General features: G+C 37.0%; 2 protein-coding genes across 4 annotated transcripts; both read left to right on the forward strand.

Moving 5' to 3' along the window:
- The first annotated feature begins 602 nt into the window (after positions 1 to 602).
- Positions 603 to 69,178, forward strand: plpp4 (phospholipid phosphatase 4). Of its 2 annotated transcripts, none has more exons than XM_015346513.2 (7): positions 603 to 1,385; positions 19,647 to 19,755; positions 23,406 to 23,496; positions 24,799 to 24,862; positions 25,602 to 25,726; positions 38,002 to 38,172; positions 68,127 to 69,178. In XM_015346513.2, exons 1-7 carry the CDS (start codon positions 1,297 to 1,299, stop codon positions 68,189 to 68,191), a joined length of 714 nt encoding a protein of 237 aa, XP_015201999.1. In that variant the 5' UTR covers positions 603 to 1,296; the 3' UTR covers positions 68,192 to 69,178. The 2 variants fall into 2 exon arrangements, with proteins under 2 accessions (XP_015201999.1, XP_006630489.1); XM_006630426.3 differs by lacking the exon at positions 68,127 to 69,178 and adding an exon at positions 43,415 to 46,829 and having other exon boundaries at positions 604 to 1,385.
- A 22,832-nt stretch (positions 69,179 to 92,010) lies between these two features.
- wdr11 (WD repeat domain 11) lies at positions 92,011 to 136,316 on the forward strand. 2 transcript variants are annotated; one of them, XM_069189027.1, is made up of 29 exons: positions 92,011 to 92,216; positions 94,137 to 94,248; positions 94,940 to 95,093; positions 96,707 to 96,880; positions 97,781 to 97,967; positions 100,879 to 101,044; positions 103,267 to 103,369; positions 103,701 to 103,899; positions 105,159 to 105,262; positions 105,652 to 105,828; positions 109,856 to 109,940; positions 113,050 to 113,156; positions 115,851 to 115,926; positions 116,717 to 116,825; positions 117,317 to 117,438; positions 117,675 to 117,822; positions 119,841 to 119,947; positions 120,218 to 120,332; positions 121,021 to 121,192; positions 122,580 to 122,688; positions 123,137 to 123,199; positions 123,529 to 123,594; positions 124,794 to 124,974; positions 127,003 to 127,098; positions 128,503 to 128,668; positions 130,111 to 130,208; positions 131,044 to 131,189; positions 131,744 to 131,823; positions 132,320 to 136,316. In XM_069189027.1, the coding sequence occupies exons 1-29, from the start codon at positions 92,131 to 92,133 to the stop codon at positions 132,478 to 132,480; spliced, it is 3,669 nt and encodes a 1,222-aa protein (XP_069045128.1). In that variant the 5' UTR covers positions 92,011 to 92,130; the 3' UTR covers positions 132,481 to 136,316. The 2 variants fall into 2 exon arrangements, with proteins under 2 accessions (XP_069045128.1, XP_069045129.1); XM_069189028.1 differs by having other exon boundaries at positions 105,162 to 105,262.
- Positions 136,317 to 144,179: the final 7,863 nt, after the last annotated feature.

The raw sequence follows: 144,179 nt of genomic DNA on the forward strand, positions 1-144,179 counted from the left end.
AAGGCACTGTTTTATTATCATGAGTGTTATGTACTGAGACTCTGCGTAGCCAATTAGCAGGAAATCCTCTGCTCTAATTGCACTGATTAACTTTAATAATGAGAATTGTTATCTTACAGAAACATCTGCTGCTTGCAAACATGCAAACAGACCAATAGTCACACATGGCACTGTAATATACTGTAACAAGAGACGTTTTTGGAAAGCACAAACATTAAAGACACCATGGTTTAGTCACTACACCAACCAAATAATGAAACATGTTGAAAATTAATGCCTTACTATTAATTTGAACTGCCTTCTCTGTGAAAAGCAGCCTGTGCAACTATTTGTCAGTGACTCGTTTTACTTAATGATTCAACAGATTCCGGATTATCTATTTGTTACTGTACGTTCGTTTAGTTAAATTGTGCTATTGCATGCGGTCAACACGCACTGTAGTATTATAACATGCGCAAAACACTGAAAATTGTCAACGGATTTCACAAGCAACCGGGGAATAAATGCTTGGTTTTCAATCTCTAAGGACAAAAAACTAAGGTAGTTTTTCCAATTTTAGTAGTAAATTATACATATCACATTTGAAAAACAGCTTATCCTCCAGAAAACAATACATTAGCTTTGCTATATGAACACTATATTTCATGTATGCATACTGTACATTGTTTCTTCCAAATCAGCAACACCAAAAAAAAAAAATCAAATAATAATAATACTCGCAGTTTCTTTGGTCAGTTCATTACAAATAACGGCATTATTTGATCAGTATTCTCCAGTTGCCCCCGGCGTAACCACTTAAGAAACAACACCATAAAATATACAGTAATATTAAAAAAGTTGTACACCCTGAAAAATGCATTCTACTATCTTTCGATCAGTGTAACCACTGTAAGAGACCACTACAGTTCTCTTGGCATTGAACACTGAAAAGGAGATGAAAATGAGCCAGGCGGTTTGAGCGGCGATGGTTCTAGCACAACGTAAGTACGCTCAGTGGATCGCAGCATCACCTGGTCTCCAGACTTGCTGTGCAACCGCTGTGCAACCTGATCGATTGCACACCATTGGCTCGGGACGCCGTCGAGCCAGTGCGAGACGATCTCCTCTTTCGCTCGGTCCTCGAAGCGCCGCTCTGCGCTTCAGGTGCTTGCTGTGCTGCTACCGGAACCTCTATGGCAGTTCTGCGGCTGTCTTTGGATGTTGAGTGTCAGCTGTCTGAAAGCCCGTGAAACAGGCTAGCTCGGATTTCCCCTCACTGGATTGTTTCATGTGGATCTACACCTACAGTACAGTACAATGAAGTTGTCCCCCACTGACAGAAGGAAAAGCATGCGCGACCTTGCTTTAGAGATTGGGATAAGAGTTTTGCTCTTCGGAGTTTTTGTGTAAGTACTGGAGCATTTCATACTGTATAAACACCTGCTAGTGGGATTCCACTGTAGTATAGTATTGTTCCACGATTTATTATTATTGAGTATCCACACACAAAACAAAGTATTTATTAATAAAAAAATAGTAACCTCAGTCAAAGCTAATAAACTATTTTAAGTGCTACATTGGTAAATATTTTAATAGTAATATTAGTAAAACTACGCTTTTTAGATTTTATTGTTCTTCTGAAAGTATTAATTAAATTAAGGTGCCTTGAAACGGTTATTTCTATCAGGAGGGCTCAGCTTTCATCTTTACCTTCTTTATCGTTATTACTATCCAGTAAGTGAAACTTATGTTTCTATTTACACTTGTAAAGATGAGGTGAAGATGATAATGATAAGATATGCATGCCGCAATAACACTGTCGATTTATAGGACGCGTATAATCTCTATTGCCTCTTAAACCTCGTGCTTTACTTTCTGTACTCCGATTAAGTTTGCCAAGACGCTGTTTTTTCTTGTGACTTTTATGATTTCATTAAGAAGATTTTGCACTTTTTAAATCCAGGTGTCGTTGTACAGTGCATTGAATGACAGTGACAGAATGATTGCAATTTTCCCTTCGACTTGCTAATAATCACTGCTCTAAAATGAAGTAAAATACGCAGCCTATACAGTAGCTGTGCTTGGTTCTGAAGTGACAGCTCTTGAGTGCTGTCTTTTAGCTTGTGCACTTCTAGTGTGCAAGAGGCAGAAATTTAACATCTGGCACATTATGTGGCTGTTCAGTTTTCCTCGCGTAAACATAACGCTTTTTCATCTTCTCTTGATGACGGGTTTGGACATTTCGATGTGCAAATGAAGGGTGTAATCAAATCTTGTGGACCTGGGTTTTCGATATCTGTGTTGTCTCGGCGTTACAAACTCCTTTGCTAGCTCCTGCACAGAGATTTTCGATAATTCAACGTGCAAGCCGAAAAGAAAGAAGCCGGCGTGGTGTCATCCAAATGTACTGTAGCCCCTTACACTTTAGCTTTGCCCATATCGCTTACATTCTCGTTGAAATGCAGATCAGGGCTACATACAGTAATTCCATTCTGAAACACCGACACGTAAAAGCTTTTCTACTTGTGGTTTTAAACATCTGCTGTTTCGGCTTTTATCACTTTTGACTAGTACTACTTGGGTGACATGCTCTTTGCCTGTCGATGTCTTTTAACAGAGGTAAACAGTTATCAACCCGACAAGCAGATGGAAGATGTTGTTCCTACCCTGCAGGACATTTTACTGTATGTCCTGTTTTTAATTTGATTAATGTTTTTTTTTTTCTGTGCAGATTTATAGCGCGACCCAGAATAAAAAATGATGAGGCTGGAGAGTTTCGATACTGAAAGTGGAATAGCCGTTTGTTTAACAAGTTGGTGAAGAGACTTAAGATTTGTTTCGCCACAAATCATTAGGATATGTTGATGCCACTGGCTCTGTGTCCATCTAGATAGCACATATGAATGAAGGGTTCATACATTCAAGCTCTGTACTGTATATCCATCAGGCAGGAGGTACTGTACACCTTAGGCAATGTTACTGTAGCTCTGTAAGGTCATTCATCCATCCATATGAAGCATTTTCAGTACAGACAAATACATTTCTATAGACAAATACAGATATTGATTTCATTGTGGAATCAATGGTTCAGTAAATTGGATTTATAGTTTCTGTCTTCAAGTTCTCTCCTACCATCCTTGAACTGATTTATAAACGAACATACATTTTGATCTAAAAGTTTCATCTTTAAATATTGACCATACAGGATAATATAAAAAATGCAGAGGAAATCCCACTGTACACCATTTCTGTCAATGAGTGTCCCACATTAATGGCTGATTAATGACAAAAGCTGCTCCATCGCGATCCATTTAATCAACCCTGATTTGATCCTTCTTTCTGGAAATATATTGCTCACACTTAGTAGCATCATTGCTTTTTAGTGGTGTTATTAATCTCTAATCAATACAGAGCCATTTACTATAAACATACTGTAGATTAGGACAATGGAAATAAATAATCTTGTTTCTTCTCGCAAAACACATACAAAAGACACCTGCACACCCACACGCTTAGACACACAGATATACTGTACATCCACGGTGTAACACCATGACAACTGTTTTTTTCTTCACTTCATCTGGCAAGAGGGTAAAAGTCAGTCTTTTCTTTTTCTATGGAAACCATGAAACAATTGCAGAGCATAGATTTTCTTGTGCAGAATCTTTGTAGCAATTAAGCAGCAGCACAATGGTAGATACATTATGTTCATATTATTTCCTAAAGTATTTAGTGGGAACAGTGGAACAGCATCTCCCCTATTTTCAGTTTATAAAATTCCCTCGGTTTTTACTGTGTTACCTGACAACCTTCTGTTGTTTTGCTTTCTTCAAGATTAATTAATTCTTTTATTGCATTAAAAATGATGCACCCCATTAAACAAAATTATTTAGTACAGGCACCAACAGATCCATGAAATGCTTATGATAAAATCATTTAAAGGATACTGGAGATGTGTTAAATAAAGTGAGCAACTAATTGCTTATTACTGCTGAAAAACTCTTAGGGATCATGAGAAATATTAGTCTAGTTGATCATTCAGATGTCAAGTGATGCCAATGGTTACGTATGAAAAGTAGTTTAATTTTCAGGCAGAGAGCATGTTTTCAGTAAAGGCTGCTATTTGTAGCAAGAGTTGAGCCCTATAGTCTAGATGTGCTCTGTTTGATCTTGTTCGGTGTCTTCAGCGTACTGTGATTCATCATGTGGCAAAACATGTTGGGGCTGCTGAGCTTTGGGAGACTAAAGCCTGTTATGGTGTCCTCTGCTTGCCATGCATTGGTGACCCCCATAATATTCCAGGAATGTACTGTATGAGCCTGCATTGCTTTCAGTGATGAAAATAAAAAAATCTGCATCTTCATATTCAAAATCAAATAATTACTGTAATAGTACTGTTTGTCATATATTTTTTATTTTACCTATGATTTTGATCATGCTTTAGTCAATATGATATTGCATTGTCTAAAAACATTTGACATGATCAATTAATATTTTTGAATTAAAAGAACATAAGAAAGGTTACAATCAAAAAGAGACCATTTGGTACATCTAGTAGGAGCATATGTTCAATTGATCCAAGGATCTCATTCAACCATTTCTTAAAAGAAGCCAGAATATGAGCTTCAACAACATGGCTGGCAAACGTGTTCCATACGCCCACAACCCTTTCTGTACATACTGTGAGTACCTCTGGTTCTCTGTTTTAATTACACTTCCATGTGGTTTTCACTTGTGTCCTCTAGTTCATGATTTACTGATGATTCTGAAGAAGTCCACTGGACCCAAAATGTATTAATCTTGAGTGCTTCTCGTACCAGAAACACCTCTCCCTCTTCTGTGTTAATACTTTGTCCTTCCATTGTCTGAGACATGTTGCTGACTTCGTCCTCAGAGGACCCCTGATTGAAATGTTCATTTAGTACATCAGCTATTTCCCTCTTGTTGTCTGTGTTTTATGCTATGTTACTTCCCTGTGCAGTGAGCTCCCAGGCAGGTGTGACTTGGTCAGCTTTCATTCAGTTCTAACAGCAGCTACTGTACATGTCCTGCTGCCCATTTCAGACTAGCAAGGTAACTGATGTGACAGATTATTAATTCCTATAGAAGAACATGTAGTCATAAAGGTGTCTTGTTATCTAAGACTGGGTGGCTGTGCTTTTTCCCCTTGGCACTCCAGTGAAGTGAACACAAACTGACATGTGGTCCTGATGATGACTTGAGCACTGTCTCTGGGGGTGCGCTCCTTAAAAGTGAGGGAATGGGCTGGTCACTTGCCTCATCAGCTGCAGACTGACATTTGCATTGCTGTTGTGGAGCAGAATACATTTCTTGAGCTCTATTACCAAAGCCAGGGGGATTCAGCCTCCAGGAGCAGTGCTGTAGGAACAAGCATGCCCAGCGGCAGCCAATAAACGGCTCTTAAACCAGGGCAATGTTTTAAGGGGAGAAAAATTAAAATCTATGAACTGTGTGATGGATGTGCTTGCAGCTTAGATTCTTGTCATCGGGGGTATTTTGTCTCAAGCTGGAATAGAATGGCATCCTAGGAGACTGATCATAAACTGCTAAGGGCTTTGATTCCTCATGCATTTCTTTGGGGAGGAATAAGTGCACTAGGTCTGTGAATTTCTTTAAGGAGACAAAACATCATAAAGCTATTGGGAAAATAAACATGCTGTTGTTTTTGTGTGTGTCAGAGTAGCTTTTTATTAATACTGATACGTCTGCACTTTTGTAAACTGACTTGTGTAAACTGGAAGACTTGTGTAAACTAAAAATTCTACTGTCATCCTCCAGAAAAAATCGGAAATACTGCAAACATTATGAAAAAGAAACCAGATTGCAAGGGAATGTATTAGATGTTTGTGTATGATTACAATCAGCTACCTGAGGTGAGTGTGCCTTGTGGACTCTCTCTTTGAAATAAGGGTATTGTTAACACTGTCCATGTTGAGCCTGGAGATAGGGGTACTGCAGCTAAATGACTTTCATACTGTATATTGTATACCCATTTTAATTAATATATTAGTCATATTAAGGAACAAAGTGAGGCATTTATATAGTATTGACATTCAGTAATTATAATGCAGTACAGTTATATACTGTAGCATAAAAGCTAAACTGCAAGCCAAGGTATTCATCAAGTAATTGAGGCAATTCATTGTGCAAAGCGCTGGACTGGCCATATGCAGTAGACCATTTTCCACCACACTGCATTAACCTCATAATTTTTGAAAACGTAGAGAAAAACATCTTTTGGCAGTGAAGATGCATATACTGTATATGTAGTACATGCATATGTGTGTACAAATAATCTAAATTGACTCATACATATAAAAATATTTATTATGTATAAATATTGAATATTTGTGTGACATGAAGCATTTCAATTCTTAGGAAAAAAAGATAATCCTAACAGGATGAAGCTGTAGAACCTATTTTAGCAGGGTAAGAAATTAGAATACAGATTTCTTAATCAGAATGAGAAATTATTATACTGTTAAATTTGCTGATTAAAGCTCTTTTTTTCATAAGTAACTATATAAAGCTCAATACTTCTGAATTGTGTGCATGAACCACAATTATAAAAGGTATGTACTATAATTCAATAGGATTCTGAGTATTTGGCTTAGTGTCTACTATTACAAAGCACCTCAATTTACACACAATGGACCTGTTTCATAACATCGATCTTGCATTGCAATGGAATATAATGGTCAGAGTTATGGAATATTTGTTCATCCTTTTAGATAAATTAAGATGTAAGTATAGCTTTAGAAACCCAACTATGCTTAATACTGAGAGGAACAACTATAAATTAAGAAATGAAAGTAATTGTAATGTTACCAAAAGATTGTTCATCCTTACAATTAAACAAAAGTGATGAACTATGATAACGAGCTAAAGTAAAAATAAAAGAAACAATAAAAAAGCAAACATAAAATAGTTGAGTAGCTTTCTCTCTTCAGGTACAGTACATACAGGATATGAACTGGATTTGACTGCTGACAGAACTTGTGTGCTTTACAGGATGCACAATGTACTGCTGAAACTACAGTAGGTGTGGCAGACTGATCACGTCTTTTTAAATTCAAGAAAAGGGAAAACATCTGTTCGTTGGACAAGCATTAGCCTACCAAACAACCAAAATGATTGCAAATGTGCATCATACTCCTTCCCACATCTCTGACATTCAGTAGTTTTTCTTGATTTTAGACTGTTTTGTCTTCTTTCTGCTTTTTTCAGCTGGTCAGAACATAAACCCTTAAGTCAGATGTTGCAAAGTTCCAAGCATGTACTTGATGTCATACTGCATCCATTACCTCCTTTATGGAGCCTTGCCACTCTCTTGGGCATAGTCCTGCTCAGGTGTGCTGCCATGCTGGTGTTTGTTCACTAAATCCATTATTTGCTGGTTGTTCCCAACAGTAAATATCCAAAACCACTATTCTTTTAAAGGTTGAGAGTACAAGTAAAGGCAGTTATTGCTTTGTGTTTTTTTCTGCGGTGTTTGTTTTTTTATTCTTGTCTCATACATTTGAACTTCCCAGTAATTCATTTTCTTTTATGGCTTTAAAGAGTGCCAGCGTTTGGACTTTGAAACTCCATTTAAGGGGAAGCTGTTCTCTGGGGGCTGTGTTATTGCTCAGGAACCACAGGCTCAGCCTCATAAACCCATGGTCAGAAATGAGGTCAGGGCCATCTCATTTGATGCTTTGATGCCAGGGGAAGGTTTACGATATACTGTACAGTAACTGAACTGGTTGATGCAGAGAGCCAGTTCCTCCTGGAAAATGAGGTCTCAGAAATTAGGCTGCTCCTGAGCATGGGTGTAGTGGACTTTATACCTGCAAGAGACCATGAGCCAAAACACACACACAAATCCTGTCATCCTCATTCTAACTTCTAACATGTGACATGCTCAGAATTATTTTCTTTTTTTTCCGTATTTTTTGCTTATTTTTTATTTTTACTGTATTTGGATGATTTATTTGTACATTTTACATTACACTGTTACGTATTATTGTACAGACTATATTTTAAGTAACACTACTATTACTACTACTAATCTTCATCATCATCATTATCACTCCACTCTCTATAGTACTTCATCATTATCATCTCCAGTCTTCTGTATTTTTGGATCACCAAGATATACAGTAAGTAGTTTTATCTTTTTGATGTCTGTTTTAAATGCTCAGGATGTAATACTTTTGGTTTTTATTTAAACAGGCTCTCTTAAGCCATTAAGTTTAAACACATCTGAGTGCTGAGGCATGCACACTTTCTTACCAGTGAAAGATAATGACATTGCCGCATTAGACTCCAGTACAATCTTTATAGGCAAATAATGCAAGTGTTAGACCTGGAAATGATCTCACTTTTTTTCTGATCTCACAATAGGTTAGAGGGTATTAAAAAGACCAACATCTTCCAATGTGACTAAAATGTGGTGAAAGGGTAATGGAAAGTTCTTAGAATTGAGTCATTTCATGTGTCATATTACAAAATAATTGACATGTAAATCACACGACTTAGACAGACATTGACTTGTTCTGAAAATGATAAACATGCATCTAAGAGAAAACAGATGAGATCCATTTCTGGTATCTGTAATGTGTGGTGAGTTTTATGGATGGTTTTAAAGTTGAAACTCTCACAGAGATGCTGCTGAGGCACTGGAGATTCCTCTTTCTGTGAGAAAATATCCCCAAGGACTGGAGGGGGAATCAACACTGACAGGGAGTCGTGTTAAAGGTGCCCTGAGAGATTAAAGAAAAGACACTGACTGAGGTGTGGAATCGTACTATACCTGAATGCGGAGTTGTAAAGGCTGGGGAAGGGGTGAGGAAAGGGAACAAGCATCTTTTATACATTCGGCAGTCAGGCAGGTGTGCCCTGGAGCAGAAGGGTTAGACATGAAAGCCGGGGCTCGTTAATATCAGTTTGGTTTAAACTAATAGCAGAGAACTGGGAGGCCAGGGACTAGTAACAATGAAGAAGGAGAGATCCTGTCATCCCCCAGTACTGCAAGAAAAACAACCTGAGATTGTGTGGTGAAAGTCTTATTATGGTACAATTACCTGACCTTCCATAGTGGTATCTGGAGTCGGGGACTGGAGTGAATTTAGATTGGAATTTTACTCTGCACAGACTACCATTCTTTCTCTGCCTTTACCAGTGTAATTAATTTCAATTGACCTGTCAGAATCAACTGATTACAGGAAATAATACAATATATATACAGTATACTGTATATATTCTATACAATATATTTATCTCGATACATATCGGTAGCTATACATATCTATAGGCATATCTATTGTTACTTGTCTAGACAAATAAATATATACAATTTATTTCAACAGATAAATCAATTGAGATCACATTCTTATTTACAATGATAACCTAGCCAAGACACTTACACTATTGAAGCATAGAAAACAGAACAACGGCAGAAAAAAACAATCAAGAACACGTGCTGTGACAAGCAGAAATAGTTCAAACATACTGTACTGTATAAATGGAAACACTGCAAGTTACAAAAGTGGACATTTCTCACATTATTCTAGTCATTAGTATGAATTTAGAATCAATTTCACCCCAAAGTGGCACACAGAACAGTAATAAGGAAGCAGTTTTCCACTTAAAACTATGTAAATTAATATACTGTACCAGTGAGCAATGTTCATCTAATATAAAGATATGTCTAACCAGTAAAAGAATAAAGATCACAATGATAATTCTTATAGCAGAATGGTATAAGATTTTCAGGCTTCTCATGAACAGCTGTAAAGCCCATTCTGTAGCCAACATTCTCAAGTGGATATTAAGATAAGGAGCACAGACATTTGAACTGATGTACAGCTAGAGGAATGTAGAAACTAAAACTAGATTTGTTGCAGTAAACCAGCTTCAGTTTGTAATTTATCAATACATGTTTTGAACATTTATAATTATTTATAAACTGACCTAATCCAGCTTTATATATAGTACTGTGCTGGTATATACTGTATGTAAATTGGAATTTCTTTAGTATGTGCAGTCATTGTATTTTTTCTCTAGATGTCACTCTAGATATCTGCTTTCATGATGCAGAAAGCACATAAGAGTATTTGTTTTCTCCAAGTCAACCCACTGAGCAATGAAGTTTTTAGGATATGAAGGCATTGATTTGGCTTCTTTTTGAAATCACTTTGCAGAATAGATGTGTGCTGACATAAATTAGTTGGAAATGTTACTTGACTTGCTCTGCTGATATACTGTAGCCTTATGAGAGACAGTCTTATTTTGAGCCCTAGAATAAGGCCATGAGCCATAAAAACTACCACCCAGCTGAACACTTCTGAATGGAGAGCCAAGTCTTGTTTTGAACTAACAGTGATTATTCAGTTTTTCTCAAGGTTAGAGTACTATTCAAAATCCTCTCCTTTAAATGCAGTACAGCTTGTTCTAAGGACAATAGCACAGAAATTTAGCTGCTCTGTGCAATGGCACTATTCAAGTACTAAAATAACAGGATAGGTGTTTAGTTTGTCCTAACACATGTGAACTACAGTTTTTAACTGACAGTCTTATCTGACCACACTGCCTACATTATACTGTATGCTGACATCTCAGGGAGCTACCCTTGGTTATTGAGCTTGAGTCTTCTGGCATTGGGAGCTCTTGTTGCAATTCTTCTTTATATGCATTTGTTACTCTTCATTGTAATTGAGAGGAAGACCTTGTGATATCTTTTTATCCATAGGAAGTGAAAGGAAGTGAAATCTCTGCCCTGGATGGCTAATTCTGGTTTTCATTCCAGCTTCAGCTCTCAGTTGCTTCTTCTACCTAATTATTTGTGTAATTGGAAATATTTAATATTTTTCAGAATATTTTTCTTTACGAATGCACAAGTCAAGCCACAGTTTATGTTACACATTCAGCAGACCCTACCAGTTTGCATTTGTCTACTAATCAAATATACTGTATGCTTGACTTATGTGAATGGGTAAAACACAAAATATACTGCAGTACTCCAGGAACTGTTTTTGAGATGTACAGTCTTGGATAAAATATTACTTATTTAACTATGTTTCATTGTTACATTGTTTTTTTTTAGAATGAACTATTGAATAGTTCATAAAATGCCTGACCTGAGGGAGAATTTTGCTGCAATGAGACACACATGTTGGAATACAACAAGACTGTTTTTAGACAGTTAACCAATGGTTTTCCTCTCTTATCCAAGGGAGTTTAGCTCTTCTTACACTGATATCAGCACCTGGCTGACCTTGGACAGCTCCCAACTCAGTGCTAGCACATTTCCACTTTCACAACAATAGTACATTACTCTCTATGGATTATGGAGTTGAAAGTCACCATGCGCATTCCTTGTTTTATTAATGTGGCTTCTCTTAACACAAAGCAAATTAAAGACAAATGGACTTAAGATCTGTACATTGTTGTGTGATATTTGTTCTCATCATGTTTAACAGGACCTTAGCATTTATCACTGTGAATAATGAAATATTGATGAAAAACAGATAATTAATTGACTGATACCTAAGCTGACTCAGTTCAATGTTACTGTTTTTTTTCTTACTTTGAGTTCACCTGTTTATTTAGTAGGTTTATCTGGCACATTTTACGTAATCATTTATAAGATTCAATATATACAATGAAAAAATCAGTGAAAAAGGAGATAAACCTTTTGCAGATTACATTCTGTGAGATTATAAAATCTTACTGTATTTTTGCTCTTCTAAATCTCCTAGGCACAAAAGCAGTTCTTAGATATCAAAAGATGTTTTTTAATCCTTTCTCCTCATGCCTCTGAGCTATTTCCCCATCACCCGTGTAGTAATCTCTTTTGTTCTTGTAACAAGTGCCTGTATCAACATCAGACTATGACCAGGAAAAAAAACAAAACATCAAAAATACTTTCAGGCTTCAATACTTTCAGGTTTTGTTTTTTAGATACTCCACAGCTTAATTGTTAAGTTGTTTTTTTTTGCAGTCTAAAACTTAAAAAAAAAGATTTTATCTTTCTTTTATTCTGGGAATTTAAAACTCTCATGTACTCTAGGGATTTGAAAGGAATATTCTGTCCTTACCTACATGTATTAAACCATATTGATATAATTGAATTCAGCTTGTGTATATTACACGTGAACACTGAGATCAACCTTGTTGTTCTCTACTGCTTTCCTTGTAAAGGTTTAACAGCTGTTTTTGAAGTACAAGGGCCAAAAAGCAGGGTGGAAGAGTGTTGTACGATAAGAAAGTTAGAGCTGTCTAATCTCATTAAGACCGATTGGGCTCTGCCCCCCACTCGGTACCAGATACAGTGGGCTGGATATTGTACGTCAAACACTTAGCGCCGTTCAAATTCTGCATGGTTGTACTGTAGCAGAACAAAGAAACCAGTTTTGCAATAGGAATTCTCGTAAATGCCTGAAGGAGTCTTTGTCAATCCATCAGCAATCAGTTGCTTTTTCTCATCTGTACAAGTAAATCGGAAAGCATACAGAACTAGTAAAGTGCTAAAAGAGTTATGAACCCAACCCCATTTTCACCTTTTGACTTAAAACACCACTGGAGCAAATCAACACTCTGGAAATAACCTGTACAGATTCCATATCGAGTAAGGACAGGTGAAGCCAAGATAATCATGTCCTCTGTTACCATGTTGTTTTAGTGGAAATTGGAATTGTCTGGATCTGACTCCTTTTGAGGTACAGTATGACTAAATGAGTGTCCTTTAATGTGTCTGGAGGAAAAAAAAGGTTGTCATCAGAACTGGAAGTTTGTGACTTTAAATTAAAAAAATAAGAAAGTGCTATTTTGTTTTTGGTTAGGGGAAGTGCATACCACAAATTCAAGATACTAAGTTTTGTTGACTGTAGTGAGATAGAGACCTAAATAAAAGGATACATTTATTTTTGACTGCTTATGATTCAATGTCATATAAACAAGGGATGCCAAAAGTATTTGCTTTTAAAAAATGCTTTAAGACATATGGACCTTCTTGAATGATCTATTAAAAACAAAGATAACCTCCTTGTGACAGTACTAGAGGTTGCTACAGAACATACATTAAATAAAGTATATGAGTGTGAGTAGTCCATGCCTGTGCACTGCAGTCCAGTCCATGTTCCCCTGCTAAAAAATGCTCTGAATACTCAAAAAAGTCACAAAATCAGATGATGCAAAAGATATACTACTGTTTATTTATGTAGTTTATTAGAAATGTTAGGAATGTTAGAAATGCTCTCTGTACATTGTTTAGCTATACTGTTCAATTCATCCAAACTAATTGTTCGGTAAACCCAGACGTTTGACCACAGGAGTCTGCATTCCTTTTTATGTCATATTTTTTAGTATTGCATTTCTTTCATGTTAAAATTGATATAAGAATTAAGAAAGGTGCCCCCCCCCCCCCCCTCAGAAATTAATAATCTCAGGCTTTTTAATAGAATTTGCATTTGAAGTAATCTCCTTGACAGGTGGCTGAAACAGAGTGTGACTATAATGGCTTGTATACAGACAGCGTGTCCAGTCCTGCAGTGACAGGCGTATTTCCCAGCCTGTTGCCTGGCCTCTGTTTGAGTGAGCAATGAGCATGCTGTCAGGGTGCTGCTTGTGGAAGGATACTGGAGCCTGCACATCGCTGACACAGCTGACTGGCAGAGCTGCCAGCCATAGTGACAGGTCTGTTACCAGGTTACTAGACATGAAATTGAAAAACTGTTTCTCCCCATCAGTCAATGGTGTCCACCTATCATGTTGCCAGATTTATAATAAAGTTGTCCATCACAAGTGAAAACCATCACGTCTGGTATCATCGTACACTTCTTATGAAAATAAAAATAATATTTATATGAAAATAACATATAAATAAAAATAATATTTACCTATTCTATGAAAATAAGAATAATATATTTTATGCTTTTCTCTAATTTATTTTAGCTCATCCACCTCCTAAAGTGACAGAAAGAAGGGAGGATACACTACAAGAGAATCTTTATTACGGTCCTGCACCAATTACTGTCCTGGAGATCAGCGGGTGAACAGGGTTTGATAGCTTCAGTCACATGATAGTGTATTTGTGTGGGAGTGTGCGGGGATTTAGAAGGCTGTGAGAGAAACAGAGTTAACACAGCACAGAACCCTGCCTTACAGTAGCTCTCATCAGCAGGTGCTCTGTGCTCTGAGAGAGCAGCAGATGGGTGTGCTCCCATACTCCCAAGTATCTCCCACAGCCCCACTGATGATGATCTCTTTCACAGAAGGGACATTGAGGAAACCTCTGGGGAGGTGCAAGGTTAAATGTTTTCATATTCTCTTGACACACAGTTCATTTCTCATTAATTTTATATGAATGTCTAATAGGAAGAAAATAATGCTGTTAATTGTTATGTGAGACTAAAACCTGTTTAATACCCAGTTTCTGCAAAACGGCAAGAACTGCCTGGGCACAGAAAAGGGAAATTGTAGCAAGTCTGCACTGAACTAAATATGCAAATACATATCTTTTAATGCATTTATCTATAGTTAGAATTAATTTTCTGTACTACAAGAATAATGGATATTGAGGTATTCTAAGAAAACTGATGAACATAATTATTCTTTTTGCTAATACATTTATTGTCAGGATAGTATTTTATTAATATTCTTGAATGTTTACAGTAATGATGGTAATCAATTTTCTTGAAGTGAAGATTGCAGTTTGCAAGTGAGTACCTAGTCAACCAATGTTCTGTGTATACTTCGCATTATACAGTATTCTTTTTTATATGCTACACCTCGGACGAAGCTTCTTTCTTCTGAAAAACAAACACTGCACAGACAATCCGCAGTTCTTTCATCCCTCCTCTAGCTGTTGTGAAGGATTTATAATGGGTTTGCTGTTGAGCTGTAACAGTTCTTATCTTATCACCACAAACATTAATGTTGTCATATCTCAGTTCACAATATGCAGCTGCCAAATGAGAAAATATGCAGCTTACAGTATAATGAATTCTTTCCTTCTGACTTATTTTCCTGGACACAGACATGTATAGTATGTGTAGAAAAAAATAAGAGTAACCTAAGACAGGTGCACCATACACCATTTTATCATTTCCAGACAATCATTCAGTTAGGGAATGAAAATATATTATTTTTATGAGGTACATGCCATACCAGTAAGCAATATAAAATATTATAAAAATTCAGACCAGGAAACACCAGGAAAAACTTGATTGTCCAAAATGCATGTTTTATCCCAATAAGAACAGTTTCAACTGAATGATTTCTCCTTGAATCATATAGAAGAAATAAAAAAAAATAACAATGCCAACTCCCTTTTTTAAACCACTCTGGAAATGCAATGTTAGGTTGTGTTTCATGAAAATTTTAATTCACTGGAGTGCCTATTTTTTGTAAAAAATGCTTAAAACATTAGTGACCAAACTCATTCCAGCTATAGGGTGATATCAGATGGAAAATTGTATATTTTGAGGTGTTTGCATAAACCTTATAGATTGTGCTATTATTTCTGCTATACCCTTCTGTTATATGCACACTTCTTACAGCTGTGCCTGCCACTTGCACCAATGTTGTTTTGAATGAAACAACAGGATGAATGTCTGCTTTTACATCCATGTCACCTTTTATTCACAGCTAGACAAATCAAGAGGATGTCATTCAGTCCACCTAGCTCATTTGGTTGCTAATAATTAAGCAATTTGAGGATCTCATTTCATGAAATGGCTTTTAAAACATGGCTAGGTAGCTTGTTTTTGACACCCACAACGCTTTAAGTTCCATAGTGTCATTCTGCTTTCTCCCATCAGCTCTCTTATATTTCATTTGGTATTTTCAGCCACGTTCACGACTGAGGCCAGTTTTCAAATGCGCCGGTGTTTGCAGTTGATTTATTGGTGTTCATCTGTGGAAGGCCTCCCTGGGGAGAAGCTGCTCTTTGTTCACTCTATCTCTCTGCGTAAAACTGGCATCAGAGGAAAGTCTTAAAGACCAGCCGAGGTGTAGAGAGTATCTGAAAAAGCAATGAGTTTATTGTAAAAAGCTGAGTGAAGAGTATTTCCCAGCATCATAAGAATCAAGATAGAGACTCTTCAATTTTTATTCAATTTCTGGAAATGTGCTTTTGAGGACTTGTGTGATGAGATGGGGGAGAGAGATGCTACATGTTGCAAAACACAATGAACAACACTTGCAAACAAAAGATGAAAACAATGCCACTGCATCTAATAGCCTCATGCCCCTCACCTGGAAGATTCTGTAGTAAGTTGTACGGACTATAAGTATAAGTTGTACTTATAACTGTGGCATGAGTCCTAGCCATGTCAGACAGAGTAGCAGGAAAGTAACACTGAAGACTCGGTTGTGTCCTGGTTTTCTAAATACTAGGATTAGGGGTATGTAAGATGTTGAGAAAAATAGAAGCAAGCTGTTAAGCATGCCCTACATATTTTTGCAGCAGTGCAGAAATTAGGAGACACAGAGAGAAATGCAGAAAAAGAGAGAGACAGATGGTAAGTAAGTTTAATGAGAGGGAATAACTGACATACAGTAGGAGTACTTTGCACCATAAAACAATATAGTACAAAGCAATGTCAAACAGTAAAAGTAAAAAAATAAAGCTCTTCTAATTCTGCTCTCCTTACTGTCCCCAAAGCCCGTCTACATTGTATGGGTGACAGGGCCTTCTCCTGTTATGCCCCCAAGCTCTGGAACTCTCTCCCCAAGGACATCAGAGTCTCACCTTCTCTAAACTCATTCAAATCCAGACTCAAAACCCTCTTCTTTAGAAAAGCCTTTACTTAACTGGTTCCATTCTTCACCCCTCTGCTTTTCTTAGTACCACCATCCATGTCTCCTCTGTATATTGTAATTGTGTGTTATCTTGTGTATTCTTTTTATTTTTTGTTGTTGTCATCCTTTAAAGTGCTTTGAGAAGCCACCTTTAAAGGCACTATATAAAATAAAGATTTTTTATTATTATTATTATTATTATTATTATTATTATTATTATTATAAAGCCGATCCATACCCCTTTTGTCACTAAGAACAAATTGTGTTTTGATACGTTGGGTAATAAAATATATACTCTTAAATGTACTGTATTACAAAGCTAGTTTTAAATACAGCTGAATACACGAGTGCTGTATATTCTGTTTTTTTTAGAATCAAGCTTTTGCTCTATTTGATGCTGTGCTAATTTAAATTGGTGACACAGACAAGACAGCTTTAAAGGTGAGTTTGGCTGCGGACAGTCACAAGCCTTACAAGACTCTTGGCAACGAGGCTGTCTGCTGTGTTGTCTGTCATGGTTTGAATGCTTTTAGAAATTCTGATTTCACAGGGCTTATTTTGTCTTCCTCGTAGCTGTTGAATTCTGAACTAGCTAGAACAGGCACAGCAATGAGAAAGTTCACAAAGACATATGCCCCAGAGAAACCATTTCTGGAGGACATAAAACAGGCCTGTCTCAGCATCAGGACCAACAGTGCATCTTCACTCTTTTGCAGGCAGCTCAAGAGATGCCTGGAAAAATCCTTGGTAGATGCCTGAATACCATGGGATAAAAATAACATTTAAATGAAAAACTCACATTTATGAATGTGAGCATTATGAATAAAAAAACACAACAAAGTCTTAATTAACTCACATTGTTAAGAACGTCACTGGCAATCAAAAAACAGTTTCTAATTTCATGTTTTAGTGAAAACATTAAGGAGAGTTTATATAAAGAGAGCTGAAAGTTTTAAAATTCTTTGACATCCAACACTTAGTATTAGCAGCCGATGATTGCAGGGATGCCCCAATAGCTGTATTATAAATATATTCATGCAGTTGATTGTCTCCAGATTACTGATGAAAGCTACTTTATTTCTAGAAGTTTAGTTTGAGACACAGCAGAGCAACTGGTAGAAAGGGGTAGTGTTTGTTAATTTTGAAAGATAACAGATGTGTGGTACTGTTTTTGTTACACTGAATTCTCAGAATAATTCACAGATCTTGCAGGAGTCATGGAGCCCCATGCCATTCAGTCTTGCCCAGCACAGTGTCCTTGCCTTTCTTTCACAAACTGATAGCTGTATTCTCCTAAAGACTTTCACCTCCATCACTGTTGGGTTAGAGGTTTGAACATATTGTACCATAAAAGTAGGTGTTCTGTAAGGCATGCCAGGAAATTTATAATTAAACCATACAAGCAATGGGAACAAGGGTTCATTTATTATAACAAGGCTTTGCTGCTAGATGTGTTGAGGAAGCCGTGGCATGCTAATTGCTGGATCCTAGCTGATAAAGGGACCCTCAAATAAAGAAATGCTGAAGAATGGCTTTGCTAAATGTTTAAATAATTCCTTAACCATGTTATGATCACTCTCTGACAAATTTTCATACACAGAGCTCTCTGCAGTATTTTGCAACTTCCACATGTATATCAGTTTTTCAGCTACATTTACTGTATTTGCTTTTGTATTTCTTAAATGCTACGTTGTCAGCTCAGAATATCCTTAAAAAATTCTCTCTCCCTCTCTGTCTAAAGTTAGTCTTATACAAATCCAGAAGTACTGACACAGAAAAAGAGACATTTCCTTTCTTAGTTTTCTTTTCACTGTATTAGCTATTTTAATAAACTATATCTGCTGGACTTTCGGTGGTTGATCACAAGTTGCACCATGTCTTTATAATGTGAGCTGAAGAGTGTTTAAATATATATTGAAACAATCAGCACAGCCTTTCCTGAACTGTCAGACACTCAGGATCTCTTCTACCCTTCGGTTAGATAGACGGCAATGCCACCGGGGATGACTGACTGGCTGATTTATTGATCAATCTGAAAGCGCATTATGGAATTACTCATGTTGTTTATTCATCTAGTCAGAACATTCCACACAGACCTATCCCTGCCTGTAACTGCTTCATCCAATTTAAGTGCAAGGTGGGACACAACCTGGACAGGAGGCCAGTTCATCGCAAGGCACACTCACACCAGGGCCACATAAGCCAACTAACCTACCTCTATGTCTACACATGAATGTGGGGTGAGCATACAGTACAAACTCCAAGCAGACTGCATCCAAGTCGAGAATTGAACCCAAGACCCCAGCGCAGCAAGGCAGCAATGAAAATCACTGTGCCACTGTGCCGCCTGCCTTTTATTCATAATATAGCAAATGTTTTATTGTTTCATGCTCTGGTTCTCACTAATTGCTCATCCACCTTCAGCACAATTATCTCCTCCATATAAATATAAAGACACCTAATGGAAACAATCCCAGGAAATGTATAGTTATGAAGAGTATTTGCATTGTCTTTCATACCTTGGCAAATAACTGGTCTATCTGAAAAGATAAATGTTTCCTCTTGTAAATTATATTGACTAGTCTATCTAATCCATTCAGATATACACAGTATAAAGTGTAAAGTAATTTCCTGGGGAAAACTGAACATGTTTTACCTCTTTCATGGTAATATCTTTTGTCAGGAAAACTATGCTAGTGATTAATTAGAGAGGAAGGGAATTTTGTTGAAGGTGGTCTTACAAATTTAGTAAAATATTCCTCTTTGTAATCTTTCATTGTTTAAAGAGGATATTTTTTTTTATTCTTTCAGATAACCTACTATGTGATAATTTCATGTGATAATTTTGCATTTTTGTTCAGGTTCACCGAATTCCTGGAGCCTTTCGAGAGAGTTATCCAACCTGAAGAGCTCTGGCTGTACAAGAACCCCCTTGTGGAGTCTGACCACATACCAAAGAGAGTGATGTTCGTAAGTATAAATCCATAATCATTGGTACTATCATCAAAACCAGTAGAATAGTACTGCTACTGATACAGCTAATAAGGATGAAAATAATTTAAGTTTTTTTTATGGTAATTTTTAAGCCTGAATTTCTCCTACTGAATTACTTTTAAGCCTCTGTACGGTATATGTACTGTAAGAAACAAAAACACTCTTCAGCAATTTATTACCTACAAGGACTTTGGAGACTGCATCTCATGTGTATGTGTTTATTCACATTATATGAGTTCTTCTCTGAATGAATCCCTTTATAGTGTGAAGGTAACATTAAATCCACTGAAAACCTCTCTAATAAGACAAATCCACAGTGTAGAATTCATTTCCAGCACTGAAGTATATTGTAAAACCTTGCTCTTTCCAACAGTGTAATTTCAGGAGGAAACTAATATACAGCACATAAAGTAATTTCATTAGTAGGGCAAAATGGTGCTATGGCAATTTGCACTGCTGCCTCACAGTTCTTATGTCGTAGGTCCCAACCTGAAGTGTCTTCTGTGTTCAGTTTGCAATGTTTTTTTCAAGGTTTGTGTAGATTTTCTCCAAGTGCTCCAATTTCACAAAGACATGCTGGCAATGTTATCAGTATCTTCATTTGTTGCTATGTATGTGTGAGATGGACTGGTATCCTGTGCAGGATGAAGCCCTCCCTTGTGCTCTAAACGTCCCATATAGTCTGAAAAGCAACAGGTAAAGGTTTATTTCATGCTGAAAGGAAAAGTAAAGTGACACAATGTTTTGGTTGTGGAGCCTTCTTCAGCTGTGATTCAGGTGTGGAGACTGATTCCCATATTCTCCCCAGGTTGCTCTGATCCACATGAGGAATGAGTCACTTTCTGATAAGGGATTGGTACGGTATTTGTCAGTAGTATTTTTTCCTAGGTAAAAATGGAGCTGATTTCTCCCCTTTCATGCTACAATTCTCTCACTAGGGTTCCAGAACACAAAAACAAGAATGAATACAAACGTTGCCATTAGCACCATCTACCCATTTGATAGTTAGTACTGTAGGTAAAATTTTCTAACTTCTGTGTTAGCTGGAGAAGTGGTACAGCTAATAATGACAACCCTCAACATGTGACTCTCAGGTTCTCCAGTCCTGCCCATTTTCTGTCAATGAAAGAAAATTCCAAACACAGCATCCAATTTCACTTGGAAAGTTTTGTGTTAATTATTTTTCCCAAAATCTGTATGATATGTAGAAGTCATTGTTTTTGTACACTGTTGTACAAAAGCCAAAAACATCTTGTTTACAATAAAGGGTTGCAATTGTATGTACTGTATGTTATGAGCATCAAATGTTTATTCATATCCTCTACCAGTGTTTTCTATTATTATAACAACTTTGACTGTTATTAATAGAGTTTAGTTGAGGAGAGAAGAAACCAAGCTTGCAATTTAACAATCTTCAATTACCACTGATTACAATCTTCAAAAACCTGTTTATTGAAGTACTTCTACTTTAACCTACTTTTCCCTACTTTTCCCTACAGTAGTAATCCATCACATTTACCAATCAAATCAAGTTTCAATGATTCCTTATCTTTGTTTCCTTCCTACAGTACACATCCATACAACAAAAAGACTACTTTTGGGCTACAAAACATGGATCTATCAGGATTTATGGATTTAGTGTTATCTGAAAACCAAATCAGTAAAATGCCTGTTGAAAGTCACCACAAAATTGTGTTTATGTATAAAGAAGGAAAAGCACTGAATGTAAAGAACAGATAATGCTGAATGTCTATATCTTTTGCAAAGGTGTGTACCGTGTGGAGTGTGTATAGATTATGTTTTTCTATCTATATGAATTCTGGACTATTTCAGCTCTCCAGAAAAACCAAGCCTTTCCTTTAGCAAACAATTCCTCTGAGAACAATGTGAATGTTGAAATGTTGACCATGGAACCTTTTCCATAGAAGCTCCATTATTCGTATCAGATAATAACTAATGGCTGTGGACTTGTATCTCCACACGCACAATGGTACACTAGAAATAAGGACTGCGAGTTGGACTAGCCAATTCAGTACAAAATGTGCTTATAGTTCATAATCTGTAGGTCCTTTAAACTGCTTTAGATAGATACTTTATTGATCCCGTGAGGGAAATTGCAGTGCAACAGCAGCTTATAAAACACAATTGTTTTATAAAACACAATGGATGCCTCATTCTTGTCAGGGTCCATATAAGTGTTTTAGGCACTAATAAAAACAAAAAAGCAGATATAATAAGCTACAGCACAATAACTAAGCTCACCCATCATTAGTGTTCTGCATTTTTGCTGTCAAATTTTTTTGCCACAAGAAGCTCCTTTAGAATTATCTTTGGCCAATTATGTTTCCCCAATAAAAACAGTAGAGTTCTGTTAATGAGTAAACAAGGCTGGAGTTGAGTTTTACATGACACCACAGAGAGTTTATAAATGATTTCTATCAGTTATCCTTGTCTTTCAGTTCTGCAGTTTGCTAACTATGTGTACATGGTTACGCATTTATTTTCACCTACTGCTGAATGAGACATTCAGCTGTTTTCTTTACAGAACAAAGAAGTATGTGGTGTGCATTAATCATCACCGATATTTTAGATAAATTTGTTAAAGAATGAATTGAAAACATTCTGTATCAATATGGCAATGGATATGTTTTGCTAAACAGTGGTCCGGTGACAATTCAGTGACATCTCATTGCTTTTTAATTATATGTTATTGTAAAATAAATCTTGATCTTGGTGTATGAAATTGATGCTCTCAGAAGGACACATCTCTAAATCACAATGTCTTTACTTACAGGGAATGGACAGGAACACATTTTTAAAAGACCAATGAGTGTCCTTAAAATGGACAGTAACTCTGTTCCAGATGTTGCAAGGTCGAATACAGGTCTTGTCTTTGACTGGGATTCTCCAAGCAATAGCACACAATTGCCCCAGCACTGCCAGAGAGATGGGTGGGGATTAGTGATTAGCACTTCAGAAGTGTAATTTAACTAATTTCTTTTTGTTAAATAATGAGCTGCATTCTCCTGCAATGCATGGTTTGACATAAACTGGGTCTAAATCAGCAATGAAAATAGTGGAAGTGCAGGTTGCAAATGAACATGTTTATAGTTGCTTGTGACATGCTTTGAAGGTACATGCAATATGTAGAACATATTGTACACTTACATTTGAAATCCAGAAATTCTGTTAAAAACCCACAAATAATCTGAAATTTAACAACATGTGAGAGTTGGCAAAAGCAAAGTGTCATGGCTAAAGTTCAGTAAACAACTCAAGACTCAAAGCAATCAATGCACACAGGTCACTGATCAGTCAATAAACCAGAGAAATCAGCCAGTGAACGTGAGGTTCTGTTCAATAGAGGGCTTGTCCAGGGAGCAAAATAATAATTGTTGCAGCAACTTCTGAAAGTCTTGTTTAAGTCTAAAATATTGTGACCTACCGTCTAAACAACATTATTCTATAGATGCCAGGCTGGCAGTGGCAGAGAGACATTTTTGTAATTATTGTTCAACATTGCTGATCTGCCCAGGGACAGGATGTGATTGATTGTCAATTAAACACTTTCTTGTTGTGTTATCTGAATTTTTCCCAGTTCTAACGTGTCTCTATTATGTACATAGGCAATTTCCTTTCTTACTCCCCTGGCAGTAATTTTTGTGGTGAAAATCATCCGTCGGACAGATAAAACAGAAATCAAAGAAGCTTGCCTAGGTACAGTATATGAATCGCTAAATTATATCTATTTTGTTGTTTTTAAAGTATTTTGTTTTCTGTCATTTCTAAAATACCAACACCATGCTTCAGTGGATATTATTTCAGGTACACAAAGTTATTGCCTTTGAAGAAAACAGAAAATAATGAACCTTTAAGTACACTTTATGGAGGAAAACATGGTTCATTTATCCTAATTGGCTTGAAAATTCTTTGCATTTAACACATACCACGAAAGGAGTGTACAAAATAAGCCACTGTAAAAAAAAGTAACAAAATCCATTTAGAAGAAAGTAAAAGAATCAAGGATGCTCACTCTTTGAAATTCAAGGTAAATGCTTCAAATATTTCTGTTTCCATTCAAAAGTAATTTGAATTGGTCAATGGGATGACAACAAGCTGATTAAATGAGACATGTCTCAGTCCAGTCTTTGTGTCTAACCAGAAGCTACTCACTACTGTTCTGCGCAGCAGTCAAGCCTTTGAAATACTGTAATTCTTCACAGTTTCAAGGCAGACAATTCTTAACAGACTTCCAACACCCAATAATGACAAATTGTTTATTAATGAAGAATCTCACTGGCTTGTTTTCAACACACATTAGCTGCTTTCTGATATTTTTTATGTTATTTCAAAATAATTGTTGGTTAAAGTTGGTTAATTGTAAGTGTGAACATTTTCCACAAAAAAAATAAAAATTTAAAATAAGGCATAAAACATATAGGAAAATGCAACTCTTTTGTGTGAGCTCCATACTGTATACAGTCCATACAAAAATACTTGTGTGCATTCTTTAATTTGTTTTGTGGAGCCCATATGTCTGATTTAATCAGTGGTTTCTTTTATGTAAGGTGGCTAGAGGGATATGCATTAAGTTTTATATACTTAACTGTGATATACTTTACTGTACTGTATGTCAGAACAACATGCCTAAGCATTATCTACTATTACAACATTTTAAAATGGAATTTTCATCTAAATGCAAGGATTACATTGAGATTGAGGTCCAATTATGGATTAATTAATTGAATAAATATTAATTCTATTCTATATATTTATTGAGAGCAATAAGTCAAAAATAAGTACAATATACTGAGTGCTTTAAATTTGAACACTTAAGTACTAGAATCCTTTTGACACCATTTATTCCAAAGGGAAATTTTGTAGTGCTCTCTGCTCTCTAAAGAATGATGAAGCACTGGTTTAATGTTGCTGAAAAATGGAACCTGTTCTTCACTAATGTTCTGGGACTCTTTACTTCTCCTATCTAACTCATAAAAATCCTGGTTGCTTTTCTTCCAGCTGTTTCCCTGGCTCTTGCCCTGAATGGCGTCTTTACAAACACAATTAAATTGATAGTGGGAAGGTAAGCTGTTCAGATTCTCATTAGAACATTTTATTACATGGACAACAAATAGGCTTGCTGAAGTCTGATCATTCAAATGTGTTATGTTATTATTATTATTATCATTATTATTAGTATTACTATTAGTAGTAGTAGTAGTAGTAGTAGTAGCAGTTATTTTTGTTGAAAATGATACACATTTATGATTCATGATTTCAACTGGAATGATCAAGATTGAAAAAAATGAATAATATGCCAATAATATGCAAAAAAAGAATGTGCAAAGCAGGATGTTTAAAGCTGCTATTGTAAAGTCTTTGTTTATACATTTAAATATCTTTAAAATAAGGAATTCTATCATGCAAAAACAAACGCACCAATAGCTTTGCATTTAAAACAAAAGTGTTGATTCTGCAACTTTTAAATATATAATATTCACACTAAAAACTGCTCAGAACAATCTCAACTTTCCCTGCAGTGTTGAAGCACAATGGCAAAAAGAGTCAATACCTTTTAAATTTAAAAATCTGCCAGCAGAATGCTGGAATGTGACTTCAGTCATGTACATGCATATGTCATGTCATACGTATGACCATTGTCTTGATAGAAATTATAAATAATTACAGACAATGAACCAGGGATGTAGAAATGTGTCCACTTGTGGACAGATCAGCACAAAAAATGTTTAATCTGAGCTAGAAATTTACATGGATCCCATTGCTGAGCTTCAACTATGAATTTCTCTGTTGCTCCCATTTAGACCTCGTCCAGACTATTTTCACCGCTGCTTCCCAGACGGACAGGTCAACGCCAAGATGCTGTGCACTGGGGAGCCAGATATGGTATCGGAGGGACGCAAGAGCTTTCCCAGCAGCCACTCCTCCTGTAAGTCCTTCCCAGCATACCTCAGCACCAAAGCAATGCTTTAATAAAATTAAAACACATAGGGAAATTCCACTATAGAGAGCAGCCAGAGACACATACTGTACTTAGAACATCACAAAAACTGCAGGAAATTAAAGTGCATAGTGCTGTCATAGTCTACACCAGCCTACTTTTAGGACTGGTCTGTGAAGTTTGCTGCACACAGGGAAGCACGTATGAGTCCCACCTCACAGCAGTTTCACATTTTGATTCCACACACTTTTCAATACAAATGTCAGCAGAATAAAATAATATACTTTTGGAAATATGCACCTCCTGGTGTTGAATCATAGAAGTTATAAAACTAATCTAGAAATAGAATTCTCATCTATTGCCCTGATATGGGGCAAGGTTTAGAGAAAAATCTGCAATCACAGAGTCAAACACAGTGTGTAAGTAAAGCTACAGTACTGTATATGCTCTGATATACAAAAATCTAATCTAACAATATATTTTATGATTTACCACTATACAGTATATAATGGACTTTTTTAAACAGATGTTCAGAAGGTGGTAGAACATTAATCTTGCCCATTTATGATTTCCCACACATATATATCTCACCTCCAGAGCATCCTTTTGCACATCTTTCTCACATTTGGCAATTTTTACCAGTGACACAATTTAACTCCCAGTGCTCTGTTTCTGATCTTTACCTATTGTAGTACATGCACATCACCCATTCTCATTTTTTTGGCACTGAGTTACTCCAAATTAATTTTCAATACTCTGTAACTATAGGTTTCATGATTTCAACAAATTAATTAGAATCTGAATGAAATACTGAAGTTAAACGTATGTGGTGCAGCCAGCAGCCATATCACCCTGCACCTCACAACTGGAAACCCACTGAAGCTGAGTGGGTGTGAGCCTGGTCATTACCTGGATGAGAGACCTCCTGGGAAAAACTCAAGGTTGCTGCTGGAAGTGATCTTAGTAGGGCCAGTAGGGAGTCCACACCTCATGATCTGTGTGAGTCCAAATCCTTGTGAATATTCTCCAAACTGAATACAGTGCAGTCCACTGTATGAGACAAAGAAGCAATGAGAACAGCATTTACATCATGACATTTTCATAAAGGAAACCACTGCCTGTGGTGTCCTTTTACTTACCAAGCAGACCAGCAAATAAACACATTTAATGAAATAGCCTCTTGGCACTGAGTTTTCAAGCCACACCTTTTCATAAATGCAAGACAGAATTCATATTCTTTCAAATCCAGATATAGCTGGTGCCTATAACCTGCCAAGAACTTTTAGAATTTATAGATACTCAATTCAAGCAGAGTATCAAGTATCAAAATCAGAACTAGTCAGGGAAAGCTTTTCTTTTGAAAAATATTTATTATTTAGTGTACACTCTTTTCTCATTATTACACTGTTTCTGGTCAATATATGTATTTCATTTCACCAGCAGATGAAGAAATGTGATTTGGTGCCCCAAAGTTATAAAATACTGATCTGCAGAAATTTGCAGAGAAGCAGCTTGCTGTTTTCCCATGACTGGGTTGGTCTGGAGGTTTGTTTTTTTTATACAGTGTCTTTAAATTTAAAGACCTTAAATTGATAGGGTCAGGTCATGGCCTTTTAATTTTAACAAATTAAATGGAACATTTAAATTGTTAAATGGAAGGGAATGCCTTATATTTTTGGATTGCGTGCAAATAGGGTTTGTATTAGGTATGACCTCCCTGACATTTGAAACAGTCCTAGAAGCATGGACACTTAGACCTGATCAGCCTCTGGACAGGTTCATGTGAGGTTTTCCTGTGTAGCTGCAGCCAGCAAATGAGGGTTGACCAAATCAAAGAAGTCAATTGCAGTCAGATAAGGAGAAAAATCTGCTCACAGGAAAGCCTCAACATTGTTTTCTTGAAACCGTGTCATTGTGATCATAGCATAGCATGGGCTTGCATTTGTCACCGCCTCAGGTGCTACAAAAAACAGTGAATTTGTCTTGTACGTTTGACACCTGAGTCGTCTTTGAGCTTTTGGATCATGTTCATGCAGGTGGAAATCTAGTTATTCTGCTGATGTGTGAAACTTATTTCTTTCTGGAAAGTCTCATGTGGTAGCCACTGCAGGCTGAAAACAATTAGACAAAGCGATCAGATGGATGTGATGATCCTAGGCTAATGTGATGACCTTATGTCTTCAATGACCCAAGATGTGCCCTGTCCCTCAAAGAGCCAGGTTTCTCTGGATCCATCTGCTCAAAATTGAATCAGAATACCTCATTCCCTAGGCAACTTCTCAAATATTAATCCAGTGATCTTCATTAAACATGCAAGGCATGGTCTTATCTTTTGCTGTTTTGCATTAAATAAAATTATTTCTTTCTAAAAAGCTGTTTATACAGATTCATAATCAAACAATTTTGGCAATTTTAACTCAGCTCTGAAAATGAAACACCTAGCACCTGGCATTTTGACAAAATCCGGTGACCTGAATTCAATATTTTGATATCCTAAGAAAAAAATACTCTCGAACAAATGTATTTGCTCAGTATGTAAAATTTGTAATGTAAATATCATTATGTGTGTGCCTAGTGAGCTTGATTCTTTTGTATTTATTGTACAAACCCAAAAAACTCTGCATCCCCCTAGTACCAGTGCCATGGAACTTTTGAGAAGATAATTTTGTTGTTTTCATTTGTTGTTTTCATTGTCTCTTGATATTTGAATGTATTTACGTAATATAAACAGCTTTTAAATAAGGTATCCGCCTTCGCTTTAATGCCAAATGTCTACAAGAGCCCATTTGAAAATAAAAGATAATAACATGTAATCTTTGCAGATGGTTTGGCAGCTGTTGTGAAGTTTAAAAGCAATGACAATTTGTTTATGTTTTATATTGTGTGAGTGTCAGCTTCCTTCTCTCTGTTGTCTGTCTATTGATTGCCTAGATCTAAGGCCAGAGCTTCTAACTAATCTTTTGTTTCTGGAAACTCAGACAGGGAATGGAAGAAATATCTTAATTAAAATGTTCTGTTGTCAGACAAATGAGTGCATTACTTTCATGATAAACATCAACTTATTTGTCTTGAGAGTATATGAAATGACAGTCTTTTCAATTATATTTAAAAGACATATGCATACTCTGACTTATACAGTATGCACATACCTGTATAATGTATACATTCCCTCATAATTATCAAACCAAAGGTCAAAGAAGAATATAATTGAGATTTATCCATTCTGTTAATCATATTCCTCAGTTCTATATTAGCTTTCATTCGGATAATTCTACAGTATACTGTATGTACTGTATATCTATCTTCTAGTAAATTCCAAATTCATTTGAAAAGGAACTTTGCATTTGTTGACTGTACTGAATCGTTTTATTTTCTTTAGCTCCTTCCATTTTATAGCAATGGAATCTTTGAGCTGTGAATCCAGGCTACAGAGCATAAAGCAATAAAGCTTCATGTCAGTCTGGGGAATGTTTTTGTTTATAATTGATCAGGAAGAGAGTATGCTTACCAATGCTTCATAGATATGGTCCTTTCGTAAAAATAGGTCATTTTTCATGATGTGCACTAAAATCTTTGGATACTAGTTTGATGTCAGCACTTGTTCCCTTCTCCTGAGTTTAGTACCAACAATAGAAAAGATTGTTCTTCCACTATATTAATGTAAATGTATCCACAGCCAGGAAAGAGTGCTGCCTTAGTTGACTTCTATACTTGATAGAAAGTTTATAGTGTGAATGTGGGTCATTGTTCTAATGTGATTAATCTCACCCTTAGGTACACGTTTAAGCTATTTCAGTAAGTGATACCTGATTGAAACTAAAAATTAAACAAAAATAAAAGGATTAAAAGCTATGCTTTTCTTGTACAGAACTTTTTTGCAATCAGTTTTAGTTGTGAGTCATTAGGTAAGGAAAAAGTAGCATTTTTGTGATGTTATACTGGGCTGTGTGTAATTGTTTCACACTCCATTATGTCTATGCATGATGGTGGTGCATCTCATTATAGACAGGATGCAGCTGTATGCAATGTCATGTGCCTGGAGGAGAAGTAAACAAAGTCATTCAGACTTGTAAAGAACCTTACCAAGCACAGATACGGAGATCATTAGCAGAATGTTGCACTTGTGGACATCCATTATCTGTAGCATGCCACAGTTTTAAAAGCTTTCACATTATATCATGAGAATAAGTGAAGTCTGCACCATATTATATTTAGTTCTGCAATTTTGAAACATTACTCCTCGCCATTGAGATCACCTGATAGTCTTCAGTACTTCCCACTAGTCTTTCCTCTTTTCTGTTTTTAAAGACATTGCTCTCTTGCCACTACTCCACAGCAGGTAGCAGTGTGAATAATTGTCAGGGAATCTATAGGTAGAATAGGAGGATCCTTATGCGTGACTGGAATCCCACAGAACGCAGAGTAGCAAAGAGACGATCCAAAAGACGAAATCCAAAGGCTGGGTCGATAAGGGAGGTAAAGGGTTCGGTAATGAGAGATATCCAAAAACAATCCAAAAGGCAAACTCCAGGAGGCAAGGTCGATAAGGGAGGCTAAGAGTCCGGCAATAAGAGATATCCAAAACAATCCAACAGTCAAAATCCAGAAGGCGAGGTCAAGAGGCGGAAGCAGAAGATTCGTAACGGGAGATCAGTGAAAAGGCTTGGTAACGCGCACTGGAGAATACTACGAGAGGCTTCTCAATAGTGAGTGTGGGAAGGTGTGTGCGGGGAGTTTAAATACTGAAAGGAAAGGGGTGTGATTGGATGATTGGTTAGGGAGTGAGAATTTGAGGAATCTGATGAATGTGGTGGGTTCAATCAGGGATGAGATTGTGAAGCAGAGGTTCCAGGAATGTAACGTCGTTTGCGAAGGAGAGTGTGGGGTGTGACAGGGACAGAACGGCGTTTCCGAGGTAGAGTGTGGAGCGTGACAATAATAGACTTGGTGCTCTTCAGGGTACTGTAGGTCAAAATGTGACCTGGTGGCAAAGGCTGGGAGGCATCCTAACACAGATTGCAAAAGGTTTATGGAACCATGCCTCCTGCAAAGCTCAGTGGGTAAAGGCACTCACCCAAGTGCAGGTTGAGCTATCATGAAGGGTTTTAGTCTGCATGAGGTCAACAGGTGACTGTGAAAGGGATTCCTCATATAGAGAAGAGTGGTTTTCATCAGGTCTGGGATCAATTGTCTTTTAGTTACTCCATCAGTACCTACAGGCATGTAGTGCTGTCAGTAAGGGACGTGCTTATCCTCCAGTCAGTACCAAACCTCTGGTAAAGAGCTGTGTTCCCATGATGTGTTCCAACTTGAGCATGAAGAAGGAAATAGGTCAGAGAGCCTACACTACCTCATTCATCTCTGTGTGCAGTCTCAGGTTTCACAGCCATGAGCTGAGACATGAAAAATACACACCTGACTATTCCAAATCACCCAGTTCAACACAAATAGCTTCAGATTTATAAAAGAGTGAAAGGGGGAAACTTGAAAGAATTCTGGTTCTCTGGGTGCCCGTTGCAGGTTTATTGTGATACAGTAGGTAGGAGGTCTGTATTTTGAGATATTATCTAGGGGTGCCTGGGAGTGCCCTGGGCAGAGTTCAGACTGAGTTACTGTACATCCTGAGTCAGGATGTTAAACCCAAAATTTTGTGTAAACCTCATTTTAGGAGGAAAAATCTTCTTACCTGCATCATGTGATCCAGAGTCTTTGAAAGAGAAACATAAAAATATCAATAGTGTTTGTGCCCAAGAATCCTATCGAATATCTGACAGTCACTGTAGCTGTTGATGAACATGAATCTGTCTTTACTATTAAGAGTTATTGTTTTATCAGTAGCCAGATAATAAAGCATGCTCTGAAATGGAGTCAGCTCAGGAAACACATAAATACCCAGTTTCCTACACATATAAAACAGCCTTTTGTACACTTGTACAAGGTCTTCCAAGTTTTTTTTTCTATATTTTTAATAGTGGTAAAAGTAGAGATTAACCACTTTATGAGCAATACGTGGTATGTTAATTGTGATTCTGGTTTTCAGCCATTGCTGCATTATTTAGTTATAACAATTGCAGTACAGTACAAACAGTAATATTTGCAGAGAAAACACTAGTCAGTCTATTAAGAGCATCATACCTACACTGATATAGAAATCTTGTGTTGAATAATAAAGACACAAATCGCATACTTTTTCTACACAACATTAACCTTACTGAGTTTGTATCTATTTCTGGCTTGTTTTTGAAGGCCTCTTACTATTACCCACTTAGAAACAACCAATCACATAATCCTCTAAGCCCTAAGACAGCAGCTTTTGCTTGTTGGTTCTTTGATCCTTTCTAAACATTTTGCTTTAAGAGCCGTTGCAGCAATGATTACCAGCTGATGCTTCATAAAAGGTTCTGAGACTGGTCAGACTCTTTTCCAGAGCAACAATAGACCTATTGGAGAATAGAACAATGTGCAGTGTAGGAAAAAGTGTTGCCACTTTAATACATTACTTATCATTATGCTTGGCTGTGGTCTGAATGTCAGTATTTTAATTGAATTCCTCCTTTGGGATCTCCATGCTTTACAGAATAAATATTCTTTCCATACCCGATGTCAGGCTGCATTTTAAGTGCTTGCAGCAAGCAGCTGTGCACTAGGTTCACCTCCCTTGATTATCAAAGGTTGGCCTGTGAAAAAGCACATCTCGAGAATTATTGGTAAAGAATTTTAGTTAATGAAATCTGTAGCTGATCTCGAGTCGTAGTTTACTTGAGATATGAGAACTTGTTTAATATCCAGTCTGCTGCCAGTGAAACTTTCCAAACTAAGAATAACAAAGGCCAAAGGAAATATGCATAAATTCCAAGATTATTGTAAAAATTATTGAAAACAGATTATAAAAAAAAGAATCTGAGACCATGTTTGAGAAAAAGTGATCTTGAAAACCACTTGAATAGACTATGAGTTTTTTAATGATTCATTTTGACACTGGTGTAGTATGAATATTGATTATATTGAGTAGGTAACCCATCAAGGTGGAAGATATGTTAAATTCTAAAACCATATGCTTATTACATTAGTTATAAGTTCTGCATGTTTTGTAGATAACCAATAAATCATCCATATATAATGATCTGTATCAACTAACCAGGTCATTATTGTTACATTCAGAAGTCCAATTTAAAGATCATTTGGAACACAAATCAAAATATCGTTCAGCCCTTTAGATAATTAAACCGTTTCCTTAATTGAACAAATTACTTGCTTAGTTGAACAATAACTCCCGTGTGTTTCTAATCTTTTTTTTACAACAAGGAAATACAGGACTGGAGTTCCACAGCACTAGCACATGGTCCCCTGTTATAGAACTGAAGAGAAACAACCCATTGACTGCCTGTCACGTTCGTAACCCCTCCTTTTAAGGATGCTCCAGCCCTTCCTTGTTTTTTACTCATCTCCCACACCTGCTCCCTGTTCCAGCCCCCTTTTTGGTTCACCTTAAAAGCCAGACGCTCACTCGGTTCCTGGCTCTGCATTGGTTTCCGTACCAGGCACCTGGAAGCACCTGGTCCCGTGCCGGTCCCAACCCGGTTTCTGTTTTTAATCCCGTTTGTCTTGGCTGGACCGCCCCGGCTTTGGACTTTTGCCTTGTCTCGTATTCCCCCTTGGACTCAATTCTGGACTGTTTGCCTCGGGCACACTTCCTCCGAACACCAGCGCACCAGAGACACGCCCCCTGTGTTCATTCCCGACTCCAGCATGCTTTTCCCCCCATGTTTTCCTCACTCTACCCCGGATTGTGTCGTCTGCATAGGGTCCTGAAAGAACGCTTTCGTTACATAGCCGAAAACATAAAAACGAATCATACCATGAGAAGAAGGGTGAAAAACATCTATCTTTCTAAGAAAAAATAACCTGTGAAAAATTGAAATATAACAGGTACTATGATGTCTGCATGACGACTGACATTACTGCAAATTTGACGAAAAAGGCTTTTGTGTGAAAAGACCTCATTTCACTATTCATTGTAATGTTTACTGTATATACAACAAGTGCTGACTAATGTTAACACTCCACATTCCTAGGACAGAGGCTGCTATCAATCTTCATGAGGTTTATTTGCTGTGACAACTGTTATAGCACAGGCATGACATTTTAATTACAGCTAGTGTTTGCACCTAACAGAAAGATATTTATTACAGGCAGTCAATAACAGTCATCCTTCCTGCTTCTGATACATTTTGTGTTATGGTTATGATGAGAGACCAGCTGTGGTGGATACAGCAAGACAATTTACAAGGTTTTGCATATGGAACGCAAAATACAGTAATGGCTCAAGCACACCTCATTTCCTTTTTGCTGTGCGTTTTGTATGAGTATTAAAAAAACAATTTGGCTTTTTATATATAAATATACTGTAGCACTGTGATTGTTAATAGCAGCTCAAGAGTACTTGTACAAATGTCGGGAAGAATTTATCTTTTTGTCCGCTTTACACCTGCTATGCTACTATGAATAAACAAATTCATAAAACTATTTCCTAAACTGTAGCTATGGATATTTGTTTATTTGTATAAATATCCATAGCTGCAAATACCTTACCTTTAAACATTTTGCTCACCACGGTGAGGAGGCTACATACATTTAAAAGCAATGTTCTGTTTTACACATTCTTTCATTGCACAAATGCCAGCTTTTCTTTTTTGTATTGTACCTTAACCCACACTTTGTAAGCCTACTATAAAATCTGTAGCAATAAGAATTCAGCTAACTTGACAGAAAACTATATCCCCTTTGAAACTTTTAATAGAACCTTGAAAGCATCACGAAATCAGATTAGCATCAACTCCCTTTAATGACTTGGAATCTAATTTATTTGACTATTTATACTTGGGAACAATTATTTCAACATGCTATAAATATGCATGAGGAGCCATAATCATGATGCTTTCTTTTTTTAAAACACTGTTCTTAACAAAACTGAGGTTTTTGCCGTTTTCGGTCTCATGTAAGTGTTTCAGTGAGTCTGAAGGATTTAAGAGGAAAGTACTACATTTCGGAATTAAGTCTCTGCTTAATGGATTAAGAAACTAGAACTGAACTTTATTTAAATCAGTTCAATTTCCCTGTAGTTCTTGTTACATGACAGGCAGAGTTTCAGTATAAGTGAGCCCAGTGATTATAAGGTAATTTATTAATCTCTTGTAGGAATACAGAGGACACTTTTGTAAGCAGTGGGAGAATGTACATCAAAAGTATGTGGTGTTGCCAGGACAACAAAATCAAAAGGATGTGGTGTTACCAGGACAACAGATCACATACACCTTCTGTTTCCATTAACCAAGTCAAAGAAAATCTTTCAATGTATAGAAGAAACAGTTAATTGTATTAAATATAACACTTAAAAACAGGTAATCTAAATCTGAAACTTATCTGAAATTTAACTGCAAAACATTTGACTTAATACCTAGCATTATACAACAGTTCTTGTACATTTTACATTTTCAGTTCTTAATGTCTGAATGACATTCATATCTAACAGCTACATACCATAAACCTACCATGTATTTTATAATTTCCTAACAAAACAAAAATATTTGATGTTGGAGATGCTGTATACTGTATCTGGACACTGGGCAGCAACCTACAGTATGAATTTGCTTGAAAGACAATTTGTTTATGAAAGCAGCTATAGGGCTTGCTGGGGCTTTATCCTGTCAAGGTATCTGTCTTGAAGGCAGGTTGAAAGATGAGAAATTGCCGATCGGAATCTAGAATATCTTATCAGTTCCGGTCTGTCCTTGCAATCTCCTGCATTTTGTGCGTGATCAATCAAGTGCAACATGCTTTGAGAAGTAGCAAAACATTAAAACTTTATTAATTTCTCTTTCCATGCCTTAAAAATTAGGTACGCTCAACATTTTTCATATCTTCCTGATCTGAGCTCCCCTGGAGCTGACTCTGCCTGATCTCAGCGTGTCTGTGGTATTGCTCATTACAAATTGTCAGTTAATCTGTGTGACTCCACAGTGTCAGTAAACAAATGACCTTGTCTTGTTGCTGCCACTAACAGTTTTGTCATCGGGATTTAATTTACAATTAAAATGCAGCTTGGTGCAGTGATTCACGGTGCTACAGCTATCTTTGAATAAAGTTTTAGTCCTCTAAAGAGTCATATTATTCTTCAAAAGCATTGTCAGTATGGCTGCTTAGCTGACATGTCTGAGCACCCATTTCCATTAAATCACAGTGCTACACCTGATGTGCAGTTTGGTGCCTGTGGAAAACATGAGGAAATATTGACTGCTTTTGCAAAGATTTGCTCACTAGTTACAACAAATTACTCAGTCTTGTCAAGCAACGTTAGTCTGGTGGAATCTTGTTATTTTTTATTTCTTTTATTTTACCCAGTACGTTAATTGAGAAGAAATTCTTGTTTTGCAGTGATGACCTTTATAGAGAGCCATTATATACAGGTATACAGTATATAGCAGGGCTTAAATGGATCTGAGTGAAGTACAGTATCTTGCTCAGGGGTTCAACAGCATTGTCCCACGGGACTTTAACTATACAGCCCTCTAGTCTGGAGTCCAGAGCCCTAACAACTGCTCTCCACATGTTTTATTATGTATGCACATTAAGCAATTATTGCTTCCATTTATAGCCAAAAACTAACACTGTGAGGGGATCAGGCTTCTGGCTGTGACTGTTCCCTATGGCACCTGGCACAGTAAGTGCTACATTATGATACAATGCTTGCAAAGCCTCATGTTATGAAGAATGAAGTGCACAGGAATTTCTGTATTCAAATACCAAACATTATTGTAATCCAGTGTGCTGAAGAAACCTCACTGTGATGGTCAGGAGGCAGATTTGTCTGTGTACTGTATTATAAAAGGTTTCTAGGGTGGTGGGGATGTTTAGTTTCCAAATGACACCATGTGTTGGAAGCGAAGGAAGGGAAATTAGATAAAAATCTGAAGTAATACATTAATTATATAATTATAAAGTAATATGTGGAAGGTTATTGAATGTATGTTTGGGATTCCCCTTAAGAAGTGATAATAAACAGTGAAATGTTAATTATGTGGCTAGGTACAGTACATTAAGCATGATTGTTGATATACGTACAGTATGTGAATGTATTTGCATACATAAAATGGGAGTGTGTATACAGAAATGTCTTCTTTCATATTTAATGTAGATCAAATGATTATTAGACTGCAGATTACCAGAGACGTTGCTCTGGTTTGTTGACTGGGGGTAAGAGGCTATGCTGAGGCTCCATGAAGGGGACTTTCCTGGCTGCTCTAAGGAAAGACTACCTTTAACGCTGGGGCAGTGGATAGCCTGTTACAGACAAATTCACTTTTTAAAAAATAAAAGGAGTCTTCTGATGCTTCCCTGTCTTGGTATGATGATGGCTGAAGAGTTTAAAAATCAATTTTCCAAACACAACAAATCTCTGACACAGGAGGAAAAAGTGCTTCATTTAATCCTATCCTTACAAATGTAAAACATCTGATGACAATCTCAAAAGCAAAGCCTAAAGCACAGACTTTTTTTGGCTTTCAGGGCAAAACATGAAATATTTAACAGGACACAAAGAAGAATTGTGTTTGTATTGTATTATGCATAAAGAATATTCTGTCTCAGCCTGGAGAATATGAAGTTAATGTGAGGAATGCAGACAATGATAAAACATGGGCTGGCAGATCCCCAGAGAAAGAGTTAATTATTTCAGCAGAAGGATCTCTATACTGTATATCTGAGGAGACATGTAGAACTCTATTGTATATGGAATCTCACTGAATCTGGATATCGGTGGTACCTAATTTAATTTATTGCAAAAGCCTTTATAAATACTTAAAATTATCCTATTATTGCTAAACTTCTAATGAGAAACATTAAAAATGTGTACTGGAAAACAGAGGTATTAATATTAGAGTTCATTATAGTGGCTTATTTACTATACTGTATATTTGGTTAATGGTACTGTACATTGAACTACTGTATATTACCCTTAAATATTCCAATGTTACTTTAAATATCTAAAGGAAAATTATGAGCAGATACTTCTCTATTTGTAACATTTTACAGTATGAGAGAAGAGGTGTGTTATTTTCAAGGTGATAAAGGCTTTGCAAATAGGATCTGCAATCCTTAATTTAAAGTGTTACCAGCTGACTTGTTAACATCTCAATACATAACCTGATTCTCTCTGTGGCTCTGGTGCTGTACCACCCTGCTCTAAGAACTTCCTCTATTTCCAGTTGCATTCTCTGGCCTGGGCTTCACTTCCTTCTACTTGGTGGGGAAACTGCAGTGCTTCACTGACTGTGGGCGTGGCCGAAGCTGGAGGCTCTGTGCTGCCATCCTGCCCCTGTATAGTGCCATGATGATCGCCCTGTCCCGCACCTGTGACTACAAACACCACTGGCAAGGTCTTTATTCATTACATTTATTCCCATTCTCCTTTTCTTTATATAGTCAATACAGAATATACAGTATTGTGAATATCTTATACTCTGTTGGTATAATAGAATTGTTTTTACCTTGACATTATAGAGTATTCTCTGTTGATCAATGGCAGTAAATCCCAGTTAAATACATCAGGATTCCATATTGTGACACAATAAAATGTGACAACTTCCAAGAGGGGTGTTTTTGAGAGCCACTGTACATTGTGAGTTATAGGCTTAAAAGCCATGCTGCAGAACAGGAGGGATAAAATCAGCATTATGATGGAGAGAGTAGAGACCTTTATTTTCCTTTTTAAATTGTTTGCTGCAGTCAGCGTGAAGCTATCCCAGCCATGAAACAATTACACAAACAGAGACCATTGTGTCAGGTTTTGACTTTCTGGTGCTGTATTTGTCTGCTCTGAAAAGCCTAATCAGCTTTTTCACTGTCCATTTAAGATAACACCTTGTAAGCAGATATTTGAAGATCCTGGAGCAAAGATCATCAAGAAATACATTTGCACAATTAGTGTAAACTGTAAAGATTTGAAACATTCGTTTTTTCGTTGTGGGACAGATTCTCACTAAACCCTGATGAGCAGAGCATTTGATTTCTCACTCAGAACAAATACAAGATATCTTTTTTCCAGGCTTCAAGAAGCAATGCAATCATTGCTCGTTTTGCATCATCTCTCTTTATTTGCTTTTATGTCAGTGGATGTGTTTAATCATATTGCAAAATTGAAAGTTGATGCAGACACAAACATGAGGCCTTAGCACAGTACAATAATGTGTTCAGATGTCAGCAGAATTATCAGAGAACATTGTTTAGAACACAGGATTTAAAATAGCTGTAGAACAGAACATAGAACTCTATAACATTTCCCAAATGACAAATTGACAGATTAGAAGAAATAAAGGACAAAGGACATAATGGAATGGAAAACTGTGGCTTGGTAAAAATAAAATGTATTTATTTTTGTAGGCCTATTATTTAATAGTATTTAAAAATATAACTATGATAATATTATGTACAGTATTTATGAAAGTACCCCTTTCTTATATACAGTGACTAGTGTTGTGAAACATACTGTAAGGGTTTATCTGGTAACAATTGTACCTCTGATTTTGATGTTTTTAAAGATTCCTACACACCTAGCAGCATAATAACAAAACCCTTTACTTATTAACTCAGGAACCTTAAATGATACACTTTGGCTATTTTCCTTTTTAAAATATGGGCGATTTTAAAATAATGCATAAATGGAAATATGCCCTCATCACTTCAGATGAAATACACTTGGCTCTTGCTGAAAGAACCTAATGGAGTAGTGAAGTGCAACCTTGTGATCTCTAGCGCAGACTTTATCCATAGACAGTAATTACACAGTCATTTGAATACATTCTCAATAAAAAACAAGCAACAAATATTGTGTACAGGTCTGTAAACATACTTGCAGTACAGACTGTAGGTTTAATGGAGACATTTTTTTGCCAGTGTTTGCTTGACCTCTGGATGGATTTTCATATCAAGGTCATGTGCTGTGATTCCCCCCTTTTTTTTAGGAAAAGCAAGCATGTCCTTTTCTCAAGCTCTCACAAAAAAATGACTTTAAAAAAATGTATGAAACAATTTGAAGATATAAGAAAAAGATAAAGAAAAAAAAAGTCCTATCACCTTTTATAACTTCAAACTTGGAGACTGCTTATTAATGCATTTGCAATTATCCTGCAGGCATTTAAAGTCAATTGATTTCCAGGGGAAGAGTTTGGAAAGAGACGGGGTTGTACTAAGTTGTGTGTTTACTTCAGGGGTGAGTTACCCTTGGAAATTTGAGATGAGCATGCAGATATGGAAGTGTAGAAGAAAGCTTAGTATGAATACAACCATCAATCACTGGATATGATCAAAATCCAATTGCCCAGTAGTTTTCATGAGGTTTGTAATTGGTGTCAGAACTAATTAACAAATTAATGAGTCTCAGAACTGCCTCCCTTCAGCTGCATTAGCTAAAATTGTAGTTGGTTCCTGTAGGGTTGTCATCAGGGTTTCCGAATTCTGGTCCCAGGGACTTGCCCACCTGGTTTCTGTTCCAACTAAGCTTCCTTTTTAATCATTGAACCCTTTATAGACCTAATAATAAGCTTAATTTTTTTCCAGTTCCTTATCAAGTTGGAGTTTGTCTTCTAGTGTGTTTCATAAGTAACTCCACTTTTTGAGTAGAAAAAAAACAGCTTGTAAAGATTCCAACTGAGCAATATATTGGCTAAATTAAGGATTCACTTCAGAAAAGAGCTCAGCTGTAGTGAAAACCTGCAGGTGTGTGAGTGCCCAGAACCAGGACTGGGAACCCCAGTCTGTTCATCATGCAGTGATCGTCTGCTAAAAGCTTTTTAATTAAACACTTTAATGAGAGAGTAAAGTCTTAACTAGCATGTTGAGGAGAGTTTGAAAAAATTTCTTTATACTTAAGTTAGAAATAATATTCTTTAGCCAGGGTATTTTTGAAACCAAGGCCTGACTGCAGATAAAAGTCTAAGCAACCCAATAGTGTAATAGCTAACAGATTGGGTACTAATTAAATTGCTGAGCTGCAATGAAAATGAGCAGACAAAGGGGTCACCCAGGACTTGGATATACAAGATTTGCTGTGCCTCTTACAGGCAGGGTGTTAATGAAAGTAAATCATTGTTTGATCTGTATAGATGTGTTTCTGTAGATCTGAGATGGTGGAAGTGCCATATAATTTTTTTGATTGTAGTCAGACAGATTAATAAGGAATGTTGATTTTTTGCTGCAAAAAAAGAATGCATACATTTCTAAGTGAATGAACAGAAAAAATAAAAAAGCGGGAAAGTGTCTGTATGAACAGAGATGAGAGAAAAAGTCCAGGCTGCCCCCAACAGACCAACTGAAAAGAGAAGCTTCACAGCTTTTGCAACATAATTTTACAGATTAATGATGGAGGGCAATGAGGCATAAGAGGCATACGAGCCTGGCTGTTCTAGTAGCTCATTAATAAGCAATGAGAGAGTCAGTTCTCAGTTTTCAATTCTTTCATATCCTATACAGTCCTAAGACATTATGAGGTATAAATTGATAATGAAAAGTGCCATGTCTATGTTTTCTTGAAAAAGCAAACAATAAACTACAGTAGCCTCTCTATATTATTGTTACATACATTTGTATAGTGTTATTATTTAGAATAATTCCCTCTAAGGCTGCTTTCCTTTTTCAAACAGCTGTGCGTTGGAGGCTACAGTATCAAGCAGAGTGTAATCAAACATGGCACAAATACAGTATAAATGAGACCATGCAGAACATATTTTCTAGACACTGGGCAATACTAGCAGGCACCAGAGGGATTGACTAGCAGGACTAGGTCAATACCTGGCATGCAAGCTCAGATTGCTTTTTGGGGTGCAGATGCACACTGTAGTTGTCAAAGTTAGTGACTTTTCTATATACAGCTGTGTGAATGGTTAAATGGTCATTCTAAGAGCCCCTATACATTCAAATAAAAATATACATAAATTAACAATATAAAATGTATGATATCATATTCTGAATGCATTTCATTAAGCTCTCTGCACAATTCTCAAAATTTCAATATATATGTAAACTTGATATACGATACAATATCCATATGGGAATAAACAAAGATTTAATTGCAAATTTACCTCAACACAAAGTTGTAGTTGTAAAGGGACACATTCCTGCAGGGATAAAGTCATTCTGACAGCTCTCATAAAAACAACACCAGTTATAATTAGTTAAAATTAATTTAAAATATACAATAAATAATTACAATGTATTACATATATTTACAAAAGTTAAAAATACTTATTTTTCTTCCCATTGGCATTACACTGAGAGAAGCCATAGCCTATAATCCTCTAGGTAATATAATGTCCTGAGTTTAACACTAGAACCAAAAGTCATTCGGACCTGATTAGTTATGTCCAGAACACTCCAGAATATTCTCTCTATTGGAGAGTAGAATGTACTGTAACTTGACTATTTTAATGACTAGTTTACTCTACAATTGACCAGTTTTGAACAGTATGAGAAAGACAAAACTACTTAATCTGTTATGTGCTTTTATTTAGCCTGTAGATTCATTATCAAATATAACAAACATTGTCCATTAAATCTGATCAAAATTAACATCATGGGGACATATTTATATTTGTCTTACTTTTCATCAACAGTAATTGTATCCGTGATTGTAACAATAAGAGCAGCTTTATAAAACAACTAGTTCCTCTGCTGGCGTGTTAAGAGAGATGCGGAGGTTTGTTGGACAAGTAGGGCTGGGGACAGCCTCGACAGTTACTGCATGGCTGCTTGTCTGCTCTTCTGTGCAAATTATTTCTCTAGCCATGCTCCAGTGACCTGCATAGTTACTGTACAGCTGGGCTATAGTAATTAGAATAAGCGAATCAGAGTGTTTTTGACAGAGTACTTACACCCTGAGATTGTGTAGCTGTATCTGAATAAAACGTCCTCTAAAGCATTTAAGAATAAATAATGTGAGTGACACTGAACTGGTGTGTGCATATATCTGATGTGAAGTCCTTTGAGGCAGTTGGTTATTGTAGCAAAAAAGATGAATGTTTCAGATTCCCAGTGCTCACACATAAGAACTGTTGCTTCTTAGTGCCTAAGGAGCTAGCAGCAACAACAGTGCTAGTTTAATTCATAATTAAGCAAGAAAAGGTACAACTTGTTTCTTCCCTGAGGAAGTGTGATACAGCTGTTATTGCTCAAGTAAAACACAGAAACACTTCATGAAACTGGCCTTTATTTTTGTAAGAGTAAGATTAAATATTAATAAGCCTACAAATTGAGACTAAAACAAAACAATGAGGAGCAGTTTGAATTTATGTTATAATACTTAATATTTTGATCTTTCAAGGTCATGGTTCATCGTGATTTGTGACTGTTTACGTACAGTGTATACTCAAGTATGGACAACAGAAAACCAATGTTGATATAAAAACAATGAAGGTTAACATTGATCTTGACTTCTGTGCAGTCTTTTACATTTGATTTTACAGCTATGTTCTTGCACACTATCAAGCACAGTGATGAAATGGTGCTCAGAAATGGTGTTGTTGTTCAGATGATGTCATAGCAGGCAATGGTCACCTAGTGTTACTCTAAAGATTAAATCGGGCTGTTTTAAAGTAGTGTTAGTGACAGTGCAGTGTTGTTTTGCAGATGCCTTTGTGGGCGGGGTGATTGGCCTGCTCTTTGCCTATATCTGCTACCGGCAGCACTACCCGCCCTTCCTTCATATGGAGTGCCACCTGCCTTATGCCAGCCTTGTGGCTTCGCCCAACGATGCTCCAGAGGAAGAGGCTCCATCTACCGACAATGCAACAAGCCTCCCTTTGGAGGGGCTGACTGAGGGGCCAGTATGACTATCGCAGCAGCCCAATGGACTTCTAGCACTTAAACATTCCAATGAACAGGACACTCATTTTTAACTTGTAGCATTCAATCTATAGTAGATTTCCAGGAAAAAGTACAGTTTTGCATAATTGTATCATATCTAAGGTTTCTTGGTAGTATTAAGGATTACTTCAATTTCCAAAATGATGCATACTGATCTTACATTAACATTAATGTCATAGCAAGTTTTTTTCTCTCATTTGTTTTCTTTTCATTGTGCTGACCTGACCTGATTATAACCATTTCTCTGTGGTTAAAAGGCCACATCCACAAGGAGGAGATCCCAACATAAAAGAAGAACAGAACATATCACTTTCCGAAAGTCACATCGGGTAACAGACTGATTAATAATCCCAAAACCACACCAACTTGATCATGGTAATTTACAACTGCAATAACCCCAAAAAACATGCTAATGTATTTTAATATGTGACAGGTGCACCAGTTGCATAAACAGAAAACACTCCTTTAGAGTACATCATAAAGCCATGTTCAATATTCTTGCAGTATACGCTGGCATCATGAAAACTGATCCACTGCTGAAAATGTCTGTTCATGCACATTTTCATTTACTACACTAATGGGGTGACAGCGGGAAACAGACTTTACCTGGAAACTGCTAACAAGAGTAGCAGGAACTTTACAATTCCTCTCACACCTTGTGCAAGACGATATAAGGGAAGCAGAATATTGGAGTTAAGATGTCAAAGACTCTCTGGGGAATGACTGCTGCCAGATAATGCAAAACACATTCAACTTTCTTCATTTTGTGATGCATGGCATCTATGTGTTTATTTGTAACCATTTAATGATTTGCCCATGGTTGCCTGTCACTGCCTTAACCCCATAATCACGCACATTAAAATGTATTATTCATAGCCAAAACATTTTTTTAATAGCAAGTATGACATGAGATTAAATATCCAAAATAAAATGAAAAGAAAGAAAATCAAAGACAAAATCAAACCAATGCTTGACTTACCTGTCTCTGTATATTAATTTCAAAATGAGTACTTGCTATTAAGCTATGCAAATTTTAAATAAACACATCTGTGTGACTTTAGACAGACTGCAAGCATAAAAAGGTAATTTCATTTGTGTGCCTCCATGAATGTTTTTTTGGATCTTACAGTGTGATTTTAAGTGAGAGGAATTTTGTTTAATGTAATGGTGGAGAGCTGTTTCTGTGGTCCTGTGATCTCAACATAGTGAGGTTGAAGGAAAGAAATTATTATTTATTTGAAATTTTAACTGCAGTATTTCAGAGAAATTATGTATTTTTTATCATTTCAAACTGACTTGCACAAGAGAAGATTAAAGTAAGTACAATAAAGGTGGGTTCGTGCATTGTTTGATGAAAGAAACAGAAAGATCATTTTTTTTGTTTTACTCAGTCATTTTAAAAAAGTCTAGGATTTTTTTATGACTGAAAAAAAAATAACATTCCCTTTACATGCAATTACAAAAGAAATACTGCATGCATATATTTTTGTAATGTAGCGTATAGGTTTACTATCATCAATAATCATCCATCTCTATTACAGCTACCAAAACTAATTCTGTTGTGTTTTCAGTATAAGGCATATTCTTACTTCTCATCTCTGAGAGAGTGGAAAATAAGACACAACATATTCCCATTCTCCTTTGGAAAGATTCTTGTTGTCCATAGCAACTGGCTGACAAATACAGGCTTGGTCTATTTCTTCAGATGTCTTTTGCTCAGTCATAATATAAAACACAATATAGGGATAATAAAAGGTCACAAAAACTCTAATCCTTTGTGGATCGGATGGTTACATATAAGAACTGTTGCTTCTTAGTGTCAATGCTGGTGAACACTGACTAGAAAGCAGGAGATTTAATCATAAACAAATCATTTAACTAAAATGGGAGAAACTCAGAAACTGGCAATTAATGCATTTTTCCTTCTATAAAGGTCTGGCACAACTAAAACAGTCTAGAAATTCAGTTTCATAACCACTTTGATATCATGGAATTCTGCACTTCAGCCATCTTCCAGAATGAACATTGCATTTACAGTAAGTGAACAGACACAATAATAGAGGGATGTTTGTTGTCCTTGAACACTTCCTACAAAAAAGGAATAGTTTTTCTAAATATCGTTTCTAAATGTCGTTTCTCCACCTTCACGTTCCATCCTTAGTAACTGCACGTTAGAGGTAAGCCACGGAAAAGAGGCAGCTCTTCATATATTTGCGTGAAACACCTTTTCTCATCCTTAATTTTGAGAACTGGGGGTAGTAATGTTCTCCATATCCCATTCTTGTCATAAGCATTTTGGATTTTCAGACCAGTTCCTGCCTCGTTCTTCATCTCTTAAAAAGTTCATAACCATACTTTTCTGAAAATGTAATGGCTTTCTTGCTGTATCGACCCGGTGCAAGAATATTTAGATAGAGCTATTTGTGATTTAGAGACTTTCACAGCCAATACTAGTGGTTATGGTGCAATAATCATATCTAATGAGCATGACCTTCATTTTGTTTGTATGATAGTGTGCAAAAATCTGTAGGTGCTAAGCTGTTTGACCATAGCAATGAGTTTTGTTAGAAATGAGAATTGTTGCTAAGTTGACTAAAACACAAATCTCAGTTTACATTTTATGCAGGCACTGCCTGTGTAATAAGAAAGAATGGATTTAGTAAGCATTGTTTAAATACATTACTTCAGGAGACTGGCTCCAACGGAATTGAGCATTCTTTATTGAATTTACAGATGTTTAATTTTCTTCATTAAAAATTAATACAATCATATACTGTGGCATGCTTTTGTGATCAGATTTTCTATGGGAAAAGCATGAAAGGCTGTAAATGAACTTTTGAACTGTGTATTGTTATTTATAAATGTATATATAAAATGGAAATGCAACCTTGTTCATGTACTGTACTGACAGAGTACTTTTGAAAAAGAAATGCATATAGGAAAATATTTTGATTTTATTATTTTAGCAAACGAGATAAAGAATACCCTATAAAAACAACAATTACATTACTGGCAAAACAAGTAGGTAGAGAACGGTAATTGCCCATGAATGTTGGTGATATAAAGGCCTTTTGTGAAACACTGTATGTTAACATTGTGCTCTGCTCATAGTGAAAGTATGTGTAGTATTGTTATGCTTCAATAAAGCTACACATGATTGTGGTTTGTTTGAAACAAATATGCTATTCAAAATTATTTGTATTTCAGTACATCTAGCTCAATATCCAAATAATGCAAACAGTATGCTTGTTAAAATTTGCTTAAACTTTTCTTTATCACTCTGACCTACAGCATTAGCAGCACTAAGCTCATAGAAGCTCAATTCTGTTTTTGTAAAGCAACCTATTTTTTATTCTGGAAATGCTCATATGAAGATAAATGAATGTCAAAGTGCTTTAAGAAGCAGGTTTTGCTCCACTGTGAAATATGAAGCATCTGGTCTGGGTTGACATCCTGCACATTAGAATAGGTACATTAAAGCAGCATTCACTTGTTCATCTATTTCTCACAGGACGACTGGGGCGTTTGCCATTTCTTCAGGCCAGTAGCTGTCAGTGGGTGTTTTCACAGTATTAGAACTATCTTTGCTGGATCGCAAGAATAATCGCTTTATGTACCCAGTGTGATCTCCATTATTCTTGATGAAATCTTCTAGCCTATTGAATGATGTTGGACATTTTTAACATTTGTGTGATGATCAATGCTCAGTTGAGTCTTGCACTATAGCCCGCTTTGCATCTGTCTCTGTCATTCAGTTATAAATTTGGACTGAACTTGCTAAAGTATAAGTAAATGGAAAAGTATAGAGATGTGCTGGAAGAAAAACTCATGATATTTAGTGTATTTCCAGTCTAGGATTCAATGATTGAGGGACAGTCATTTACGAAATACTTAACTGTTTTCTGATATTTTCTTATTTTTACCTCAGAGCTTAACTGAAACTGAAGGTTAGAGCTTTACTGAAGCTTTTATAAATCTCAAACAATATAGCTCCATTAAACTGTACAGTATTTGGCAAAAACACAAAAAATTTAAGATTATTTAATTTGTAAGATATACAGTGAATAATCTTACAATAATCTTACCTTTTGAAAAGGAAATCTCTAGCAACAACAGGGACTGATGTTTTACACACTATTCCCACAGGAAGAGCATCTTCTTCCACCTGGTGTGGACAGCCTTGCTGTCAACACCTTTATGCAAAAATATCTTCAAAGGGATCCTCACTGTCAATTAATCTCTGAGCAGCATGGGTGAGAGTAGACAAAGATATTCCTCTGCAAATGATTTTGACTTTTAACCATCCAGTGATCTTTTGAATAAATCAGGCAAGCCATGAAAAGCAAACCCAGTCAACATGATGTTATATTTGTTGCACATTTCCTTTGTCTGCTTAATGTATTTAGTTCATAGCTGTCAAAAATAAATGTGCAACATAATTCACTTGTTACATGGGAACATCTGCAATTATAAAATGCCTAAATCTCCTTTGACTGCAGTAAGATTGCAATACAATATAACATGAATCATCCATTGTACGTTTAGCTTACACATCAAGATTTATCACAAGAAATGTAATATCTTCCTGAGGGTATACTGACTGACAAAAGGTTGTTGCAGAAGTTGCCCTATAAATCCCATGGGATAAAGGTTTTGCACACACATTATACTATATATCAACTTTTGAGAGCAACATGTACAGTAGCAACTTTTGAGAGCACAATAAGAATAGAGCTACTTGAAGTTGAACGTGATCCACTTTCGGAATGTAAAATGCTCTTACTGTTGACATTTTGTAAACATGAAAAGAAAACACACTTCTCTGATGCACTGTACACACAAAAATATTGCAGAGTTAGTTTATCAAAAACCAAGCTGACTTATTGCAGGGTTAGAAAGTATTGAGATACATATTGTATAGTACTTTCATTCCTTCTACTGTATATTAAAGGATTTACATATATTCACATACCTACAGTATTGTAAACTAGTGTTGCAAACTAATCAGCCTTTAGTTGGGTGTCAAATTATCATGCCACATCTGGTGGGTTTTTTTTTGGCCATGTCCTGTGATCTATACTTCACTGATGTGTGAAAATCAAGCTCCCTACTGTGCGTGGCCAGTTAATAACCTCAGTGACATGCTGTAGAAACATTTTGAGAGAGCCAGGTCCTTGTCGTGATTAAATAAACAGCCTTTATATTTTAAAGAAGAAATAATGAGCTACCAACCAAAATGGCACTCAGCTCCAAGTCGTCTGCTTTACAGCCTGCTGTGCGACTCCGGGCTGAACTCTTCACCCCTTATTCTTACAAGTCCTACAATTACATTTCCTGTATACTTAAATTACTTGTGTGTCCAGTACATCACAAAAAAAGACGTTTGATGTGGATACGTAATTTCTTACAGGAAAATGCGACCAGGTTTATTCATTACCTTTGAGAAGGAAAATGACATTTTCAAGTAGACATAACATTACTTTCCCCAATTTTCATCCATTAAAAAATCCCATTTGTCCAGGGCAGTAAATGATATATTAGATAACCTTTAAAGCACAGAGTAGTCCTGCTGGAAAGAAAGTCCTACAGGCAAGATGAGTCAGTTAAGATTAGACACAGACATTTGTTTCCTATATTTCAGTATGTCTGTGAATGTGTATTGTACATCCTGTATTAAAAACATTTTTCTGATTTTTTAAAATTAAATTTAAGTTAATTTCCAGTTTTTCCTTTCAAGGTCACAGGTTTCTTTTGTTGCACACCATTCTAAACATATTCTACAATAAATCTATGGCTGAAAATGTAACTGTAATTCAGTACCTGAGTCTGAGAGAAGGTCTAAAACAAATCACTGTGCACTGAGTATCACCTGCACTAAATTCTTCAATTGAAAGGAGTGTAAGATGTGTGGGAATGTGTGCAATACAGAGCGAGAGCTGAGCCTACAGTCACATGGATAAAGTCAGATTATTTGTGTCTTCTGTAGTCTGTTTTCCTGAGAGACTTATTAGTAGATGATTGAAAAACAAGACTGTAACTGGAGTCCCTTTACAGTACTCTTCAATTTAAGGAGTAGTACGATACTCCTGGATGCACGAATAACAAACTAACATAACCATGTAAATTTCAAATTCATATAAACTATGGTGAAGTAGAACAAATAGTTTTGATTTTATTTTATTTTTGGGCTGGATGCATATATGATAATTTTTTTGTTCATTTATCATGAGGTACAGTAGGTCTACTGCCCTAGAGGTGGTAGCACATTCCATGGAAGTATAATATATTCAGTCTCAAGTTCTGCAAACTTCAAGCTGCGGGAATGCTGGAAGGGCAGCTTCATGAAATGTGTTTCTCATTACAATTTCAAATAACCTTAAAAGAACGTTCATAATTATGCAGCACGCAGAGTGCTATTTCAGAAATGCACAGACGATGAAATGCATACCCAGCACAGACAGTTATTAATTGATGAATTTGTCCAAACTATTTTCTGCAAAAAATTTGCTTTTTGTACTTCTGCACTGGTTCTTACTTTCCCTGGATATCATACTAACATTAATACACTTTGGTTTGTTAATGATTCAGCAAGAATGATTCAGCAAGAGAGCCTTTTAGGTCACAAATGTCAAACGTAAATTACAGGAGGGTTACAAGGTTTTACAGTTTTCCATCTGTGCAAGGCCTCACCTGTTAAATTGGTTTAATTATTTAATTAAGTGGAAGAAAGTGACACTTCTCTACAGATCTAAGGACAATTATACAGCTACAGTAATTTGAATCATGTGGCTCAGTCTTAATTTCCAAAGGACCTACAGTCTTCTGATTTTTGCTCCATCCAAAATCTCAGTTAACTAAGTGGTCTATTTATTTAATAATCTATAATACATAACTGTAAAACTGATTTAGTGAAGTTTTAGAGAAAAAAAATCCATATACAGTATGTCTAAATTAGAAAATACTCAACTGTAATTGAGTATTACAGTTGAGTATGGTTGCACCAAAAGCCTGAAAACATAAAGCCCTGTGCTACTGGGTATGACAACACAGCAATGCCGATGGGGCAACCTGTTACATTCATCATTCTAAATCAAGGCCACAACTGACAAACATGATTATTTTTCATTCATTAACGGATTTTCTAGGAATGAGCTTACTTGAAAAACGTTTTATTTCACATAATGTCAACAAAATAATCAATTGAATAATTTTGGAATTCCTTGGAGCCCAATGTTACTGTCTCCAAGGGACCTGAGAGTCACAGGTTCCCCAGAACTTCCCTAGAGTCAGGAATTCTAAGACTCCGAAGAGAGCAGAAACAGAAAAATCTCCCTCAAGCACTATTAATTGTAGCTGTATTGTGAATCGTCAGTAAATCCATTCATAATATAAATCTCTGCCTCCCACATACTGACTATATTGGGTCTCCTATGTAATTTACATAGTTATAAAACACCAGGATAGAGATAAGTCTCTGATTTATTCATGGGCATTCTTGTGCTGTGTGATTTACAAGCTTTTTTCCAGCACTTTGAGAGTTTTAAATAATAAATGAACTCTAGTTCTCCACAAATAATAGACAGTTATCACACAGTTCTCATATTTAATGTATCAGCTTCTAAATATTACATTCTGAGTCTGAGTGAATTCACCTGATAGTGCCTCCTTGATTTGCAAAACAAACCTCTGTGAAATCTCTCTGAATTGCAAATCTTTTCAAAACATATTTATACTGAATTCCTCAATTTATTATTTATAAACATATGGTTGATTGTAACAGATTTTTTCTCCTTTACCTATGTAAGTTTTAAAGTGAAGGTAAATACATGTATTTTCATTTTTAATGTAATGTTACCATAAAATAAGTTGTCATGACTAATTAGTAAAAATCTGAAATAAAAAAGAGGTGGTGGTATGTGATATCATTAACAATTTGTTAAGAAGGCATCTGTAACAATTATTAACACTGAAGTATCTATTAATAAAATATTTCATGAATTAAGAAAAACGCTATTCTTGTTAATAATCAATTAAACATTTAATTCAATCTACTAATCAATAGTAAAAGTTGGTTCCAATTAATTGATTATCTACCAATCAATAGATTGAGTTGGTTTCTACCAAGTTAGGAATATTCTGTTAATATTATGATAATCTATTACAGGGCATAAATAATTTATTTTATTATATGCAGAATAATTATGGATCAATAATTATGGATGCCTGAACAACACTGTTTGTTAAAAACAATGTCATAGGAAGCTGATAAGAGGCCTACGGTTTTGAGATGTTACTCCTGATTAATTTATATTGAACAAATTAATCAAACAAACAAATTCATTTGTTTGACCTATTTTGAAAAGGTTCTTTTTTGTCTTTCAGTTGGTACAGTATGCATGAACTCATGTCATCTCCCAAAAGAGCAGCACATCCACAGTAATTACTTTAGTCTAATCAAGAACTGGGCAGAGGCATGCATTTTCAGACCTTGATGGAGATGCAGGGGAATGACCACATACAGTATTACTCTCACGGTTTTCTCCACAGCATTGATTGCCATTCCTCCAGGATAGAACAAGATTCACCTATGCCTGTCTCTGCTTCCTTTTTTGTCACATCTCTTCACTTGGTGCTCAGGCTGGAAGAAATAACAGAAACATGTAGTTTTGGTTTGCATGGCATCTTGGGTCATTGCGTTTTCCTCAGGCTTGGGCGGATGAAAGACACAGTACAACAGTGTGTAATTATTAAAGAAAGACCATCTGATTCACAGATTACAGGAGTTCATTGATATGGGTACAAACGAATTGTATAGAAAGGTAGAAAAGACATGTAATCTCTTGGTCTGGATATGGTAAATCAGTACAGCCTCCTTAACCCGAGAACAAAGCCACTCTCCCAACCCAACTGCCACATACGGTATAGGAGCATTTTTGGTTCTGGTTAGGTTCTAGATTTAGTACTAGTTATACTGTAGGTTATTGTGTAGGCTAATTAATTACTATGGGATTAATACCTGCTTACAGGTTAGTCACTTAATTCACTAATTTTTATAGTGCAATTTCTTCTTTTTAAATTGCCCTACATTTCCATTAAAAAATGCACCAATAAGAAAACTCACATTGAAGCACGGTAAATGGCTTGAGTTCAGTAATCTGACTTTATTGCTGTGTTCCAAAATTGGAAGAACAAGTTCTATGAAATTGAACACAAAATCATTGGAAGTATTTGCATTTCCTCTTTACAGAAAAGGGGGAAAATGCATGTAAGAAAATGAAAACTAATTGGGTAGGCAACAGACCTTTTTATAGCTGTGACAGTAGGCTGAATTAATGTACTATAAATGTTATTGTTTACCATTCTGAATACATCTTGTATGACTGGGATGTGCTTGTCATGTTTTCACCTTAAAACCACCTTTCATTCCTTCTCATTCTGATTGTTTCACTAATTCAAGGTGCATTTTTTACTCAAAAATGTAAGCAAAACATTACAGTTTAACAGCCACATTTGCTTTTAGATTGTAAGTATATTTTTTTCTAACACTATAGAACTGCAGATACCGTAGTGTCCCACATTTGTATAGCATCAATTTTACATAGCATTTTCATTACATTACAACCAGGACATGTAGGTCTAGACAGTAAAGTCACGCATAAATAATATACTTAAGAATATTTATTAAGCAGAGATGTACTAATTATGGTACCACACATTAATCACAATTTATATTGAACTGAAGTACATTATAATCAAGGGTGCTGAATTGCAAAAGTAAGAATTTAGAAAAGTATACATTTGCTAATATTTTTGGAATAACAGATTAACAAAGCAATGAAAATGTGTCCTCACAAACTATTTACAACATAGTTTCTATTGGATTAGGACAGGCTCTAAATAACAGAAGGCTATTTGCCTAGTTTTGATTCTATGCAGATACTGTAGTTACTTATTTCCTGAAAAATCCCAAGGTGAAAGTCTTTTGGCTACTGTTTCTGTCCTTTGAATTGTTATTGTTTCCAGAAAATAGTATGGCAATTAAAATAAGTCTATTTCACATCCTCTCCACAGTATTCACAGTAATGGTTTCTCCATTAAAATCTATCTTGTAACAACAGAAGTACCGTTTATTACACGAAAAACAAATTCAATGATGTTTTTAACCGAGGAAATTTGTCTTCCGGTAATTCCAGTTCTGTCAATTGCCAGCCAGACCTCCGATTTCACACACTGTGGAAATGCTGGTCTAGCAGCTCCAAGTTTTAATTCACCAGTGTGACATAATTAAAAAAGGCTTTATACATGACGAACAACAGAACATAAAGTTGTTGTTATTATTATTGTTGTTGTTGTTGTTGTTGTTGTTGTTATAATAAGTTATTAAATTAATTAACATTTTGTGGGCTCTGCATATTTGTGACAAAAAAAAGTATTTGAAAATACTTTAAAACGGGCAGCCAATTGTGATTCTAGCAAAACAATAAAAGAGAGATTGAGCCTGTTGAAGAGCCTGATACAAAGGCTCAGTCTTGAGCTTTCATCTTCTGTGGGAATGGGTCTCCATAGGAATTAAGCAGAGCTCACATGGTGTGCATCTAAAGACATTTCCTGCACACATCAAACAAGAAAATGTCCAAAGGTTGAATGCAACTAAAACTCAGCCATGTACTGAATTTGGAATTTGGGACTGACAGGTAGGCTGAGGTTTGAATTAACTCTTGGGATGAGTAAACAGGTTAATGCCATAATGAGCTCAATGTTACTACAGTATCACTTAATGAAGCAAGTGTAGATTAAGATTAGGTTTGCTCTCCAGGGGCAGGGAATATAAAGTACAATATAGAAAAATCACAATCCAGTTCTTGTGGTTGAAGAGTAATTCAACATAATTTAAAAGATTGTGTTTTCTTACTAAAGGTTTATTTGAGAGGAAGAATAAGGAGAACACTGTATTAGTGTTTGATAAATATGGAAATATTTATTATAAAATATTAAAATATTAAAACAAATATGGAAACGGTGAAGTTTGAAGAACATCATCATAAGTGATCAATGACAAAAAATCCCCATAGCCATTAACCCAATTAATTCTTCTATAATTGATCAATTATATATGATATATGCAAAGAACATATTAGTCACCAAAAGTAGAAAGAGCTATGCTTGAACGATGTTCTCCTATTTTTATGCAAGCGTGTTATATGTAAACTATTAGTAAAATTAATCTCTCACTGACATAAATGCCATACAGTTTGCATTCCATTATCTTTTCAACATTTATAATTACAAAGAACCAGGATAAACATGGGTCTCTGATTTATTTACATATCTGTGCCAATAATTTCAGCTGACAGCAAAGAAATCGGTTGGGCATTTAAATACAGTTTGTGGATTATGAACTGGGAGTGTCTGCTGGAATGCCAGCAGAAAGTTGGTAGTTGGATTCACTTTTCCCAAAGTCCATGCTGTTGCTGGCATTCCTGAATTCTCTGACTCCCGAACTTTGATGGAACTTTCTTTGCTTGGGTTCATACATTCATGAACATAAGAAAGTGTTTTTTCTATTGATGTCTAGACATTTCACTTTTTTGCCTTTTGTGTTTGTTTTATCTTTCATTCAGAGTCATACTGCATCTTTTTCTTGCTAGTTCTCAAAGGGGACCTGTGCCAAACATTCCTAAGCTGCTTGAGTCTGAGACTTTAAAAGGTCAGCACTGTAAAATTTCTCTAAAGGAATACATACCAATCAGTACTTCACAGTCATTGTGAACAGTAGTACACATCAAGAGCAATCCCAGAAAAGAAAAAGTAGTTTTGTTCATTAATCCTATACTGTAGCCTGCATCTTTCAGCCATCAGTGTCTTGGGAATATATTACATACAATATGTAAACAGTGTATACTGTATTAAACCCCTGACATTAATGTTAAGTCCATACTTTAATCAGGTAAAAAGATCAATTCTTTCACCATGTATCACAGGGATATCTTATTAATTTTCCTTGTATGTCATACCATACTATAATACCCCTCATTAGTTTTTTTTTATCCAGTCCTTTTGTTCACAGTGCTGGAGAAAAAAGCAATTTTCTTCAGTAATCTTTGGTGATCAAAATAATTACCAAGAAGAAAAGGCAACTCATTCCTTTGCTCTTGAAAACGGTCTTAGTTACTCCTGGAGAAATTGCAGCAGTCACTCAGGATTTGTATTCTATTGTGTAATAAATGTCAGCTTTGACTTCTTTGGCATGTGTGGCTTTAAATGAAAAAGTTTCAGCTATTTAGTCCAAGTGCTCTTTTTTATTTCTTTAAGGTTTTGCTGAAGTCACAGTGTTGTTTCTTAAAGATAAAAATGTGAATAAATTGTAAAAATGCGGGTCTGGTTTTTGTCTTTCTATGAAAGGAGAAAGGATATTGAGGTCTCTGGTTGTAAATGTTGCAGTTTGTAAGGGATGAAAAATAAAAGTTAAAACAGGATTTAGCTATCTGCTCCTACTGACATCTCAATGGAAGAGAAAGACAAAAAAGGCCCCTGGATCCCCCTTTTTATATGATACAGTATATATGTAACCCCTTTTGTTCTTGGTTTGTTAATATAGGAAAAGTAGGCATCCAGTCATTAACCTGTATTCTTTCATGGTGCTTTAGGATTCCTCCTTAGCGAAATGTCAAGGTCTTATTATTTACAGTACCTTTATTTGGTACCTTTGTTTAACTTGTCCTAGGTGGTCATGTTTTAAAGCATTGGAAAAAATTCAAGTAATGCACCCATCGTGTTTGGTGATAAAACAAAAAAATTAGAAGTCAACACTACAACAAGTCCCAGAGAAAGCAAAACTAAGGTAGTACAATATAGCAAATAGAGGGACTCATAGTACTGTTTGCAATGTACTGTACTGCAAATGAAGTAGCATGAACCATTATTTCTTATATAAGGCCTTTTCACGTGCATTAGGGACAAAGGAATTTTCTGTTGACAGGACCTTTGCAATGTCCTATCATCCCAATGTTCTTAACAACCTTTCCAAGATATTCAAAAATATTTCCTTAAAGGAATCAACAGCACAGCTTGCCACAAAATATTGATGTGAAGTAGTTCATTGATGTGTTGCTCCTGCAAGTGCCCCGGCTCTCATTTTCATCATGCAGAATTAACTGGGCCTGTCGGCTTCTGTTTTTTATTGTCATTGCTGAGCTGAATTAAGCAAGTGGGGAAGAAAATCATCCAGATTATTTATGTATTCTATTACACCATCCTTTTTGGCAAGATAATGTGCAGAGGTTGTTTTCCTTTCAGAAAGAAAATCGAGAGCTGTCAGGAACTACTGAATACAACTTCTTCAACACAGGCTAAAAGATGTCTTGGAATGGCTGGGCTGCTCAAACCATATATGCATTACAAGCCTATTGTGATTAAGCATGTCCTAGGGGCTAATCGGAAACCTAGAGCTTGAGATGATGGATTGCACTTTTCAAAGAGCTGAGTTGGTGTGGTGTGTTACGTAAAATGTGTTTGCCTGACATGAACAGAGTGAAGTCAATTGCAGGATCTTATGAACGATTAAGGGCAGAGGCAATGGGCCAAGCAGGCAGTTTTCAAGAACAAAAAAGAATACTTTGGCAAAATGCATGGCATTGGCATTCCTCAACAAATGTGAGAATTATAATATCTGAGGTCTGAATTAACATGTACTGTATGCTCAAATACGTTCAGGAAATATCACAGACCACAACTACTCAGGAAAGAGAAAGTAGACAGAAATGAAATATTTTAATGATCATTGTACAACACACAACTGAAATTTTATAGAAGCAGCACTGAACAGAAATCAATACTTTTCAATTTGCAATTTCAGATTCCTGGCAAGAGAAGACAACATAAAGTTACCTTCTCACATACTTTTGCATTTTTCCAGTCTATTTACGTGTTCTGTCTAATCTATTGTGTTAGGCTAAGCAATAAAGAAGTGTGTTTAGCCAGATATAAATCAGGAAATAATCCTTCGTTGTCTCATAGACTAGATTAACAATGACAGTTCTACAATTACTATCTAGCAGAGCTCCTTTTGCCCCTTTTTAATACTTTTTTATTGCTTTATTTTGTTTTTGTTACTTAAATTAAAAATGCATTTCTGATTTCTAATACAGTAGAGTGGTACATTCTTGAAATAAGTATGCAAATAAAAGCCACTAGTTCCACCAACAAAGGGAACTAAGGCTTATAACTCAGCATAATTAAAGCATTTAAAGTGTGAAGTTATTTTGCATATAATGGGAGAAATGGAAACACACTACAAATAATTTATTGTAAATATTTCATTGAAAATGGGGGAAGTGCAAAAAATGACCTGGATGAATCTTAATAAAAAACATAGAAACTATTGCTGTAGTAGGTGAATTTGAAAAACAGTTACAAATTAAAAGTAACAAATTTGAATACATTTCGCAGCCGAAGAAAAGGAAAAGGAGGTGAAGCAAAGAAAAAAATATTTTCACAAATCCTTTACATCCTTTAACATCCTTTTAATATCTACTTGATGTTTAATTTGTAAATGCACTGGTCAGAATCTGCAGTATCTCGAATGTAACATACTGTACAAAAGTTCAGAACTGATAATAAAGGCATTGTGTTTACCAGAGAGCAAGACGGCACAGTCAAAATGTTCATTGTTTATGATTGCATCATAAAAATTACATTACAAATGCTCTTTTGTCCAGGTCAAGTTTTTGGCATCCTATTTTTTAAAGACTGCAGCTTGAAAAGTAATGGTATTTTTGCAGGTTTCTTTATGTGGTGCTGTGGTTTTGTAATTCATGATGTCTACTCTTGTACGGAGAATTCTGCCAAGACTGATTATGCGACAAATGAGTACTGGTCCACAATAGATAGCTGATTTATTCTACAAATGTCTCTAGGAAAGCCCTTATCAACTTTAAGTGCTCATTGAACGAGACAAGTTGGGGACATTGATGATCTTAATAACAAAGACTCCTTACCTTGATGGCAGATTAACATCAAAGCATGTTAGAAATTTTTGAAATTGTGAAATTTAAAAAAATAATATATTTCCCTCTGATCCTAACTATACCTTCTGTCTTACTTGTCTTTCATCTCCATAAGACATTGCATAGCTTTATCACATCAAAACTATTGACACATTTTTCTTCATTTCCTGCACACGATATGGACAGTATTGAAAGCAATTACTGGTTCTTGCTTGTTAGAATGTCTGGAGATTTTTGTGAAGTCTGTGCTATATGAGGAAGCTATATACTGTATATAAATGTTCATTCTGCTGATTTCCCTTTGCAATGAAAGGTAGATATGCTTTACTATTTATAAATGTATTATCCATTTTTCAGACACTAACCAGCTTTAATGTATTGTAGTTTCCATTCCTTTTATCTTTCTTCATTTAATTGACCAGAAAATGAGCATAACTGAAGGACACATAACATTGATAGATTTTCCATAATTGTGAGTGTATTATTGAATATTAACAGTACCGGCTAAATGAGAATCATCTAAACTATAACCCAATCTACTGTTTTTGTCACGCCCTCTGCAGCCAGAGGGCGCTCCTACTCTCTCTGTCCCTAGTTTCCTGTGCTTTGCTCTCCTTCCGGTGTCTCTCTCTCTGGGGCTATATATTTCCGGGTCTCTTATTCTCCTGTGCTCAGCATTGACGTTCGAATGTCCTGAGACCCACCTACTGTACCATCCAGTTCACCCCACATCTGCTGCCTGAGGGCATTGGCTTCTCTTCGACTCCTAAACTGCTGAGCCCAGGCTAATCCCCCGTTCTGCCGCTACGCATATGGGTCTTTTTCTGCTCTCCTGCCTCTCCATGGTTCCGTTTTATATTTACAATTCTTTTCTCTTTGTTGTGCCCTTAAACACTGTGCTTTCCAGCCAAAGTAAAAAAGAACAAATTTTGCGCACGTGACCTAACATTTAGAAAACAAAAGAAACAAAACAGAATAATAAGCTGTGTACTTTGCCACTAGTATATTGGAGAAATGCTGCAATACATTTATATTTTTCAACATAAATTCTTAAAGCAAAACAATTAATCTCACAGATGACAAGAATAAAAATAGTGTCCGGCTGTCATGAGGCAAGTTTCAATCAGACTGATTTGCCCTTGTTTCCCTTTATTTTTGTTGCTGTATATATAAAATCAATACAGTGTTTTACTGCATATCTAGTAAATATGCATTAACAATTTCCTTTTATTTTCTTCTATAGAACAAAATTTAACTCCAGCCAAATATTGACTGAACAAAGAACGTATATAAATGAGAATGAGGTTGACTACCAAAATAAATAGTCATATAAAATAAAAACAGCCATTTAAAATTTTAAAGGAGAGAAAATAGCCATTTTCTCTGAAAACATCTGTTCAAAACCAGTGAACAGAGAACAATAGAACCCAGATGATTTCTTCTACTGCCTGTTCACCCTTCTGTAATTCCTGGGTCTGAGCTTTACAAGAACAAATACTAGAGTGAGCACTGGAACTCAAACATCTTGAAGAAGAAAAGAAAAACGTTTTTGAATAAATATCCTGTGCTGTTTTATTGCTGGGGCAAGAAGCAAGGTGTTTTTTTATTCCGTATGCTTTCTTTGCATTCCAGGATGCATATACCTTTAGCCTTTCTGGCCATGTATCGTATCTTTCTTGCTTGAACATGCGAAGGTGAAGTGATGCTAAAACTTTACCTGAAGGGTTTAGAGAGACCACTTGTTAATGCTTATCACAACAGGATGAATGATCACAGTCTGAATTACATGAGCATCATAACTTATATAGCTTGATTTCATACCCCGACATTTTTAATAGTGGGCAACAATTTATACCAAAAATGAATGTGCCCCTTCATATGTAATTAAGTGATAATAATATTTATTGTGCCTTAGGCAGAGTAGTATAAGGAGCCTAGAATAAGACAAATGAGAATGCCTTTGCAATTGAATGAATCTGTTATCAAAGCTTTAAAGACTTTATGATTTAGAGTTATGAGGCCATTAAAGGAGCAGAAATAATATTTCAGACCAACGATACTAAGCCTAAAGGCAATTTAATTCACACACAAGTGTCTTTTCATGAAATGAAAGGAGTTTGAACATTGTTACACTAAGCTGTCAGAGCGGCGGGTTGTGTGGGAGAGAAAACGGGAGAAACTAATCTGAAACTTGTTTACTTGAAAACTCTTCTCTAATGTCTCTACATTGATTTCCTCTGCATGTAACACGTTCTGCAATACTGATAACTTCATTTCAAACGGAGAAATCTTGTTACTCAGCACTTCTCGCCACCCATCACAGTGAACTTGATGTGTCTCCCTGTTCAGTAGCTGTCTAGCAATGCCTTCTGATTGCAGACCAGGCTGGAGATGTTGAATATCTCTGAGTATCTTCATGCAAAGCAATGAACTAGAAAAGCTAACTGTCTTGACAGTGAGCCTTAAGGAATCTAATTGAGGCAACCAAACATGTAAGGGTTTCCTCAGAGGACAGTCTTTTCTATTATAGGTCCTTAGCACACACATTAATCAGTGAGCATCTTTAGCCTAACTTTCCTGTCTTCACACTTCAAGATTTGTACAATCCTAATTTTGTTTTTCTCCTTTTTTCAAAACCTTCAGTACTATTGCAAAGAGCTATGTGTAGATGTGGCAGGTAGAGTTTCTCCCTGCCCTGGTCTTATGACGTGGTGGGATTCCATCCTGATTTTGTCACAGGCTCTGAGTACACACAGCACTACTGTCTAGAACACGTTTAATTTTCACCTTACCATAAGACCAGGTTCCCTGCTGCAAGAGAGATTTGCAGCATCTAGATTTCAGAATGGTGTGATGGGACTACTATAAGCTTTTCAATGCATTTTCCTGTTTGGCAGATATATGTTTTTCTTTTTACATTTTAAACTCCTGAATATTCCTGAAAGGCAAACATGTATAGCAATGGTGAACCAGTGGCAATTTCTTCTTTTTTATAAAAAATCTGTTTGTCCCAGGGCACCTTAGCCATCAAAAGTCAACTCAACCACAGTGGCACTCATTATACAGTATATTGCTGCATGGTGAATGTGTGTCCCTGTTACCTACTGAGTCAAATTTACACTGGAGATGTGTATGTCTCAGCACTCCATGTGTGCTCTGAATGTGCTCCTTCACGGTTGAGCCTCTTGAGATCCCCCAAAGCAGTGATAAAAAGTAATTTGATACTTAATTCAGCATTAAGTTAATTAAATTGTTAAGAGCTCAGGTGGAGTGAAAGAAGACTGGGAGACACCGAAGCATTCAACAGAAAGAGTGTTTAATAATGAAAGGGAACATGAATTCCACAAATTATTGGAAGAAATTAAAATTTCTATCAAAAATCAACATGGTACTATCAATGCTTTTCTCTCTTTTATGCACAATTTTCCCCTTGTGAGATGGAGTGGTGCTAGAGCAGCTGCAATGTGACACATACCAGCCTGTACAGATGCCTATGAAATGTGGGAGTGAAATACTCAAATGATAAACTTGTTTCTTTTAACGAAGCACATCCCTAAGATAGTATTTAAACATCCATCATCGACACCCACAAGAGCAAATCAACAAATACTCTCCACCAGCTACATTACAAAAGTATAAAAAGTGCATTTTAAGCCTTTGAATGAGCATGCAAGTCTGATTCACCCAAGCAGGTAGCAAGAAGCTCCAGATTAATTTTTCATTGAAAACGTGTAAGTAATCCATATTGCAATCATGTCAGGGAAGTATTCAAGTGTGTCACACCCATGATCACTGGACCACAAGCAATCACACTAGACTCACCACTAACAATGCCAATCCTGTCATTCAATCTGTAGCCATGACTACATGCTATGGGCAACAATCAGTGCCATCCATCAAACTCTAATCTCATCTGGTTTTTAAGACTCACCTTTTCATCCTCTGGTGTTCAGTCTTAGTTACTTGTGTTAGTGGTCTCCAGTCACTTACGTTTAACAGTGCTTGTTTTCCCCATGTGTTCCTGGATTGCCCCAGTACAGTGCTTTGTGATTCTTCTGGATTTCAATCCTGGCTTGCTGTTTCTACTTTGTTTCCATGTTTCTCTGAGGTATTTCATTCTGATTATTCCCGGATCTCCACTTGTTTCTGGCTATGATTTGGTTTATGTTTTACTTGTTTGTTTGTTTGTTTTCTAAACCCGCAACTGAATCCAGTTTCCAAACACAGACCACTTCACCGTAACTGTGAGTACAGTGATATTGTATTATTTGTATTAGTTATTGTCTATTTTATTTTTTGTTTACTGAACAGTATAGTATAGGGTAATGAAATGTTATAAATATATACATTTTTTAAAAGGTAATTCTAATTTATTCACTGTACACTTTTAAGTATGCTGTATTATTTAATTATTCTAACTATAGAGCTTTAAATCATTCTTTTTAATTCATTATGTAAACAGGGAGGTTTCCTTTTTCTCTCTTTCCCATGGATTGCAGGATGCCACCACATACTCCAAAACACACATATAGCATTAATATTACAATCCATACTTAAGTAGATCTGCCTTCATCAGTAATGTGGTCATGGAGGCAGGTTAACTACTGATTATTCTCGTCTTTCACTGTAACATTCCAACTGTAAATTGCTATTCTAAAGAGGAATGTAACCGTAGGAGAATAACAGGACCAGACATAAACTGGACTAAATTTCACCTTCACTTCTTTTTCAATCTGTATCTAACTTTATTTACCAGGTTTCTCCTTGTGTCAAAATTGTAATGGGGTTCCTTCACCTTAAACTGGTGGATAAAGTTTCTCCGTCCTTCTGAAATCTTTTGTCTTCATTCCCAGTGAGGTTCTGGCACCATTAAGGGTGAGATCACTGGTGGTAGATGAATGTATTTGTTAGGCAATCAGACCATACTTCCCTCTTCACATTTCTAGAGTTAACCTATTCCCGCTTACACATGTGAAATGCCTTGGCAATATTAGTGTATAGTTTATGCGGTTGCTTATTCATTTGTTGCTCAAACTGATTGTCATTATCGCAAACCCCTCCTCTTAAGGGCGCTCCAGCCCTTCCTTGTTTGCTATTCATCTCCCTCACCTGCTCCCTGTTCCAGCCCCTTTTCAGTCCCCCCTTAAAAGCCAGATCAGGACCAGCTCCAGCCATTCCTGTTACATCAAGCTTACCTTGGGTGCATGTTCCTTCTTCTCCCAGAGTCTGCCTTTCTCAGGAACCCTTTCTCAGAGTCTCAGTCAGGGCCTGTTTTTCTTATAGTCCATTTCACTCAGGGCTTTCCTCTAAAGTTTCAAAGTGTGCACCACAGGTTCTGGAGGAGCTGACATTGTAACCTCCTGCTGGTCCTCTGATTTTAGATTGTAGTCTGAGAGAAATATCTTGCTCACTGTCCATGCTGCCTTCACCAAGTCCACTCTCATGAGGGCAAAATAGCACAGACAAAACTCAAAGCTCCTTGCATTAAATATTAAAGCAGAAAACATTTTGATCACAATATATTTTTCAAGTAACCAACTATGGCTCTGGCGCTATGAATGTTTAATAAGTTGTTTATATTTTTTCTACTATTGTTTCCCTGGAGGTGGGGGCTGAATACCCACATGGCTCCTCTTCTGAATGATTGTGGCTTTGTGTTCTGTCATCAGTCTTGAAGTGGCTACTACAAGAAAATTATTGTTACCAGGTGGCATATCGGCGCAGTGGTTAGGAGTGCTGGGGACCCTGGGTTCAATCCTGGATGTGGGGCACTATCTATGTGGAATTTTCTGTGTTCTCCATGCGTTTGCATGGGTTTCCTATGGGTTTCCAATCACAGTCCAAAAACATACTGGTAGGTTACTGGCCCTAGGTGTGAGTGTGTTTGTGCCTGTGTCTCTGCTCTGTGAGGGACTGGAGTCCTGTCTAGTGTGTACTCTGCCTATTGCCCTCTGCTTACCTGGATAGCTTCTGGCTCCCCTGTGACCCAGAATGAAAGATGTTGCAGAATAAAATGGATGGACGAAATTATTGTTACTGGCTCTTGCATGTTTACGTACTGTATACTGTCTGTATCTTTGTGGTTTTCCACCTCCCAAAAACAGCCTGTCACTTTGATGGCTATTCTGACTTTTTTTCCTTTCTCCACGGGCCTGTGATGGATCACAGCAATCACATGCTCTTGATCTCTCAATGCACCGTATGATTCCAGGATAGGCTCTGGGTTTCTTCAACCCTCATCAGGACAAGAGGCTTCAAATGGATTGAAACCATTTTGTTACGTGCCCTCTTAAGACAGGATATACTTGGAAATGATATGGAAATTGGTTGATGTGGAGTATTTTGGACAGTATGTTACATAATATACATGTTTTGCTAATGAAACATGCTTGTCATTCATATGAGTAAATAATAGTCTAAATTATAGTGTATATTATAGTGCTTTATTTTACTGCTTTGGTGTGAAAGCAAACAGTATTACTGGCGGTAAACTGTGTCAGATTAGTTTTTCGCTAGTCTTTCATTAAAATATTTATTAATGGCTGCTCCCTTTCAGTTGCTGTTAGTGCTTAAACATGCAGCTAGAGTCATGAGCTCAATTCTTTATCTTTGCTAATTTGTTAAGATACTTTGCCCCAGGCTTGTGTGAAACATACAGTGGCATATCTATGCTATCTTGGTGCTAGGATCATGGTTCTGTCAGGTTGGTGAAGCTGTCTATTCTTGCAATAAAAAGAAAAATTACTAGTCCAAAAGGTTAAAGATTTAGTTTTATTCATTATTTCATATTGCTCATCATCAAAATGATCTACTGTGACAAAAATAATTTTCTGAACCTTTAAAGAATATGAATTAATATGAGACACATAACTACAAAAACAAACACATCTGTTCTGGGGTTTCTATATACTGTATGTAACTCTAGGGTTCAGAGTCTAGACATTTTTTTCAAAGCTCTCTAGAATAGCAATCTTGTTGCAAGTCAATGTTAAAACATTTTTAGGAAATCATTAAATGAAAACTAAAAATAGGCCACTTTTAAGTATATTAGTAGAAATAACATGATATACTGTATGTACCAGGTATGGCCATCAAACAAAACCCTAATACTGTTCATTTTAGACTGAACCAACATTCAGAGCAGACATACAGACTATATATATATAGTTCTATATAGTTCAGTAGATGTGGATTCTTTCAGGTTTTTATTACCCTGAGTTCCCTCATTCACCAAAGAACTGTGAAAGACAATAACTGTACTTAAGTAAGCAACTAATAAATTAGAAAGTCAGGATGGAAAGAAGTCAGAAATGTACGCTCTTTAAAGAGTGGATTGTGAGCCTCATTTTTAGCATTGACTTCCTTATGTACTGTGTTCAAAGTCTGAACCTCTGAGAGGACATACATTTTTTAATGATGTGGCTCTAAGGCTAGGTGTATGGTTCTGAGTCTACACTAGTGTCAAAATATTTAAGAGTGATAAAACTGGTCTATGTTTAGTCTATCTGACAAAAAACCCATAGATGTGGGATCTTTTTAAATGGTTTGTCAATTAATTTAATATGAATACAGATCAAAAAGTTGTAATGCAAACACTTACTTCTGAGTAAGACATTATTGTTTGGCTGCATGGAAATATGTTTCCCCAAATTAAAGACTTCTTCAAAGTTATCACTTTGCTACAACCCACTACTTCTAACCTACTATTGTCAAACTACTTCTTGGGCCTACAAAGGTGTACAGGTGTACAGATGAGCAAACAGACAAACTTGTATACAAACTCAACAATCTGAACATTAATGCCCAATTAAAATGTACTGAAAGGTACCACATAAAATAAAGTTGATGTAAATGATTATTGCAGAATTAGTGAACAAAGTGCCTCTAGTGTCAGTCCCATTCTTACTGTGCCCCTTTTCAGGCCAACCTGCCACAATTGGTTAACGGATTGTCTAATTAATCAATTAAGTGTTGCATACACGTATGAATATGAATGCTTTACAGGCATTTATTTTAGTTAGAGAAGCCTTGAGAAAGATACCTTGATAGTTTTATTTTTAGATAGAGGTTATTTGACTTTTTTTTTACTTTGGTAAAGCTTCCAGCTGACAGGATTAAATGGTTTTCCATGATTTTTAGAGAAATAAAACTTCTGTCACCTTACTCCAAAGAGCTAACAGAGAAAATGACATGAACAGAGGAGCTAGAAATGGGGCTGAGAAGAGTATAAACTTAAACATGTCTGTCAGCTCTATGGACATTTACATATCACATAAACAAGATGTACTAATATTGTTTTTGTGGAGAGATTTATTGAGATATGGAGGAAAATGCAGAATATTGATGGTAATCAAATCAGACAAAGCTTTATTTTTTCTTCCTTGAAGTGCAGCATGTGGCTTCTTCTAGTGTTTTATTTTTACTTCTCACCATAAATAATTATTTATTTATTATTCTAGCAGCCTTTGTCTGTATGTGTGTATTATTGCTTTATTCTCTGTCTAGTGGGAAAATTGAACTTAAGTGTGAATGTGCATCTCTCCTGCAATGGACTGGCATCCCAACCAGTGTGTACCTGTCTTGCTGCTGTTGCTTGCTGGGATGGCTCTGTCTCTCCTGCAGCCCTGAAATGGAAAGTGCAGTTAGAAATGGAGGAATGGATTTCCATATTCTTGAATACTGTGAAGCATTCATCATGGCCCTCTACACAGTCACTGTTTTCATATTAATCTGTCAGAATTACAGTCAGCATAATTATTTACATTACATGCAGTATCATAAATGAAAATGTGACTCAACAATGTTTAAAAAGTCAGTATCACCTGACCAGCATTAATCTTTCCAAAATATCTCACTGCATTTTTTACTTCTGTTGTGGATTTTTATACAACTATCAATAAATGGTCTTCTGCTTTGCTAGTTGCTTGTAATGTAACAAAGTCTGCAAGGTCCAATGCTGACCACTGTATCTGACAAAACAAATATCACTTTTGGCTGTTTTCTTGAAGCATTTGTCCCTATCAGATCTAAAGTCAAACTCAGACAAGGACAAATAAAACTTTAAAGCTAATATTGTAAAGTTATTAATTTCTATAGTATGAAGATCTTACTCATACAGTATATATAAGCTATATATTTTTGTGTTTTTTCATAGAAAATTGCTGAAATGGCAATAAAGATATTGTTGAATAATATATATGCATTCTTTTTCTTTCTTGCTTACAGTAGCTGAAGTGTTATTAATCATTATAATGGAGTATTTTCCCTTCAAAGGTAGGAAAAGGAAATATAAGTTCAAAGTGATTCATGAGAGTGAAAGCAAAACTAATTGCAGGCATTTAAGAGTACAAAGGACAATATTCAATAGTAGAGATATTGGAATGTTGTAGGTGTGGAGAGATGTTTGTGTGACAAAGGAAAAGGAAAGGAAAAAGTAAAAGAAAAGGAAAATTTCAGTCTTTCTGTTACAGGGCATGGGGCCGAGTTGATGCCAAGGAGCCACAAGTCTACAGGGCCAGTGGCCAGGGGATCTTGACCCTTTAGAGTCAGACCTCTTGACAGAAGGATACTGCACTGCTAAGCAGAATGGGACAAGCACAAGTGTGTGAATGAAAACTTCCAAGATTTGTGTTTGTACAGACAGAAGAAATTGTTCTCTTTTACTGTAATAATAATAATGATGTGTCCTGTGATCATGTGTCCCCTGCAATGAATATCGTATATATTGTTAAGCATAATAAGTTACAGTATATCAATCAATACAACTCTCTTTTAAATGGAAGTTCTTACCTGAAGTTCAGGAGGGATAACAACAGATGAGCCAATCTCATGCAGCTGTTTTCAATAACAATTATTATTGACTGTCGATATTTACTGTATATACAGTAACTCTTGCGCACACCTCTTCTCATATTCTTTTACATTTATCCTGCCTGCACCCCATCTCCACTTTTGCAGCTACCCTTGGCCAGGAGGCTACTGTACCTCTTAAACAAGTGGGTTAAGCTATACCTATTATAATTAAATACTCAATAAACAGTCGCAAAGCATCTGATTCTTGGATGGCATAATTACCTGTGAATTTATGTAAACAAAAAACATTTAAAAACTTTTCAAATAAACAGACACATCAAAAATGAACTCAGTTTTCCAGTATGAAAAATTATGCCCTATCTGATGCGGATAAATAAAATAAAAACAGTTCGACGTACATGAAGCATTCCTTTGTTTTCTCAGACTCTTTCTGTAAAGTGGTAGAAGGAAGGTTTTGCCCTCAGCATGTGCTCTTTAAAAATAAATTATATTTACACCAGTTTACAGATGGTTTCATGTCTATGAAACATTGATGAATTGGTGGGTGGTTTGTCAGACATGTAATAAATCTTTTGTGTGACTAATGTGTCTCAAGCAGTACCAGGTAGTCTGAGGCCGGTGCATTTAAAATGCCCCATTTTTAATGTTTTTTTTTAACTGTAAAACTCATTGTCAGTTGAAAATAAACAAGGACAACAGCTGCCCTAAACTTAACCGTCTTCTGAATTTACGTATTTGAACAAATGTATGGCCATTTGGCTTTAAATACAAATGACAAATGACACACCAATCACTAACAGATTCTTAGGTTTATATTCCATAATTCTAAAATGGCTTATTATCAATGGTGTTACCAGCAAAAGCCAGTGACTGTCTTTTTAGATATAACTCAAGCCTGCAGCAGACAACTCTGATGTAAGTTGTTACATTACAAAAAAGGAAGGACTGACAGAGCTGCGCCACAAATAAAACTGAGCAAGGATCAGTGTCTAAGTGAGACAATTGTTGTGCATGTGCACCACACTTATGTTTTAACCAAGGATCTTGTACAGAATATCTACAATAACCAGCATCCTGTCTGCCAGTTACCCAGGCCAGGCAGTTCAATTTATTCTTACATGCTCTTATAATTTGATTCCAGACAGGTTAAGGGAGTAATGCTTTGCTTTGACATGCACATATATTTTTCATAAATTACAGGAAATACTATATGGTGCTGTTCCTCCATTTTCTCCTGGTAATCTTTATTTTGCTCTGATTAGTAGTGAGTTCATCTGTTGTGTAGAGGGACTTCATCTCAAGAGACTATCCTGGCAAGGAGTTATTTTGAATAAAGAAAAACAATGCATAATTCACCAGTGGATTTAGAACCATCTCATAAAATTTCCCTTTATTGCACACAGAGAGATTTTAAATTAAACATTTTATGGGTATTGTTTAAGGTGTGATAATTATGATCCATTGCTGGATTTCTCGAGGCATCATCATTAATATGCCTCTTCTGTGATTCCTTGCAGAATAGACTGATATTTAAAAACAAAATAAAAATGAAACTACATATTTTACATTCTACATATTTAACTGCATGGTATGTGGTGAAAATCTTGTGGGATCTTTACAAAAGTTCAACCAAAGCATGATAACCTGAACAATAACTCTCTCTAAACTAAAAGATTTTCTCCACAAACCATACGGGCAATGTGCTGTTATTAAGACCCTCAAGTTTCCAATGGAAGAGTAAGCAAAAGATGTGAGAATCTCAATGCTTGCAAAGGCAGGAGCAGAATTAAGCCTCCAATCACCATGGTCTCTTTATCATCATTTTTCATGTTGACACCATTAAGAGATTCAGGTGGGTAGCTGCGTCAGCATGCGTAGGCTGCAAAGGAACAAGTAATAGGTTTATTCCATGCTGAAAAAAAGAAGAAAGAAAACACATTGTTTCAGCCGTGGAGCCTTCTTTAGGTGTGAGCATCATTTATCATTGAGATATATCATCAAGAGATATAACATTACCTCAAAGATGCAAGTGTGGCCTCCAGTCACTTGAGGAATGGGTTTTTGAAGACCATCAGACACAAAAACCAAGTTACTGGTCTTTCAAAATGTCATGATCCACACATTCCTCAGTGGTACTGAAATGCTGACAGCATACACAAGACATCAAAGCACTGAAAAATTATCTTTCAAACACAGCTGAAAAAACAGAGGAAGGAACATTAGCAACCTTTCACACGCAAGTACTGTATAACAATCATCAAGACAGTGATCGTCCAGCATGAACTTTGCTTTGGCCAGACATGTCATTCAGTTATTAAACTCCCAGCTTTCAAAAGCAAACACTTTTCTCCAAATTCATCATGGCATATGCTCAATAGGATGGCAGAGAAAGCATTTCAAGGAAACATGAAGAACCGCAAATCGGCACCAGCTCATTGAAGACTATTGTCCAGAACCACCTCAAAGATAGGAAAATTCTCCAGCAAAGATTTCAGCACATCAACACCATCCAACAGCAACAGGAGATTCAAAAGCAGGAGTGGCCAAACGTGTTATGGACAGTAATCCAATAATGGTATAGCAATTCTACAAAACACTAAGCTGCAACACAGTCTGTCTATAACGGATTAGCCTCATCAGTCATCTTTGGACCAATTGGTAACATTATCATGGAAAAAAATATCCTCAGCTGTGAGAGAAGCCAGCAAAGAGATGAGACAATTGCTTCTGGCAATGAAATAAATGGAATCATTAAATATATGATGCATATCCTCTCTGATATAGCTCCTTATGTATAAAAATTGTTTTTTGTTTTATTGGGACATTAGTATTGTTGTTTTCTTGCTACTGAGGTCCAAATTTTCTATACGATGGTGACTTGCTGTGGGCTAATTGTGTAGCTGTAACATATCAGTTTCTAATTGGATACATTGATAACCCCTAAGTACTCAGTCCTAAAGAAGTTATCTTCATAACTATAGGTGCAAAACAGAAAGGCAATTCAGGTGATGCACAGTGCTGTATTTGTGAAGAGAAAGTATTTGCTGAACAGTTGTCTCACAGTTATAATAGATTTGTATTAAATAATATCACAGTTTGTGCTGAGTAGCTTGAAGAAAGCCCTTAAGTTTAACACTTCAGTTGTGTGCAGAGGCTATCATCATATTTAAATCTTTCATGAAGGACATGAGAAGGCTGCACACAACTTTATTGTATTATTAAGAATCCAACACAAGGGAGCCCACAATATAGTGAAAACACAGTGTGCTTCCATGGCCCCTGCAGAAGAAGCTACAGTACAAGCACTCCTATGAAGCTTCAATTTTATATAATAATATGAAAACAATTTGGAAAGGCATAATTGATTAATAAAGTAAAACGTTGCTTTGTTGAGTGAAAACAAAAAATAAATAACTTTATCTGGCAGTTTATTTTCCTGAATTATTGATTTGGGTTCTAAATTATAACAGCCAATTTACAAGTTCCTTATTGCCTAAGGAAGAGGGTGACACAGTGAGAGAATTTTAATGGAATTTCTAGATCGAGTAAAAGCACTACCCTCCTTTTTTAAATACATCTTGGGGATGTGTTGAAAAATTCAGGTCAGGCTTAAAAGTGCTAGTTTCTAATATATGTTGACAACATCCTCCGTACAAAAAGCAGTTAATGGCAGCATATCCATTTAGTGCACAGCTTTCTCAACACATTGCCATGGATGTCTATGTCATTAGAGCAGTCAATCAACAGAGCCTCTGAAAACATAAGTCATCTTGGGGAGACATTCTGGAACTCGACAGTAATGTCTCTTGAGGTTCTGGAGGTCTGTCCAATCAATTTATATTGTTAAATGTGTTTGTTATTTCATTAATACCTATTTCAGTTTTCAGGCTGTGTACTAGAGTACTTTTATGTCCGTTCACCTAAAAAATTGTAACACATTTATTGGCCATTATTTAGCCATTGGAAAAAAGCATCTGCAACTGTTATGCAGGGTTATAAATATGCCAAATATGTCTGGAAGCATAAAGCTTGTTTCTACTCAGTGTGCTGGGTCTGCAGATGATGTGAGTGCTGGCTGCATGCTCTGGCGGGCTTGGCTGGAAGAGGACAGACTGATTTTCCTGCACAACAAAGACCTAGTAATCTTGTTGCAGAGCACTGGCATCTAACGCAGCTCAGTGGAGTGGAACAATGCTCTTGAGAAGAGGCCACACAAGCAAAAGGATACCAGCCGGGGACCTGCTGTTTGTGCACAGCAGTTAGACCCTGGTTTAAGCCCTGACCATTTTGCTCACAGTTTAAGATCACACAGTCTGCTCCTCTTCTAAAAGTTTCAATCTGACCCAAATGTTATCATTGGCACCTAATACTGTATTTGTGCATTCATCCATGCATTTTCTAAACCACTTTATCCAGTACAAGGGTCATGGTGGAGCTGGAGCCAAACTCAGAAAGCAAAAGACATGAAGCACGATACATCTTAGACAGAACACCAGTCCATTGCAGACACACACAGGCACAAACACTCACACCAGGGTCAATTTTTACAGAAGCCAATTAACCCACCAGTATGTCTTTGGACTGTGGGAGGAAACCGGGGCACCCTGAGGAAACCCACTGGAAACAGAGAAACATACAAACTCTACGCAGACAGGACTCCGGGAGTTGAACCCAGGGCCCTAGCACTGTGGGACAGCAATGTTAACCACAGCACCACAGTGCCTCCAGTAATTTGTCCGTTGATGCTTAAATGGTGAGTTATGCATTAAATTGCCCAATACATTACTAACAAAGCAGTTTCCCACACAGCATCCCTTAGGTGCAAAGAGCTGAGTGTCACGCCCTCTACACCTAGGGGACGCTGCTCTTCTGTCCTGTTCCTAGTTCCCTGTGATTACTCATGTCTTTCCATTGTGTCCTGTTATGTAGCCTATTTACTTCCTGTGTCTGTTCTGCTCCTGGCTCAGCATTGAGGGTACGGATGTCATGAGACCCGCCTAGCACCAGGTCGCCCCACATCCATGGCCTGAGGGCATAGGTTTTGTTTACCGACATCGATTGATCCCCTGAGCCTGGGCTAACCCCTGTGTCGCCCCTTTTACCGCTATGTATAGGGTCTCTACTGCTCTCCTTGACCTTCTGACATTCCTGACACTGAGTTGAGTCTGAGATACATAAAATAAACAAACTCAGTTTTTACCCAGTTTGTACCCAGGCCCCTGTCATGTGAGCAAGAGTAAGATCTTTTCATGTAGACAAAGGTAGGTCTAAAAAACTGAAACAAATTTAAACTTTCTTTCCACACTGATGTCTAAGATTCTAAAAATCAGTATTGGCTTGTTTGTGTTCTGTTACAAAACTGTGGACAAGCTAAGCACTCCTGACCAGATTTGACTTACTGTAATCAGCTCATTCATTTTTTTCCTGTGGACGTGCTGGATTAATAATGTGGCATGAAGCTCTTTCCGCTTGTCTGAGTGACTGCCCCAGAGCTAATGGCATGACAACAGAGACAGATTGCTGATTGAAGTTGTCTCCATCCCAAGTTTCTGGCACACAGAGTAAGCAATAAAGGTGTCGTTTGTCAGGAGTACACTTCTCATACAAAGAGAGCATTGACACTCTAATATTAAAGAAATTACATTGTGTGCTCAACTTTTTATATCAAGGAAGAGTGTGTGTGAAATCTATCCTTCGTTTACTACTTTCAGCCTTCAACCTGTTAAAGTAAGCAAAACCTGTGGGTGCTTTTTAAGTATATTGGCTCAATGTTTAGATTTTTACAATAAAAAAATTGCAAAGCTCTAGGAAGCTGTTTATACTAAGGATCTGCATTTATTAGTGTTTAAAGTGATTTAATAAAACATTCCATAAGCCGCAAAAGCTATATAATAAGAACAGTTAGAAGCTGAATACAAAGACCAGAACAGTTCCTTCCTCTATGCTAAAAGAAAAATAAAGAAGGTGCATCTGTCCTTTCACATCATCCCACCAAGTCTGTGCTTAATGAATCAGCTTTTGTATAACCACGTATATAAATCACCTATAATACTTTCCCTTCAATGCAAATTATAATGAAAGCAAGTTACAAATTAAACGGCTATTTAAATACTATGACATGTATTGTTCTCGTGCCAAAATATTATTATTTTTCAATTGTTGTCTGCATCTACAGTATGTGTGTGTCCTGGGTACAGTATTTGTTTACTGGCAATGTATAGGATAATCGTATAATGGACTGGCATCCCATCCAGGGAGGCTGGGTGGAGTCACATGCTCTGTAGTTAATATTATAGAAATGTTAACGTAATTTTACATAATCCAGGATGAGATAAGCTCTTCTTAATGAGTCACTGTGGGTCCTGTATGGACTTGACCTTTATGCCACATCCAAGGTATCCTAATTTTCAATGTTTACAAGATTTATTGGAAAATGTGTTACATAGGTTGAACACCCACGGATGTGCTCTGATCATCTAAAACCTCTCCAGTTATGTTGAAATTAGGTATGTCTTTTGAACCACAGCAACAAATGGGAAGAGGCTGTTAGCCTCCACCTACATGTGGGTCCCTTGTGAACTCTTTTGCATCCCTCTAGCATCCGTCTAGAAAAGCACTTGTACAAAAGCACTTGTTAGGATAATTAAGCACCTGAAGGTATGTCTGATTTTGCTCAGGATGCTTCATTTACACGCTAACTATTAGCATTATCCTCTGAAAATTAAATGTTATAGAGAAGTTTCAGATAATTTCTGTCATTTAAATGATTATAGAAATGAAAATAAATTCTAATGAACTGTTGTATGATGCCTCATTAAGGTGATTATTCAACACATCTTATAATTGCTTCTTTGGTTTATACAGCTTACATTTTTGTCTGAATTTTTCCTCTAGGTAGACTCTGAAATATTAATTTTCTGCACCGTGACAGTAATTACCTAGATTTTATTACAGATGCTAAAAATATTTAAATGCTGACATTTTGGTAGTTAACTGAGGAAACTGCTTACTTGACATCACTAACAATTCATTTAATATTTTGTTCTTTCTGTTTGCTTGTTTTAAAGGCTGTTTCTGTATGCAAGTACACACAAACACAATTGCTTTTATAAATACATTGTGTGGGCCATTATTTTTAAAATATATAGAAAACTGCAATTAAATTGATCATTTTTCAAATTAATTGAATAAGCCATTGAATTCAATTGGAGAAGACAAAATTTCATTTCAAGGTACAGCACAGTAAGTAACCTAGATCCTGGATAATGAGGCCCTTCATAGAACTGCTGTTGGAAGGATGTGACAGTGACACAATGCAATACAAAGCAATACAATTTTTATACAGTGACATAAGTCAGATTAAATTTGCCAGATCAAACAAAAAAATTTTTTTCCAAAATTAAAGGACAGGTTTACCAGAATTGAACAAATGCTGTAATGTTTGGAGGAATTACAAAGGGTGTAAATTTGAATTAAAATGCATTGCTCTTTTACTGGCAATGGATAAAAAACAGATATGCAGAAAATAGTCCAGTTGTGAAAATATTCCCTTTGAGGACTGAGATGAAACTATTATTATAATTATTATAATGTATATAAAATGATTTCATTGTGACAAATGAGTTGAGAAGACAATAAGCAGAGGGATAATAATCCAGAAATTCTCATGAATCCTGTGGCATTGCATTGCTTATTAATATAACTGTAACAAAAAATATTTAGTCTGCGCTTTATCGTGAGAGCTGAGAACTCTGACATTTATATTAATTTGATTTTATTTATTAACTCCTGTAAGACAGATCAGGTGACTGAACTGGCACAAACTCTGTTATCTTTCATCTTCACACAGATCCATATGGATGTTCTGACTCTGGATGTTGTTATTCTCCAAGTTGCCATTTTCATCCCTGCTCTAACATTTTTGTCACAGGCTGACAGTGTTCCATTCTACACTCTCAATAGTATACCAAATGCAATAGATCACACTGCATGAGCATGACCATATAGTGGCATCATGAATCATAAGTGAAATAGTGGTTATTAGCAGGAACACAGTGTTTATTTTCTCTGATGTTTCATGATTTGTCTAGTCGTTGCTATAAAAATCTCTTTATTCCTTTTGAAGTTATTTCAGATTCATATCATACTGCACTGACAATCTTATTTTACGGCTATTGACTCCTTTCGCATAGAGCCCTTGAAGTCCATTCCATCTCCCGTGCAGGAAGATATCTGGACAGTGAATTGCTTCTCCTGACAGGAAGTCTTTCTCTCAAGAGGATAATTTCAGACTCTGTTGAGAATCTTTGCCTGGTCATTTGTTAGTATTGATTGCCCTGGTTAATGCACTGGATGCAAAAGAAAAATGCATGAAAAAGATTAAACTAAAACATCACCATAGAGCATTGCTGTTGAAATGACTTACCTGACTCATTAGCACTAGTGAATATTTAAACACAGTTTGATACTCTCCAGCACTGCCTGTGTACATGAGCAGCATTCGAAGAAAGTACACTTGGTCATGACAAGAAATGTTTTATTCAGTGTGCCATAGAGAATAAACAGAAAGGGTGAACAAGACATGAAACACTAAATTGATATTAAGTAATTAAAGATTTAATACAATTTCAATTTAATTGGAATACATTTTTTCATTGTTTAATTTGCTTTAATGTGTTTCTAATATCAGAGCTATTTTCCAACGTATTTATTCATCTGTAAAATATTACATTCGGATTTATGGCTTCCTGTTTGTTGTGTTACAAACAAACTGAAATCTGGGTCACACAATGACTTCAAATTTGGCTTCATTTCATGCTCATAACTGTCACGCCATCTGCAGCCAGAGGGCGCTCCTACTCTCTCCTGTCTCTTGTTTACGATGCTTTGCTTTCCTTCCGGTGTCTCTCTTTCTCTGGGGCTATATATTTCTGGGTCTTTCATTTGCCTTCGCTCAGATGTGAGACCCACCTGAGACCCACCTAGCACCAGGTAGCCCCACATCTGCTACCTGAGGGCATGGGTTTCTATATGGCATTTCCTGAACATCTGAGCCCGGGCTAACCCCTGCCTCACCACTACGCATAGGGTCTTTTCCGCTCTCCTGCCATTCCACGGTTCGTCCTTTCCGACATCCGTGACAATAACCAATGCATTAGTAACACGCTCGGGACTTTTCAATCTTTTGAACATATCATTCTCCTTTATCTCGTGAACGCTTCAAAAACAGCATTTATACCATTTGTAAGCCCATTTACTAAGAAGCAGAACAGGCTGTGTTCACAGAGTTGTTTTGTGAAATGCTGCCAAGCCTCACTGTGAAGTAAAATGGACATACAATTTTAAAATGTGATTTTAGATCTTTCCCAGGCTGCATGTCCATTTCTAAGGATGATAATTAATGTACACAGTGATTGGTTGGCTCATCATTATTCTGGTTGTTCTCACATATTATGTTAGTGCAGACTGTTCTGATCCTGTCCCAGCCTCTTCTCAATCTCACTGATATTCTTGTCCAATGGAAACGCCTTCCGCTGCCCTGTGATTAACAGATGAGAGACCTTGTCTGTGCAGCTTCTTCCTGCAGGACATGACTGATGAATTCCAGATGGCGGGAACAGGTGGATGCCTGCTCACCTTCCATAATGGATTCTATCCACTTCCTTGATTCCAACTGCCCATCCGTAGCAGTGCAGCCTAAATGGAGGACAGCCACTCCTCTGAGAGAGCAGAGATGGGGACCTCTGTGTGGGCAGCCAGACACAGCACACAGGGACAGCTGCTGGTCTCACATTCAAGGCACAGTCATGGTATATGTGCGGTCTGCCTCATGCTTGAACAGCAAACCTTTGATAGGATTAAGACACACTTAGGTCTGTTAGCAGCAATTATTTACAGTCTGTCACAAAGTTAAATGAACAACTAACACCAACATGAAATAGCTAATCCCAAAGGCAACACAGAATTGCTTTGGTATTTGGAGCTCATCTCAAGATTAAACTACAGGGCTCAGGAGCCACACATTACAGTTTATCTGTGATGTGAGAAAAGTAAGAAAAGCATTTAAAAGTTAGAATCTTGAAAAATTTCCATGCAATATCATGATGTTAAAAAAAATGGAGAATTAGAGTCTTTTAAAATATTTTTAGTTACTTATTCACAAAACAGGTACAGTATGTCATGTATTTATGAATATTTGCTAAGTTTTTATGTTTTTGCCAAAGTTAATGAACATCTTATGGGGATTCGGAGCATATATTCAAATCTACATCTAAAGATACATATTGTATCACACTCAGGCGAGTGGTCTTTGACTGTGTGATCTTGTCACTGTAATTCCCCATCACAACACATTAGCAGAGTTTCCAATCTTCATCAGTGTCAGAGTCACAGTCCATGGGGATCAGCGGCTGTGCGCACTCTGAAAAGAAAGAACTACAATGTCTAGAGCTGTCAATCTGCCTCACTCCACAGACTGCATTCACTGGTTTGTCATTGTGCTGCAACTCCTGCAACAGAGAATGGAGAGACATTAAAAAAGGCTACTAACACTGAGACTGGAGCTTAATTTTGGAGGTTTTATTTCCTGAAGTGTTCATCTCTGTTCTTTTATTCACAGTGTTTTCTGTTTTTAAAAAAGAGATTTATCACAGATACAATAAAATCCCTCAAGCATGAAATTCCACTCAGACTTTGTTTTATTGCTATACTGAATCCTTTTTCCAAGTCTGGTATGAAATGAATTTTGCTGAAACAGTTTATGGATCATTTTCTCTCCAAAGATAAATAGTGAAGATGCCATGAACAGATCAATACTTAAGTAATGCATCTCCAGTCATCTCTGATTGGGCAGGCATGGGAAAAAAAGAACTTAAACAAGAACAGAATTCTCAAAGAACATACAGACATAGTTTCTAAAAAGATTTATGGTTAACATAATGCAGGCAAAAATGTATGACATCGGATACATTCTTGGAAGCCTAAGGAAACTTGACAGTGTTAAAGTGAGGCTGTATGTTCAACTCTACACAATACTTGTCATTTGTATGAACTGAAACTTTACAGGGTTTATCCCTGGTCTCTGGATATTGCTTTACAATCTAATAGGAAGTGTCATCATTCCAATATTTTTACAAAAAGTAGTCCAGAACTACTATTGCAATATTATGGGACAGGTATCAAACACACGAGTGCTCCCTTACCAGTGTGTAGTCTGACAGCTAGGAAGTGAGACTCCTTTTGTACCACAGAAAATACATTTTAAGGTAAGACCATTGACTTACATGAACTTACCTCTAAGCTGTGGATAAACTCACAACTATTTTACCACAGAACTAAACCATCATTTGCAGTTGCTTGCTTCTGCTCTGCCAGTGTCAAGGCCAGTCATTTGAGCCTCCCCTCTGCACCCTCAGGACAGCAGCCACATGCCACAGATTCTGCTCTGAGGCTGTTTCTTTTGTCTTTTATTTCTGTTTATTGGAAACTATTGTCTGTTATGGTCTCCAATATTTTTAACTGCAAGGTCAACCCATATCAAGGTCTAGAGTGCAGGGGCCAAAACGGTTTAAAAAAATAAACAGAGAAAGAAGCGCTTAATAAAATGATTAAAAATAATCTGGTGACATATCTTTTTAATAACAAACTCTTCTATCCTCTCTTTTCCTTTTCTTTTCTCTTTTCAGAATCCAAGATAAACACCCAGCGGATGACACTAATGCAGGCAAGTGCAGAGTGTTACATGCAGGTAGCAAAAATGTAAACTATAAATGTTAGATGGGAAACACTGAGCTTAATGAAGCTTCTTATGAAAAAGACTTAATAGTTTATGTTGACATTATTTTCATATTCTAAAAAATATGTGGTAGCAACAAAAATGGCAAACAGAATGCTTTGCTATTTAATTAAAAGTAAAATTTTGATCAATGAACACTGCATAGAAATTGTATAATGCAGTAGTAAGACCTCATTTAGAATATTTTTCACAGTTTTTATCATCAGGATACAAATAATTCCGTACAGGAATCAACTGATATAAAAGCAACCAAATGCAACCAAATATTCCTAGGTTTAGAAACATCCTGGATGACAAGCTAACACAACTGTATCTTTTCAGGCTTGAACAAGAAATACTATGCAGAGAGTAATTTCAAGTATTTAAAATCATTAAAGATATTAGCAAACTCAAACCTAGAGATTTCTTCAAAATCAACAGTGAAACCCAAACAAGACATAAATGTAAACTAAGAGAAAGTGTATTTAAAATTGAAAAAATAGGAGTTACTTCTTTACTCAAAGAATTTTGGGAGTCAGGAACAAATGAACGTTATCATGTTCTTGAAACCTATTCCCTGTCTCCTTTCAAGAAATAGCCGGATCAACCTACTAGCAACCAAATGAGCTTGTGTTTTTAATTTTTGTATATTCTTTTTGTTTTATTGAAAACTAACTGGAAACCTAGAGGATGATTCTCCAGTTCAGCAGATACACAGAGATATGTCTTGCCACAGACACAATTGATTACTTTTGTTGGTCTGTTGTTATCAATTTTGCTTAAAGATTACCTTGCAATGTGTTACATAAGCTACAAAAAGCTAAATCAATTCCTTGCTCACACATTCACCGCTGAGGTCATTCAATTATTATTTCAGTAGTCTATAACATTTATCCTTTTAGTGAAGGAAATTTGAATCAATCACATGTCATTAAGTCCTGCATTTTACTGTGGCATTACAACCAGTGTGGTGTTTTGGCAATCACTTCGACAGTGGTTTTGCACAAAAAGAAAGAGTAAAGATTTTAAGGATTAGTGCTTCAGTACCTGGCTCTAGGTATTGTATTTCTAGTCAAAGGCTGCAATCATATGAAATGCAACAGATTCTTTCTGCATTCACATTACGATAGTTTTAAGAAAGAATACTGTATCCACTTGACTGTGCACAAATTAATCAATGAAAAAGAACACAGTATATGATGACAACATTAGGCAGAATGAGAGAAGGCAGAGGAAGATGCAGATTTCTAAGGTGAGAGCAAAACAGATTCCAGAATACATAATGACTGCTTGAATAATGTCCACCATTCTGGCTGGGACTGTTTGAGCAGACCCATTTACAAAGTGTCCATTCATCCACATAAAACCCTTTGTGAGAATACACTGCCATTGTTTCTGGTACTCTAAACTCCTTTGACATTACTCAGTGTGCAGAAGTAATATAATCTACTCCAAACTCACATTACCTTTTTCTCTAATCACTCTTGAGAAAGGAAAAGAACAAGCCAATAAAATCAATAGTAATGTAGTGGAAATGGGGGAAATTATTTATGGGAGATTCAAGGATACTGGATGGACTGGAATATTACTCTTGACCCACAAGTGTAGAGCACAATTACATGTATCTTGTAAATGTCTTCAAAACTGAACTCACTCTACTGATTGAAATGTATATTTTGGATATTGTCAGTGCCTGCATACAGAGGCTGTACAAAAAGAAAGGAGCCTGATGGAGGTTTCATTCCTCTGTACAAATCAGTGTTACGGATGAAGGGCAAACTCTTAACGGGTGAAGACGCAAGCATTCTTCACATACTGTCAAGACAAATACACTCCAAAACTGCATGATGGTTGACCTGACATTTTTGTTTTTATGTGAAGCATCCCAACTTTTTTTCCAGCACACTCTGTATTAATCTACTCCTATAGTGAGTGCATCTGGACTGTAACCTTGTGCTATTGATTTGTTATAGTGAAATGGGCTTTGCACACAGGAGGGAATGTGGATTGGGATGAAAGCTGTTAGTATCATCTGCTAGTCTATTACCCCTCAACAGTCATGCATTCCTGAATCTGCAGGAAGGACGTTATCTTAATTGAGAGACTGTTAATTAGTAACTAGCAGCTGAGATGCTGTACAGAAATCAGTTTGTCCCTATTCTGAAGGAAGATACAGGTTAAGGTTGGAGGTTTGAATCCTCTGTTAAGCACTCCTAATTCTTGTTAAGATACTACTACTACTACTACTACTACTACTACTACTACTACTACTACTACTACTAATAATAATAATAATAATAATAATAATAATAATAATAATAATAATAATAATAATAATAAACATGGATACCAGTCCATTACAGGATGTACACACACCGTGGCAATTCAGAATGATTTTGGACTGTGGAAGAAAACCAGATTATCCAGAGAAAAAAAAGTGCTAATACAGGACCTTCAGGAAATGCAAATGACATCCAGCATTTTGGGAAGCTATCCTGGCAAACAAAATTTTAAGAGAACACATTAAAATTAAGTTTTAATTAAGATTTAGGAATTCCTACCTAATTTCTGCCATTTCTAAAGCTTGTTAAAAGAACTTGCATAGCTCATTAAACTGTGATACATACAAATGTTGTAATGATTACATCCCTGATGTAATCCCTGATAACATCTAAGGTGTTTTGTAATAATTATATAAAACAAACCAAGACAAGAACTTATAATTCAGCTGATACTTTATTTATTTTTTTATCTGATAAGTTCCTATATCTATTTAAGCACTTTAGTGTTTCATATATTACTGTTGTAATTGCTAATCAAGTTTCATTGCAGGGAACCCTAGAGTTTCAAATTTAGAGATTTAGACCTGCAGTGTTATGATATTTGACATCACCTTACTGTCTGGTTTTAGACTGTTAGACAGTCCTGGAACAGCAGATGTCAAAGTTGTGAATGGCATATCTTATCTCTGGCAGTGCTCTAAGCTAGTTCAGAACTTAGCTTTCTGTTATTCCTTTGATTTTTTCTTTTTATGAGTCGCCTAGAAAATCTGAAGTTGAAGTTAAGTTGCAAAGAACGACTTAGTGTTTACTCTTGTATTACGCAGATGCAGAGGGCTTTGTCGACTGGTGTATACGAGCACTTATGAAGTATACTGTACTGTAGGAATACTTAATAAACCAATTTCTCCAGAATAAGAAGTCACAACTTCCAGAGCCAATGTATTTGTTAATTTCTCTGTAAGCACCTTGATATTTGGGAGCTAAATGTCTTTGAAATTTAAGAACTGAACATTGGATATTAGAAAACATGTCCCAGGATAAACCACAACCTCCATAGAGGAAGAAGAGCACTCATTAAGTAATTTAAATGTCTCCAGCTCATATGACCATGGTCAATGAAGTAGTGAGGTGGTCTTAGACCTTGAACAAGGAGTTGGGTGTGAATTGGAGTGGATAAATATTAAGAATTAATAAGAAGTGCTCTGTCATAGCACTAGAAGTGCTGGGCATTACAAAAAAGAAGAAGAGATGAAAATTAGAGTGAAAACAAAAATATCTCAAATATTCCTTAAAGATTTGAAAAAAAATAATTAGAAAGTGCCATGATATGATCACATTTTATTTGAAATTTACAAAATGCTAGAAAATATATACGTTTCTTCTGGAATGTGGTAACTAGTGTGCATTTTAATTACCGTTATTTCTTTTCTTGTACTTGTTTTTTTAATTATTTCCCTTTAAAGGTCAGATTACTTCCTCTAAAAAGTTAAATATACAACATGACATTGCAACCTTCTATAAGAATAAAGTCTTAAAACACCTGGAGACAACTCAATGCAGAGTGCACCTCTCTCACTGGAGAATTGTGCACCTTCAATGATGATGTAGCTGTGTGGAATGAAGGCAGGTAAGTGGGTTCTCTAGGATATATGTACGATGTAAATCAGTAGTTTCCTTTGAGACACACTCTTTTCATTCTCCTAACCCACATGTCTTTTTGGATCCTGTTCTGATATAAAAAGAGGGAGAATGGGCATAGCAAGTTAATAGCACATCGATATTTCGCATCCATTCTACAGAACTGAAATCTATGGAAATGATTATTTCATCAACAGAACAGTTGAAATCTATTGTATACTGTACTTTGTTTAACAGTTAATCCTCTATTGTAACACATAAGAACACCTGTGACAAGAGCTAGGTCACTCAGCTCATCAAAGCTCCCCTTATCTGTCATCCCTCCTTTAGAGGGCACTCCCACCTTGTATTATTAGTCATTACTAATATTAGTCATGAATACATATTATGTATGATAGATAGATAATACTTTATTAATCCCGTAGGGAAATTGATGAGTCATCATCCAGGTGGATGCTGCACATTGGTGGTGGTGGAGGGGAGACCCCATTACCTGTAAAGCGCTTTGAGTGGAGTGTCCAGAAAAGCGCTATATAAGTGTAAGCCATTACTACTACTACTATTATTATTATTATCATTATTATTATTATTATTACGCGCTCCTGTCCCCTGTTCCACCTCTTATTATGTAAGTCTGGAGTTTCAGGGCTCAGCTTTGGAAGACGGATGCCCGAAAGCCCGCCTATCACCAGGTTAAGGAGAAGCCCGAGGGCACAGGCTTCATCACGGCGTCCTGACCACTGTGCCCGGGGCTCGGAGCCCCTGGCTCCATTATTTTCTATCTTCAACTTTCAACTTTCTATGTTCCTGGATTCCCTTTTCCCTGTGTTCGTTTGGATGGATCTCCTGGTACCTGGACCCTGGACTGCGCCTGATTTCCCCCTATTGGACCTCCTCCTGGACAAGTTTGCTCTCGCTTCCCCCGGCACCAGATCACTGTCTACACGTCCCCTGTTCGTCATCCCGTCTAATCCTTGCCATGTCTTCCCCATTGTCCTTCTCCAGTCACTTCCGGATTATACCATCATGCATAGCGTCTGTACTACGCACTACACAGGAGTCAGGAGCGGCTCCTGTGACATTATCCTTTTTCTTGTCACAGCTTCAATGTAAAGGTAGAAAGACCTAAGAACATGAACATATTCAATGTTTCTGGGCATGTTTTACATGCATTGATAATTCTCTGTGTATGATGCAGAATGTGTTCTACAGTAGGTACGCTTCCTTTAATATGAGAACAATAATTGAGCATGGAGAGAATATCATACTGTAGGAATACCCATGAGAATTCAGCACACCTCACTCCCATGCTTAAAAATGATTAATATCCTCTGATGGGAGCTTAAAATCCAATTTGCTGTTCAGTAAAATAAATACATTAAAGTCTTTTTAGGAAGTATAAGTAAAATCAGAATGATAGTCTCTAATTGTTACAATATAAGAATGAGAGCTTGGAGCTTCCTTATTGCTGGCAGCCATTTCCTCTCACTACAACAACTGAGTTTATGTGAAGCTCATTAACAGAAAGTCCTGTTGCTAGTATGATTTTCTTCACCCTTAGTCTTATAATTGTACACAATTTGTGACTTGAATTACTTAGATGTTCGTTAACTGAACCTTTCCTTTTCTGAATGCTTTCTGAATTATTTTATCTTGCTTATGCATTCTGTTCATTCAGCTAATGACCCCTATCCCACAGTTTTCAAAATTACAGAATGGGGATTCAACCACATGTCTGAAATGCAAGAGCGGTAATGTGACATTTGTGGCATTTCTTTCTCAAAAATACAAATGTCGTAATGCGTACTGGTATAATCTTCAGCGGGATGATTTTATTTAACATTAACCTTATTTGAATACAAAAATTAAGCCAAGGAATGAACTCCTTTAACACATACACTCCCACCACTATCAAACAAACAGCACATGACTAACCTAGGGAAGGTTTGTTTAATATTGAAATAAGTTCAGACTTATTCAGGCTCAGGAGCCCTGCCAGCAAGGAGGAAGGCAGCAGATGTCTATGTGTGCTGCCTGCCAGTGACTGCCATTTCTGTGGAAATTATAGAAATTAAGAATCAGGGCATGGAGGAGTGGGAGTATGCTATGGAATTCTGATTGTACTGCAGTTACCAAAGAGCCTGAGCAAATCAGGAACATGCATGCATTTTAATCAAAATTGTAATTACATCATAACAGTTATTAATGCATTGAACAATCCACTAATATATCTTACAGTGCAAAGCATTGTTTTACTCAATGCTAAACTAAAATGTCTTTGGTGACACTATGTGCTCCGACATTAAAAGCATGTCTGGACTAATGAAAGTAGTGGTCTTCGGAATTTGCAACAGACTTGCGAAAGAGCACTGTCTAACCGGAGGGCCTTAATTTAAAGGTCATCCAGACACTTCTCCAAGAAACTTTTCAAATAGTTATTAATGTAACTACTGCTATGTTTGATTTACAATTCTGTGTCCTTCTGTGTCTTGTGTAAAACTTAAGATTCTGAAGCTCTTTTACATTATTATTATGTATTTGAGTTTCAGAATGTGAAAGAGTACAAGAGAACACAGATCTTACAGGTGCCCACGGAGCTCTTAAATACTTCCACTTATTAACCTTCTAATAAAAATGTGGCATACTGTGATATAATCCTGTAAAGCTACAGGCTGTACAGTAAAATAAATTGCTGTGAAGTAATGGGAAAGGCAGATGCAGCATGTAAACAAATGTTAGAAATGGGCACCTATTCAATATGACATGTACAATTAGCATGACATTAGGAAGCAATGTGAAAATGAAATAAAGCAACCTGTTAATGTATGATCAATAAAATGTATTTTTTAGGTGTCCCAGTTCCAGACCACATCTGTTTCAGTTGAAGCATAGAGCACACCTTACCTAGCACTGTGCATATGATGTCAATCCATTGGTGAACCGACTTTCATAGTCAATATGACTATGGACAGCCATTTATCTTCTGGATGATTTCGTAAAACAACTTCTAAATTATCTATCTAAATTGCAAATGAGAGCAAACTATAATCCATTCTTTATTTGATTCGGTTATTTTAAAAAAATACTGTACTTACAGAAAAGGCTGGAGGAATGTTTTATAGCTTTACTGTTTCAGCCCAGTATTTGATAGCACAGCCTCATTGCAATAAATCTCAGCCATCTGCTCTTTGGATACACTCACCATTGTGATTGATGAAGGAATTAACACTTCTGTCTAAGGACTCTGGCCTTGAAAATTTCCCAAGATGCCTGAGGGCTACTCAATATTCTGATGACACTGTACCTGCAGTCTGTCAACGCCCTTATTGAACTGCCTCCAAACTTCACTAAACTACTGTAATATGAAAGGGTTTCATTGTGTCCAAAACAGTTTTCCTTTAAAATGTATGCCCTGGTGCACAATCTAATTCTTTAGACTAGTATCTCTTTTCTGGCACACAGTTATAATATTTATAATACACATAATGATTTTTCTCTGGTTAAGTGCATTTTCAATTGTTTCGTATAACAGCCAATGGATGTGTGGTCTTGTTGTGTGGTAATATTATTGTTGCTGTTTCGTGCTTAGCAAATATCCTTATCCAGGGCAATTTACAATATACAGTACAGTATACCAAGTTTACATTATGCGATAGTACAGTAGGAAGGAATCATGCAATTGTAGTTACTGACACCAATACGACTTCATTTAATAATTTATTTGAAATATACATACAATAAAATTATACAGCTTTTTTTCTTTATTTTCATGGTACTGTAGGAGTCTCATGCTGACAGTGCCAGGATGGGGTGTATCAAAATGGAAGGGTGGAAATCTCAAGCCTCACTGCTTCACAGCCACAGTTATTTCTTAGTGGAACTGGAAAGATATATGCTGGGAATACCTTAATTGTTATAACTTGGAATCCATAGTTGTGTTACAAAATATGAAAAAATAGAGTTATGCATAAGTGCAATACAGCATATCTAAATTCACCATAGCCATATTTTTAAAATTGTATTATTTTTCTTGCCTCACTACTGTGTGCATATATTTTACTGTGTTGTTTTAAACTGTATTATGTTGTATTGATGTAACATGTTCTGCCAAGATAAGGAAGCCAGCAGGGTTTTAAGTGCCTCGGATTTTGTGTCCAACATGTTCTAGAACTACTGGAACTGGAACCTGATGCCATCAGATTTGGCAAACTATTTCATTCAGCTTTATGTGCTCAATACTTTTTCCTTATGGTGCCTTAAATATTGCAAGTTTGCAAGCACAGCTTAGCATTCATAATATGTTATGTAAAATTTACTGTATTTGTGTCCCATTGAGAGTGTGCTGTATCTCGTCTTGCGTCCATTGCTTGTCTGGATAGTCTCCAATTTCTTCATGATCCATGATTGCATGAAGCGGTAGAAAATGGATCATTTTTTGACTTGTTACAATATTATGTATGTTACATTATTACATCCACTATATGTGTTATTGCAATAGCTACAAACACAAAATTAAAAAAATAATAATTCTTACACTTATCTTTTGTTGAACGACATGTTTTCTGTCTAATCAAAATCAACCCTGGGGACTTATTCAAATAACAACAACAACAAAGCTACAAATGAGGTTTAATCAGACTGTTCTATTTGTAAAAAAAAATAAAAATGTAAAGCATTTTTGCAAAGACCCCTGGCAGACGCTGTTCCAGTCAAACAGCAAGAAACTAAACTGGAATTTTGAAAAAAGAGCATTTCGGGTGAAGGATTATAGAATCTGCTTAATCAAAACTCAGTTTTCCCAAAACAGAATATGTGTGAAGGAACAATCTTTCCTTGTAAGGAAGGAAGATACAGAACGTTTCAGACTGTAATATGAGCTAAGAAGAATATCTTAGACATAACCATGTCAGTCAGTCTTTTGAATTCTATACTAATTAATATTTGTTTACCTGGCAGATGTCTATTTGGCGAGATGAACAAAGCTCAGTAGCGCTGACAGGAAAATGCATCAATAATTACGAAATCACAAACCTCCAGCAACAAAATCTGCTGTCACTCTTGGACTATTATTAGTGAACGGACTGTACATGATTGCTGGAAGGCACTTCGACAGTGACCAAGGCTTCTGGGTGGAGGCATTCAGAGGGATATCAGGATTCCTCCCTTTTCTTATTATTTATCAGTCTTTTGGAGTTTTCTTTATAGATCCATCAGTGCTGCTAAGTTTCCTATTTTGATATTATCTGCAAATAGTGTACAAACTATTGCAGTGTACTAACTGTTCCAAAATCCAGATCACTGATATACAGGACATTAAGAAGAGTAGTGGTCCTAATACAGATGTCTAGCTCTATTCCACTAATTTCTGTATATCACCCATTGATCATTCACCCCTTATCTGTCATCTGTTTTCTATCCATTAACCAGTTATCAGTACAAAGACACTTACAGTATTTCCTTGAATATTTGCTGTCTGCATTTTGAGAATTAATCTTTTAGGAAAAACTTTAGGAAAACTCTTCTGAAAATCTAAATATACAGTACCATGACATATGATCCATTGTATTCGCTACCGCGGGAGCCTGTTAAAAGAACGTTAAGCAATTAGACATGGACTGTGTTTCCACACACATTGGTGTTAACTACAGCATTCTTAGAATCCCGTGATTATACAGGTCATTCTCTAGTTCTAATCATCAGTTCTGTAATCTTACGTAAAATAGAAGCAAAACACACACGTATTGATTGTGAATAAAATTAGCCATCCTTTTGAGCTTCAGGCAGGAGTCAAATCATTTCTACTAAGAATTATCACCCTGTAGAAGAAACCATATTTACTTCCTATCCTTCTTAAATCCATTCCTTTATACTTCATGCTTACTATACTTTTTATAATAGCGATCTCTGCAGCTATTGCAGCTAGAATGCTTTTGGGTTGTAAATTTAAATACCTTACTTGAATTAAATTTTGAACTACAGGTCATGTCATGGAATCTATAGTAGGGATGGCCAACTCCAGTACACTGAACACTTGAGGACTTCATGGCTTTTGAGGACTGCTGCCACTTCTGATCTAGAAGACCACTACCTGCCAAAGCCAAAGCATATTATTATGCATTTAAATTATAAACACTTCACAGCATTGATGAGATGATCTTTTCACAAATTTCACAGAAACCTTTGCTGTCTTCTTATAGATATTTTAAGCCTTCTGACATTTAATTATTGCAGCTTCCTCTTTTAATTCCTGAGCTTCAATTGCACTCAGAAAGTGATCTCCCAGACATACAATATGTATTTCTTTACAAGTTCTAAAATCTCTCAGTGCGTTTCACCTCAGGCAAGAGACAGCATGAACACATTTGTAAAGAGCTGATATTCTAAGAAAGTACAACGCAATCCGGGGCAACAGTGAGCTTTGATAATGATCTCTCTAAGGTTCTGCTGAATATAATTCTGCTGATTGATCTTTGGTGAGCTGAAAAGCAGTCCTACCTCTTTCAAGATGCTTTGCCCCTTTGTGCAGTCTGAAATTTCAATCACAAAAAGGTTGCTCCTTTTTTATTTAATTTAAAGCTAGTACACATTACAAAAGTTAGAACCAAAATGTCACACTTCTATCTTCTTGTTTATGTACTGTACTTGTACTTTCAGGTCTGTATCACTTTTACTGTAGGTTCTTATAAACTTTCAGTGAGGTTATTTCACACCTAATAGCACAGAGTATGTGAGACGATGACCACCCATTTCTTCCCAGAGCAGAGTTCATCACTCTTCATCGTTAACCAGTCAAAAGACAGAGAAAAAAAAGAGAAGAATATTTACTATAAAGTATGAAACCTGCAGTCAGTGAATGGAAACATGGTAATTTCTGTAGTATGTAACCAGTGTAGATTACCTGTGCTTCATTTTGTGTACTGTATGTCACACAACAAAGGAGGTTGTACAACTAAACTATAACATAGTGTCTCACGTAGAAACACATACTGGATAGCCCCAAACTCATATTGAGTGCTCAGTTGAACAACATCTACAGTACAGGTAGGATACAAAATCAGACATTTTCTGGTTAAAGTGCCTTCTGTTTAAAATCTTACTAGTGCAACAATTTACATAAAACGTTGATCATTGTTTTGTTTCATGTTGCATGATGGTTTGATGTAATGGATTATTTAACTTTAAAAAATGAGATAAAAAATGTGTGAAAGAAATAAAGTGCGGTGGTCTGTATTGATTTCTGAGTGTAATGAAAAACAGAAAAAATAAAGCAAAGTAGACTGTCCGGAGTGTCTGAAGAATAGTTTTTTACAAGATCATTAATCAATGTCACAGCCCTTGCTCTCTGCATGAGAATGGAAGCCAGTGTACCAAAGATAATCGATATGCCGTACTTTATAATGGTCGAACACAATGGTAAGGACGCAGACGCATTTTTAACATTATAAATTATTAACCTACATGTGTTTACGCGCATGAAAGTCTCTGTTTTCCATTTTAACTCCCCCCTCAATATGTGTAATTGTTTTACGCCTACACTGTTTAAAAAGCTATTTGGTACATACTGTATGTCCAAATAGTAGAACGACATATATTTAAGCCATTTCATTTTTTGCAATATGTGGTTTCGGTACATTTATAAGTATATATAAGGTATATTATACTCTTGGCTAACTGACACGTCCTTGCTATTGCAAACAATTTGGGGAATTAAAATAATATAAATGATGCAATTATACTCTTGCTTGATAAATAATTCACACTCAACAAATGAAACGTAAGAAGAGTCATTCTTCCCTGGGAACTTTTCCTGCTTGAACGCTTTTCCTACACGGACTTGAAACGCGTCACTCGATGAACATTGGCTGATGTCTACTTCCTGTTTACAGTAGGCTCGCTTGGTAAACCGGTGTGCAAAGCGAGAATCTGGATTTATTCTTATAATTTTATTTTGAGTTGCCATCCCTCAATATGAATCCCATTACAGTGAATATCAAGCTGTCAGCGCGGACGTTGACGGGTGCTCTCAGCATCCAGAATAAATCAGCCGTGCACTGGTGAGTAAATGGATCGAGGAAATGCATTTCTGGTAGCTATAGTTCATAACACAACGGCAACCAGGAAGCGTGTCAGTTATTTACGAGTAAATATTTTTGCATTAAAGGTTAAGACACCTTCACAGGTCCCTATTGGTTTGCTTGTTCTCACTTCCGTAACTGGACGAATTCCCTTTCTCAGTTACTCTGTAATGTGAAATGCTTGGTTGGTTTGTTGTTGCGGATAATCACGACAGAATGTGCGGTATACGTTTATTTGGCATGAGAAGTAGTGAAATGACTCGTGTAACAGAAATATAAACAGGTCATTTATCGGTTAAAACAAGCTGAGTGGTTCTTAAACGTATAATGTATTACTTAACTGCTGTTTTATTCACTGCTGTTCTTCAAATAATAAACAAAATGTAAACCAATTATTTTACTTCTCTGTAGCAATAATTATCACATGAATATAGCATTTTTCAACCTAAGGGAGCGGAATGTACATAGTTCATGCGTCATTACCGTTAGTGCACCAGCTGATACGTGGCAGGCAGTCTGAACCAGCAGGTTCACTGCACAACAGATCAGGTGGAGAAGTAAGAAATTCTCACTCGGGAAGGTCAAATGGTGCCAACCAAGACTGGTATTTAGCAAGAACCCTGTGGTTAACAACTCTACTCATACAAATAGTGACAAGGTGTCTTCAATTACCAAGTAGTCAGGACAATAAGCTAGAGCAGGAATAGGTCACCCTGGTCTTTTAGGGATGATGTGTCAGCAGGTTTACAAGGTCTCTTAAAAGCTCTGACACCTGAAGAGCCAAGAGAAGATGTTAAATTGGTCTCATTAAGACTGTAATGAGCTAGTTTAGGCCTTTAAGCATTGGAATGAAAGTCTGCATTGCAGCTCTCCAGATGGGCCAAGATTGCTCATCCCTGGGCTAGAAGGTGGTAATGATGCTATCTAATCTATTGTAACTTGTTTATGTGTCTACTTTCACCTGACAGCATCTTGTAGATCTCACACATGTGCTGAGTCATTACTGTACCGGCAATCCTGGGTGTAAAATGAAAAGTCTTTTTGGAAGTCAAAAGCGTCCTTGCACTAAAGGAAAGTGAATGGTTAGAAGGGAACATAAGGAAATAAGCTAATTCACTTTGAAAAAAGAATGGATAAGAAACAATGATAGTGATCGAACTCAGGCAAAGTGTCTGTGTGCAAATGCTCATCCCATGGTAAAATCATAGCCCTGAGGGATATCAGTGGAACACGTGTAATGCACCACATACTGTTCGAGACTCAATCCAATTATTTGAATCGGTAGAAACAAGTTTGTATTAAAAATATAACATGTTATGCACATCTTATTTTGTCTTTCCAAAGTTTAATTTTATATAATCTGTTATGACTTTGCTGTATGTTTTAGATGGCATAAGGAGAACTCCTAAATAGATTAAATGTGAAAAGACGAAATGTTACTTAAACTTTGAAGATTTTTATGACCCTCTTTTCTGTTACATCAGTCTTTCTCTTCATTTAATTTTATGTATATGTAAATATGAGAAAAGCAGTGGAGATAAAACAACTGCGCTGCTGTTTGACAGAGTCAGTAATGGAATGTCAGGCTGCTCTTATAGGTCGTCATCCAGTTTTTAGCTTCTCTGATATAACACTACACTGTCCAAGCACCTGGTTTCACTATCCCTTAGTCTCTGTTGAGGAGTAATTTTTTCACATCTTGTCTGTGTTGGTTGAATGATGTGAGGTGTATGCATACTGTAAGCATATTTATTTTCAGTTTCTCTAGTCATTTCGAGCACTGCAGTGAAGCTCTTGAGTTCTGAAGAGTACTATTAAAGGTGACGTGTGCTGCTAGTACTGTAATTGGGTTTTGTTGTCCTTGGAGAAGTGATGTCTGTCTGTTTCTGTCCTTCACAGGGGCTGGCAGGGATTGATTGCCCAAGGCTGTCATTCTGTTGTCCTGATCATTGATCCTAAAACTGCACAGACCATACAGGTCCTGGAGAGGCATAAAGCTAATGTTGTCAAGGTAATCCACGCAGCCTTTGTATTTTTTATTTTTTTCAGTACCAAAGGTGAATTAGAGATCATTGTCTGTATTTGTCAAGAGCTCTCAACCCTGTTGTGCGGAGCTTTTTATGAGAGCCAAAAGCAGAATGTATAATGCACTGAAATTATGAAAATGACAACCAGGGTGATTAATCACATTCACTATGCATACTTAGATATTCTGTTTCTTGGTACCAGTGTATTTTTTTTTATTTAATATGTTGTGATCTGTACTAAATGAAAGAGTCCTTGACAAAGGGTGACTTAATGCACTCGGTATATACAAAAGTATTCTTTGTGTCCACTAAAAATAGTTTCACACTTCCAAGAAAAGTGTGATAGGAAGTGGTAAAACTAAAACAAAACTTTCAAAATGTTTGATGTTCATCTGCTTTTCTTTCATTTCACTATGAGTGAGTGCTGGAGTAATAGTTGTCCATTGTTGAGTAATTTATAAATGCTTGTCCTCAGGATTCTTTAGCTCATTTCTCACTTTGCAGTTTAATCTTGTTAACCACTTTTGTAAACTGCATGCACCTTTTTGGGATGATACCAAACATCTGTAACTATATTGTAAAATCATTGTTTGCTGTCTGTGAATATCAGGGCTGGTTTTGGTATTTATCACAGGGGTGATGATCGGTATTTTCAAACAGGCTTGTTTCCAATAGGTGAAATGGGCTAGGGAAAACTACCACCACAGCATGAGATCCCCATACTCTCTGCGCCTGGCATCTGCAGACATGTCTGGGAAGATCATTGTGTGGGATGTGGGGAATGGCACAGCGCGCTGTGAAATTCAGGAACACTCCAAGCCAATTCAAGGTGAGGAAGGAGTGTATTATAATCCCTACTATACAGTATTCAGGAAGTTTGGCCGGGCGGATGAGCAAACTAGGCCTCAAGCTGTTAATTCACTGCAAGAGCTCAATGCTTTTAATGCGTGCCAAAGAAGGCTTTAGCAAGTTTAGTATTATTCTCATTGTTTTAGCTCCTTATACATTCTGATGAAGACATTCAGTGTTCATGTTGATTATTCTTTTGATTTACAGGATTAGTTATGTTTTTGTGCCTTTACTTTTTTCATGACCTGGCCTGTACCCTTGTGTCCCTGTTGTGCTGTTTTACAGTGGGTCATGCTGTTTGCAGATGGTAAAGGAGCCAATTCATGGATACTATAACAATTTGGACACCACTGAATTATAGAATTGCCTCAGCCATGTTTTGCTAGGGGTTGTTTGACAAATGAACTCTTTTGCCACCACCATTCCACTGGCCCTATGGGGTGGTTAAGTGGCTGAGGATCTCCATGAGTAAACTGAGACTGCCTTTTCAGAATCAGCTCCTGCTGCGAGGCAAATGTACTGGGATCTTAGACTTTAAAACATCACTGCAACATTATCATCCTTCTTGGCTCATCAGAGATCACTGGCTATGCAGTGTTTATGTGATTCTGCTGTGTTGTAAAGAATTAATGCACAAGGCCCCAGTGATGCTGTGACAGATCTGTTACTCTTGAGTCAAAGCTGCATACGTACAATAGTGTTTCTTTCTCCTTTGTCAAAATGCATATGCAAGTCTTTAATTCCTGAGTGTCCCTGCTGCCTCTACCATGCCAGAAGGAGAGGATGTTTGTTTTGATACTTATAATCCTCTATAGGGTTTTGTCCCACTCAGGGGTAGACAGCAGGTTTTATATTTCATACTTCACTAACCTCACTTCCTGGCCACTGCATTTCCCAAATTAATCACATCCGCAGTGTAACCCTACTCTGTGTGTGTGGATCTTCAGAACAGTTCTTGCTGCCTTGGGAGTAATTAGCTGATTGTCACCCACTCGTCTTCCCCTCTGAGCTTCCTTCATTAAACTGTGAAAATTGTCTCTCTAATGCCTCTCATTCCATTAAGGGATTACCAATTTTAATGTCTATGACTAAACTTTCTTTCACTGTCTTTCATTCCTTTTCTGCTACTGATTTTAAAGTCCGATAGCCATTATTAGAACCTGTCACTGATGAAATCTGCTAACCATTAACGGAACTGAACACCTGCAAAAAAGCCTGAATGGAGAGAAGTGAGGGTCAGTGCGTTATTGCTACACTAATGGAGTACATCTGTACAGAATTGTGTGGTCCTCACCATGTTCTCTTGTGAAAGATGGGGAACAGGAAAAAATGCTTTTAAAAGCCTTTCACTGTTTCTTAAATGCCCTGTATCCTGCAGAATGAACAGACAGGGCTTTGTGTCTCGTTTAGTTATAAAATGGAATTGAAGAGTTTTGCAGTTGTTATTAAATTTACCTTATGTGCAGGGTGGCGAGTAGAGTCTGTTCTCGGGTAATAATGGAATTATCCCTTCAGGGAGTGGGTAGCTGGTGCAGAGTGGGCTGTGCGTTCCAAGCAGTGAGCTGGCAAAGATTGCTTTGTGTTCTGCGACAGACATGGAGTGGCTGTGGAATCAGGATGCCTCCCGGGACCTGCTGCTAGCTGTGCATCCTCCCAATTACATTGTGCTGTGGAATGCTGACACTGGGACCAAGCTGTGGAAGAAAAGCTACGCTGAGAACATCCTCTCCTTCTCCTTTGACCCCTTCGACCCCAGCAACCTGGCCTGTAGGTCCACTGTCCAGCATAACATGTCCTCCCCTAGCAAGTTTTTCCTTTTTTTTTATTCTCCAAAGATTCATTAGAGAATGAGCAAAATCTAAAGGGAAGGAACCATGTGCACTTTGAAGCTGTTCTATGAATTAGGTGTTTAACACATTTCAAATTCATTGCCTCTTTTTCTGCTCTTGGAAACCAAAACCAGCAAACATTATTTTAAAATAAGATTTTAATGTCACACTTCTACATTTGTGAAGAGAACACCAGTTTATACACGTCATGATCAGCTAAGGGATAAAATGCTTGTCATTCACTCTCCTGACTTTCTTTAAAGACCTGAAAGATAATCTTCAAGAGGCTGTATTATGATCCTTACTTTCTTTTTAAATGTAGGATTTTTAATTTAGTTTTTTTTACATGGAATGTTCCACAGCAGAATGGAAGTTAGAGTAGCTGTCTTGCAGTTCTGAGCTGTGGAACATTCCATGTAGAGTTTGCACGTTCTCCTCATGCACACATGATTTTTCTTCAGGCTCTCTGGTTTCCTCCCACCCTGCAAAGACATGCTGCCTGGGTAAATTGGTGTCTGTAAATTGTCCCAGTGAGCTTGTGAGTGCCCTGTAATGGGCAGGTCCAGCAAATAGTCCTTGAGACAGAGACACATGAGTGCCTTTCAGATAATGGATGGAGCTCTTCTTTTTTAACTTAAATGTAGTTTTAGAGTATTACCAAGCTTTACTTGGAGGAAAAAATATTTCGAAATGTTCAATTGCAGTAAAAATGCGAAATTTTGCCATATTATCTTTATTTTAAAGTCTGATATTTTTTGTTCTGTAGCCAATACAGGAATAGTTGTAAGAGCATGTGTTTGTGGTTGACATTTTTCTCATTTGGTCTCTCCCTGTCCAGTGCTGACAAGCGAGGGGATAGTGTTCATCTCAGACTTCTCTCCGTCCAAGGCCCCTGGTAGCACTGGGAAGAAAGTGTATATCTCTAGTCCTCACTCCAGCCCCCTACACAACAAGCCAGCACCCCCCACCGGAGCGAAGAAAGCCCTCAACAAGGTCAAAGTCCTCATCACCAACGAGAAGCCTAGGCAAGTCTGCCAGCTGCAGGCAAACAAATCTCCTGTTGCAGAGCAGGGTTTTATGAACTGCTGTCATACTGGCTTTTCACTCTAATCTAATCCCTTCATATTCTAGCTTGCTTGGCAAAATGCGTGCTTTTTATGTGCTTGTTATAAAGCAACTTGATAAGCTTGCTCTTTTTAACGATGTGGACAAGAATTGTTTTTTTTTGTTATTTATGGTCTGAAGAAATACAAACTGGGCAGCAAAAATGTTCTGTACTGCAGATTAATTATGCATTCGGGCAGCAGTCTGACAATTTAAATGTTTGCTGTACTTCATTTTATGAGGCTTGGCATTATTATTTACCTAAAGCTTTAGAAGTCAATGATAAAAAAAAACAGAACAAAACCAACAAGCTGAGTACAAAGAAATAAAGCCAAGTTGATTAGCCTATTTTATGATGTGAAAATCTGACATTTCAACTAGCTTGCAGAAGGTGGTATAATAAGCGGTGTTTTGGGGCCTGAACTCTGTGAAAAGCATAATGAGCTAACTGGTGAACATTGATTAATGTAAAAATCAAGGGGCCAGAACATCTTCAGAATCAACCTCTGTGATCTCCATTCTAGAGGGCTGCTATGACAGCTCCCTATTATCATCTCTGTGCCATTCTATAGAAGAGTGCACCTCTTCAGCAGACAGAAACACCTTCTGAACCATTAATAATGATATTTTTCAGGTGCATGGGTAAGCTAATACGGAGAAGATTTTTTTCAAATTAGCTTTACTTTTCTTGAGGTACATCAGGTGTTTTGTACCATACCCAGCCAGTGTTCGTGCTCTAATCTGCGTTCATTGATTTCCTCCTTTCAGATCAATAGAAGTTTAAATGTGTTGTGGCTGCTGTTATTTCTGCTGTTTGGCTACAGTGTATATCATTCTTATTACTTATCCCTTGTAGGATCCCATTAGGTGGTCTGTCTTGGAAATGGATATAATTGATTTTCAGGAGTTGTGCTGATTGCAGTGCCATATAGTGTACCTTTGCTGTCTTATTGTTTTATAGTAGTCTGGCTTTGTTACTACATTTAAGCCACATAGTGAAAAGTGTTAGTTTTAGACACTGTTTACTTTGTAAAGTAAGCCAGCCATTTGTTTCCATCCACAATTAGAGACAGCATTTATATTTATAAAGTACATTATGCAAATGCTCCACTTAAAATAAATAGAAGTGTACAGGGTATTATCATTGGCTTGTATGTTCCCGGTATCAGACATATTCTTCAAGACCTGTTTGATGATGTAAATTGGCATTACTTGTCAAATTTAAATTTGAATGACTTTGACTTTTGTTTTTAAGATAATAGCTAATTATGCAAATTATAGGTTCAATTTAATTTTATGCTGAAATGTTGCTTTGCAGTTAATGCAATAAGGTAAAAAAACATGATCACCTTTTGTTCTATTTTAACTCTTCCATGCTTATATGCTTATTGTCTTGTGCATCTCTGTTTTTTCAAATGACATTTTTTTAAAACATTTTCCTTTTCTTTATTGATAATTCTGCTGGTATTAAATACCATGTGAGTGATTATCTGTAAGATCTGTTGGGAACAAATAAGAGAATTTGGAGATATATATATATAAAAAAATAAGTTAGGAAAAGTTGTTTAAGGACAGATAATAGCAGTGTTTGGTGATAGTCTGGTGCTCCCTTGCATTCTTTTATGCAGCAAACAAAAGATGGTGCTGAGTTTTGTTTTTGCTGCAGTATATGTAGAATTTTCAAATGTCTAAACATGGCCTTTTGTAGTAAGCTTTTTCATTGTCAAGATACAGCTGTAGAGTATGGTTAGTTTGTCCCAAATTTATTAAAACACAAGCTTAAGTCATTCATTCTTTGCTGCATGGGAAGCTGTTATTTTGCTTCCCGCTCAGCAGGAAAAACCTTTTGTTTCCAAACACGAGAGCTGTCAGGGCTGTGTTATAGTCAGCTGCTGCTGTGTGTGGGTGTGAGGGACAGATTATCTTCTTGAAAAGGAGTATTATCCTCAGAGATTAGACCTGAACTAGAGTTCCCCAGAACACACCTTGCTAGGCACTGGCAGGAAGTGCTTTGCAAGAGTCTACTTCAATTGTCCCAAATCCTAGCAGGAGTATATATGAATGCCAAAGCATGTTTCTCATTAGGCATGCAGTTTTTTTCCTTTGAAATGTCTTTAAAATCTCTTAATGTATGCAGTAGACCTGCAGTGATGGATTCCTATTTTAATAGAGTAAATATAGTTCTAAGTACTTGATGCAGCATGAGCTAACAAAGGTTTATAATTTGGTAGTGTCACTCTTTGAAAGCAACTTTGGTTAATAGTAAGATAGATATGAGTAAGAAGAACCTGTTTAAATTGACTAGACACTGGTTCAGTACGTTTATCATCCCCTTTGCTGTCTTTACAGCTCCCTGCAGGAAAATCATTAAAGACCTGCAGACTCGGGTCACACACATTAATCCCACTAAAGCTGCACTTGACAAGAGTCTTGGCAGACTCTTTAATTAGTGCTCCTAAGCTCAGTTAAGCCTGAACCTCAGGACTGGTCTAAAGGCCAAGTGGTGACTTCAAAACAGATGATGTATGACTCAGAAGGAAAAAGATCCTCTGCAGCTGTGGAATTGCCCAGTTATGTCATAGTGCTTCTGTTCCTCCAGGCATAAATGTCAGTCTTCTCTACATGCATCTGCATCAGGGCCTGCAAGGTACGCAGGGCTAAGTACAGTAAATGGAAGTGTTGATGTCTGCTCTCTTATTCATGTTTGGGGATTAATTAAAGTTTTATAGTTTTGCTTTTGTATCAGAACTGCTCTCTGTAATCTGTTAGGTTTCCTTGTGAATCAAGGACTGCAATGGAAATACATTTTAATGTGTACTTTTTACTTGCCAGTGCCGAGTCTGTGACGCTGAATGACTGCCTGCAACTGTCATATTTGCCATCGAAGCGAAACCACATGCTGCTGCTGTACCCCCGGGAGATCCTCATCCTTGACCTGGAGGTCAGCCAGACTGTGGGGGTTGTGGCTATAGAGCGCACGGGGGTGCCTTTCATACAGGTACACAAAAAAAACTCTTCTTGTTTTAGTCGAAGCATTTTTCTTTTATTTCCTCTGTTTTTGTTAAATGAAAGGTTGGTGAGAAGAAAGTGGTGCGTTAAAGTGGTAAGTTAGTAGGTCACAATGAAAAAACATGGGTCTCAGAGTGGTTTCTGTGTACTCCCAACACTGATGTTTATTTTAGTAGAATCTATTCAAGATCCACTGATTGTTTCTGCCTTGTAGCTTGATCTCATAGGATCTTAGAAGCTAAGCAGTGCTGGGCCTGGTCAGTAGTTGGATACAGTAGCAGGTTGGTGCTATAAGTAGTGTTAGTGGACCAGTAGGTGGAACTCTAATATCTGGACCAAGATTTCTGGGGACACTGTGTGACAAGAAGATGTCTTTCAGATGAGATATCAATGTAAGTTCCTGAATACTTGGTCATTAAAGTTTGCATGGACTTAATTTAACCAAGTTGTTAACCCCAATGCCCTGGCTATATTTCGGGCACACTGTGGTATTTCAGAAGTTCATTATTAATTCAGTTGTTGAATTTCTTCACCTGATTTGTTGTGCAGTGGGGTTAGTTGCTCAGAATGGTTGCTACACATCACCCAGGTGGGTGTTGCACTTGAGTGGTAGATGAAGTGGGTCCCCTTCTATATGTAAACCATTTTAAGATTCTACAAGTTGAGAAATGTCAGATAAATGGAAAGAATCATTTTAATTATCAATATTTTTTGTCTTTTTTAAAATCCCTTAGGTAAACTGGAAATATGTTGAGTGTGGTCAAATAGTTTATTATAATATTTTGGAGAGGTCAGGGGACAGCGTATCCCTCACTAGTAATGTATTTTAAGTGATTAGGATTTAAAAGTTGATCAGTAATTGGATCCTTCCGATATCTATCAGCAATTTGCCCAAGGTCGGATGGTTTACACTCCCACCTTGACTATACAAGTTAAAGAACAGCCAAATCAGGAGTGTTTAGGTTTCAGTTTTATTATTTTCTATATTTTCAGGTTCTTTCATTGCTTAAAGAGTATTTTTAGTTTATTTTGTCCAGTCTTGTTTGTAATTAAAGACCCTCCAAGAGGTTAGCTTAGAATCCACTTTTGAATACAGGGACCTCTCTGTTTATATCCAGGTGTGTTCATTAAGGTTTGCTGCTGGCCCCATCACTAATCTTATTTCCTCCTTATTATATAAAAAACAAAAAATATACAGTATATACTCTATTTTATTTAATACATATATTGGCTAGAGCAAGAGTCATTTATTCATTTAACTGTGTGGTTGTTATTCAATCTCTATGCTTTTTATATCCTAAACTGCTGGAGGAGAGAACATCCTATGTCCTGGGGGGTAATGAAAATTCTGCGGATTGATGCCATGAATTTCTTTTCCAGTCTTGCTTGTGGCAATCTGTCTTGCATATTGAAAGTACAGTCATCTCATAGGATGATAATTCAGAAAGATTATGCTCAGCCAGATATGTGTATTTACTTTTGGCCTTCTGATTATAAGATAGTTGTTTTGTTATAATCATGGATTCGGAAACACCTGCCAAGCCAAGTGAGTGCTCTAGCCCTCTGTCACAGTCGAGGAGTCACGCTGCATTAGTCACAGTGACTGCAACGAACTTACAAGAGCTCAGTGTATCTTAAGTATTATAAACTACATGTCAGGGATGCAATTTGCATTACAAATTATATTCTCAGAGATATGGCAGCAAATCCAGCCAGAGTATAGAGGCTAAGGATGAGCTACTATGCCTACTGAGATGTGCATTAAAAAGACCGCAATCTTTGGGGGTCTTCCCACAACTGTTGGGACTGTGTTGAGTTTCTGATCTTTGCACATCTGTTCTTTTATTCGATTTGGATCAGCTCCTCAGTATAAGAAATGTTATGGCAAGAAGTTTTTGCAGCATTTGTGGAGTTTCTCCCATCTGTTTCTAATGGAATCTGTATGCCAAATAGCATTTTTTAGAAGAAAAGCTTAGTAGTTTGTAAGTGCAATAAATGTTAAGTACGCATAATGTAATGGGAAAGGGCTGTCATTTAGGATGAATTAATAATTTAGCTCTGGTGAAGTTTAGAGTTGACTGATGCTTAAATTGTCTTTTATCTGCAGTCTGTGCAACTAACAGATTTAACCTAAAATACTTTAACATTGAAATACAACATTATGCTGCTCGAAAGAAGTAATGAAGATGAAGCATGCTTTCTCCCATGCAGGTTATACCATGTGTTCAGAGAGATGCACTCTTTTGTCTACATGAAAATGGCTGTATCACTCTGAGAATCTGCCGCTCCAATTCTAGTGTGCTGGAGGACACAGGCAAGTGACAGTGGACCGAGCTTCTCCGATCCCTTCTTTAATATTATGTTGTCCATATATGTTGTGAATACTAATATAATAGCAAAAGACTTGTACTGAAGATTATTGGTTTTATACATTTAACTTTATTGCACATTAAAATTAGAAGGCATTTTCTTATATTCCATCTGTGAATGTACCTGTCAGTCCTGAGTTATAAATTCAGAAATTCACTTTCCCACCTCACCCACATATTTCCTTTATCCTGCTTCATTGTCTTTTTACTTTTCGCACCCTCTTATTTCCTTTTTCTTAAATTGTTCACTCTACTTCTTTTCGATCCTCTGTTTAGATGCAGACCAGAGTGTTCAGGAGCTGGTGTATGACCTGCGTTCTCAGTGTGATGCAATTCGTGTGACGAAGACAGTGCGACCATACTGCATCGTGTGCTGTCCTGTCAATGAGAACTCTGCTGGCCTCATCATCAGCGATGGCAGGGTGATGCTGTGGGAACTCAAGGTTCATGCTGCCAGATCTAATGTGCACCACAGGTACACAGTGTTGCCTTCAAGCCAGGATTAAACTGTTGAGAGTTTTTTTTCCATAACCCTTTAAGCCCTATAACTTGTATCTTGTCTTACCCCAGGTCAGGCTTTTATACTGTGATCATCTAGCTCATGTGACCACCTGTGAGCGTTTGATTTGTAGGGCTTTGTAAGATGTCAGCTCCCAGGTGCTTAATGATTGATTGGCTCATCAGGCATGCTTTATCATTTGTAAGAAGAACAAAGCTTTCACCTTTTTTTCAGTTTTTTTAACTTTCCCCTTCTTGTCGGCTCTTTTCAGTAACCAGTGTGTCTTAAACATACGCTTGAGTCATTTTTTAGTGACCATTGCTACAGCGAAGAGCTTTCTAGCTGACAGGAGTTGAGTGGAAAACAGTGGTATTTTCATTCTCTTTTTGTGTGACCATTAACCTTCATCAGCCAGTTTGTGTCCCTTTCTTATCACTAAGCATGCTCATCTGTGCTAAGCTTTTAAGAGTTTTTTAACACAGCACAGTAAAATTTGCATTTTACTTCTGGCACTTGGACTTGTAAATCACATGCAACACTGCTCTGGTTTACTGGTGTACTGTATGCAATGCATTTTAATTCTTTTTTGTTCTAAGCAATCTAATTTCTTTGATGTATTAAAGTGCAGAAGTGATATATGTAGTATATGTAAATGTACATTTCAAAAAGAAGAAAAAAGTATTTAATATGATTTTCCTTTGGAATGCCATAAGAGTAAACATTTAGAATTCTTTATGCTATTCACAGAAGTGTGATACTGTGATGAACACAAAAACTCATATCCCTCTTTTTTTAGCCTTTTATTTATAACTTTCAGACAACAGATTATCACGTGTAATGGTCCAGTAGTTGCAGTTTGCAATAAACTGTTTTTTTAGTCTGACTTCTTAACAGTTATCTCCCTGTTGTGTTATTGTGCTTTTACCAGATGTGTGCAGTAATCGTTTAAGAAAATATTAATTTTTATATATAGCTTTGCTTTTTATTCCTGGAAAGATGTGAAAATAAAATACTTAAAACTGTCAATATTCTGAAAGGTTTTGGTGCTGAAAGCAGTAATGAAGTTGGGTCCGTGAGACTGTATAGTTTTTGCCACACCTGCTTGTGGTCCAGCAGTGCACAGCAGGCGTAAAACATGGAACAGCTGAAGAAGAGCACAGTTGTATCCAGTGTATGCAGCAATAATATGCAATACTGAGGAAGCAGAACAGACAGATTCTAATTTCTTTCTCCAGCAGCTCAGGAGTGTTTCCTCTCTACTCTCCTGTCTCGTTTTGTGGAATACCGCTGGGACTCCATCAGAAAAAAATACCCGATCTGTCGCTCGACAGCATGATCGGTAATATCACTGAACTGTCCGATTCTTATCCTTAAAATGCAAAATCAGCCTTGATTTTGTCTTAATCTTGTGGTAATTAATTGTTCTGGTTTCATTTACCATCAAATAATTTTTGTGTGTTTTGATTCTTTATTTGTTAACTTTCATATCAATGTGTTACAAGTCCAGTTGTTTTTACTTTGGGGGAAAATATGGTTCCTTCCTAGATAAGTGTGAAATGAATCAATATTAATAATAGAAACAGTAACAGTAGTGACAGAACGTCACCCATGTTAGTACTGTGAGCTTTTCAGTCTTTAATTTCAGTTATCCATCAATGGAAAAAAGTCTGTAGTGAGGACAGCTGCCGAAGTACTTGCTGATGAAGCATGTTAATGTGTCCCTTACAGGACAGAGCCTGATTTCAGGAGATGAACCCCCTCATGCCCCCTTACAGCAGGAGGTCCATCTGAAGTTCCTCCTCACAGGCCTGCTGTCAGGGCTTCCACATCCATCCTTTGTCATCCGGATGTGCCCTCCTCTCACCACTAAGAACATCAACCACTATCAGCCCCTGCTGGCCGTTGGTGAGTAGTGCAGGATCTAGGACCCCCTTGCTCATTTAGCAACCTGACTGGACACAGAGAAGCCTCTTTTTACTCCTGTGTGCTTTGAACAATAGACATCAGTTGCTTTGAAAGTCACAGATTAACTGGAGATGTGAAGTTCTATTTCTATCTCTGACATGTATTGAGATTATACAGGGTTCAAGACCAAAAGAAAAAAGTCTCCATGTGGGTTAAAGTTGAGGCAATATACCTGTATCTCTCTATTAAAGCTCCCTAAAGGCTGTGTTATCTCAGACATAAAACCAATCTCATCAGGATAAATAATGTGACATTTCTAACAATAATTTCAATTTCTGAGAGACTATGGCCATAGACCAGAGCCCAACACTGAGAACGAAATGTTGGAATGACAAAGCAAACCAATAGTGCTCAGTTTGACTGAATTCAGCATTACACATATGACCCGAACAAATATTTGTTTACTGTAGGAACATTAAGGGAAATTACTCTTATTCTAATTTAGTTTATGGCATACACAGATAGAAAGAGTACAACAAATCATCTATACATAAACTGCAAAATAATCTATTCACAACTGTTTCTGAATACAGAAGAAGAGGGTGTTTAGATTTTCCAATTGCATGTTTGCTGATTCCAAATTGATTATGTTTAACAAAAATCTGACAGGTCCGCTCTGCTTTGCTTTTTGTGTCAAGTAATCAAACAAAATCAAGTAAAAATATGTCCTTTCTCCTGAAAGCTACCTTAAGCTGATTTGTACCTATGTTAACGTGAGCAATGAAAGTTAATTTCACAGATTTCACTATAATACAGTGTTGACGTGACGTCAAATGTAGATTTAATTAATGTACTAAATGAAATATCATGTCAGGTCAGAGACTGACACATTAATTACATGAAAATTGAATATATCGGCATTAAGCTTTTCCCTTCGACAAGCTGGTACTTTTACTGCCAGCACTTTAGCATGTTGCATTTTTCATGCTGGTAAAAACCTTTTACCATCATAATTTATTAATCACTTAAAGTGTATGCAAATGCATGGGAAGGTGTATCTGAATGTTATCACCTTCTTTCATGGTACCATGACAAAAGCCCCATTTATAAATCAGAAACAAATATAAAATGATGGTACCAGCCTTGGCCAAACATGTGTTTTAGGAATGATCCCAAATGTGCAGATAATTGCAGAAAAGCAACATTATTGTAAGTTTATGAGTATAGGGAAGACTGAAGGACTTCAGTGGTAAACATGGGTACGATTTAAAGAGTGTAAGGTGACTGCAGTTGTGTCTGCTGTTCTGTGGAGGCATGTTGGCTTCTCCAGTACTGACCATTCCTAATCACTGAAGCCAAGGGGGCGAATCTGCCGCCAGGTCCTGCACTAAGAATGATAGGTCCAAATTGGGCTCCCCTCTGTCAGACCTCAGACAGTTTTCAAAGCAGAAATCAGGGAAACATAATTGCAGTACAGTGTATTAGTGATTAGTGACTTGTTGCCTCTGGCACACCTACATTATTTTGTTATATCTCATCAGCATCATCTGCTCTCTCAGAAGTGTCTGAATTATAGTGGAGTCAGGTTCAACATCCTTTATAGTTTGCTGTAAATGAATAATGTAGGAAAAAGAGCCCTTCGGTTGCAGAAGTTTGATTCAAATCTGTTATCTTGTGTTCCCGATCCAAATGTTTAATAAAGCTTGCCAAGACACTAATGGCATACATAAGTCAAAGAAGCAATGGGATTAAGAGTACAACCGGTTTAAACAACTAATTGAAAAATGTATTTGTGATATGCCTCAGTAATGATGTATTCATATGGCAGATATGAGTTGAGTCCTGGTTCAGCGCATTGGCAGGGTAATAAGTAAAAGATTCCCGATAACATCTGTGCATGAGAAAAAAAGCCCAAATCAGTTTGTGCCTTCTGGATTATATGTTGAAGTTTAACTCCTCAAAGTAATTGTAACAGACACTTCACTATAAAAAGAGTCCGCTTGCCTTTTTACCCTTCTGCTCTTGGATTCCCAGCAACTGTATCAGAGACTCTTTCTGGCTGAAGCACTTGGAACCAGCAATGTTTATCCTCAGCTCAATCAAACAAGGAAAAAGAACGAGAACAGTTTAACATCTTTTCTCCTGTGTTTTGTGCACAGTGCATCTGATTATTGTTAATTTCAGCTCTTCTGGCTTGGAGAGGGTTACATTGCTGGAGTTTTTGTCTGGTTGAGATACCTCATGTTTAAAATACGCAGACATACTTTCCCACAAAATGGATTGTTGAGACATGCTGACTTTGTGATTTACACACAGCCCTAATCTTCAGTCAGTGTTTTGTTAATTATTACCCTTATTGGTGGAAACCCCTATTAATGAGCCCCATCACAGGAAATTGACCTGAGCTATAGTAAGTCTTTATCTATAGAGCTTGTGTGCAGAATATGTCTGTGAGCTGCAGGATTCAAGATAAAGGGCATCTTCTAATGAATTATATTAAAGCAAGCACCATTCTTCATGACAGTGTTCTCATGCTGAAACTAACCCTTCAATTATTAATTTGCTAACTGTGTCATTTTAATTAATTTAGCCCCTTTGTTCAATGTTTCACTAATACACGGGTAGAAACAAAAAGGAAAGCAGCTTAGTTGTGAAAGAATTCTTCTTGTTTTTGTTAGTCTTGTAATTAGCATGATTGGAGCAGTTAACGTATTAACGTAAGAATAGTATATTTAAGATGACAGCTGAATTGCTTGTTGTTTAACTCTTTCTTTGCATTTTCAAAGAAGCAGGACCAAAGGACAATTTCCTCTCTGATTTATTTGAATTCATATTTTCGGAAGACTATTTGGAAGAAATGGCAGTGTCATGTTTCATTGATCTTTCTGCAATTTTGCAACATTTCTCCCACAGAAATAGCTTTGATTATTAGTACAGTAGACTTTGTGGCAGAATTGACAGCCATAGTCGCACTCTAGATTTGCATGAGTGTTCTCACTCACTCAGGGTTAACTAATGCTGTGATGATGCAACACTTTTTAAATAGTAAATTAAAAATGTGAACCAAACTTTTAAACCTAGATAGAATTGACAAGGGAAGTGCAATGACTTGCATGCTGTAGCTGTGTTGAACCATCAGGGGTGGAAATTGCTGACTGAATCCCATTCAAGTCAGGATCCCACACTTTTTCTTCTTAGTCTTTTACACTGCAGGGCACCGGCTGTTACTGCTGACAACACTGAGTTTCTTCTAGCTGTTTTATGGGAGGTTTGCATCTCCAGTCAGCCTGCACTTAGGTGGTAGTGACTCAGAAACAGCAGGTAATTAATCTGGATTCTGAAAAAAAGCTTCATTTCCTTCTTTGTTCCTCTTGGTGAGCATTACGCTCTGAGAACCAACACAGATAAGTACAGAAAAGAAACTTTGCAAACTGCTTCTCTTATAAGGGGAAAATGTATGATTGCAAAATATCATATTTTATGAATTGTACAGATTAAATTAGCCTGTGGCAATTTTCAACAGTGAGGCCGAGGATAAAAATAGCAAACATATAGAACCCTAATAACAAAATGGAAGAGAGCAATCAAAACTACGCATTTCTTCAGAGCTGCAGATGATATAATAATGCCTCCTGGCTGAGGGAACGAGTCTGGAACAGTAATGGGTAAAGAGTAACTGTGTCTCTCACTGAACACAGTTAATGAAAAGCAGTTAATTAGCTTTAAAAAAGAGATCATTTACTGTATTAACAAAATTGATCATTATTTATTTTAATTAACCAGTTCTTCAAGTGGAACAAATTTGTATTTCTAAAAGGGTGGATGTGTCTTATTACCAAGGGTGTACACATATTAAGAAATTCAATTTATAATGTCCCAGAGCTGCTCATGAACCCACTTGCTTCTATGGGCTCCAAAAAGAAACCTATCTGATTGCTTTGCCCTAAGGAGACTGGAGATGAAGTGATCATATAATAACAGGAATATAAATAACATTATGTACCTTTCTGTCATTTGTCTTTCTCAGGTACAAGCAATGGGTCTGTCCTGGTCTATAACCTCACAAGTGGGCTTCTGCATAAGGAGTTAAGTGTGCACTCCTGTGAAGTCAAGTAAGGCCTGTCTTATTTAATATAACATCCAGAGCATTCGATACTGGCAAAGGAAAAAGCTTCACATGTCCTTTGATAAACTAATCCTAAATGACAGCATGCATCTTACAAACATGAATAGGTCCTTATCACTTTTGTGTAATTAGATACCAATATTTAAAAATGGATCATCTCCATCTGATTTATTGGATTTCAGGCATGAGAGTAAAAAAATCAATGAGATTTAAAATGATGACAGAAGCTTTAAAGGACATGTGAAGGAGAGGAGAAGGAAACTGTTTCCTGAAACATGTTTAATGGTTTTTCAAGATATTGATTAAAATAAAACCCTTCTATTTGATGGAATGTAGCATATTTTATTTTTTCCCACATTGTAGTATTTCTCTGCTGAACAGTTGATATTCAAAAAAGACATTCCATACTTCATTCATCAGTACCGTTTCCCGGAAGAAAAAGAGAGACTTCTCTGACCTTAAAAATATTAAAAGTATAAATCAGTAGCTCATGCTGTTTCTGGACAGATTTTTTGGTACTTTAGCCAAATCTCAAACTCCATTTATAAACTCCTGTGAGAGTTTGAAGGCTCTTCAAGACTGTTACAAATGTTTATGCCTCTATGGTGTAAATATTCCATATATAATGTTTAGAATAATAATTTGTTGCATTTATATACCACTTTTTATATACCTCCATCCTAAAGGAATGCAAAGAGCTTGACATTTTGGAAGGAACCCACATCATCCACCCTGAAATTGCAGTACCCACCTGAGTGATGTGCAGCATGCATAGTGTGCCAGTAGCCCCACTATACAGAACATCAGAGAGTGAGTGGAAGAGTGAGAAATTGGTTTGTAAATTGAATTAAGAAGAAACTTTAGGGAGGACAGACAGTGCAAAGTGGAATTTAGCCAGGACAGCAGGGGTTAACACTCCTGCTCATATGAATAATGCCATGGGAGCTTTAATGACTAGGTAAACAGGACCTCAGTTTAATATCTTATCCAAAGGATTGCACCTTGTGTTGGACCACTGAACAAACCTGAAAGTGTGTGGTGGTTTGGAGCAAGTTATGCCTGAGGAGATGAGAGCTCATTTTGAGAGAGCCGATCAGCAAGGAGTTGGGGTGTATGCGGCAGACCGCAGGGATGTAGGCCGGCAGAAAGGCAAAGAGTGCAACAGGCAGCCATGCAGAGGTTGCAGATAGGCAGGCATGTGGCTCAGGTGGAACAAGAAAACGCACATGAGGTAGAACTGAAGGGATAACTACACAGGCAGGAGCACTGGAGAGGGTTCACGAGGTCGGGTGATCCAGGTTGGAGGAAGATCCAAGAATCGTGGTTGGTGGAACAGTGAGTCAGGCAAGGGAAGATGTCCAAATATGAGAAAAAAGCACTATGAAAACAAACCAGCAACCCGTCTTTCCTTAGGCATCTCCCATTCCTATACTAACTACTGAGATCTGTAGATCTAACTAAGATTAGGCTACTGTGTGGTTCCCACTGAAGAATAGAGAACACACTGGCAGTGAAGGAACAGAGACAGGGGCAGTTCCTTCATGCTCCTATTGGGCCTCTAGCCTGTAAAGCCTTTTAAACAAGAGTGGGCTTCTGGCCATCTGCCCAACACTGTATCCAGTGTAATCCCAACAATTGTTGCAATTTCACTAGAAAATGTGCTGCATTAGAGAACGTCAATATAAGTCATTATAATTTTTATTTTCTTGATGAAAATATAGTTATAATTAAAAGATCAAATTTCCGTTTTTTATTGCACTGCCACTGTGATTATTTCTTTCTCCTTGTCCTTTGTTTCCTTTAATTCAGTTCTCTTTGTAAACATTTTCATTAAGACAGAGAAGCCTTAGTATATTTCTATGACTTCGATCCCTCTAGGCAATACTGCAGGTAAAGTTTTCTAGTCTTGTTGTAGCTTTCTCTATTCATATCATCGTCCATTTCCGTTCCAATTCTGAAGCTGTGTTTCTAAAGGTTTCAGAGCTGGAGTAAATGTGACTCGTTCACATTGCTAAAAGGAGGGAATTGAATTTTTATAACACGTTGTAATTTATTACATCACTGCTAAATGTATTCCTACGAAGACAAGCCAGTTTTGTGCTGTAGGCTGGAATAAGCACATCTTCTACAGGATACAGGATATTCAGAGATGCAGATTTGCTTTATTAAAAGTGAAGCTAAAGAAATATGTTGTAAGCTGTGACACGCTTATAGGATGTCAGGAATAGTTCAAAAACCAACAACCAACCAGTCAAGGTGATACTTTTACTGTTATCGTATCACTTCTTGCATTTTTTTTCCTGCATTTATCAGAAACTCAGAAAACACCTTGGGTAACTACATTTGTTTTCTGTATGTCACTTGTTCTCAACCTGTCTTCGGAGACTGACATTTCTGGCTTTTGTGGTATCGTGTTTTTTTTCCTTAAGCCTATGATAAAAATGATATTTTTTTATCTTTGTTTGGAATGTTATTGAAAGGTGGTTTTGACAACGTTGTGGGTATTTTGGAAGTGTTTGTTGTGGAAATGTAAGCGTACACTTTTGCTGTAGTGGCACTGTCAGAAAAATAGCCTAGTCAACACATTGTCATCTCATTTCAACTGTATTAATGTCTTAACAGATAATACCTTACTTTACTAGGGCAATTTCATGATTCACACACACACATAAACTAATAATGGTTACCAGATGTATAGTCAGGAGTGTTTTATTTTCAGGCTAAGAACATTAACCAAAAAGTCAGCACCCAAAACCACTAGCATTATCCCAATCTTTTATACCAAACCAAGAGTTAATTACACCCATATAAGAATGTAAATTCCTAATCCTTTAACCAGTTAACTAATAATTAACAAATAAATCCCCACTGTGGCTATTAACAGTTAACTTAGAGACCATATAGTGCCCTCTGATGGCAGGTTACCTGCAGTTATATCCCTTTCTAGCTGGCCCGGCACAAAAGGCTTTAACAGTTTTGTGTTCGGGAAGAGCTATGCTTTCACTAGTAGAGGATAGGATGATAAGGATGCATATCTGTCCATACTGCAATTATAGGTTCTTGTGGTACTCAGAGCCAGGCACTTTATATTACAGAGGAATTGAATGGGCAAGCCTCACCAGTTTCCTGTCTTTCGCCACATCTACTCCTAACAACCTGGGTCTAGTGAGAAACGAGCTGCAGCACGTGGATCTGCCCACAGGTGGGTGACGTGATAGACAGGAGTCAGAATCTTACATTTTTGTTTGAATCTATTTCAAGAGTACATTAATGATTGTGAAGGAAATCAATCAATTTCAATGACATTTTCAATGTAGTGACCATTCTGTCAAGGGTACTGTCTACTGGCAGCACTTTGAAAATAAGAGCCTGTTTCTGATAATGGTAATTGAAACTTTCTAAGTGTAATAATTACTGCAATACTTTAATATTGTAATTTTTATGTGAACAAATTGAAATGTTTGTTATGACCTTTAAAGCTTTTCCAATTGAAAACCCTGTGTGTTTTTTTTAGAATCACATTATTTACTGTAGCTAAGCAGGTCTGTATAAGTGACATTTCTTTAGAAAACTGCAATAACAGACTTTTATGAACTCCAGTGGCAGTCCTGAAGGGCGTCTCTGTCAGATTCTCAAATTAAAGCACACAACTGCCTTAACCTCCACAGCTCTGTTTAGAGACCACGTCTGCCTGTTTGTTTTGCATGCAGAGAATATGGTTGAATAATTTATACTGCAGCAGCCAGCCACACTGGTTGTGTCTTGAGTGCAACCAGTAATCATGGTAATGTGCTTACCTATATTGCTGTAGCAAGAGGGATCAGTGAATTAAAGTGTTGAAGTATTAAGCTTAGCATAGATCTCATTTTGTGTTTTGCATAATTAGCTCTCCTATAATACAAAACTATAATATTGCAGACCATTGAACTAGTAGAGGAATAATATGAGATCAAATATAAGAACAAACTGCAAGCATTTGAACAATAAGTATCTAAAATTACAGTTATTTTTTTCATACTTCCTTTGCTTTTTCACATGCGGCATCTTTGCCAGAGTGAGTGCCATGTGTTTTTTTTCCTCTTCTCTGAGCAGTAGGAGCTAGGTAGGGCATGTGAAACAATCCCTCCCTCATCTTGCCTTTTGTGTGTGAAGGTAGAGGTGAAAGAGATTGGTGAATCAGAGCAAGGTATACTAGCCCTCTGCTCAGGAGCTGACATGAGGACATACCATGTGTTTCCTTTAATTCATAAACCCAGACAGGCACTGGTCAGTGACCTGCTGAGGATAAAGAAGGAATTGGCCAAATTTGTTCATTTATATGCTCACGATTGTTCTTTTACAGTGGTGATTCCATCCTATGATGTATAGCACAATCAATCTACTGGGATGTATTTTCTGAATAAACATAAAGAACAGGCACCACCGTCCTGTTCATGGAATGACTCGCACCTCGAGAAGCAAAATAACTCCTTGTCCAAATTTGCTCGCAGATTGCCCAGGGAGCACTAGTGGAGCATTGTCCTTTTCACAGTGGGGTACATGGAACCCCTCATTCTCTCAATCCCTTATGGAACCAGGGTTATTGAATGGCTTTTAGCTTTTGCTTTTCAAAGGGAAAGTAGTGCCCTACATATTTCCGTACGTGCTCTAGATAGTAATATACACTAAATGCTAGAATGAGATGCTTGTGTAGGAATTGTGGACCACGTGTGCGTCTGCCCTGGTGCTGTAACCCACTCTGTGTTGCCCCATGAGAATGGTGTTCACTGACCCACTCTGAGCCCCAAGCCAAAACCCTCTGTGGTTCTCTCACTCTACTGCATCCTTGTGTAAATCAGTGCTGTGCACAAAGTCCTTAATTCAGCTTGAGTCTCCTGAAGCACTGTAATTACAGGTAGCTGAAATGAGGAAACTAGAAAATGAATGCATGCACAATTAAATCATAATTTGAATCTGGCAATCAAAAAATGTAGGTGGCAGATCTCTCATGAAAACAACAAGCAAGTGATAAAGTAGGGCGCATTAGCATTTATTCAGCAGACAGTTGATTACATATATTTAAATTTAGTCTGTTGTTGCTTCATTTTGCAATTCCCTTGATCAATTTCAGTAGAGGACTTAAAAGCCAAATTGCTTTTTTAGTTCTTGTTTTTTATACAGTGCTTCCCTGTATCCTGCTATAAACAGTGTAGGATTAAGTAGCATGTACGTTATCCAAAATTATTTGGATAACTTATCCAAAATGTTCCAAATGCAGTTATTCCACAGTTTAAAGAGGGAACTAAGGGTATTTTGGAACAGGTTAGCACAGCAGACACTCCATTTCACATAATTATGTTTGTAGTTTAATTTCTCTGATGAAAGTGTCCTGTTACCATAACTGTGAGCACAGTTCTTCACAGTGATCAAGTCAAAAGTCAAAAGATCATGTTCTGGTCTGAAGTAGGTTTGCCCTTGAACTGCATCTCTAAATGCCCAGGGAAATCACACCTTTTTCTCACTGCCAAGACAGTGGGTTTCTATAGTTGGATATGCTGATTAATATGTTAAGAGGGCAGAAAGTAATTAGAAAACAGCAGATCAGTATTTTGGCCTTGGAGGAAAGGGAAAACAAAGCATGTAGTGCAGTAAGGAACTGAGTGCTTGAAAGCCGAGCACCTCCTTTTACGTTTGGTTTGGCATTTTGTCAGTTGTCCTTAATAAAATGGTTTGAGGTTTGCAGAAAACTACCACAAGGTGCTATTGCCTGTCAAACAGGGTAGGTAGCTGGGGGAGGGAGTAGGAGCCTAGTCCAGAGAGATGTAAGGGATGTGACAGGTCAATTACACAGGGTGCACTGCTTGCAGTCCAAATGAAGTTTTCCTTTGATTGTTTCTAAATAACTTCATCCTCCCAGGCAGGAGCTTGGCGTTCCGGGGTGAGCGAGGCAACGATGAACCTGCAATTGAAATGATTAAAGTGTCTCATCTGAAGTAAGTATGCCTAAGGTCCTGAACACCTCAAGTATAAACTTTAATAATGCTTTTTTTTACTTGATTAAAGCCTGGCTTGTCAATCAGGAGCTGATTGCTTGGCAAAGATTTTCATTATAAAGCACACACAAGTGGCAGCCTGTGAGCAAGCTAGTCTTGAGTGAGTGGATGAATAGAAACAAATGATTCTCTGACGGAGAGAGTCCATTGTCAACAATGGGGTTTAATTAACCTTCCAAAACATTCCTCCCAGGACTAAGTGCTGTGAAAGCAATACCAGGATTCTTTTTGTTTCTTTCTGCCTTCAAGTTCAAGTTCTCATGCTATTTAAAATTGCCTTAAAAAGCCTTTGTGTCCTGTTACTGTCCTCTTTATATTCTGGTATTCAGGCTAACATTTCTAGCTGCTTTTATTTGCTTTAGAACATTTCTTTTGGGTTACAGAACTGTTAACTGTTACCCCTTAATCTTCCATTACCCGCCCTTTCCCTTCTGAACCTAAGAAAGAACTATTACCTGGCTATTTGAATACCTGGCTAAGAGGAATTGTAATAATATCTGGTCTTATATGTGGTCTGTTCAGGTTTTTTAAAATATTTTCTAAACTATGTCAGATGAACTTAAATGACATTAAAAAATAGATGTTTAACTTGGTATTTAAATTTAAAATGCATATTTCTGATATAGTGGGTTCTGTAACCCATGCAAGCTCTGTACTGTATTTGAACTGGGGAGCTGTATCTAAGTGGTGAGTATCTGCCTCAGTTCTGGCTCTGCCCTGTCTCTGCCAGGCAGTACCTGGTGGTTGTGTTCCGGGAGAAGCCGCTAGAGCTGTGGGATATCAGGACAGGCACTCTGCTCCGAGAAATGGCCAAGAACTTCCCTGTGGTTACCGCACTGGTAAACATCTGTCTGAGATGCAACACTTATTCTGCATGCTGGCAATGCTAATGCCTGACCTCCCACCTCCACATCATCGATTTTAATATATAAAGAGTATTTTAAGTGTTTAAACGTTTGCATAATGCCTGTCTAAATGAAACAGTAATTTGCATTCCTATTTCATTTTCATTTTATGCTGCTTCCTGGTAAAAATAAACTGTTGAGATACACTGTAGCAATCCAAGCAATGCTCCCCCCTCCCCCCCGCATGTGAGCATAATATACATCCTTAAGTAAAGGTGAATCTAGACGTATTCGACTGTCATCAATGCAAGGTCTGTGGCACATAAACAGCAGGAAGGTCCTCTCATGTATTTCACTCTTGAGTGTCATCACCGTTTTCAATTTGCCAGTGCTTGACCTTGTCTTTTATGGTACTCACAAAAATCCTGCTTCATACAGATCTCTTAATCTAGGCGGTTTAAAAGCAGGTAGGCTGTGTTTTGCAGGAATGGTCACCTTCCCATAACCTGAAAAGCTTGCGGAAGAAGCAGCTGGCAGCACGAGAGGCCATGGCCAGGCAGACAGTGTCTGATTCAGAGCAGATCAGTGTGGAATCCTCCGTCATAAGGTAGGGCAGGAACAGTGCATCTCGTCTAGGTGAAGATAGATTGCTAAATTAATCTGTTCTTTCAGAAGTAGAGTCAGAGAACTGTGCCATTATCTCTTTCATTACACCGTGAACAAAATCTACAATTCCAGAATGAGGTTGCAGTTATAGTTTTGCTAGTTTTTCTGCTTTGGAGCTCTTGAAAGCCAGTCCAAGTGTTCGGTATGCCTATGCAGACCTGTGTGTTGTCTGCTCAGTCTACTGCAGGAGGCAGAGAGTAAGTCTGAGATGAGCCAGAACATCTCAGCCCGGGAACATTTTGTGTTCACTGACACGGATGGCCAGGTGTACCATCTGACCGTGGAGGGCAACGCTGTGAAGGATGGTGCCAGGATCCCCCCAGATGTAAGCGTTCGATGACCTCCAACACATGCACACACTAAACTTACTTCTGCCAGGCACAGAAATGTCCCTTCTGCCTTTCCTGGAGGACCCATATTAATACTTATGGTGCCCACTTCAGCGCTTGAGTACTGACAGAGGAGAACAGAAAAGGGAAGGAAATGGTGAATCTCTCTTACAATAAAGAGCCTTAATTGCACACTTTGGTAAAATGGTGTTTTTTCTAATGTTTGCTTTCAATCAGGATGAACTAATGACCATTATGAATGTATTTTCTCCACATTTATAAATTTAAATGTGTATAGACTGAGATTGATTTACAGCGAGTTCAGAGTTTTTAAAGTGATTCTTTGAGCCTATAAATTGTTTCCCTTATAATAACAAAATGGACGTCTTAACAGGCCACTTGCTCTTAGCTATATACTGTGTTAGCTTGTTTCTTTGAATCTTTCTTTTTTCCAATCATTTTGTAATTAAGCACTGGACTCGGGCCTCTTGATGTTTTGTTTAATATACAGTTTATTTGTATGTGTTTGCACTTCTCCTTGTTCTGCAGCATGTTTAGGTTCCATACATTCACCTTGCACTGCAGCTTCCTGAACCTTCCTCTTCACAGCACCAGGCCATTGATTTTACTAGACATTAAAGCAAAGTGAAGAATCATAACGATTGCATGTAGTGGTTCATTGGAACGGGTGAAATAATCCTCAGCAAAAACAAAATTAAAAGTTGCTGAAAAGGATTCTAATGATAGAGTATGCATGAATTCATGGTTCATTTCTTTGGGTTATCTTTTGGAGTCGGTGTTTAAGAAACATGATCATTAACATTTGATTACATTTTTAAGACCACACAGACGGCTTTACGCCAGAGAGTGGGTGAGAATGTAACACAATTCATGTACTGCTCCTTGTCCTCAGCATGCCTATGTGTGCCACTTGTGCCTCTTAAAGAAACAACAGAAATGAACTTACAAAAGCTGCCAATAAGTGCATGCAGTTAGCTTTACCTCATATTGCTTTTTGACATACATCATTTTTAATATGGTCATACTTTTTAGAAATGTGCTAAATTCGCAAATAGGCAATGACATTTGTTATTAAAAATTAAAAAACACTGATTTAAAAAAGTCCTATTCTCAATTTGGCAAAATAATCAGTGCTTTGATATATTGATTTACTTAATCAGCCATGGTTTCTTGAATTTTGCACTCCTTCAAATATTTAGTTCACACTCCTGGGGGAGGTTTTGGGGTTCTCATCTTTCTAAGCAACACTGTTACTATATCTTATAGATTTCCCCCCCTTATTAAAAATATCAAATACAGCTTATAGATAACAGGGTCCCTTAATTTAACCTTTATGGCTTGTTGCTTTTTCACCCAAGACAGAACCTATTTAAGAAACCCTAAATTCAGGGCAGTTTCATTGCCTTTTATGCCAATAATACAGTCAGACTGAGAATGATTAATGAAGGTGGCCATGCTCTTACGAAATAAAAACCTGACTGACTTTCGCTATTATAGAGAGACAAATGAAAAGCAGTAGATTTCACTTACTCATTTCCCTATACTTTGTTACTGTGACAGATTTAAAAAGCAACACAGGGGATTAGAAAAGAACATTGTTTAAGAGTCTTTACCCAGCTCTTCTCTTATTAAGTTAGTATGATGAAAGAAATGTTCTCCCTAAGTTGGGGATTCTGTGCACTCTTCCCACAAGATGTGAAACAGAGCAATTCAAGACCTTGTGTTCCCTTTGTGCAGAACTGTGAAATTACATCCTGTTCAATCTAAATGGGAGAACATAGAATCCTCTTTTCTGCAGAGAAATAACCCCTTCTGAACTCAACACAGAAAGTTAAAATTGCACATACTCGTTTTAGAACCTTGTCGGGAATGATCTACAGTATGCTGAATCTTGCTGTCCTTAGTTTTTTGTTATGAATCATTGTCATTATAAAGTGGTGTGGTTTATGATTTAATAGGCCTAAGATGATGTGTATTTTGTGTTGCCTTGCAGGGAAGCATGGGCAGCATTGCATGCATTGCGTGGAAGGGAGACACCTTGGTTCTTGGGGACGTGGATGGGAACCTGAACTTCTGGGATTTAAAAGCCAGGCTTTCCAGGTGCAGTGAGCAGTCATCAGGCACTTTGTTTCTTAGTCATTGTAGTCATTTTTTTACCCCATATCTTCTGGAGTTGAAATAAGAGTATAATTCTGTAACAGATGGGTCCATTCCTGTTTTTTAAGTTGCGTACTGTTTAACTAATTAAAATATTTAAGCAGAAGAGCGATTGTGTGTGTGTATCTAAACATGTTCTCAATTGTCTAGGCCAGTAGAAACATGACAGTGCAAGTAGCGGTTATAATACAATGTTGACTGTTCTGGTTTAAGGGGAATCCCCACACACCGTGGGTGGGTGAAGAAGATCAGATTTGCTCCAGGGAAAGGCAATCAGAAACTGCTGGTGATGTACAATGATGGAGCTGAAGTCTGGGACACCAAAGAGGTGCAGTGCTAAGTACAGAAATGCTTGTAAATGTTGTGCATGGAAAGAACCAACAGCGTAATCTGCTGAACAGCAAGGTTATTTGTTTCATTTAAGTTTTAAACAGAGCAATGTAGTCTACAATCTGTTGTGTCTATTTTTCTTCATCTCACTCTTGACTGAGAGACCATGGGCGTGGGAGTGAGGCTGTGTTTATGTCAGGCATTCAAGGTCTCATCACCAAATAAAAACAAATACTTAGCAATCTTAATTAGAGAAACTTGATTTGTTTAATGGAAAAAATACTTTTATTGGAGTCCACAGTTTGTGAAGTGAAAGCAAATAACATAATTGCTGTAAAAACAACTGTGAACTGTTGGAATAAGCTTTCCTCATCACTTTGGGAAGCTAAAGAGTGTGGATCTCTGTGAAAATGCCCTACAGTGAGAGAGATTTTGATGTCTTCGATTTTAGAAATGGGAATGGTGGATCCAGGGCTGTAGGTATACTTGGGACCTCCTCTTTCCAAGTGATACCCTTCCTGCATTGTACAAACAAACTGGTGCTAAAACCCAAGAAGAAATTGCAAACAAATGTTTTAAAGTTTCGATAAGCAAAGTAAAACTTCCAGGTGGGGCTCAGTGTGTATAAGACAGCACCAATGGATTTTGGGACATTGTGAGCTGATGTCTTGGTGATTCTCGCACAGGTACAGATGGTGAGCAGCCTGAGAAGCGGCCGTAATATGAACTACAGGATCCTGGACATAGACTGGTGCACCTCTGACAAAGTGGTTCTGGCCTCTGATGACGGCTGCATTCGAGTCCTGGAGATGGCAATGAAGTCGGCAAGCTACAGAGTGGATGAGCAGGAGCTGACAGGTGGAGAGGGAGTAGCTGGGCTTTTTAACTGGTGCCGTTCTCTACCACGAAAATGCAGTTATCTTCTTTGTATCATTTGTTATATATTTAGCATGATAAATTCCACAGCACGTTCCTCTGTGAAGAGCAGTTTATTGGTCGGTTTCTTCGAGTGTAAGATAAGATCACTTTATTAGCCATATACAATTTCTTGCTCTGTGTCTCCATGAGACACACAGGCTCACAGACAAGGAGAGAGAAGCTTGGGGTCAGAGCGCAGGGTCAGCCAATAATACGGCGCCCCTGCAGCAGTGGGGGTTAAGGGCCTTGCTCAGGGCCCCAACAGAGTAGGATTCCTTTGCCGTCTGCAGAATTTGAACCAGCAACCTTCCAGCCACTGGCCAGATCCTTAGCCACTGTGCCACCGCTCTGCCTCTCCTCCTTGTGTAGGATGCTGTCTTTGACGTTGCCGTCTCATTTTTGTGGTTATGATTTTGTTATAAACGTTAGTGCTCTGTATTTGCTGATACTGTATTATAGGTGTGTCAGTACCTGTGGTTTATCAGGAAAGAAAGGATTTTGTTTAGTGCCACCGATGTGTGAAGCGGCAGCAGAATTGCCCATTTACAACCATACCATATTAAAGTTAGAAACTTTAGAAATAGCAAAAGGGTCTAATTATAACACTTATAACTAATTTTGTTATATGACATCTTTCATCCCAAAGCACTTTACTATAACACAATAAAGAAAAGTATGCACTACTAAATATAGTGAATTAAATACAATTGCATTCTAGAGTTTAATGGTTTTCGACTAGTTGTGAAAGGTAGATATAAACATGGCCTGGAAGGTCATACCACAGTCTTAGAGTGACTGATTAGAAAGCATGATGTTGCAGTGTTCAGAACCTTGATTTGGGATGTGAAGGAGTGAAAAAGTCCAAAGAACTCATGTAGATATATAGGGAGTATTCAGGTGCCAAATCATTCAAATCCTTAAGCAGCAGTATTTTTTATTTTAATTTGAAATATACAAAAAAACTAGTGCTCGAAAGCTAAACCAAGTTATATACAGGATGATAATGCATTTATTTTAAGTTAGCTGATTTTGAATAGTACCTCTACTCCCATGGTGTATATATATTGGCTATCTGAAAGATTGGCTTAAATTGCCCATGATTCACAGAGTTAGGTGTTTGGTGCTTCGTCACAGATCAGCACAATAGTAGATATCTCACCTTTTCTTTTGTTAACAGTCCCACCGTATATATGGCTGTGATTTGAGATGGTTGACTTCATGTGCTGCAGAGATCCTCCATAGCACATTACTGATCATGAAGGTGTTAGGTTTATGTGGTTCCCAGCAGTGTGCCAGCTATCAGCGTTCTTGCGTTTCTTTCCTACAGATCCCCTATGGTGTCCATATCTGCTGTTGCCCCGGGCTGCCCTCTCTCTCAAGGCCTTTCTGCTGCATCAGCCCTGGGATGGCTCCTATACACTGGACATCTCCCACATGTAAGTCTGTCTTTAACTCCAGTCCACACCTCTTAACACATTTGAAAGTTAAGTTCAACTTTCTTTAGGACAGAAAATATGTGCTGCTTCTTTACTGAATAAATGCATTTGAACAGTTGCTTTACTCTTTTGTGGAAGCGAATTCAGTTGGACCACGCAGTTTGAGGCAGTCAATAAACTACTAAGCAATCAAATGTAAAAAATTACCTGATTTGCCTCTGCTTAGCTGTAAAATTCCTAATGTTGCTACTTACAGTACGTCTGTTTTCTAAATAATTAGATAATTTTTTTAGATGTTTCATGTCCTTCTCTTTGTTTTCTCCTTTTGTTAAAGAAGATCCGAATGTAATTTGGGCTGAATGGATTTAAAATGTTATTTTGTTAATATAATACCATTTGAGAAAAAAACATTTTTGGTTTTGCTGATAACATTTTCATTACTGTGCAGTAATTATACTGAGAAGGAAGAGGTTAAACTTCAAATGCAGGAACAGCTCAATTCTCTGTCCAAGTAAGTAGCTTTGATTATAATTATTGGTACTGTGATATTAGTTAGGATTGTCGGTCATATTATTTTTTAATGAAATGGTTTTATGAGTGGGAAGCTTATCGTTTTTCTGTAATTATTTTTACCTGTTTTCATTATTCTTTAAATCAAGATTTATGAAATGTTCAGAGTTTTGTCACAAGATTAACAAAGTATAATTAATTCTAAAATATAAAAAGTAAATGTAGTCTTCACCTATGAAAATATGCAGATCTTCCCTACAGTGTTTTTTTAATTAGGATGCTTGAAAGCTTTATTATGTTTGCATTGTGTGCCTATTTGTGTTTTCTCAGTGATATCAAGGGCATTTTGCTGGATCCTGAGTTTAATCTCCTGCAGAGGTGCATACTTGTGTCCCGGTAAGACTGTGTGTTTCATTATGTTGACACAGTAACAATAGCGTAATTCACTCTGAAGAACCAGTGAAATGTTGAATGGCATGTAAATTGCCTTATTTCATTATACTTTTAAAGTAATGCATGTACACTAAAGAGAAAAGAATAACAAACTTAAAACTGTTGAGGTGAAACTCAGTAAAAATAGTAATAGCTAGATGCAGTTACTAGTATAAAAACAATGGATTGCTATGTCACCAAACATATTTAAACCTGTATTTATATTTTGACAAACCTTATTGTAATTTTTCATGTCGGTGGAGCGGCAATTTTTACAGTTACATAGTATACAAATAATAAAGACAGTTGATATAAACTTTTTAGAATTTGAAAGATACATTGTTATTATAAGAGGGAGAGATAAGATGACTTTATTGGCCATATACAATTTCTTGCATTAGGAATTTGTCTTTTTTCTTTTTTCATCTCCATGAGACACACAGACAGGGAGAGAAGCTGGGGGTCAGAGCGCAGGGTCAGTCATTGTACAGATCCCCTGGAGCAGTTGGGGTGAAGGGCCTTGCTCAGGGGCTCAACAGAGTAGGATTCCTCTGCCGGCCACGGGATTTGAGCCGGCATCCTTCCAGCTACAAGCACAGATCCTTAGCCACAGAGCCACCGCACCACCCCATACATACACTAATTGTTTTATTTACACAGCTTTCACAACACTTTTAAATTAAGTGCCTTGATTTGTAAAATATTGCCTCTGAATGATTTTGACTAGAGCTGCATGAGGCTCTTAACTAGATGTTTTCTGTGATTTAGAAAGGAAACTCAGGAGATTAATTCTTAAAATTCAATAGCTGGTACAAGAATTTGTGTTCATTAATATGTGATAAGAAATTAAAACTGATTCAGCAAGTGGGGAAAGGAAAATGAGTTGTTCTCGTGACCATTTATTCAAGTTTTATATGTCCTTGTCATGTGCAAAACCTGTTATATGAATTGGTATAACCTAAATGGTAATGCACGGGCAAGTCAATTCATGTTTTTCAAATCCCTTTGGAAGCTGCATTGCAAAAAGTCAAACAATTATCAGGGCAAATGTGATTTGACGTTTGAAGCATTTATTGGTATAAGAGTGTGTTCAGAAGATCAGAGGTGGTTTACTGTGTAGGGTATTGCAGTTTAAAGTGTTGTTTTGTCTGTGTTCTGTACAGGCTCTTTGGTGATGAATCGGACCTCCAGTTCTGGACAGTTGCAGCCCATTATTTGTATGCCTTTTCCCAGGGGAAGCTCCTGAGTGTGCCCAGTCAATACCAGACTGAAATGACACAGGACAAGTTGGCTGGCCACCTTGACATCTGTTATGACACGCTTTGTGAGAACTCCTATTTCCAGGTACATTGTTCTGTTGTGTAGCAGAACACTTTGAGTGTAACATATTAAACCATGAAGACTTACTCTTTATGGAGCTCAAATCAAATTACTGACGTGTAATCTTTTAAATGAAAAACACATTTGTTAAGATAAATGACTGTTCAATGTGCTTAAAAGTGTATATATATATAGTTTCATACTTAATAAATTAGTGAATAATCTTTTTTTAGGTGTTAAGTGCCAAAACTACTGTTGGTAATTGTGTGTAGACTTAAGAAAATGTGTGAGTGCAGGAGACCAGGCTTTTCAGTAAATCAGAGCTAACCACAGTCCAGTAAATGCATTTCTTTTTTTAAATCTTTCATATTTCCACTTACATTTTATAAACCTGTCAAAAACTATTTGTTAAAACCCCATAAAAACAGAACTGCTGCAAGGACCACCAGAGGTGAAAAGTCATCATTCGTTTATTATTTATTTTGAGCAAAATAAATTTGATGAAAAGGCCACGTCAGGCTCTATGCATTGCCTGAGCCCCCTAAGAGACAACTGTTTTCCATTTGCAAAAACTTTCTAAATATTGATTTTGCCAGGAAGGATTCCAGTTGTAGTAGAGGGATACGAGACTGATGAAATGGAGTGGGCCCCTGTGAGCTGCTGTAGAATGTATTATTCACTCTGGAGCAGTGACACCTATTCCAAAGTGCCCTGCTGTAAAAGCCCTGCACATTTGTGGTCGTCGTATGGATTAAGCATCCCTGTCTGTGTAAAAGATTGCATATTGCCCTCACATCTCTTTAGCCATTTAATTATTATGAGATTGCTTTTCGAGATCAATGTTTTACCTATTAAAGTTAGATGTTTGTGAATGTGCTTCACCTAGTGAAAAGATGTTGGTAGTAAATTGATTTTTTTGCAGAGAATTCCCTTATTTCAGAATGAAAGTCTGTTTGATACCTTAGTGTAGTGATGGTCCCTGTATTACATGCAGTAAGTGATTAATGCAGTCTTCATTTTTGCAGCTTGGATAACAAGTGTGTGGAATTGATCATGTCTAAAAGACAGTGCCCTTCTAAAGTTTTGGGTCAAAAATGCTATTTTTGCTGTATAAGCAAAGAAATGCCCAAAAACAAAAGGGGAAATTCTTTACGTCTGCCTCATATTAATCTTTTCATCTAAAATCCAAATTGCTTGAGTAAAAATACTCAGCAAAATAGCAATTGTGACTTTACTGTCCCAATACTTATGGAGGACACTGTAAATTCATTTCACATGAGGTTAGAACTGCAAGGTTTCTAAATGATGAGTGACAAGATCATACTGCCATTTCCATAACTGTATTTGCTGCGTAACTGCAGTTTACTTATGCACTAGCTATGGAGAGACATGCAGTAAAAATAAATCTCAGTTAAAAAAGTAATAACTGCTTATTTGTATACTTTTATGGTCTTACTACAACTTGCACGATACTTTGCTGCATTTACTGATTTATTGCTGTTATAATTATTCCTTTCTCCAGCTAGACTGAAAATTTGATTTGGTCTGCCGTTTGGGGACATTCATTTTTTATCTTGCCAAAGGATGCATTTAAGCTGCTTCCTCTAAATACATTACTCACTGAATAATGAGTCTTTAGTTTGATTTCTAACACTGTTACTGAATATCGCATTTTGTCACCCTAACTGAAGTAATTTCAGTCTGAAATCCAATTAATTGCAAAGGAGAAATCAAATTCTCCACTGCAGAGGCTGGCATCTCCATAGCTTTGGCTCAGGCCCCAGACGTCTCCACATCTCAGTTTGACTACAGATTTGACATAGTCCAGAGTTTTGTGTTGGGGGCCCAGGAGTGAATGACTAGGGTATTTCTGTCAGCTTTCTTTGAGTTTCTCTGGAAAGCACCACCCCTGGATCAGTGTGTGATGTCATCTGTCAGGTGCCATGAGCTTGAAGGCCTAAAGTACTGAGGCTTTCCTGTTGTTTGCAGGGGGCCGAGTTTTCAAACAGCCACCTGCCCATTCTCTCTGTGCTTGCTCCCTTTTCTTTGCAGAGATTCCATCTGGAGAGAGTGCACTTGCAAGAACTGAAGAGGTCCAATTACGAACACACCAAGAAATGTGCAGACCAGCTCCTCCTGCTGGGCCAGGTCAGTTATTACCATTCCTTCTGCCTACTATCTCGCACACATCTGCTACCCACAGCAGACCATCTGTAAGCGCTGCTGCCGTTAGGAAATAACATTTGGCAGTCTGGACTTTTTTTTTTTAAAGTGAGATGTTTCTTTTGTTTTACTTATACATGTTAGTATTTGAAATTCTGAAAGTAATATCAATATGAAAATAACAGTTTAGCTTATGCTTGTCAATGGTTTTGGGCATTGAACATGAAGATGCTATCGTCTTCTGCATCTTTGACTTAAGACAGACACTGTCTCCATTTCTATACTGTCAACATTTTCTCCAGTTTTGGAAAATTTAAAACTTGTAGCTGTCAATATTCATGCTTATCTTTGCACGTTTACCTCATTGATTTCCCTCAATAATCTTTGAACTGCTGTTTTTGTTTTTTTCTAATTAGTTAGTTGTCTTTAGCAAATTGTACTGGCCTATAAGGAACACTGATCAGGATAGAGGTAGACAGTGTTTTGCAAAACACAGTTACACTTATTTATTTGATGCTGCAAAGTAATATCAAGTGAGCATTGTTTTTGATCACACAAAGGATGGGAAACTATTGACTTAAGATGCATTGATTTAATAGCATAATGATTCTGTTACCTATCAGATGTGTGTCCTGAATATAGAGTAGTGTATTCAGTAATGAATTCTGTGATTTAACTTTAAACTTTTAGGTCTTCATTTAATTTAGTCTTCTGTTTTCTGACACCTGTTTTCATGAGAATATTGCAAGTGTGATGAGGAAGGGACATTTCTCCTGTTTTATGTAACTTTTTTGTGACATTAATCAGCACTTTGATTAGCCCACCATTTTCATGTCATTTGTGATTATTTTAGGCTACATCCCCTGAACACTGGAGCTCGATATTTTCCTTTATGCAGTCACAACTCTGTGTCAAGAAGGTGCTTTGCATCTTTTGTTTAAAAAAATACTTACCAGCCAAGGTTTTGACGCTGATAATTTGAGTTATTTCAAGAAGCTGGATGAGATCCTTGGGCCAATCACCTACTAAGTACTATTTTGGCTTGATAGGCTAAATGTGCTCCTTGCATTTTTAACATTTCTTATGTTCTCTTCAGTTTAGGTACAGTATGCTGTTGTACTTGGTTGGCTTTTGAATGATTTGGGTCTTCACCTATCTCTTACAGTATACCTTGCAAAGGAGGGTTTTATTTAAACGTCACTTCTCCCCTCAAACGCAGTTATTCAATGTACACATTTACGTTTCTGTTAATACTTTCAAATTTCATTTCAAAGCGCAACCAATTATGCTAGCAAAATAGGAAACAAAGTAGTTTTTTTTTTGAGAGGGGGAACTGTAGGTCAGCTTTGGTCCTGCTCCAATAACACTTCTTTTTTTCCTGCTTCTCAGACCGATCGTGCAGTACAGTTGCTGCTAGAGACCAATGCAGAGAATGCCAGCTACTATTGTGACTCACTGAAGGCCTGCCTGGTCACCACCATCACCTCCTCCGGGCCTTCACAGAGCACCATCAAACTGGTAGCCACCAACATGATAGCTAACGGGAAGCTGGCAGGTACTTTTATATAATTAAAAAGGTGTTGAAGTGTGGTTGTCTCATTCTTGTAAGTATATGAAGCACTGTCTGTCAAGAGCTATAGTAATCCTTTGACAGTTTAAACCATGTCTCACAGTCATATAGAATTAACATGGATCTTTTTGGACACTCTGATCATCATTGTGTGTGGTGTAAAATAGGTAAAGCTCTTGTTGAAAAACACTGGAATGAAGTGAAAGGTCCATTTTGTTTTGGGTTGTTTTGCATCTACTGATCCCGGAGCCCTTGTAAGAATAGTAGGAATCATGAACTCCAACATGTACAAGTACAATTTTGCCAGACACCTGGTTTCCTTTGCCAGAAATCTCAAGCTTGGGTGTAAAATTGTAACCCATTCCAGCATGACAATGAACTAAACCATACATCCAAATGGACAAAGTAATGGTTAACTGCACACTGAATAAATCTTCTCGACTGGCCATCTGAGTCTCCAGATCCCAATCCTATTGAACATTAGTGGTTTGAACAAAAGAAGGCGGTTCACAATCTGAAACCACATGGTCTGAAGGCCCTAAAAATATTCTGCCTAGAGCAATGGTAAAACACCCCCCTCAGAACTCCTAGATACAAGTGCCTTTTCAGTGTAATCCATACTAGACATTGTGAGTTACAAAATACAGAAGGATTGTAAATTCATTATTATTTTCTGGACTAACATAATACATGTAAACATGACTTTGCTCTTTGCAATGCTTTCAAGATTACAGTATAACATTTTTTTCTATCCATAATCTTTGTTATATGATGTTTTTTTTCCTGTGCTTTTATAGTAATGTGAATTCTCTTTTACTTAGCACTGTTCGTAGTGTAAATGTATATTTACCATAAACAGAACTACTGTAAAAGAAGTTTTGTTTTTCAAGATCACATGAAAAATGCTTTGAATGGATGAAATATTTGCAGTCATTTTTCACATTTTCTTGAACTGCACAGCAATTTATTATTTTGAAGTTACAAAATGAACTCCACATTTTCTAAATCAAAGTAAACTAGTTTACTTTATAGATTATAATGATCTTATGCCTTCCTGTAGGGGCTTTGTTTTGAACAACTGAACTCAAGACAGGTTCAGTGCTTTGGCAATCACATACATTTCAGGTTAGTTTTTGCAGTTAACCCCAAAGCAATGTGTTGAAATAACTTGAACTGTATTAAGTATGCAGTGTTATTATAAAACTATTCATATTGCTGACATTTCATTTAAAAAATTGAGAAATGGTTTTCCCAAGGCACCTGTACAATGAATGGAGAAGTAAAGTTTTTTTTTCTTTCTTTCTCGATTTAAAGCATTGACTTGTAAATTAAGGTCTAGCAAATGGGAGATTTTCATGACAGAAAATAAATTCCCCTCACTGATGCTTGATTTGTTGGTAATTCAATGTTTCTTCTCTCTTTTCTAGAGGGAGTGCAGCTGCTGTGTCTGATAGATAAAGCAGCTGATGCCTGTCGCTATCTGCAGACGTATGGTGAATGGAATCGTGCAGCGTGGCTGGCAAAGGTGTGTATCAAATTTATCTGAAAAGAAGAGGTGTCCACAACCTTAGACTTTTTCATAATCTGGCCCCATATGACATAAAACTGCATTGACATCATAATTTTGATTTTTGATTAAGAGGTTGGCACTGCAGCTGAGGTTTTGCTGTCAGTGTCAGATAGAGAAATGGGTCTGTATACAATGATCTGCAGGCTGTACTTATGACATCAGTGCTATGGATACCTGTATATGTTTTATACCTTTCCCTCTTGAAATGTTTAAAAAACAGGACATCATTCATTTGGGCTGTTATTTCCCTGAATGTCTAATTTGGTGTATAACTGTGGTGCAGCTCTGGTTGGAACATAATGCAATGTATAATAAACCTGTGATTATGGTATACTTTTAAATGTATTAGCTCTATTACAATCTTTGCTCCAGAAACCTAGACCATTGTAAATCTTTGCTGAATTATTCATAATATATGCAGCACCCGTGTTAATTAAGAAATTAAAAAAAAGTGGAGTTCAGGTGCCTAGCTTGACTACCCCTTATCTAGGGCATTGCAAAGACTTTTGAAAAACCGAATGACCGTATTTTGTCAAATCTAGACACTAGACTAATGATTATGTCTTCAGTTAATTTAATATTTTGATATACAAACAATAAAACAGGGTATATGTTTGTAATATTAGTTGCTAAGAGTGTATTTTCATATTATCTTTGCTTCCAGAGGAATTATAGCACACATTGATGTAGTTGCGTGGTGGACTGTTTAGTCCCAGGTAAAAGCATTGACAATAATGGGGTCTTATTTGCAAAGGTAAACCTTTCCTGGACTTATGCAATACTATTTCAGGTACGCCTGAATTTCACTGAGTGTTCTGAGGTTCTGAAACGCTGGGTGGATTACCTGTGCTCTCCACAAATCAACCAGAAGTCCAAGGCTGTCCTGGTGCTCCTGTCTCTGGGCTGCTTCCAGAAGGTGGCTGAGATGTTACAGAGGTAATGTCTGACCTTTTATTGTTTGTAAACACAGCACAGTCTCGCTCCATGGTACAGTAAATCATCAGTGGAGGGTGGATTTCACCTATCCCAGTGTTTCTCATTCTGCGTTTGCCATAGCATTATGTTTACCTATGAATTGTGTTATTAAATTTGTAGATGAATTTTAGACTGACTTACAACTTTTGGGCAGAAGAAATCAGTAATTTGTTTTTACTAATAATCAGTTTTTCACTTGTCTGTGTTAATGTTTGTGTTTAACAGCCTTTACATTTTTGTGTTCAGTGATCACAATTTGTCTGAAGCAACTTATTATTGTGAGAACCAAAACTAAAAACTGATTCATAAATGTTAAAATTATTTTGTTTTTTTGAAACATTCCTATAGCAGTGTCATTCTGATCAAGCAGTACATTTGTTTGAATGGATTTACAGAAGAAATGGAAATACAATTTTAGTAAATAACCAGGAGGAGAATTGTAGCTAAATGAGATGTTTCATTCACACTGATCGAGAGGTTAATGGATAATATTTTGCTTTTCTTGTGTCTTGTAGCATGAGGTACTTTGACAGAGCTGCACTCTTTATTGAAGCTTGTCTGAAGTATGGCGTAATGGAAGTCAATGAAAACACAAATATCCTTTTTTTAATAATACTTAAGCACAGCTTAAAGTAGATGAATGGGAATAAAAATAATAGATTTTTTGTACCGTGCAGAAAGGAAATCTTGTCTCTCACGTCAGAAGGCCCTTCTTCCTCTGTCTTGGGTAACACCACAGTTTTGATAATGTATTGGTTTTGCCCTTACTGTGGAAAGCCCATTACAAAAGCAGCTCTTTGTGCTCACCTATGGGCAGGCTGTGTGCAAGATTGCTGACTGCTGCACGCTCTGCTCCATTTCCCTTAGGAGCTATCGCTGTACTGTACATCCATTCTAGATCTCTGAGGAAAAGATCATAGTGCACAGGAAGCATTGTCAAAGAATGCCCTTCACCTCTGCAGATGCTGTTTGCATAGCTGTCTAGGAATGTGTTCATTAATCGATGAATAGGATTTTCTATTATTCTTCAATTTTCTTTTTAATTTGTCTTATTTTCTCACCCCTGATTTCTTTCCTTAACATATCTCCACATAAACTGATTGGCACTGTGTACACTGACTACGCCAGGGTGCTAAGGGCTCTGGGCCTGCAGGAGGGGGCTTTGCTGTGGGCCTCACGGGCTGGAGGGGCAGGGGAAGATCTCATGGCCGAGCTGTCAGACCCCTCCCTTGAGGTGGAGAAGGAGGGATGAAATTAGAGGACTGGCAATAGGGAGGCATCTGGTCTGACGTCACCAACAGGTTCCCAGCATGTGGATCACTCCCATGATCCACACGCTGCAGCCCCTACCCCTTTCCATCCAGGTGCACAGCACTTCTTCTTCTCTTGTTTCTTTCTAGTTGATTGAAGGAAGCGTTATATGAACAGAACCATGTGCATTAATACAAACATCAGAGGAGTTTGTCAGAGTTTAGGACACGTGTTGAAAAGGACACGTTGATCTACTTTACAATAGTCATGGCTGACTTGTCCAATTGTCCAATTAAGCATTGGAGTGTTGGACTTAGTACAGCTATTCTTATGTCCACCTTGCACATGCACCTGTGCATTGTCTACCCCTGTCTTACAAGCTCTAAATGAAAAAACAGTTAAGAGTTTTTCTTAATTAACAGGTAACCAAAGAAGTTGTATTCTCTTTAAGTAAACCTATAATAGAGGTTCTTAAAAAAGCTTTGTCAAATACTAAATTTAATGTGTTGTAAAGGAACTCCTTTCCAGCAAAAAGAAACTATAAGTCAAGAAAAGTTCTGCTGGGACCTGACATCTGGAGTGCAGACTTGGGGTGAATTGGTAGTGTGGAGTGTAGTTCCTTGTCAAAATTCACAATGTTATCAGTGAAATATTGGATTTGGAATCATTCTTTATATCATTTTTAGATATATATTTCAGATTTTAAAACTTGCTCTATAAAAATCAGCAAAGATCAATCAGCTCATTGACACTGAACCCTCCCTGCAGAACCACTCTCCTCTCCTACTTCTACCTTTTAAATAGTAAACTGTTGGCCTTGAAGATTTGTTGTAAATACTTGAAAACTCTGTTTAGATTTGAATTGTACAGAATAAAGCAAAAAATATATGCTCCTGGTAAAATTTAATTTTAGGCAGGTGGTTCAATTAAATGCATTTCTATGTGCGTTCTGCAGAATCAGTGTAACTACACCTGTATTTGTTATACTCTTAAGGGTTAAACTAATAGCACATAGCTCTTGTGTGTCTCTGATTAGTGTGCAGAAGCATTCCAATTAAATTGGGGTGTATAGAACCAGATAAATTAATGTATGCACTGTGCCGTCTCCAAAGGAAAACCTTGGCCATGACCAGGTCTGAGCAGCCACATGTCCCACTCTCTCTGTATGGGGCCGATGCTGAGGGCAGGGTTACCATTTTCATAAAAATCCATTCTGCAGGGTCCTTTTTGCATATCAAGAAATACATTTGTTTTCTTCCATTAAATGTTTCATTTAGTGACCGATGGATATATTAACATTTTATCTATGGAGAAACTTTGGCTTTGTGACTTGTATAATGCTGTTATCTTGGGATGTTTGTTAATATGATAAACAATGCTCTAACTATTTGTTGCGATGTCTTTATATGTCCCTGCAATTAATACAGAACAGAAAAAAACATAAAACTAACATTTTGTTGAAGCCATTCTGAGAGAACATGTTTTATAAGGTTTAAATTTAAAAAAAAATAATTAATTAGGAGTGGCACCATGGCACAGTAGTTAGCATTGCTGCCTCTCAGAACTGAAACAGTTCTGATTTCAGTTCTGGACCTGGGGTGTTATGTGCGTATCGTGTGTATGTTCTCCCCCATGTTCACGTGGGTTTTTTTGTTTGGTGATCTGGTTTCTTCCCACTGTCTAAAGATGTACTGCTGCTGTTGGTTAATTGGTTTCTGGGAAAACTATGTGTGCCCTGCGATGGACTGGTGTTCTGGCCAGGGTGTATCCCACCTTGTGGCTGTTGCTTCCTGGCTCTCCTGCAACCTGAATTAGATCAAACATTTAGAAAATGAGTAGATGGATGTTTATCAGCTCCTTTTACCATATAGCCATTCAAGCAATTCAGTGTGCTAAGCATTTGCAAGTAGCTTTGAACAGCTCAGTATAAGTGTTTCCTGTTAAGAAATTTGTGATTAAATTATAGAGTATATTGTCACAAACGGTATATAATTAGTTAACCAAAATCATAATACATTTTGGTTTTCTGGTTTAATTGGATATTTGTAAAATAGCATGCACATTAGTAGTACAATAAAAAAATGTACTCAGTTGAGCTGAGGTACAGTAAAAGGAAAAGCTCTTCATTTTCCCACAAGATGTGAGATAAAATGCATTCCAATCAGACTTCAGACAGTATGACTCCCACAGGGCCAAGATGCATCCAATCGCTCACTCAAAATTGAAAAGAATACATGAATATAAGTGCTTACTCAGCTTGTTCCATTTCCTTGGTAGGGGGTGCTCATTTTAATGTGGCCATGAATTAGTAAATTGATTGCAAGGGCATAACAACCTTTGATTTGTTTTTTCAGACTGGTTTAGTGATATGGATATGGGCACTGTCCAATCTCCTCACAGTCCCAAAGTCATTGCGAGAGGGCCACAGTTCATTCTGCCCTACACACAAGCAGTGAGCTGCAGGGTTGTTCAGAGGGAGATTGTGGTAAAGAACTGAACTTCAAGAGCCTAAGTCATTATTCTTCTGAATTTGTTTACTTCATTTTTCATTTTTTGATCTTGCTGTATTATTGGGTTTCTTTCCTTTTTCTATTACCCCAATTATGTTTTAAATGTTCAGTGCCTTCACTGCTAGAGTACATCAAATTTGCTAGAGTCCAGAGATCTGAAAGCACAATCCCCAGTCCTTTGCAGCTCATATAGCTATTGAATACACTGAGAAGTAGTCTGATAAAATTAAGCAAAGAAGGAACATTTTTATATTTTTTAACATTCTCTTTTTTCAGTGATTTTTATCACTTCGTGTTGGGTAGTACAGGTAATAGGCTTGGTGACAAAACCTCTCTCTTCTGGGTATTCCCACTATACCTTACTTACATTCGTAAAGTTCAGAATCACACATATGTAGAAAGGTCTTCGAACTGTATGTGAATAATGGTTCAGTATTTGAATGTCACTGGTTTGGTGACCTTGAGGAGAAATTGTACTGTAGCAGTTATGTCATGATTCAGAAAACTCCAATGCAGTCATCTTTATAAGCCCTAATTCGTTTCAGTGTAACCCTACATAGAAGAAGGGGATAGTAATGGAGTATTGGATTTGTACATTTGTAAGTTCTCACACATCAATTAGAGAAATCAGAAAACCCCAAACAGCTGGGCTCTGCAGCTGTAGTTCAGAGCTACAGAGGTCTCTGAGTTTACATCCCTGCTGTGCTGTTGACTATTTAATTAACTCAGTTAATCAAGATATAATCTTCAGCCACTAATTTAAAATGGATGCAAAAACTGGAAATATCTAAGGTTTTGAGGTCCTGGAGCTGAAGACCACAGCTGTTTGGAAAGCTCGAGCTCTGTGCTCTCTGTATGCACTGTTCGTATGTCTGACAGAGTGTCTGTTTGTGGGTAGGTGAAGAGTGTCCTTTTCCACACAAGCCACAATGTAGCAGTGATGGCAAACCTAAGGAGAAGTGTAAACACAAGTGGAAAAGCACACTTCCATATTGTGAAGTAAGAATCTCGGAGCAATTATCTGGAATGTTTTCAAAATTATGAGACCAATAATATGAAGTATAGAATATTTAGTTTTTTAATACAAATAAGCTTGAATTTGTTTTCTGAAACATCTTATGATTTGCTTGTTATTAAAATACTGTTTATGAAACTTGTGCCTGTTATGTTTTGAAAAGCAGTTTATGAAGATATTGTAGTTCTTTCAAAGATTTATTTTACTTCGTTATTGATTGTGCTTACTGTGTAATTCAGCCAGACACATATCGGTGTCTTTATGTTAGGTTGTTGTATTTATAGAAGCAATAAACTATATTAAAACAATTTACACAGCAGTGTGCTAGGATTATTGAAATACCATTTAAAAATGTTTCTTGGTTATTTTGTAAATAAATGATTCCATATTCATGATTCATTCCATGCATGAAATTGCTGATGAATTGATAATAAATTGTTTCTTAGGAAAATGTTGCCATCTGTTATCTTCAAAGAAGTTTTGCCTTAAATAATTATATTTGTACTTTTTAGCTGTGAATCTATCCTGTTCTCAACAGATGCATGTTAACACTAGGTGGTAGTGTTGTCCTTCAAAAGCCTTTCTAGAGCTTCCATTGGACGGCTGTGGAATTCAGGAGTGAATGATATGCATCTCATATTATTTCAAATATTTGTATATCACTTAGGGAGAAAAGTATGATTTAAATGTATTAAATGATGTTCAGAGGTAGATGTTGCACTTTCAGGATTAGGCAGAATGCACAACTCCCATTAAACTACCTGGAAATATTTGCCCCAGCCATAGTTATGTTTTTCACTGATCATCAATAACTATCTATCCCAGAAAAACCACAGAACTGTCATCAGAGAGAGGTGACTTTTCCCTGTAGAACAAATGTTTCTAAACCTATTCCACAGTCTGGTGACTGGGCACTATGCTATAGAAGATGAAATGTTAAACTGAACTCCACAATATCTGGTCATTTAACATCCCATGACACTGTTAGATAGATAATACTTTATTAATCCCGTAGGGAAATTGATTAAGTTAATTGTTAAAAGAGTAAAGGTGTTAACTCTGATGAAATGGTAAAATTCTACTGCGCATTTGTATGATCTATCCTTATTAAGTTCCCCCTCAATATAGTGCTTTATCATTTCTCCACCTGATCTGCTGTATAGAGGACTGAATGGCTACCAGACATCAAACAGGTAGGTGTCACACTGTAGAGGTGGGTCAAGTGGTCTTCACATATATATAACATGCTTACATGCATATTTATTATTATAGGAGTTTTTCATGTTTTTTCAGGATGAAAAGCACTATAAAAATACAAGTGTAATGATTGTATTATTGTATTTATTTTTATTATTGTTGTTGTTGTTGGTGTTCTTTCAGTAGTGCTAAAGACTGGGACTTTTGAACTGGTAACAGATGGTATGTGTTTATGACTCAGTGTTTTCTATTTATTTCTGAAATTCTTGCTATTTTTCAAGGTTTGGACAGAGCCTTTTCCATAGCGTGCCTTAGAATTAAACATCCCCAGATCATGGGATGGGAGAGACACAGGATTTAGATCACAGGCACTCTATTGACTCTATTGTAAAATCAGTGCAGCTCACCAGATCAATGCTTTTACCACCAATATCATATAGACATCCTGCAGATTCAATATATTGTTTTCTGTGCTGCAGTATATGATTTACTAATTGTTTTTCCAACAATGGTTTTTCTTGTCCAACAAGATACTATTTCTCTGTTAACACTTCGTTTGGTTTCTCTGGATCCAGAAGGTCTGTTTTGGTTTTCTGTTGCTTTTTCTGTGCAGTACAGTTCATCAGCAAAGAACAGAAATGAACTACTAAGCTGTTTTGTTTATCCTGTTTACAATCCTGAAAACCAAGATTTTGCTTAAATTAAAAACCTTTAAAAATGGGTATATTATAAGCTTTCAGAATGAAATCAGTTCTTAATTCTAAAACTAAACCCACTGTTAACCTGTGTTATTAGCATGCAAGGCACTTTTTAAAATTAATGCTGAGATTTTTTTTCAGCAAAGTTTCAAATAGACAGGGTTGTTCCTGCTTTGCGGTGTGTAAATCACAGACTGGAACTCTTCCCAGAACCATTCAGCCTGAAGAAAACTGTAAAACACTGAGCCAACAGCTTGTTCCACACACTACACACAACTTGAATGGTATTTTACTGTTTCCTGGGAAACTTTTATTTAGATACCCCAGGGACCAGTTGCTTGTTCTCTTTGCAGTTCCTGTGCTGCTCTTTACAAGAACATTCTTCTGCTTGATTTGCATTTTATTTTCTAAGTTCATTATTCACTGAAAAAGTCAGTAAATCTTGTTTTTAACCAACCCAAGTTCCACTCAGTTTAAGCAATGAATAGTAATAGCAGTAAAATTCCACATAAAGACCTAAACATGTAATAATAAGAAATTGATTATATTGTATAGCAAGTCGATGTGGAATTAATCCGCATTATATTATTATTGAATTATTGTGAATGTGACTTTTGACTGTCCATAGATTGATCTCACTGATGATTGTTTTACTGTAGTTTAAACACTGCAGTAACCATTGTCTGAAAGGCCAGTGCTAAGACATTTGAAAATCTTGGCTTTCGAGTAATTCAAATTCAACAACAACTGAGCAATGTTTAAAAATACTGGGACAGATTGGACTTGAGCAATCTATGGTTGTGTTCTTTCTCAGATACTACTGTTCAATATATATTACGTGCTTTTCTGCCACTGCACGGAATCCCACTGCATCCAAATTGGTTGTCATTGTTCATGGTAGTGATTCAAATTTGTCACTTCCTGTAAGAATATCAGAATCAGACCCAGGATTATGTAAATCTGTCCATTTCTCAAGTTTCTGTATTTCCACAGTAAGGCTAAATAGAGGCCCTTACTGTGAAGCAATGGTTTGTAGGTGTTGTAAGGTTGTTGATTTGGGTGAAGCAGTAGTGTCTGCGACAGCAGTTATTCCTTCTTTCTGCCTCGCTCTTTGTACGTTTTCTTTTTCAGCCTGGCCTCTCCTAATCCCCTCACCTGCTATCAGCAGATCACAGATAGTGCCTCCACTTTCTCCTTCACTAATAATTTAATATTTTAATGGACTATCTTTGCCAAGTCTCTGGCACTTCCTTACTCCTTATCACTGAATAAATATTATCTTAATCTCACTGAAACTCGCTGGGAAAATGAAGGCATGGGTCTAAAGTGAACATGCCTGAGTTATCCTGCCTCCCTTTGGCATGTTTTCACTCAAAGCCCTTAGTTGGATCATTTAGAAAAAGGATCAAGTCCCGAGAACAAATGCTGCCAGACGAGGGAGTGTCTTAATGTAATGATTCCTTAAATAATTTCACATTATGATGAAGTCTAAGTATTTTTTTACCATTCTAGCTACCTTGGTCAGTTTAAGAAGCTGCGTTCTTTTTCACATTCTGAACTTAACTTTATGTGCTTAGTAAAAATGTTTAAATTAATACTTTATTTAAGTTAGGCAGACACTCAAGGACAAAACTTTTTAGTATATTCTAGACTGTATATTTTGTATCCCAATGTCATGCTGCGTATATTATTAAAAGCGTGTTGTAAATATGTCCTTTAAGCAGTGTTTCAGGTGAATGACTTTGCAGCAGAATTTACCTTGCATTGAGACGACTATCAGGACTGATTGCAAAGCTGCCTTCTCTCACCATGAGCAGACTCGGCACTCCTCTTGAAATAAGCTGCCTTATAAAGTATCTCTTGAGATTTCTGCAGCCAATCTTTGCTACAGCTCTGCGGGACTTTCAGAAATTGCACGATATTGGCCTTTTCAAGATAGATGTCCCTAATTTGCAAGGGAATCATATTGCACCAGTTTGTCTTGAACTAACCAAAGTGATTTGTGGTTGGAGCTCCACATGTGATCTTTTTCAGAAGAAAATATAGAATAGTTGTTTACATTCTTGATCAGGCAGTGTCCTACTAAAAAAAAGTGTTGTCCACTGTGCTTTAGGATGACATTTTTTTAAAAGGGCTAGTTTTGCTGGAGATGTGATGTCTACATGTCTTTGCAGCAGGGGAGCTCAGTAGTCTCACTGCATGTCAGTGTCTCAGTGGAGAAGTGGGCAGGGAGCAGTACCAGTCTCTGAAACACTTCTCATGTGAGCGCTGATGGGAAAGCAGTGGCAAGTGTTTTTAATACTGGATATGTTTGAGAGGAGGGTTAATTCACACCAGGCATGTTTCTACGTGCAGCGGAAGTCACATCTCCACTCTACTGCAGTATGGTTAACAACAGTTCTTACATTTCATTTTCTTCTTCTTCATCTTGAATATCAATGGTTTATTTCTCTCCCTTCTTGTACAATTTGGTGTTTCCCAGGAAAGTTTTACTCATTTAGTTTTACGCATTCGTGATTTACTCAGTACCACCAATATCAAAGCAGTGACTCCCCAGATTTCCCAAAGACTATGTTGTGGATGAAGCCTGTGTTAGTCGTGCACTTTCTCCGTAACACAAGCCTTCTGTCAGGCCTGGTCTCGCACATCTGGATAACATTCAGCAGACCAGCATGGGCATACACAGCCTTTATTGGATTTTACTGTAATACTCAGCTGATGACTGCAGGTGATGTTTATGTTGGAGATATATAAACTGTTTCTTATCTGATCCCAGTTATATGTTACGTCCTATTGTGCCAGTAGACCATGACATTGCTTTGCCAGCACTAAATACCTCAAAAGGAAAATAAAAGGAACAAAGAAATAACAGAAACAATGGGCTTTTGATTGCATTAACATCTGATGACATCTTGATATTGGGTTTTGTAAACACTTGTAAAAAATTTATAGTAGCTAAAAGTTTCTTTAAAAAGTTGTTTTTGGCTACTTTAATCTAAGACAGGGGAATTAATGAAGAAATTATCTTTAAAGAAAGTAAATTCTGTTAACACTGTTAAGTATGAGGGAATGTCAATTATGAATTTTGATTCCTGTTATGACGGTAGTCGAAAAGATGATTTTCTTTACAATTACTTTTTTTACTTCCAAAGCTTAATGACTGTAGCTTCAATTGTTAGCTCTGTGTATGGTAAGTACAGTGTGTGTATGAAAGAGAGAATTTATTAACTTAAGTCTCACAAGACCAGCTGTCTGACTGTTGTACCTATCCCAGGAGAGACAGTGCGTGGAGCGTTGGGTGAGTCAGACATGCTACCAGTGACATGTAGTCAACCAACATCATATGTCTCCACTCCTCTCTGCTATACCCCCAATGCAGGACTGAGGCAACAATGCTATACAAAAATACTTTGATTCATCATTAAGGATTACCTTACATAATACACATCTGCTCATACATGAATTTACACTACTACACCAGAACTTCTATAAATTCACACCGCTCACAATTATACTATTGTCCATATTAATTATAATTACACATTATATTACATTTTATCATTTAGCTGTTAAACAGCATTTTGGATTATTTAGTTGTGATCTGTATGTAAGTCTCTTTTAGCTTTTTTAGATTTGGATATTTTTCCTGTATAAATGAGTAGACCAGAGTTCAGTTGACTGGGGAGATGCTCAGGTTTTTGTACAACTCTGCACTGAATGGTGTGTCATGGAGATGAGTTTGTCCCGACCCCCAACTCCCATTTTTCTACTATGTGTTTGTGAGGCCTACCCAGGAGACCCTTAGCATTCCTGGGTCATTGCAAGATAGCAGCAAGAATCTGACCATTGAAAAAAGCTAATAATTTATCATCCTTTTTTGTTTGTGTTTTCTAAAGTAATTCACTTTTAGTAAGTCTGAATTCTCCATCTCAGTCTTTTAGGGTAACTTGATTAATATGCTTTTTCCATCAAATTACCTCATTAAATTAAGAATCTTTTCATTCAACTCAACCCTTTTGGTTCTTATGCAGGTAGTTCAAATAGATTCCCATAAAACTAGTTGAACTGTGCCCTTGGTGACCAGAAATGAGTGGCCTTATGGTTCCACAGTACATTCCAAACGCACTGTGTACATGAGTTGCAGCATTCCCACCTGAGATTGGCCTGGTGACTCCTATGTTATTAGACCTCTTAGGAAAACCAGGCTGCTGCCATAAGTAGTTTTGGTGAAGAAGTAGGTGGCACTCTTTACATGGGATCAGATTTTCCAAATCAATTCATAAGAATGAAACACGAGACTCTGTAATAGGAGGACTGAGATGCTGACTCAATGGGTCATTAATGATCCCATGCCAGTGTTAGGAGGACTAGTGGCATAACCCTCATTTCCTGCCTAAACTGCAAATTAGGTTTCCTCAGTTGGGACTCCTTATATTTCTGCCCCTTAATTCGATTCTTCTCACTCCTCCACCTGATCTGCTTGTGCATAACAGTTGACTCTTGTTATCCATATCACCCTGCAACTCACAACTAGCAGCCCATTGAAGCTAAGCAGGTGTGAGCCTGGTCAGTACCTGGATGGAAGACCTCCTGGGAAAAACTAAGGTTGCTGCTGGAAGCGGTGTTAGTGGGGCCAGCAGGGGGCGCTCACCCTGCGGTCCATGTGGGTCCTAATGCCCCAGTATAGTGATGAAGACACTATACTGTAAACAGACGCCGTCCTTCAGATGAGACATAAAACCGAGGTCCTGACTCTCTGTGGTCATTAAAAATCCCAGGGTGTTTCTCATAAAGAGTAGGGGTGTAAACACTGATAGCTGATGTGTGGTGAGCGTTCTGACGCACTATGGCTGCCGTCACATCATCCAGGTGGATGCTGCACATTGGTGGTGGTGGAGGGGAGTCCCCATTACCTGTAAAGTGCTTTGAGTGGAGTGTCCAAAAAAGCGCTATATATAAGTGTAAGCAATTATTATTATTATTATTATTATTATTATTATCCAGCTGGGCATTGCACTTCTATGGTGGATGAACATGGTTTCCTCCTATACAGTACAATATGTGCAGCACTTTAGGATCCTTTGGAATAAAAGACAATTGTAAGGAATCGTTAGATCATTTGCTGAAATCCACGATCACTGCACGTAGCATGCAACAGTCTTAAAATACCATTTGTATATTCACAAAAATCTCAAAATACATACTAGTCAGAAAGGGTCTGGATCTGTCAGTAGTTCTCAATAGGTGGCTAACACTTGTTTGTCATCACTTACGGCATATAAATACAGCCAGGTCTCCAGCAGTTTGTGTAAACAAAATGAAACACAGAAGGAACCAATTAACAAAAGCCAAATTAAGAGTTACAAGAGAAACGGGCGACAGAGGCAGATTTTAACAAGATGTTTTCAATCCAGCTATCTGAACAAGCCATCATAGCACAGGCAGTGTTGTAATGGTCAATTTCACCACCTGCAAATTAGGTAAGAAAGTCTTGTGGCTTTAACACCATGCTAGTGAAATGTTTTCAATGAGACACTCAGGGTCTGTAGGGAAATTACAGAAGAATTTTAGCTATTGCAGAGGAAATTGCTTTTCCTACTTGATGGACTGAAAGCTGCTGCTTCAGAGAGAGAGGTGTATTCTGTTGGGGGCTGATTTTGGTGTGGGTGAACAAGTGCCTCTGTCCAGGATGTAAACCCATGGCAACTCTTGATGGAAAATATCATTCATGCCATCTCGGAGCTTGAAAGAGAATGAATTAATCTGCCATAAGTGAACTTGTTAATGTCACCGTTTGTTTCCAGTGAAATCAATTCTCAACTAACTTTTAAAGGCTGGAGCTTAATTCATACCTTTTCTATTTCTATTTATTTCAACTAGAATTGTGTTTTTCAGGAAATAGTTTAACACTAAAGATACTATTGAAGTCTTTCCTATCAATGTGCATGCACATAAAACAATTGAGTCTTCATTAGCACACTTTTTTAAAATATTTGGCAGCCTTGTAATTATATAGCCTCTCAGCAGTTAAGTATAAAAAATGTAAATGATAAAGAGACATTTTTTTCTGGAGCCTTGAAATGAATAAGTCCCTAGAAAAATGTAGATATAGATATGTAGATATCTTTTGACATTTTTGTGTTTTCTTGAACAACTTTCCTCTATACATTTTTATTTTGGTTTTTATCTTTATGTTCAGAGTCTTAGTGGCAGAAGTAAATGGTGAGAGTTCTGATGAAGAGGGGCCTGGAGCTGTTTGCTTCAGTGACACACCTGCACT

This window comes from Lepisosteus oculatus, chromosome 4, assembly GCF_040954835.1.
Source record: "Lepisosteus oculatus isolate fLepOcu1 chromosome 4, fLepOcu1.hap2, whole genome shotgun sequence".
Classification (NCBI taxonomy): Eukaryota; Metazoa; Chordata; class Actinopteri; order Semionotiformes; family Lepisosteidae; genus Lepisosteus; species Lepisosteus oculatus.

What these genes read in the sequence shown, in the direction of transcription:
- plpp4 (XM_006630426.3), top strand. Translation starts at nt 1,297, where the DNA reads ATGAAGTTGTCCCCCACTGACAGAAGGAAAAGCATGCGCGACCTTGCT. An exon ending in TTGCTCTTCGGAGTTTTTGT is followed by an intron (nt 1,386 to 19,646) that starts GTAAGTACTGGA and finishes ATTTTTGTTCAG; the next exon opens with GTTCACCGAATTCCTGGAGC. An exon ending in TACCAAAGAGAGTGATGTTC is followed by an intron (nt 19,756 to 23,405) that starts GTAAGTATAAAT and finishes TTATGTACATAG; the next exon opens with GCAATTTCCTTTCTTACTCC.
- wdr11 (XM_069189027.1), top strand. Translation starts at nt 92,131, where the DNA reads ATGAATCCCATTACAGTGAATATCAAGCTGTCAGCGCGGACGTTGACG. An exon ending in AAGTCTGGGACACCAAAGAG is followed by an intron (nt 120,333 to 121,020) that starts GTGCAGTGCTAA and finishes ATTCTCGCACAG; the next exon opens with GTACAGATGGTGAGCAGCCT. An exon ending in GTGGCTGAGATGTTACAGAG is followed by an intron (nt 131,190 to 131,743) that starts GTAATGTCTGAC and finishes TGTGTCTTGTAG; the next exon opens with CATGAGGTACTTTGACAGAG.